Source organism: Pelodiscus sinensis, chromosome 26 (genome assembly GCF_052426305.1).
Source record: "Pelodiscus sinensis isolate ZL-2025 chromosome 26, ASM5242630v1, whole genome shotgun sequence".
NCBI classification, from domain to species: Eukaryota; Metazoa; Chordata; order Testudines; family Trionychidae; genus Pelodiscus; species Pelodiscus sinensis.
This window is the reverse complement of record NC_143077.1, coordinates 9,113,664-9,250,747: the sequence shown is the minus strand read 5'-3', so window position 1 is coordinate 9,250,747 and position 137,084 is coordinate 9,113,664. Positions and strand designations below refer to the sequence as shown.

At 48.4% G+C, this 137,084-nt stretch overlaps 3 protein-coding genes across 14 annotated transcripts; 1 reads left to right on the top strand and 2 right to left on the bottom strand.

Moving 5' to 3' along the window:
• Window positions 1-8,489: 8,489 nt before the first annotated feature.
• EVA1B (eva-1 homolog B) lies at window positions 8,490-22,094 on the top strand. 3 transcript variants are annotated; one of them, XM_075908881.2, is made up of 3 exons: window positions 8,490-8,638; window positions 17,782-17,889; window positions 18,121-22,094. In XM_075908881.2, exons 2-3 carry the CDS (start codon window positions 17,823-17,825, stop codon window positions 18,528-18,530), a joined length of 477 nt encoding a protein of 158 aa, XP_075764996.1. In that variant the 5' UTR covers window positions 8,490-8,638; window positions 17,782-17,822; the 3' UTR covers window positions 18,531-22,094. The 3 variants fall into 3 exon arrangements, with proteins under 3 accessions (XP_075764996.1, XP_075764994.1, XP_075764997.1); XM_075908879.2 differs by lacking the exon at window positions 8,490-8,638 and adding an exon at window positions 10,525-10,817; XM_075908882.2 differs by lacking the exon at window positions 8,490-8,638 and adding an exon at window positions 10,879-14,685.
• Window positions 22,075-39,361, bottom strand: MNMIP1 (manchette microtubule inner protein 1). Of its 3 annotated transcripts, none has more exons than XM_075908876.2 (17): window positions 39,244-39,361; window positions 38,233-38,393; window positions 36,834-36,894; window positions 35,738-35,853; window positions 34,692-34,773; window positions 34,257-34,348; window positions 32,819-32,864; window positions 32,284-32,384; window positions 31,287-31,385; window positions 30,702-30,738; window positions 28,319-28,387; window positions 27,523-27,640; window positions 26,641-26,705; window positions 25,851-25,966; window positions 24,483-24,646; window positions 23,922-23,985; window positions 22,075-23,436 (listed from the first exon to the last, which is right to left on the bottom strand). In XM_075908876.2, exons 1-17 carry the CDS (start codon window positions 39,245-39,247, stop codon window positions 23,326-23,328), a joined length of 1,506 nt encoding a protein of 501 aa, XP_075764991.2. In that variant the 5' UTR covers window positions 39,248-39,361; the 3' UTR covers window positions 22,075-23,325. The 3 variants fall into 3 exon arrangements, with proteins under 3 accessions (XP_075764991.2, XP_075764992.2, XP_075764993.2); XM_075908877.2 differs by having other exon boundaries at window positions 32,284-32,381; XM_075908878.2 differs by lacking the exons at window positions 38,233-38,393; window positions 39,244-39,361 and adding an exon at window positions 37,681-38,202.
• A 6,655-nt stretch (window positions 39,362-46,016) lies between these two features.
• On the bottom strand, window positions 46,017-133,747 carry THRAP3 (thyroid hormone receptor associated protein 3). Of its 8 annotated transcripts, none has more exons than XM_075908869.2 (14): window positions 133,592-133,747; window positions 121,175-121,258; window positions 110,772-110,800; window positions 95,228-95,320; window positions 71,361-71,531; window positions 66,661-67,566; window positions 64,281-65,021; window positions 60,585-60,757; window positions 59,888-59,999; window positions 57,630-57,714; window positions 55,196-55,380; window positions 53,818-54,010; window positions 48,842-48,991; window positions 46,017-47,565 (listed from the first exon to the last, which is right to left on the bottom strand). In XM_075908869.2, the coding sequence occupies exons 5-14, from the start codon at window positions 71,495-71,497 to the stop codon at window positions 47,344-47,346; spliced, it is 2,904 nt and encodes a 967-aa protein (XP_075764984.1). In that variant the 5' UTR covers window positions 71,498-71,531; window positions 95,228-95,320; window positions 110,772-110,800; window positions 121,175-121,258; window positions 133,592-133,747; the 3' UTR covers window positions 46,017-47,343. The 8 variants fall into 8 exon arrangements, with proteins under 8 accessions (XP_075764984.1, XP_075764985.1, XP_075764982.1 ...); XM_075908870.2 differs by lacking the exon at window positions 133,592-133,747 and adding an exon at window positions 121,511-121,669; XM_075908867.2 differs by lacking the exon at window positions 110,772-110,800.
• Window positions 133,748-137,084: the final 3,337 nt, after the last annotated feature.

The following is a 137,084-nucleotide window of genomic DNA, read 5'->3' as shown; positions in this document are numbered from 1 at the left end:
GGGCACTCAAAGCCAGGGCCTGGCCCCTTAAGGAGCATCCTCACCAGGTGCCCTGGTGTTACTCTTAGTTCCAGACATGCTGCTGGGGTGAGGGTGAATCCCCTGGGAGGGGGCGGGGCGTCTGGGCCAGGTGCAGGGCGGCCTGGCCTGGAGTGGGGTTGGGCAGACGCAGCCCCCGGCTTCCACTGGCAATGGAGCTGTTGTCTGAGGTCTCGCTCCTGCCGTACTGCTGGGGAGCCCATGCCTTGTGCCTAGCCCCCAGCGAGTGGCAGGAGCCAGCTGCACTGTCCCCCCCAGGGCTTGAGGCAGGGTCCCCACTGTGGCTCGAGGCTCCCTGGGGGCACTCAGAGCCCTGGCCTGTGCCAGGCCTTCCTGGTCGCAGCCTGCACTGTTGTGCCCTGCTCTGTCATCGCACACACTTGCCCCTGTGCTGAGTGGTGTGGTAGAGTGGGGTGACCCCCCCGTGAAGCACGGCTTGGCACATCCAGCTCCTGTTGGTACTCGGGGACGTCATGCTCTCCAGCCAAGAGCAGGGTTTGGCCTGGGACGTTCCCCCTGCCAGGGCTAGTCGTGCTGCTCTCTCCCTGCAAGACTCTGGGCTACTTGTATCCACGCAGTGTCGTGTCTCAGGGTGGGGACCCTTCCTCCTACACACTACACTGGAGGCCCAGTCCCTGCCTGGCTTCCCTCCGTTGCTGCCAGGCTGACTCTGGTCTCTAGCCACGCACCTGCAGTTCTTCCTGGGCCTGAGAGATGAATAGGGGAGGCGGTGGCCTTCCCCAGCCTCTTCTGCTCATGGCTCTCCTCTGCCAGAGACTGACAGCTCCCTGACCATGGGCGCTCCATGCCCTGGAGTTTGTGCTGTGCACTCGTCCATCGCTGAAATAACCCAGCATGAGAGCCAGGGTTTGCCCTGCTGCAGGAGTGAGGCCGTAGCCAGGAGACACCTGTATGGGAGAGCCAAGGAAAGGATGAAGAGTCACAGTGGCACTGATGGGGATGGTCCTACAGGCAGGGGCGCCATTTCAGATTTTGGTAGGGGAGGGCTGACCTGTGCATGCTGTGATGGAGGGAGAGAGCATGGGGGAGGGGGTGGACTGAGGACAGTGGCTTCAGCAGTGGTACTGAGCATGCTCAGTACAAGCCAAGCACCAAATGCGGGAGGGAAACACACACACACACACACACACCCATCCATCCACCTCCACACACACACACATCACCTCTAGCCCGGGGCTACTAAGGCACCGGAAAACTCCTACTTTTTTGGCAGACAACTTGGCAGTTAGCAGGAGCGCCCCGAGGCGGGCTGATGCAGCTGACACCCCAGGCGGAATGCGCGATCAGCACCCCCACCTGCATGGCCATCAATGGAGTGATGTCATAATTGGGCACCTTGGGCGCCCCGTGATGTCATTGGGCGCCCCGTTGAAGGCGGCACCCTAAGCAACAGCCGAGTTGGCCTATAGTCACGGGCCACCCCTGACAGTTAGACTGAACATTTTAATGTATATTCTTACTTTACTAACTGAGGAGAGAGACCAGCACCCCCCTGTTCCCCTCCTTCTGCTCTCCCTCCCCCGGGTCAGGACTTCTGGGCTTTCTCAGCTCTGGAAGGGGAGTGGAGTCTAGTGGGTTACAGCAGGTGGCAGATACTTTTCAGTTCTATATAAGAACATCAAAACGGCCGTACTGAGTCAGACCAATGGTCCTCCTAGCCCAGTAGCCTGTCTGCCCACAGTGGCCAATGCCCGGTGCTTCAGAAGGAATAAACAAAAGAGCAATCCTCATGATCCATCCCTAGTCGCCCATTCCCAGCTTCTGGCAGACAGGTTATGGACACCATCCCTGCCCTTTCTGGCTAGAAGCCCTTGATGGACCTGTCCTCTCTGAATGTATTTTTTTTATTGGAACCCTGTTATGGTTTGGGCCTTTCCACCATCTCCTGGCAAAGATTTCCACAAGTTCACTGGGGGAATGGGGGGAATAAAAATATATATTTATATATAATTTATTTTAAATCTTCTGCCTACATATTTAATTGGGTCAGCTTCTTTGTCATGATTTTTAGACCTATCCCCCCCCCACCCTAGTCATTTCTTTTCCAAGCTGAAAAGTCCCAGTCTTGTTAATCTCTCTTCATATGGAAGCTGTTCCTTACCCCAATTTGTTGTCCTTGCTGTACTTTTTCCAAATCCAGTAAGTCTTGTTTTAGACGAATACTCGATGCAGATTTGATCACTCCAAGTTGTTGGCATACTTTATATAGAGGCAATATGGTATTTTGTCTTATCTATTCCTTTCCTAATGATTCTGAATATTCTGTCAGCTTTTAAGTTTTTCGACTGCCACTGCACATGGAACAGATGTTTGCAGGGAACTACCCACAAGGATTCCAAGAGCTCTTTCTTGAGTGGTAACAGCTATTTTAGACCCCATCATTTTTTGTATGTATACTTGGGAATTTTATTTTTCCATGTGCATTGTTTTGCACTGATCAACACTGAATTTCATCTTGTAACTCTTTGCAGTCAGCTTTGGATTTGTCACTGTTCACCCCATTTCAAGAAGATTTATAAGTTTAAGAGCAGGGTTGTGGGGGGGGGCAGGGTGTTTCTCTGTCTAAGGTGCTAGAGGATTACTTACTTACTTTTTTTTAAGTAACAGAGAGGTAGTCGTGTTAGATTGATCTTGGTAAAACAAAAAAATTAGTCCTGTAACACTTTAAACACTAACAAGATAGTTTATTAGGTGGTACATAAGAACGGCTGTACTGGGTCAGACCAAAGGTCCATTTAGCCCAGTATCCTGTCTGCCGACAGTGGCCAGCACCAGGTGCCCCAGAGAGGACTGAAGACAATGATCAAGCGATTTGTCTCCTGCCATCCCTCTCCAGCCTCTGACAAACAGAGGCCAAGGACACCATTTTATCCTCTGACTAATAGCCTTTTATGGATCTAATCTCCATGAAATTATCTAGCTTCTCTTTAAACTCTATTCTAGTCCTAGCCTTCACAGCCTCCTCTGGCAAGGAGTTCCACAGGTTGACTACATGCTGTGTGATCTTTCATGCGGCAGACCTACTTCTTCAGATCATACTCTGAAAGTGAATTGGCATGACCATTATCAGGGCTCGCCAAACTGCGGCAAGTCCTGCTCGCCAGTCGCGCTGTCCGGCGATCTGCGCATGCTTAGAGCATTCTGCGCATACGCAGATCGCCCGAACCCTGCTCTTCCAGGTTACAATCTACTCGCCATGGGAGAGTAGATTGTATTATTTGTCGAGCCCTGACCATTATATAACAGAGGGATGCAATGTTATATAGCGGTCATGCCAATTCACTTTCAGAATATGATCTGAGGAAGTGGGACTGGCCCACCCAAGCTCACCACCTAATAAACTATCTTGTTAGTCTTTAAAGTGCAGCATGACTGCTTTTTTTATGTTTTAAGGTTTTTTTTTAAGTCTAATAGCAGTGATTTAAATGCTAATCCCAGCAGCACAACACTCATTCCTACTTTTTTTCCCTTTCCCATCTTTTAAGTGGCATACCAGGCAATGTTTTCATGATAAACAAACAATCCTTCAATGAGTGGAATGCCCAGTCTTTTGTTGTTCTTAATCACCCTGCCTCCCTCCTTTTATACCAAACTCCCTGCCCCAAAGAGAAACTGCACCCAGCTCAAACTCTGTTGCAGTTAAGACCTACCTCTGGAGTCAGGGCATGCAGTTTTAAGCAGACCTCAAGGATGAAATCCAAGGGTTCATTAACCCAGCCTGCTCATGGAGCTGCAATTGTAGCATTGGCAGCCGGCACTCGCTTGTGGGTTTCCCTTTGCTGCTCAGAGGGAAAGGTGCCCCAGCCCGGGAGCAAGCAGGTGAGGGCATGCCTGGGCTGGTGGCTGGCTGGGCCCCAGGGATTTTGAGGCTGCTCCTCCAGCCAGTTCTGGGCAGTCCAAGAGCCAGTTAGTACTTGGCATTTCAGGCCACTCGTCCGTTACCTGCCCTGCTGTGGAATCGCATGGCTGGTCAAGTCAGTGCAAAAGCAAGGCCCAGCACTAGAAGGCATACGTGGGCTGAACTCCGAGTTGTGTGCTGTGTATGCATTGAATAAATGCCAAAAATCCCCCGTGTGGAGCCAGGGCCGGATTAAGGCATGGGCTAGCGGGCAGCTGCCCAGGGCATCAACCTATGGGAGGCGCCTGATGACAGCTGTAAGGGGCGCTGTGTGCCCAGCTCCCAGATCGTGGGCTGCAGCAGCTCCCAGCAGCCACCTTGCAGCACCCACCCAGGGTGGGAGACGCGTTAACCCCCGCAGTGCCGGCCAGCAGCGCCTTGCCCTCCCATGGCCACGGGGTCTTGCTCGGCCTGCCCTGGACTGCGCACCAGCGGTGGTAGCTGAGCTGGGATGGGCTGGGTACATGAGTCCTGCCGCCGCCAGCTCCGCGTGCCCTCCCCCATGCACTGGGCAGGGGCGGGGCCGTGCATGCGCCCTCCCCCAACCCAGGGCGCAATTAAACAGTCTGCCCGGGGCGCCGGAATGGCTCGGTCCAGCCCTGCGTGGAGCACTCCACGCTGAGCTCTGCAAGAGGCTGCAACTCGGGAGCAAAACAGGGCAGCGTGACACACCCCCACCATCCCCCCTCCTCCCCAGTGCGCCCCCCATAGCCCACCCTAGCCACCGTCATCCCAAACCTGTGCTCCCCAGATCTTAGCCCATTCATCCACTTCAGCCCTGGCTGTGGCCTTGCCTCTCTAGGCCTCAGACAGCAGCTTGGTGGTGGCTTCAGGGGTCTCTCCCCACGGCCCTGAGGGCATCCGTCCCAGCTGGCAGCTCCCACTGCCTGGTGCGTGACAGAGAAGAAAAGCCGCCGTGCGGTCACAGGACTGACGTTCCCCGGAATCAAGCTCTCCTGGCCCTCACTCCTGCTGCTGTGGGGGCCAGGCTGGCGTGAGGGGGCGCACGCAGCCCTGCCCCGCACAGCCATGGTGGCGTACCGAGGCCCATTGCTGAATCACCCCAAAGCCAAACTCGGTGCTTAGATTTCGAGTTGCTCCCAGACGCCTTCATCTTGATTGTGTGTGTTACGGTCCCACCTAGAGGCCTCCTGTGGGAGTGGGGCTGTTAGGTGGTAAGAAGCACACCTCAGGGAAAAGGCAACAGTGGAAAAGCAGCTAGCCCTTGCGTCATGTCATGTCATTCAAGCCCATGCACAAAGACACACACACACACACACACAGAGTCCTGCAGATGGTGCATCGTTTCCAATCTCTCGTGGTTCACATCAATCTTACTGGCCAGGCAAGGCTGACAAAGGCGTTGGGGTTCCTTTGAGACTCGGCTCGCAGGACTGGCCCCACAGGCTCCATCTACCTCTACAGGGTTTTTGTGTAAGAAACTTTTTGCAGACGAGATCTTCCGCAAAAACGTCTGGCACAAAAGCACGTCCACGCGACAAGAGCGCATCGCAAAAGCTTTTGCGCAAGAGGGCGTCCACACTGCATGGACACTCTTGCAAAAGAAAGCTCTAATGGCCATTCACAGAATGGGCAGCAGAGCACCTGTGCGTTTTTCAATAGGTTCGTTTTGCACAAGAAACCCCTGTGGAGCGTCCGCATGCACCTTTTTGTGCAAGAACTCTTGAGCAAAAAGGAGTTATTCCGCGCAGAAAGAGGAATACCTACACCGCAGCAAGCCCTCTGGTCTGCCGTTTTCTGTACATTTTCTTGTGCAAAAACGCGCTTGAGTTGTGGATGCTCCGTGGGGTTTTGTGCAAAAACCCTGCCGTGTAGAGTGTAATGGCCAGAGCGCCCCTTCTTATACATGAAAGTGCCCATTTGAGTCTATAGGTATTGCTGTGTCATGATGCTGTCATCCAGCCTTAAAAGATGTTAATCTGTGTTTTCCAGAGTTATCCTTTGATGGTGAGTGTCAGGCTGCCCATCTTTGTCTCTCACCCCGGGGTGGGGGAGCTCTGCCTGTCTCCAGGTTTGTCAATACTGCTAATTCAATTCAGTCTCAAGACACACTGCATGCTTCCTCTTTATCTTCAAAGTTTTCCACTTCTTCTTGATCACCTGGGCATCTGTGAGGCTGTCACGCTCACACACCTCCTCCACTCACACCACACAATTGTGCAGCCGACATCGTCGCTAAAGGAACAGCAAAAAGAAGGGAATCTTGCACAGCTTAGTTTGTGATACAGACAAGGGGTACAACTTAATTTGTAATGCTACCAGGAAGCAAGGCCTTACAGTAAACAACTAATCTTGAGAAACAGGGTGAAATAGAAAAACATTAAAAAAAAAAACCCTAGTCTGCAAACAGGGTGAACTAGAAGCAGACAGCACTGATCAACAAGTCACTATACATAAATAAACAGGACTATGTAGCACTTTAAAGACTAACAAGATGGTTTATTAGGTGATGAGCTTTCGTGGGCCAGACCCACTTCCTCAGATCAAATAGTGGAAGAAAATAGTCACAACCATATATACCAAAGGATACAATTAAAAAAATGAACACATATGAAAAGGACAAATCACATTTCAGAACAGAAGGGGGGATTAGGTCAGTTTTATTATTGTTATTAGGAGTATCAGTATCTAGTTGCGAACGGCCTGGCTGGTCGACACGCTCACGCTGTGTGAGTGAGTCTACCAGCCAGGCAGTACGCAACTATACAAGGGCGGGGGGCAGGGCCGGGGCGGGAGGGAATCCCCGGGGCAGACTTGCTAGTGCTTTGCTGGGACCGAGTGCGGGACAACAGCGCCCCAGGATCTGCGTACGCTGGGGTCAGTCCCGCTTCCCACCGGCCAATTCTCTCCCCCCGCAACCCCCCACCCTGGCCAGCCCCGCTCCCCGCGACTCCCTCCCGGCCAGCCCTGGTTCCCGTCAGCCGGTCCCCCCCCCCAATCTTCCACAGCCAGCCCCACTCCCCACAACCAGCCCTACTTCCTGCTGGCTGGCTGGTTCTCCCCCCCTCCTCCCAATCTTCCCCGGCCAGCCCTGCTGCCCCCGACACCCCCCCCCCGATCTCTCCCAGCCAGCCCCGCTGCCCCTAATCCCCCTCATCTCCCCCAGCCAGCTCCACTGCCCCTGCCCCTCCCCCCCACTAGCCTTGCTTCCTGCCAGCCAGCTCCCCCCCACGCACACATCCTCCCAGCCAGCCCCGCTCCCCTTCCGACCGGGCCCCCCCCCCCCCCACAACCATCTGAGAACAAGTGTGTCCAGTATTTTTTTTAAGCCACCTGGTAACCCTAAGGCCCTGCACAGAGCCCCAGTGAAAGCCAGGCCCTGCCCCTACGCGGGCTCAGTCTGCACAGAGTAGGCAGCAGCAAGAACCATCCTTCTGCCCTCGCTGAGATGCTGACAGAGCTGCTGGTGCCATCGGCGCTGAATGATGCAACCCCCCAGCACAGCAACACACGGGATTCCCATGACTAGGACCGACTCCGCGCAGAACCCAGGGGAGGGGCTGCCCCCGAGGTTCCCCAGCGGATCCGTGTGGGCAGTGGGAGGGACGGAGATTGTTTGCAAGGTGGGAGTTTCTCGGAGCAAGGGGCCAGCCCATCGTCATGTGGCAGGAGACAGGACTGGGCGAGGAAGCACCAGGAAGGGCGGCTTTGCGTATGGATGGGGACCGGCCCTGGGATTCACAGGGGGTGTGAGTTTAGCTCTGAGAGCAGGGTTGCCAAGGGTCGGGTTTTGAACTGGACAGTCCAGATTTGAGCTTTCTGTCCAGGAAACAAATTGAGAAAATACCAGCCATAGAACTGTCCGCTATTTTCGAATGACGTGAGTTTCATTATTTTCATGAGTATCAGTATGTAGCTGTGTACTGCCTGGCTGGTAGATGCGCTCGCACTGCATGAGCGTGTCTAGCAGCCAGGCCGTACGCAGTAGAGCGCAGGGGGGCGGGGCGGGGCTGGGGCGGGATGCAATCCCTGGGGGCCGGACTTGTCTGTGCGCCCCGCTGGGACCGTGCGCGGGATGAGCAGCACCCTGGGATCTGCGTGTGCCCAGGCCAGCCCCGCTCCCCGCCAGCCAGTATCCCCCTGGCCAGCCCTGTTCCCCCCAACCTCCTTCCGGCCACCGGGGCTCTGGGTTCAAGCCTCAGCAGCCCACGTGACAGCCTGCGGCCGGAGGGGTGTCCCAGCACCTGCACAGTCCCGGGGCATCCAGCCTTTGCTGTGGAGAACCTGGCGCCCCCCCTTGCAGCAGTCAGCAGGAAAGATGGGGGGGCAGCGGGGGTCAGGATGTGGGGGGCACAGGATGGGCTCTGGGGGGGGGCAGGGCACTAGAGTCAGGCTGGGGAGGGGGGTCAGGCTCATCGCCTGTTCAGTGCTGCTTCTGCAAAGCGTTTTCCTCAAGGGCCTGGCCCCCCTCCTGCCATCCCCAGGGAACCAGGTCTGAGCCGCTCTCCCCCACCCCCCTCAGCCGGCAGGAGGGGCTGCCATGGGCTGCGCTGGGGAGTGCTGACCGCCCGGCTCCTCCAAACTATTTCCTGTTGCTGCAGCGTTAATGCTAAACAGACCTTTCTCTCCCAGTTCCCAGCCAAAGTGCAGCTGGCTCCTGCCACCGCCGCATCACCCTGGGTCCCCCATCAGCCAGGCAGCCCGGCGCCCCTCGGCCTGGTGAGTACAAGCCCCAACCATCGGCAGCCCCTGCTCCGACTCCCTTTCAGTGTCTCCCGACCTTGCCCCTTTGCAGAGGCAGCTGCAGGCACAGGGGCTAGAAAAGGCTTTCGGGAGGGAGCCTTCCCGCCCCAGTGCGGGGGGCAGGCCGTGGCCCCCAGTGGGTTGGAGCTGGAGCCAGGTCACGTTCCAGCTCAGGGCACAGCCCCCTTTAGCCTAGAGACTGCGGATAACATGGGAATGGATGCATTTGGGGGTGCATGGGGCCCGGTGCACAGATGTCACATTTTGGGGGGCCCCCGTACTCAGCCTGGCTGGATGGATGGATCCCCCATCCTGGCTCCCCCCTCCTATTGCCCCCAGTGCAATGGCGGTGCAAGAAACAAGCCCTTCCTTGGGACATGCCCAAGAGACAAGCTAGCTGCCAGAAATCCCCAAAAACACTGGTGCCTAAACAGCTGCCGGCTTCACTTTTTGCCACCTGGTACCAAAGGGCATGGGAGGAAGCTAGTGCCCGGCTCTATGGGGCCAGGGTTCGCCCCCCCCCCCCCCCCCGGCACAGCACCCAGTGCAGTTCTGCCTCCCCACAGTCCTTCTAGCCCCCGTGCCCCGGGCCGACCTGGCTGAGCGGGTGCCCTGCCCGGCTCCCCCCTGCCCTGTTGTCCTTCCTGCATTGCACACCCTGACTCAGCGTCAATCATTAACCAGGCGCGGCCCCAGGCTGGTGAGCTGGGCAGCCGCTCCGCCTCCCTGCTGGGGCCCTTGTGGGGGCTGGGGAGTGGGGGCTGGGGAGTGGGGCAGGGCTTGGCGTGGGTGCGGAGGGCGTCTGGCCCAAATCCAGAGAACCCTGCGCTGCTGCTGCTGGTGTTGCACGAGACGCCATGTCCCACCCCAGCAGCATGGAATGAGACCGGCTAGAGTCCGGGCCCTGGCAGGGGGGTTCCCAAAGCACCCCAGAGACCGTGGCGGGCCCGGCCCATTGCGAGGCAGGCAATGTGTGCGCCTCGAGCAGCTACGCTGTGCTGGACCCCCCTCTAGAGACACCAAGGGCTTCAACTGCCCCACTAAGCTCGGGGGGGACAGAGGCAGGGCCCCCCCGTGGCTCGGGGCTCCCGGGGGGCTCGCAGAGCCCTGGGGTGCCGGGCCTGCCTGGTCGCAGCCAGCACTCTGGTGCGTTTGCCCGTGGGACGGCCCGTCTGGGGACAGCTCTGCTGATGTGTCACATATTTTCTGCATTTTCCCCCCTCGTTCCTCCCCGGGTAGAGCCGTTTCTGGGAAAGCAGCTCAGCCTGCCAGGGCCCGAGCGCAGGGAGAGACGCAAGAGCGCTGGGGGCGTCTCCTACCCACGCTCCTTCCAGTCCACCCCCTTGGCGTGTCCTCCCCTCCCGCCGCTGGTCAGTTCTCAGTGCAAACCGCTCCCCCTGGCTGCAGACTGGCCTTAAGGCTCCCCAAGATGGAAAGGGGGGGGAGGCGCCTTTGGGCCATGCTGGGGGGCCCCGTGTTGGGAGGACTGAGCCTGGCCTAGGGCACCATGTGGGGGCCATTTGGGGCTCTCCCTGAGGCCCTGTGATGGGCCGTACCTGGGCCTCGTTCCAAGAGCCCCAGGGTGGGAATGGAGCAAAGGTGGCGCCAGGGGGCTGAGCATCTGTGGGGTTTGGGCTCGTCGAACCCCCAGGAGAAGTGATTTGGGAGGTGCTGAGCCCCCCCCCTCACAGCCCAGGGGATATGCTCATCCCAGATGTGATTCCCCCCCCCCATCCTTGGGGATCCATGGGGCAGCCTGAGGAGCAGAAGGACGGAGAGTCCATAGGGGCCCCACGCCCCCTTTTCCAACAGCCTTTAACTCCCCCCCCCCCCCCCGTAGCGCTTCCTGCCGGAGGAAGGGAGGGGATGGCCGGAGGAGGGGCAGGCTTGCCCTCCCCCCTAGTCTCCAAAAGCGACTTTTCCTGTGAGTGCAGCAGCCTGGAGTCTAACAATTATTGCCTGTGCGCTCACATCTGGAAGGAAGTGAGCGGCTCTTTCCACTGGCTGCCTGCACTGGGGGGGGCTGGCAGCCAGCGCCCGTCCCGCCCCGGCTGCAGAGGGGCCGGGAGCGCCAGAGCCTGCGCCCGCGGCTGGAAATGGGGGGAGCCGGGCGCCCCAGCGCTGCGCCGCCCATGCTGTGAAGGGAGCCCGAGGGGTAAGCCGGTGTCCGCGATGTGCGCTCCTCGCACAGCAGGGGGTGAGGGGCTGGGGCGGGGGTTGGTTGCGGGTGAGCCTGCGCCTTCATGGCACGGTCCCGGGCACGGTCGCATTAACCCTGGCCGGCTCCCACATGAAGCGACACGGGTCGGGCCTGAGCTGGGCAGCCAGGTTCTGCCCGCAAGAGGCCTGCGCCCTCGGCTGCTCTGTGCATGGCTCTCTGGGTGGGTGACCCCCATGGCCGGGGCCACTCACAGTGTGGAGCTCTGTTGTGGGCTCCTGGACCACCCTCCTGCCGGGGCCCTAGAGCTGGGCAGCGCCGGGGGGGGGCCATGCTCCTGGAGCCCGCAGGGACTGGGCGTCTCTTTCAATTCCCCCAAGGAACCCTCCTTCCCATTGGTGCCGCTGGCCCTATCCCCAGTGTCCCATTAGCAACCAGAGGCCAGGTCCAGCTCCACCCCCCCGCGGGGGCTGCTGTGGACCCCGGCCTGGCGCTTGAGTGTGGAGCTCAACTGAGCTCAGCTGCCATGACCCTGCCAGCGCCTCCCTGCCCCACGGCTGGAATCTCACCGCAGCCCCCCAGGCAGGGGGGACCCTCCTGCCACACAGCTGGCCCCACTGCATTGTGCCGTCCGCCCTCTCCCGAAAGACAGCTGCCTGGGAAGCCATGGGCTAGGAAGGGGGGGGTCCAGATGATCCAGCCCCACAGCAGCCCCGAAGCACCCACACCCCAGCCACCGCGATTCTGAATTCCCCCGCAGTCGAAGGGAAGGGAGCACGGGGCTGGGGAGCGGAGCACCCAGGGCTGACGCCAGGCGACTCCCGGCTGGATTTCGGGACCTTAGCGCAGGGGATCGATTCTGACGGCACACGGCTGATGAAGCCGTGGCTGAGGCTTGGCCGTGCATTCCTGGCCTGCCCTGCCAGGCGGCCAGCCGGCCCCATCCCGGCCTGCACTGGAGGTGTCATTGCCCCGGGTGGAATCTCTGCTCCCCGGCGCAGGAGGGGGGGTCATGCGGGGGGGCAGGGCCCTTGCAAATAAATGACAGTCCTCCGGACCACAAAGCCCCTACTCCCACAGCACAGCCTGCGCGGGTTGGGCAGCCGGGGGCCGTGGGTAGAGATGGGGAGGTAGTAGCAGAGTGGCAGGAGAGGGGGAGACGCCGGGGCTGGAAATGAGAACTGCGGGCCATCCACAGAATTGGGGGAGGAGGCATGGAAGCAGGGTTGCACTGGCAAAGGGACAAGGGCTGGCTGGCTCCCTGCCGGCTCCTTGCCTGGCTCCAGGACTGCTAGCCCTTTAATTGCTCAAGCGCTAACGCCATCCCAAAGGTTCAGGGGAAAGAAAAGAGGCGTTTCTGTGCTCTGCTGTGGCTGGTTTCTGCATCTGCACCTCCGGAGCCCCCAGCCAAGAGCGTGTGGTCAGGAGCCCGGCGTCTGCAGATTTACTGCCATTCCGCGCATTGCTGGGATCATCCTATTTACTTGGCGCAAGCCAGAAACTGTCTGGGGCAGATCTGGGCGGTGAACCAGCAGGGGCGGGGGCTGAGCTGCATGCAGGAGTATGGCCTGCAATCCCCGGGGAGCCCCCAAGGGCCCGGCAGAGCCACACTTGGCTTCTTAAAGCCTGTGTCCTGCTGCCAGATAGCACAGGCCAGGAATGCAGGCAACACACTGGCCGTGTTGGCTGGGGGATGGGCAGCTGGCACCCAGGCTGTCTATAGAGCTCAAGGCATTGGAAAATGTGGGCCTCTGCTTTGCTAGTGTCAGGCTGTGGTGATTCACGAATCAGTGAAGCCCTGGGGTGCCCTCCGTCAGCACTGGCATAGCACAGGGAGACAGGTGTGCTCACCCCAGGGGTGGCTGCATTTTGCTAGCAGGCATGGCGGTCTGCCAAGCTGCAAAACGTGTTCTAGGAGCCCACGAGGTGCAGGGCACTGGATCAGAGACGCTGCTGGGCAGGGCCCCCCACTCCGATCACCACAGGCCGCCTCAGTTGGGCAAGGCCAGGTCAGCCGCTACAGGTGACCCACCCGTCCCCTGCATCTCGCCGAGAGACCAGCAAGAGGTGCAGTCAGGGCCTGATTTCCACTGTTGTCCTCAGGCTGAGGGCTGGTGGGGGCGGTGAGCTAGCCTAGCAGATGAGGAGGGCAGGGGAACGAAGGCTCCAGCCGGAGTGGGACTAGGAAGCAGGTTCCTCTGTTCTGTGACCCATCATCAAGGGAGGAGCGTATCAGCAGCACTCCCCACCCAGCGTGCAGCTGGCCCAGCCCTGCCTAGACTGAGAGCCCAACCAACGGCCCTGTCATCCCATGCAGACTGACCCCCTCCCCCATGCTTGCTTCTATGCCTGAGCAGGAATACGCCACTACTGGGCAGGGTGGCTATGAATGGGGCCAGCACCTTCCAGCTGCACCCCCAGTCCCTACAGCCAGTGCCGGGTCTACACGCCTGAAACTACAGGAGAGGAGCCTGGGTTGGCTCCCAGACCTGAGAGCAACAGCCAGGGTTGGGATCTCAGCAGGCCAGGGGCATGAGGCCCCATGTTCCTTCCCCACTTCCTGCCCTGGGCACGAATAGCACCATGAGCTTCAAGAAGGGCTGTGAGCGAAGCCATGGATCAGAGCGAGAGGGTCCCTGTGCACCAGCCTGCGGGAACACCGCTGCTGCCTGCACACACCCTGATTGCCGTAGGCGCTACACCCAGCTGCTGCCTCCCAGTGAGACCCTCCTGGATGGGTTCTCCTAAGAGCCCAGCACCGGGCATGTACCAACTCGCCAAGCTCTGCTGCAAGTCTGGCCCTTGGTGGGGCCAAGCCCCGAACATCCAGCCCTGTTGGCAGAGCAGTGGCTGCCACCCCACTGCGCAGCACACCCAGCCCCACAGAGCCGACAGCAGCGCCTAGGCCAGTGGGGCAAGGCGAGACGCCAGGCACCCGGAGGAATGGCAGTGCCCTAAGGGCCTGACTGCTCCGCCACATCCTTTGGGCTCTGTCTACACTGCCGAGCTGCAAGTGCTGCTGTGGCCACGGCACGCGTGCCAGGTACCCCACCTCCAGGAGGGGCGTAGCTACCCGTGCCGGGAGCCTGTTTACACTGGAACTTGCTGCCCTTCGCGGGGTGGAGGGAGGATGGTCTCACCCCCCCATGTGAGCAAGTCACAGCGCAGTGTAGACCAGTGGCTGTGTAGACAAGCCCTTTGCACCTTGCAGGCTGGGCAGAGCAGCGCCGCCATGACCCTCCCGCCCCTGCGCCAGGGCAGACGGGGAGGCGGCAGGACCCCGGTGGCTCCAGCTTTATGCTCACAGACAGTCCCTGCCCCGCAGCATGTGGCTCCCCCGGCTGGCGCCATCCATCACCTGCAAGAGGCGCTGGCTCTCAGGGGCCCCCGGGCCTGAGTGAGCTGTGTGCAGCTGGGGAGTGGGTCACGCCTTACCCAGGAGCGTGCCTACCTGGCGCACACGCTGGGGCTGCGTCTGGCATGGTCTGCGCTGCTCTGGCACCCTGCAGAGGCGCCGGGAATGCCCTGGAGCTGCTCTCGGACACAGACACGGTCCCCCCGCCCCCTCCCCACGCGCCTCTGCACCCAGAGCGCCATGTGCAAACAATTCCCACCATACGGGCCCTGGGTTGTCATGACAACAGCATGTCCGCTGGGTTCCTGAGGGGGGGGAATCGTCCCCAGACACTGGCCAGGCCGAGGGAGTGAGGGCTCCCTCCCTGCTGCAGCGGCACAAACCAGGCGCAGAAGGCCAGGGAGCGGCTGGTCATGCACCGGGCACGTTATGCTGGTGGGACCCTAGTCGCAGAGTGAAGGGGGGGGCAGCACAGCTCCCAGAAGAGGAGCCAGATCTGGATGGGCTAGAGTGAGTGGGACTCCTGGCGCTGTGAGGGGAGTGGGGTCTAGTGGTTAGAGGGGTGAGGGCCGCCTGGGAGCCAGGATGCCTAGATTTTAGCCCCAGCTCTGAGGGAGGGAGGGGGACCTTGTTTCTAGTTGGGGCTGGCGTGTGTCCCCTGGGACGGGGGGGGGGGGGAAAGGAGGAAATGGGGTGGCCTAGAGGTTCCTCGAATGGGCACTGGGCTCGCCCCAGCAGCTGTCGCTGTCCTGGGCTGCAGCACACCGAGGCACTGGGCAGCACGGAGGGGCTGGCACGTCTGCTGGGCTTGCCTCTCCTACGTAGTCTGCAGGCGGCCTGCTCTCTGGTCCAGGATCCCTGGCGCCAGATGGTTCCAGGCTTGGGAGGCTCTCGGGGGCTGAATTGAGATGCGACCCGGGGTGCAGCCTCCCCCACCTCTTCCAGGAGCAGGGCCTCCCACAGCAGGGTGAGAGCGCCCACCCCCAGGGCCCGTCAGGGTTATAGCTAACCCCGCTTCCCCCCATCGCCCGCCACGCCACGCCGCCTCCGTTCTGGGCTCTGGAGGAAGAGGAAAGGCTGGTGTCGGCCGGCAAACCTGCTTGGCTCTGAGGCTAAAAGGAACCAGCCCCTGCCCGGGCTGGAAGGCCAAGAGGGGAGTTAAGCGCAGAAGGGGGGGCAGGGAAGTGTGCGGAGGGTGAGCCAGCCCCATTTGGACCAGCCGTGTGTAACTGATGGGGAGAGGGGGCCGTAGATAAAGCCTAGTTTAAAGTAGCCCAGTGCTAGGGCTGGGCAGGTCCCGGCCATCCACTCACCGTGGGGTGAAGCTATTTGGAGCCAGCCTGTGAGCTGGTGCCCCACGGGGTCCCCTGCCCACAGGCCAGGTGTGAGCACCTCAACGGCCAGCGCCAGGGTCGGCCATCAGCCGTGTCAGGGCTCCCGCTATCGCGGGGTGGGAGGCAGCCGCGGGTCCTGAGCGTTCTGCTGCTAGTCCCTGACAGCCCCCAGCCGGCAAGCGCTTTGTGAAACACTTAGTACAGTGGGGGCCTGCCCCAGCGGCCATGTCCACCGTGTGCGTCCCAGCCGTGGGACGGGGCGAGTGGCCCTGCCGCTCCCAGGCACATCGGAGCCAGACTGGGGCGTGGCACAGCCGGGTGCTGGCCTGGCTTAGCGGGCTGTCTGAGAGGGGCTGGCGTGTGGCCGGCCCGGGAGCTGGCGGGAGGGGACGTGCTGCCCCGAGCACCCTGGCCCTTGTCTAGCCACAGGGGGCCCCTGTTAGAGGTGCCGCGTCCTGGCTAATCCCCCTGCCTGCCCAGCATGCTGCAGCCAGATGCCTGGTGTGCATCTGTATGGACATAATGGGCAGCTCAGCTCCGCCCGCCAGGCACCACACGGTGGGAAGGCTCCGAAAGCTGCAGCAGCTCCTCCAGCAGGGCCTGGTGTCCCGAGCCGGTAAGGACCCCCCCCAATCTTCCTGCACTTCGCTGTGCAGGCAGGTTTGAGCTCTGCCCCCCTCCCCCATGTCTGTGAGTGCCCGACTCCTCCGGCTATCAATGCCTGCAGCATTGCACTGGCTCGGTTGCCTTGTTCATCTTTGGGGGGTGCTGCTTGAGCCCTCATGCGGTGCAGAAACCCTCCTGCGCCCCTTCCCCCGCTGTGCCACAGACACCAACTCATCCCCTGCCTGCAGGTCCTGCCTGCCCCAGGAAACTAGCCTAGACAGTGATCTGAACCCAGGCCAGGGAGCGGGGAAACGGCTTGGTTCAATTCCTGGCTCTAAAGCGCTCACCAGTCACTTCCCCCTTTTGTGCCTCGGTTTCCCCATCCTCGGGGAGGGCTGCAGAGCGCTGTAAAGTGCTGTGCATGTGTGTGTGTGTGTGTGGGGGGGGGTGTTTAGTGGTTCTTTCGGTGTGTGACCTAGGATAGTGCTGGTTACACTCCTCTCTGGGGCAGTAGCCCCCTGGCACGACCTATAGCGGGGTGATGAACTTCAGGCCCTTGGTCTGGATGCAGCCCCTGGCTTGCCTGGATCCAGCCCGTAGGGCTCAGGACCCCTCCCCCCTCCGACCTATGCTGGTGCTCCAGCTCCCCTCCCCGCCCCACTGCAGGGCTGGAGCACACAAAATCTATTAGGCTGCCCCCCCCTCCTCTCCCAGGCTCTGGTGTGTGAGGAGAATGTGGGTCTTTCTCCTTGTCAGTCAGGGGCCATGTCAGTGAGGGGTTTTTGTTGCTTTTCACATGTGTGCAGCCCCTGACTGATTTTTCTGTAGGTCAGCAGCCCCCAACCCAAAAAAGGTTCCCCCTCCCCCTCCCCGAACTATAGAGAGCACCTGGACCCAGGGCCCTGGGCAGCATATTGGGGGAAAGAATTCCCTGTGGGTGTCTGGGACTGGGCGGTGCAAGCGTGTGACAGGAAGAGCGGGGCTGACAGTCACGGGATGGTTCTGCTGGTGATTAGCACCACAGCTCCCGGCAGCCAACCCTGGGGCCGGCTCAGGTTTTAAGTGGCGCCTGCAGCCCCCACAACTCCCCCAGCCCAGGGGAACGAGCTAAGGCCTAAGAGAAATGAGCACCCCCCCCCCCCCAGCACCCCGGCTGAGTTCTGGGAGCCAGCACCCCTGCTAACGGGAGGGCAGCAGCTGTAGCAATGCCCCCTTCCCCCCGCGTGGCGCTCAGCACCAGGCTGCGATGGGACCCGATCGCCTGTGGCGAAGGGGTGGTGCCAATGCTGCTATCAGCACAGAGACGCCCCTCCGTGCAGGGGGTGTGTTGTTCTGTGGGCGCTGGAATGCCTTCCTGGAGTGGCCTGGTGCGATTAGCCCCCGTTGGCAGGGGCCCGAGGGGAGCGAGGCTCCTCTGAACTGGGCCAGGCTCCTGTGTCCCGTGAGGAGCCGTCACAGGACCCCCCCGAGGGCAGTGGCCGGCTTTCATCCCGCAATGGTATGATGGCTGGTCCTTACCGGGTGCCCTTGGACTGTCCTTCCCCCTGCCCCGAGACAGCCATGGCCTTCCCCAGCCAGCACTGGGAAGCAGGAAGGGACAAGGGGCTGAGGCAGGGGGTGGGGGTGGTGCTTGGGCAGCCCCCTTTTCAAGCCCCCTCTCTCCTAGGTGCAGCGGGCACGTCCCCCTTCAGCCAGGGGAGAGCCACGATGGAGACACGCAACCGGGAGATGGAACTTCTGAGCAACAGCATGGCCGCCTACGCCCACATCCGAGGTGGGTGTCCGGGGTGGAGGCTGTGCTCTGGGCTGCCCCCTTGGGTACTAGATACTCCTGGGGAGATGGGAAGGAGAGCAGGGCAGAGGTTAACCCCCCTCCCCCCACTTTGGGCCCCTCCACAGGAGCCCTGGGAGAGGTTGCCACCCGCCAAACATGCCCACCCGGCCCGTCCTGCCCCCGGCTGACAGGTCCTGCCACTCAATCCCCTCCCCTTTGTTTCCGTGCCAGACAATCCTGAGAGTTTCGGCCTCTATTTTGTCCTGGGCGTCTGCTTCGGCCTGGTGTTAACCCTCTGCTTGCTGGTGATCCGCATCTCCTGCCAGCCGCACACCCACAGCCTCCCGGCCCAGCCCCGGCGCAGCCTGCGGGACGTCAGCGAGGACGAAGAGGAGGACGAGGAGGACGAGGACACGGTGGACAACGTGGCGGTGGAGTCCCTGCTGCCCATTACGGAAATCCCCCTGGAGAACCACAGCCCGGCAGATGGCCCCTTGACTGTCAACGTCTTTGCCTCGGCAGAGGAGCTGGAGCGGGCGCAGCGGCTGGAGGAACGGGAGCGTATCATCCGGGAGATCTGGCGCAACGGTCAGCCGGACATCCTGGGCACGGGCACCGTGGGCAGAGTGCACTACTACTGACCGTAGGCACGGAGCCAGGCTGCCCTAGTGTTCCCCGAGCGAGACGGCAGCGGCAGCCCCTACCCATGCCGGACCCGGCTCCCTACAAGCGCTTCTTTCTGACTCAGGAGAGTTTGAGAGTCTGGAACTGTTGCCCGGGGCACCACGGGCGTGGCCCCCAGAAACTCCCCGGTAGCTGGCGCCAGCTGCGCGTGACTGGCTGAGTGAGGGAGCCAAGCTCCTCATGGCCCTGCTCCCGTCAACTGACTGTGCAGGGCCCCGCTAGCGGCACAGCAACCGTCCCCACTGCCTGCTGGTGCCCCCACATCTTCCCGCAGGAGCCCCCTGCCCCAGGTGCTCGGGAACACGGCTCATGCGCTCCCAGCCTGCCAAGCCCGGGGCCTGCTGCGGCGTGGATGGGCAGATGCAAGGGGCTGCTGGAGCAAACTCTCTCTGCCGCAGGAAGGGTCGCTCATTCCCACGGTCTCCGAGTCTGGCTGCAGCTGGGACATCCTAGCCACGCTCAGCCCCCGCCTCCCACAGCTGCCTGCAGAGCGAGAGATGCAATTCCCCCCCCCTCCGGGCAGCAGGGAGCCACTCCGGGGGGGGGGCTGTCCCTCCCAGCTGTGTGCCGCGCTGCTCTTGGACACTGGGGTGGCCTGGTGCGGTGAAGGGACACGGCTGCATCGTGAGCTGTTGGTACGATTCCCCCCTCCCCAGTGAGCGCCTGCAAGGCAGGGAGCGCTACCCCCCCCCCCCCCACCGCAGCCAGGCCCCTGCCGGCTCAGCAGGGGATGTGTGGTCGGTCCCTGGTACTTTCCCGTGCAATTCCACCATAGCCGCCTGCTCTGACTGCTGGGCCACACTGCCATTCCAGCCCACTTGGTAGGTGCCTGGCCAGCTTAGCCCCGGCAGCCTGTTCCCAGAGCTGCACTTGGGCGCTGGCACAGGACAGTAATAGCGGCCACATGCTCAGGGCACGCGACCATCTCTACGCCAGGATTCGTCTGCGTGCAGCACCCAGCTCGCACCGAGGGGCCGTCTTGGCAGCACGGGGCCCAGCCCTGGAGAGCCCCTTGGGCGGGGCAGCGCAGCATAAGCAGAGCTCGCTGTAGGCAGGGCAGAGCACATGGGTCCCAGCCCTGCGGGGCTCTGAGAAACAGCCTAGCCCCCTTGCCCGGACGCAGCACGGTCTCTCATGGCAGCCACGGCTGCCTCCCCGCCCCGGCTGGTCTCCTCCAGGCAGACCCCAAGTGACCCTGCCCGAAGAGAGCAGGGAGCCCTGCACAGACAGGCTCCAGCGCAGCAGGGCCTCTGTGCCTGCTACCCCCAGGAGGCACCCAGCCCTGAGTCAGTGGGATTGGGGGGGGGGGGAGCAGCGCTGCCGGGGGGGCCCCCATGCCCTGGCCAAGGGAGTTCACCCATCACTGGCAGGCTCCTGTTGCCCTGGCAACTGCACAGGATCTAGGCCCAGCTGCCGTACTCCTGGGTTGGTGGCGGCAGCCGCCTGGCTCCAATGCTGAGCGCCAGGGACTTCGCCGCCAGGGGAGCCAGCCACGGCAAAGCTCTGCTAAGCCCCTGGGCACGTTGCTCCCTGTGGGCACCGCTCTTCCCTAGGGTCCCCCTGAACGTGGCCCAGCCTGCAGAGAGGGCAAGGTGGCGCCCCCCTGGAGCCCGGCCTGCCATCCCGGTCCCTGCACCCAGTTGCTGTGTGGCTGGGACCAACACCCCCCCCACTCTGCACCTCAGTTTCCCTGGCCCAGCAAATCTAGTGCGTGGCCCAGCTCTCGCCTCCTTCCCGAGCCCCAGCCCCCCTCCCCATGCGAGAGCTGCTGGCTGAAGAAACCTTCCCAGGCTCCTTCCCCTCCCCGGCCCCAGCATTCCTGCTAAAATTAGCTGCTGTCCCTTTCCGGCAGCATCTGACCTGCCCCCATCAGTCACTGGCTGCTTCCTGGATCTGTGGGGAGGAGGGGTGGGGGGGGGGTGTTCTTGGCTGGCTGCCAGCAGGGCGGGATTAGCCCAGCCTGCCCCCACCCCTTGATTCAAGGCTGCCCTCTGCTCTGCGCCCCGGCCTGCGCTGCTGTTTGCTCAGGAGCTTTTGGAAACACTGCCCAGGGCATGCGGGAATGCGCCTGCTGGAGCAGGCAAGGGGCCCCCCGGCCGGCCCCCCCTTGGGCTCTCAGGCCACATGGGGGCATCCCCCGCACCTCTCACTCCCAGCAGCTGGCAGTTACCTGCAGCAGCCGAGAGGCACCTGCCTGGGATGGGACGGTGCCACACGGTGCCAGGGGGCTGTCCACTCAGCCTGTCGCATGGGACGGATTGGCGCCTGGGCAGCAAAAAGCTGGGGCCCGGCTGCTGGAGTTGTGCTGAATCCGGCCCAGCCCAGAGCTGCTTCCACCCGGCCTTTCTGAGAGGGGGAGAAGAGACCGACCTTCCCCCGCCGCAAGCCACAGCCCCCTCCCCGGCAGCCCTGTGTACCAAAATAGCTCATTCCCACCAGGGCCCAGCCCCCTGCTGCCAGCTGGAACAGGCCCCAGATGTTTTCCAGATGTGCCCTTCTGGCCCCAGGGTGAGCAGGCTGCCAAGAATGCAGGGAGGCATGTGCTGACCTGCGACCTGCACCGAGCTAGTAAACAGGGAGAGGGGGCTGGTGCCAGGTGGGCCCCCTCCCCCAGGAGTAAAGGCTCTGGGGGGCAGGAGTGCCAAGAAGAAATGGGCTTGCCAAGGCAGGAAGCAGAGTGCTGGGGAGGCTGCAGTGGATGGGGGGGAGGGTAAAGGGATGCCTGGGGTCCTTGTGGTGGGGAGGAGACAGGAGCTCAGAGTCGCATTCTGCACAGGGGCCGATTTCGATCGCCCTGCCCGTGCTAAGACCTTATGGCGGGAGTGGGAATGCTGCAGAGGAGTCACGCTGCACCTTGACGGGCCGATTCCTCACTGGAGCGGACCCAAGGCAGCCGATGTGCACTGCCCTGCCAGAAGAGGGTTGGGGGCGCCTGGAACACCCTTGCCCACTGGCTGCTTTTAACCAGGCAAAGAAAACCCAGACTAGCCTCACCTGGGAATTTCTCACCTGCCCCAGACTCATGAGGAGAATGGCCAGACTAGGTCAGTCGATCTAGCCCAGGATCCTATCCTCCAGCACTGGCCAATGCCAGGTGCCCCATCAAGTGATCCCTCCTCTCTTGCCCATTTCCTGTGTAATAGCCATTGATGGATCCATCCTCCATGAACGTATCTAGCTCTTCTTTGAACCCTGTCATAGCCTTGGTCCTCTCGACATCCTTTAGCGAGGAGTTCCACAGGTTGGCTACGCGTTGTGTGAAGTACAGACTGAGAAAGACACCGTGTGGAGCTAACCTGACATGCTGATCGGCAGCGAGCTCTTGGCTCCCGGGCTGTCCCCTTTTCCCCAGCACTTTGAGACTGGACTGTTCTGACTCACTGGAGCAGGGAACAGCTTTCTCCTGACATTCGTGCAGCGCCTTGCACATCATGGATGCTGCTGTAAAGGACACTCCAGCAGCCAGGTAGTGGCTAAGATTGATATAAAAATAGTTTATTAAATTTTTTTTTTTAAACACATATTTATAAGTTTCTAAAATCTCAGGCAGTTGTGGGATAGCAGCTCGGGGGGCAAGGGACATTCACAGCTGTTTCATCCCCATGTCAGACAAGCATCATGGGATCGGAACCGGTGGGCAGGGCCGGGAGCTGCTCCCAGAGTGAGGGAGAGATTCCCAGTTCTCAGGATTCAAAGGGCGCGAGATGGCCAAAGAGGCGGGACAGGGCTCCCGGTGGGAAGGGGGATGGCTGAGAGCCAGGTCACACCAGACACCCACGCTCTGTCAGCAGAACTAGATTCTAGTGTAGACAGGACACAAGCGTTAGCTCGGAGTTGTGGGGGGCTGTAGTGCCATTTGGGTCCAGCCTGCGGGCGTTATCACAGGCTGACCAGGTGATCCAGCACCCAAGTCTGGCCCAGGGACGGCTTGGCCAACCGAGTGACCTAATGTGAACAGGGCAAGATGGAACAGGGCTTAGCTGGGGGAGGCAGCCTGCTGACCAGCACAATGCAGAGGGCTGCCTGCATTCTGGCAAAGCTGTTCCAAGCCCTCTCAGACCATGCCCTGGCCCCCAGGGCTGAGTCAGCTCAGGGCTGTAGGCGGGGGTTAGGGCTCAGGTGGCTATCTCCCTCCCCCAGCAAGGGAGGGGCTGGCAACAGCATGGGGATGAGCATGGCCCAAGGCTGGGACAGCTCCAGAGAGGAGGAGGGGAGACGGGCTCAGGACCTGTCTCTGGAGAGGGACAGATGCTCCCAGGACAAGGGGCAGCCTGGCCCAGGCAGGAGGGCCCACTTTGGCCAATCGGCAGGCAATTGGGAGCGGAGCAGGTGGTGGGGCCTGGAGGACAATGCCAGCACTGGGTAAATCCAGGCAGCAGCCAGGCTGTGGAGCCCAGGCCTGTGTGTCACTGGCATTAGCGCTGCCCTAGCAGAACCAGGGCACTAGCTCTCCTGGCAGCCCCCAGCAAGCAGGGTCCCCCAAAGCCAGCATCCCCAGAGTCAGCCCAGCGGCACCCGCAGTGGGCGAAGGGCTGTGCCCCCACGACGGTGCTCAGGGGCCATCGCAGAGCGGCCCCCGAGGGCCCAGCGGGCAGAGGCTGCAGGAGACCAGCTGGCGGCGTTCTGGGCGTGCCAGGCAGGGAGCCGGCCTCGGGGTGAACATACACGAAGGGGAATCGGTGGCCAGCGACTCTCTTGCAAGTTCAACAGCCCCGGCAGAGGGTGCGGAACGAGGCAGGCACACAGCGGACATCACAGCAGGGCCGGCAGCTCCTCCCCGTCACTGCCCGACCCAGCTGCTCCTGCTCCCGCCTCACCCACGGCTTCCAGGGCAGGCATCCGCTTCATGCTCTCGATTTCCACCTGCCAAGGGGAGACGTGTGGGAGTCCAGCGACTCAGGGCAAATCCCTGCCCCATGCCTGGCACTGTCCAGGCAGGGAGCGCTGACCCTGCATGCGGCACAGGGCCTCCAAGGCACCCAGAGCCCAGGTGGCCGCTGGGAGGAGAGAGGGTCACTGTGACCAAGAGCTGAATGTGGCGTCTGGGTACCAGACATGATGATGACCCAGTGACCCTGCTGCTCAGCTGTTAACACTTCTAGATCCAGCCCCACGCACCATCTCCCGCATTGACCCGGCAGACCCACGGCCTGGTGCCCCAGCACGCCCCACGGGCAGAGGGAAGGGGGGTTCCCCCCGGACACGCTGCTCTCCGTGCTCCCTGCAGCAGCATGCGAGTGGGGGGTGCTAGGGCTGAGCGCCCCCCTGACAAGCCTGGCTTGGAGGGGTCCCAGTGAGGGAGGGGCTGAGGCAACCCCCACGCAGCCCGGCATCCCAAGGGCTCTCACCTGCAGCACCATGCGCTTGGCCTGCTCCACCTTCATTTCCGTCTTGAGCTCCTCCACGTCCTTCCTGCCAAGGGCAGTGCAGAGTTGGTGGGACAGGCTCTCTGGGGGCCCCGAGACGCCACAGAGCAGGCCTGGGGCCAGGGGCTGCCCCGTGGGAAGCAGGGACCCCCACGAAGTTCACCTCTGAACCTCCATCTCCCCAAGGCAGGGGTCGGTCCCCAGAGGCCACCTGATTCCGCACAAACAGGGCAGGGACACTATTCCCGTTCCAGCCAGGTGCCCTGAGCCGACTCACTGCTCGGCGGGGTCAGGCGGACACAGCCGGGCCATGCTGCTCCGACAGGTCGGCCGCAGGGCTGGGACTAGGGGATCAGGATGTGCGCATTGGCTGGCAGGCCAGGCCAGGCCCTCCACCAGCCCAGAAGAGATGCAGCGGAAACATGGCTGGGAAGCAGAGCCCCCACCGCTGCCTGCACGCAGGAGCTGTCCTCTGGGGGTGGGGGAAGGCCGCTCAGAGCGCTCCAGCTGCCCCCCAGCTGCCCCACGCCGAGCCCCACTCACTGGTGCTGCACCCTCATCAGGTCCATCAGGATCCGCAGGGACCGGATCTCAGCCATCAGCTCCTCCAGGGACAGCTTCTCCTGCGCCTTGGGGGGGTCAGCCGGGCTCTCCGGGTCCCTGGCTGGGACGCTGCTCTTGGGTGGGGCTGGGGGCTCCTTCGCATGCTGCGGGAGCGGAACGGATGGGGAACATGGTAAAGCTCGAAACTGGGATCCTCCTGCCCAGGGCTGGGCCAGCCCGTCTCCCCGCCACTGGGGAGCCTCGGGGCTGGGCACCCCCACCTATGAGCACTGGACAGAGCTCTAGGAAGAGCCCCTTGGGGAGGCAGTGGGTCTCTGGCACCCAGCCCCTTGGCTGACAGGCAAATGGGTCCCCCCAGCCAGGCTCCCCTTTGGGCGCTCATAGACTCAGACTCACAGACTTTAAGGTCAGAAGGGACCATTATGATCATCTAGTCTGACCCCCTGCACAGTGCAGGCCACAAAATCTCGCCCACCCCTCCCAGAATAATCCTCTCACCTATAGCTCAGATATTGAAGCCTTCAAATACTTTGAAGGCCCCAAGATGCAGAGAATCCTCCAGCTGTGATCTGAGCCCCATGCTACAGAGGAAGGCGAAAAACCTCCAGGGCCTCTGCCAATCTACCCTGGAGGAAAATTCCTTCCCGACCCCAAATATGGCGATCAGCTAAACCCTGAGCATGTGGGCAAGACTCACCAGCCAGACACCCAGAAAGTTCTCTATAGTAATTCCTATCATCCCTCCAGATTGGAGGCTGGGCTCTGCAGAGGGGAGGGGCCAGCACAGGGTCAGGAAGCAGCTCCCCTGACCCCTAGCACAGCACCCCTGCCCGGGCTGCCCCACGCGTTCACTCCTGTCCCTGCTGCGACCCTGGCAGCAAGGGGGGACCCGTGGCACCCTGCTCGTCTGCTTCTCCTCCCCCTGCCCCCAGCCCCCCACGTGACGTTAACCCCAGCTCCTCCGGCGGGAGCTGCAGAGCGCCACCGTCCCATCCGACAGGGCTCCCCGGCAGAGTCTGGGAGCCCAGTGCTGGGGCTCAGTAGCTATCAGGAGACGGGGGATCCTGGGTGGGAACCCTGCCCCCCACCAGTGCTGAGCATACGCCAGCTCCTGCCGACGCAGAGGGAGCACTGGGGCGGAGTGGGGCTTTCCGGTGCCTCCAGTCCCAGGGTGCCAGGTTCAGGGCGTGATGCAGAGTGGGCAGAGCCGCTCACTCTCCGGACACAAGGCAATCACGGCGGAGAAGCGGTGGGCAGCAGCTCCAGCACCCCCAGCGTGGTGTTTCCACCCATTCCCTCTCCTCCTCCCCCCGACAAGCCCGGCGCGGGGCACTGCCAGGCACTCACCGGCGAGCGAGGCAGCGGCTGGCTGGGCGGCTTCCTGCCTGGCATTTTGGGCCGCGTGGTGGTGGGGTGGCTCAGCTTGGCATTGCAGACTGGGATGGCATCAAAGCCGTTTGCATCTGCAGAGTCAAGAGGCAGCGGCACTGCCCTTTCCATCAGCAAACACGGCAGGAGCGTGAACCCTGGGCACAGCCCCTGAGCTCCAGGGCCGGCGGCGGCCCTGGGCACGAGGATCCCAGTTTCAGGCTGTGCCACCTGCCCTGCCCATGCACCCTCGGGCTAGCGCAAGCCACAGGGCTACAGCCGGACGAGGCGGCTGCAGCAGCCACTGTGCCGAGCCAGGCGGGCCAGAGACCAGGCAGTGCGCAGCCCCACAGAGCTCCGCCCCCACCCCTGGAATGTGGGGCTGCCCCCCGCCCTGTCACTCCTGGGGTCAGGGAGAGATTTGGGTCGCTGGCCGGACACCTGGGTTCCGCACAGGCGAGCCGGCGCCGGGAGACCCGGCCCATCACGTGGACGCCTTACACACGAACCCGGGCGATTTCCTCACTTTGAGCCCCGCCGGAGCCCTGCTCAGAGCCCCAAGCAGAGCAACCCCAGGAGGTGCCAGCCCTGCCCCGATGCCCTGAGTCCCACAGGGGCAGGAGACGCCTCCGTTCGTGCAGGCCTGGCCCCGGGCTCAGCGACCTATTGGCAGCTCGGCCTGGGGCTGCGCTGGACCCCAGAGGGAGCAATGTCAGTCACCCGCACTGCAACGGAGAGATTGGCACGTGCCGGGTGGCCCCAGGCTTACCTGGGTCCTTGGGCTTGCTCTTCTCCCTGCTGGCTGGGGCACAGTTGACCGGGGTGCAGGGGGGCCTAGCAACCGACAGACATTCCTGCACGTGAGAGGGGCTAACAGCCCCCAGGCTCCCCACTCCCTGTCCCCTCGTGCGCTGCCTCCCAGCCCCCGTATCCATCCCACTCGCGCCACTGCCCGGCCCATCTCGGTCGCTCACCCCTTGCAGACACTGCATGGCCGGTGGTGGCACTAGCGGTGCCAGAGGCAGGGGGCCAAGCCCAGACAGGCAGCGGGGAGGTGCCCATCCCGGACACCAGGATGAACCCCTGGTTTGCATGAAGAGGCTGCTGTCCCATGGGGGGGGGTCAACACAGCACTAAGTCCCCACTCCCACCCGAAGGGGCCGCCCACGCCAACCCCCCGCCCGCGCCAGCTGGAACCTGCCCTCCGCACAGGGGAGGGGACGGGCTGCTTTGGACTTAACGCTCTGGAGTCGTTTTGCATCATCTGCAAACGTTGCCGCCTCCCTGTTTAACACCATCTGCAAGAAGGGATCCGGAGCCCTGGTCCCAGCGCAGATCCTTGGGGGAGGGGGCACCCCCCCAGTTACCTCCCCCCATTCTGAAAACAGACCATCATTCCTACCCCGTGTGTCCTGTCTCCACTGGAGGGCCTGGGAACCAGGGCAGGGTCATTTAAGGACCCTTAACCGAATGAGCCGCCTCTCGTTCTCCTGTCACCCGCCTCCTCGCAAACAACTCCCTGCCCCGGGGGCGGAAGTCGTTAGCAACCAAGAACTAGTCACATTCCTCACTCATGCCGGTGCCCGGCTGCTGCCTGCCCTTCCCCCTCAATTGGGCACGTTCCCCGATGCATCTCCCCTGCCCCTCTCACCTGGGGGGGAGGCTGGAGGCCAGTTTGGTCTTGGCAGGGACAGGAGGGGCGGGGGCTGTTTTCTTGCTGGCAGGGAGGCTCATCTTGGGCGGGTCCATCTTCTTCTGCACCTTGGCCTCTGCGGGGCAGGGGGCGGGGTGAGCCGCCGGAGACAGGCTGCTCCCCAGGAGTTACGGCTCCCAGCGCCGCCGGGCCAGTGGCCACCAGCGGCTGCCCTGGCCCGGGTCCCACCAGCAGCCCAGGGCCGGCAGCACGTTCTAGGCCGAGGGAGCTTGACCTGGGGCGGTTGCCCTGGGGGCACGGAAGCGCAGAGCCCCGACCTGTGCCCGCAGCCACATCACGCTGCAGGAGATTGGCAACATGCTGCGGAGCCCCACCCCCGCCCGCACTGCCCGCTGCGCTCTCGCCTCCCCCAGCCCAGAGCCAGGCCGGGGAGGGGGTGAGCAGAAGTAGGAAGGGGCAGGCTGTCTGCAGCCTAATGGAGGAAGCAAAGGGCTGCGTGCTGCTGCCCTGGCAGTGCCCTTCCCCGCAGCTCCCTGTGGACCAGCCTCCCGGGGGCGCAGGGAGGGAAAGTGGCGGCTGCTGCCCAAGGAGCGGCCCCAGGGCAGGGGTAGACCCAGCTGAGGGATCAGAACTAGCCCCTCATGCCCCACCCTTACCAGCAGGCTTCTATTAGCCAGCGGTGTGCCCCGGGCACATGCCCTCCAGGCGGGGGGAGCAGCCCAGCTGTGCAGGTTGGAGACCTGGCACTTGGCCCGGAGCCCCTGCCCAGCCGGCGCCCGCTGCCCTCCCCTACCTTTGTGCTCTTGGGGGGCCCGCGGCTCCGCTTTGCTGGTGCTGGAGACTTTCTTTTCCGGCCTGACGCCTGGCAGAGAGGAGCAAGGGGACCAGTGAGGCACTGGACGGCTGGGGCCTGCTCCAGGCTCCATCCCTGCTCTCCTAGCCCCTTCCTTGGGCGGGAGGCTGGGCTCGGGTCCTCCTGGCCAGAGCGGATGCCAGGGCCTGGTGGAGGCAGCCAGCCTTGCTCCCTCCCACGCTGGGACTGGCTCCATCCACCCAGGAGTCTCTCCCCCCGGCCCCCGCACAGGAGCCATCACCTGCAGGAGCTGGGGCCACCCCAGGCACTTTCACCGTTCACATGGGTCGGGTGCACCCAGCCCCGTGACGGGGGACACGCCAGACCCATTCCTGGCCCCTGCTCCCCTGCCCGCAGGGGTCTCTCCCCCGGCGCCCACGCCCACGGGCTCTCCAAGATGGCGTCTCGCGCTCACCTCAGACCCCCGCGGGCGGCGCAGAGATGCTCACTCCGCACTGAGAGTCAGGAGGCGAGCGAGTCAGAGGCACGGGGCTGGCCCCCCCACAGCCCCGCCTGGCGCATCCGGGGAGCCGGAGCTGCTGCCCCCCCCCCTCCCTCCCGCAGCAGCTCCCAGCACCTGTGTGTGCGCGCAGAGGGGCTGCAGGGGATGGAATTCAGAGCAGGGCTTTGGGACTGTCTGCACTGCCAGGGTCACTGCCCCCCATTGGGCCCTGGGGGGGGGCTTGACCCTGCATCTGGGGGTGCATGGCAGCAGCTGGGATCTCAGAGCCCAGAGCGCCCCCAAAATGCACCCAGAGTCTGGCCCCAGAGCTCAGAGCCGGCCCATCCCCCAGAGACGCGCCGAGTCTCTCCCCACAGCCGCGGAAAACCCAGCGCCGCTCGCCTGTCGCACGCGGCCCACGCTCCCCCGCCAGAGGTGGCGTCTGTGGTCTGCACTTCCTCTGCCGGCTGCTGCACCGGCACCTCCCCCCCACCCCGGCCCGGCACTGGCGCCTCAGGTCCCCACCGAGATGCCTCCCCGCTGCAAAGCAGCCCCCACTCCCGCCAACAGCCTCCCTCCCCCACCTGCGGGAAGAGGGGGGCTGAAGGCCCAAGCAGGGAGCCAGACCCAACCCGCCCCCCCCCAGAGCTCGGGGGCAGCTGGGGTTAGGGGGCAGGTTGCACGTGTAGCACCAGGGCTGCTCCCCTTCACCACAGCCCTGCGAGCTCTCCCCGGAGCAGCACTGGCCCCATCTCCCAGCGGGCGGCTGGGCTCCCAGCCAGCCCTGCCTCTGCTACCCCGAGCCCCGACCACGGACGGCTCACACAAACCCCAGCCACCCAGCCCGGGGCCAGAAGCGCCGCGGGGGCAGCGGGTTCCGTCTGCCACTTCCCAGCAGAGGCCCGGCTGGGTCTGGCCAGCCCCCAGCACCTCCTCAGAAATAACCAGCCACCCGGGGACCCCGGGGGGGGGGGGGGGGCACGGAGAGACTGGCTGGGCGGTGCCACCCTCCCTCCGCTGAGAGGAAACGCTGGAGCGAGGGATTTGCAGGCTCCCAAAGGAACCGTCTCCATGATGCAGTCGGGGCCGCTGAACCCCGCCCCCACCCCCCACAGCCCTGGGTTGCAGCTGTGGTCTCCCCGCCCCCGCCCGACAGCGCCTGTAGGCCCGGCACACTGGGATCCCCAAGGGCGAAGGGCCTGGAGCAGGAGGCACAGGGTTGGCGCAGCCAGCGGTAGCTCAGAGGAGGGGGCGCTCCCCTCCTCACCACGCCACGCGTGTGCCACAGACAGCGCCGAGGGCACCCGGGTACCTGCCGCCGCCACCACGCCCGGGGCCTTCATGCTTGCAGCAGGGATTCCTGGGCCCAGTCGGCTGAGCTCACCGGCCGTCCGCAGGAGCCGGCCCGCAGCTCCCCAGAGCTCTGCTCAGAGCCAGCCTTCCCCAGGCTGCTGCTCAGCCCCAGTGCCCTGGGCACGTGATGCAGGAGGAAACCAGCACCCTCGCAAGAAAGGAAATCAGAACTGCAGAGCATCACTGCCCAGCCCTGCGACTCGGGAGCCTCTTCCCTCACCCAGGCCCTGCCAGATCCCCTGCTCGCTGCCCAGGGAGCTAGCCAGCTACCCAGAGGCCGGGCAGCCTAGCAGGGGGAGTCGGAGGGCCCCCACACGTGCCAATGGTGAGCTGTGTTGGGACCCACGGCTGCTGTGTTGACGAGCCCACATCTAATCCAGTCTGCAGGGCTGGCCAGGCCCCCCCAAGAGCCAGGCTGGCCGGTCTGCTGCCTGCTCGGCCATCGGCTTGGCAACGGCGCGGGGCTGGGAGCTCTGAGTAGGGTGGGGCCCACCGCCAGGCCCCCAGCTCCGCGGGCCCTTTACTTACTCGACTCCTGGCTCCGCAAGGGCACCACCGCCTTCGTCTGCAACAGAGCAGAGCACGATGAGCGGGACGGGGCACCGGCGCCAGGGCCTGGCTGTGCTCTGCCCCATGGCTCGAGCGCCTGAGCCGGGAGCGGCCAGCGCCACACAGGGCAGGAACAGGGGCCATCAGCCTCCCTGCGCTGGGGAGGGTCCTATCCACCCCCCCCCCCCCCCCCCCCCCCCCCCCCCCCCCCCCCCCCCCCCCCCGGCGCCCTGTCAGCAGCTCCAGGCACTGGCACAGCCCAGGGCAAGCCACTGGCCATTTGCATTTCCTGGCTGACCACCGAGGCTGCCTGGTGCCCCAGCCCAGGGGAAGGAGAGAGACCTCGATCTGGCCCCCACCCGTGTCCATGAGCCACCCCAGCTGTTCCCTTGGGGTGCCGGCGCCTCCCGGTGTGGGGACGCAGAACCCGGAGCGCCGCAGTCCCCTCCCCCACGGCAACGGGGCTCCTGGTGTCAGAGCCCCCCGCCCCCAGGCCAGCCCCCCCCGGACAGGTGTGCCTCCTGGGCCTCCTTGAGGCAGGGAACCCCTCCCCCCAGCACTCACCTTGGGCGCCAGGGGCTGCAGCAGCATCACAAAGTTGTCGGGGAAGAAGCCCCTCTTGCCGTCGCATTCCCCTTCCCACCAGCCCTCCTCCTCCGCCTCCTGCAAGGCAAGTGGGGAGCGTCCAGCTCAGGCCCGGGGGGCTCCCACCAAGCCCCCCCCCCCCCCAGGCACGGCCCAGCGCCCCGGCCACAGGCTCAGGCATCCTGGAGCACAGGGGGTGAACACAGGCCCAAGGCCCAGGGGTGGCTCCCCCCCTCCAGCCTGCTTGGCTCCCTGGTGGCACCCAGCACTGCCAGCGAATCCTGCCCAGGGCCAGACCCCTTGAGCAGGAGGGGCTCAGGGTGCCCCCAACACCCAGGCTGCAGCCGTCCCTGGCACACAGCCAGGAGGGGCAGTAAAAAAGGCTTGGGGGGGAGGTTCGTTCGGGTGCCCACAGCTCCCCCCATGCAAGGAGGGGATCACGGCCCTGTGCCCCATGCCTCCCTGGCCGGAGGGCCAGGCCCACAGGGATGGTGCATTACCCGCGGGGGGGGGAAGGGAGCAGGCATCAGGGTGGCGGCAATGGGACCAGCAGCAAGAACAGCTCAGCGGGGCTCCCCCAGCTGGGAAAGGAGCCAGGGGTGTTGGAGCCCGTCTGAGACTGCAGGGGCTGGGGGGGCAATCACAGCACAGGGGAGATGTGGGGCTGAGACTTAGAAGCTCCACCCCTCCAGCGCTAGGCTCCACCCCTCCAGCGCTAGGCTCCACCCCTCGGGTTTGGTGTTGGAGCAAAAGGCGCCAGAGCTGTGGGCTGGCTGTGTCGCGCCCAGAGGCCCCAGTGACGGGCCAAGGAGTCACTAACGAGCTCCCTCTGGCTAGGGGCAGGCAGCTGGCCCGGGGTCTGGCTTCCCCACCCGAGAGATGATCAGATCAGCACCCCCAGGGGGTTCACCGCTCGCCCTGGCAGCTCCCCCTGCACCCTCCTCGGCTCCCCCAGCTCACTGCCCCTCGCACCCACCTTGCGGAGAACCCGAACGACGTCCCCTCTCTTCAGCGGCAGCTCGTCCGGGAGCTCCGGCTCGTAGTCGAACAAGGCCTTGCAGTACTCGGCCGGGCCGTCTGGAGGGAGGGGGGGAGAGGGGAGAAGACTCAGAGCAAAGCCCCCCCCGGGGGTGCTGCTCACAGAGAAAGGACCCGCCACACCCTCAGGGAGCTCTAGGAACCAGCCTGCCAGGGCATTGCACCTGCAGAGGCAGGGCAGGAATTGGACCCTGCTCAGGATGGAAAGGGGGGGGGGCTCCCCTGCCCCATAGACGCTGCATGAGGCAGAAGGAGCACCGAGGGTCCATTCCCAGACCCTGGGGCAAGTGGCTTCCCTGCACGGGGGGTGGGAGGGACCCATCCTGCCCCGGGGGAACGGCTGGGAATCACCCCTTGAGGGCAGTTGGGTGTTCCCTTCCCAGCGGCTACAGCTCCGGTCAGGGCCCTGCGGGGGACACGGCCACTCAGCAGAGCTGCATGGGGCCGGGGCACGTAGGGGGGGCCTTACTCACTGTGGGCTGCAGGGCTGGGCTTCTCCAGCTTCTTGGGGGGCTCTGGCTGTGGAAGAGACATGAGGCTTGTTCGTGCTGGGAAGTGGGCAGTAGCTGCAGGCGGGGAGGGATGGATCTGCCACCCCTGCCCGAGAACACTCCAGGAGGCAGACTCCCCCACGGACGCTCCCCCCCACAACTGGCGGAAGTTGGGCCCGCGGTCGGCACCCACCAGCGGCTCAATGACCCGGCCCAGGAGCAGCCGGGGGGGGTCAGGTCACCAGCTATCCAGGCCTTTTTCTGTCCCCGCACTGGCAGACCCAAAGCCCCAGGCCTTCCTCTGTAGTGGGACAGAAGGAGCAGCCGCCCTCAGCTGTGAAGCCCGGAGTTGCCTCCTCTCCGTCCACCTAAATTGCCCTAGAAGAGTGCAACACCAGACAGCGGAGACCCTGCCCCATCGGCTCCCGGCAGCAGCAGACAAAGAAAGCTCTGAAGCTAGCAAAGAGAACTCGGCGTGCCAGCACTTGGCCCGGCAAGAAACCACGGACCATAGCGGGGGCTGAGAAAGCCTCATTCCTTTATTGTTCTATTATCACCGTTCCCACTTCCCCATTGTCTGTCTGCGTGAGCTCGGCCTGCGTTTCAGTGGTCTCCGAGGGGCAGCCGTGACGGCCCGTAACTCCGAAAACAAGGCGTGTGCCTGTGGCACCGCAGAGACCAACCAAAACAGAGACGCGTGAGCTTTGGCTGGGCAAAACCCACTTCCTCCGATGAGCAGAGTGGAAAAAGGAGTGGGTGGTTTTGCCCACCGAAGCGCATGATACGATATATTTATAATTGTTCCTCTCGAAGGCGCCACAGGACCACTCGTCGGGTTTTAATTGTGTGCCTGCTGGATAATTCATTTCGCTAGGTGTAAATCAGTTACGGCGGTGGGGGTGGGGGGTGGGTGATTGGTGAGATAATTCGGTTCCAGTCTGTTAGGACTGGTTAGTAGAGTCCAAGCCAAGTAATTGGCTACGGTAGAGCCAAGCAGGACTCAAGTTTCACTCCGTGAACTGGGGTCCAAAAGGAAACTCTGGGAACCGACTCCAGACACAGGGCCAAGATCAGAGCTGCCAGACCCCAACCGGGCAGTGCCAGCGACACCGGGCAGACACGGCACTCCCCCCGCCGGGCCTGATCCGGAGCAGCAAGGAGAGCTCATCTGTCCTATTGGGAGTTGGTGATGGTTAATAAGCAGGTTACGGAGGCTATTGTGGCGTGAGGCTCTTTCACGGTAAAAGGCCCCGCAGAGCGTCAGGTTACGCCCGAGCCCTAGGAACGGGTGCGGGTGGGGGCCCTGGACAGAGAATTTTGTGCAGGTAACAGGAGGGGACCGTGGAAGGTGAATCCCAGGACTGCCCTTCCCCCGTCCCTCTGCCCGCAGTGCCAGGGCCCCCCCCGCCCCCCGACTCACCTTCTCCGCCTCCTTCACAATGAAGGTCTCATCCGTCAGCTTCGGCCTCTGCTTCCCAGCCCCATTCTTCAGGAGCTCTGGGGCTGCCAGCCCTGCACACACATGGGGGGCAGCGGGTTATCTCAGGGCACCGGGGACGTGACCGCCCCCTGCGGGGGAGGGGGGAGGGAGCACAGATGTTGCTCTGACCCAAAGCGGCAGCCACCTGCCAGCACAGGGTCAGCTCCCCCGGGGTACAGGGCCCATGCACACAGGCCCTCCCCTCCCCCATGCTTTGGGGCTCACACGTCATGCCCTGGGGCCTTCCCAGCTCAGCCCCTGGGCTGCTGCACCGGAGGGCTTCTCCTGGGGGGAGGCTCAGGGCGGTGCAGGGAAGGGAGGCAGGCCTGATGCCCCACGGGCCCAGCCCCATTGCTGCTTCCCCACCCTTCCTACCTGGGGGCAGCTCCTGGACGAAGTTGGAGGGGAAAGCACCAACCTGCCCGTTCTTGCTGCCCAGCCACCAGCCATCCTCGATCTGCAGGGGCAGGAGAAGGGTCAGCGGCTGCTCGAGGCCGAGCACACCCAGAGCAGCAGCTGAGCTCAGAGGGTGTCACCCCTGCCACTGCGGGGACAGAACCCCGGCCAGCCCCCATGCTGGCCGTTCCCTCGGGCACTGGGAGACACCACTGGTGTCCCAGCCAAACCCCAGCCTCCCAACAGCGCGCCCTGCAATGCCCCCTGCCTCTTCCCACCCTAACCCGCAGCGCGGCTGTGTGCTGTTATATTGTGGTCAGGCACCCACAGCCAGCAGCCTGTGCCTCTACTGGTGGTGCACATCGACACGTGTCAGTGCACATAAAATTTATTCCACACACACATGGGGAAAAAAATTAGAGGGAACTTTGCTCCTGAGCCCAACTGGCCAACAGCTCATGCCCTAGGGCTCTTGTCGACACAGCCTGAGCTGACCAAGTCAGGAGACACCCTGGCTCGGGATCCCCCCTTCCCCCCCACTGCTCCTCAGCAGGAAATCCGGTAGGGCTAGAACCCAGCCAGGCTGCCCCTCCTGAGGGCTCCCATTGCCTGACTCTGGCCTTTCGCCCCATGCTCCTCCCGACGCAGACATGAGCGCAGATTTTGGAGCACTCGCCTGGCCTTGGGCTGCTGGTGCGCGAACAGGTGGCAGGGTGGGAGCTGGCTACCCCTCTCCAGTGGAGCTGGGAAGCAGACCCTGCCCTGCGCTGCCGGCCTGGCACAGAGGGGCGGGGAGGCTGGAAATGGGGCAGCCTTGGCAGCAACCGGCTGGCCGTGGCCCTCTGCTATTGGGCTGTATCCACCTGAAGCCTGGCCCCTGCTCCTACAGGACTCCGGTCCCTGCCCACAGCATCACGACCCAGCCCCAAGCGTACAGCAGGAAACAACCCTCCCGCTGCTCCGGCCTCCCTGCCCCCAGGAAGGAACGTGCACGGGGGCCCCAGGTGCCCCCCAGCCCTGCTCACCTCCTGCAGGACCTGCACCAGTTCGCCGACCTTCAGCTGCAGCTCGTCTGGCTTGTCCGGGGTGTAGCTGAAATGCACCTTGCACCAGCGCTGCCCTGGCACTGGCGGCTTCTTCGCTGGTGTGGAGCGGCGGGAGAGGCACGTCAGGCGGGCACAGGAGACTGGGGGACAAGCTCAGCAACCGGCCCCCACTCCCTGGGCTGGCACTAGGGCGAAGCGGGGTCCCAGCATCCCTCCGTGCGGCTCTCTAGGACCTCGCCCACCCTGGGATTCCCCCTCCACACCCTGGTAACCCCAGGAATGGGGCTGGCCCCCAGCAGCGTGTCAAACTGCCCCCCTCCCCCGACGATGCTGCCCTGCGCGCCACCATCTCAGCTCTCACTCAACAGCCAGGGCTCCAGCAAAGGAAAGCTTGAAAGCCTGGAACGAACGGGATGCAAGGGGGCCAGCCTGCCTGACCCAGCAGACAGCTGGAAAGACGACCTCAGAGGGGGAGAACTGCCCTGTGCTTCGAGAAGGGGTGTTGACTCTGAAACCTAATGAGGGCACCTCTGGGCTCAGCCCTCATCACCTTCTCACCGCTGATTAAAACAGCAGACCAAGGAGGGTGGCGGTGAGGTGAGCGGAAGCCTCATTTTGTTGCTGTGTGGGGGGATGGCACACACTGGTGGGGAAGGAGACACAGTCAGCGGCTGGCCATGGCACAGGGACGGGGGATGCAGGAGGAGGGGCTGGTGACTGGGATGGGCAGGTGTCATGCCCACCGGCCTTGAGCAGGTCAGCTGAGCCCCTCTTGCAAAGGGGACCAGCCCCCAGAAGCACCGAGGGACCCAGGCAGAGCTAGCGACAGAACCCAGGAGTCCTGGCGCCCAGCCCCCACCTCTCCAGCACCAGGGCCATGTTCACGTACGTCTCCACGCCAGTCTCAGACCCTGAATCCTCTAGAGAGCCCCCCCTCCACCCACTAGAGCGCCCACCACCTGGCGGGTCACGCCCAGCAGCGCATGGGAGCCGGGAATTCGTGCTCTTTACGCTCCTGCCCCAGCACCAGCACCCCTGGCCTGGTTCTGTGGCGCGCCCTGCGCCAGCCACTCACCAAAGCGGGTCGAGCGGGGGCACCTCCGGTCTCCGTCCGCCATGAGCGATGCTGGGATTTCCTGGGCAGACAGACAGGCAGGGGAAGGCGCCGAGGGATGTGAAACAGCTCGTCACACCCCAGCCCCTCGGAAGTGAAACTCCCAGGCCCCGGGGACGCAGCGACCTTGGAGACCTGCTCCCAGGTGCTGGGGGACGCTCAGGGTTCATGTGGCACCAGGCCCAGCTGGAGGGAGGGTAGCACCGGGTCTGAGGGCTTGGTTGGGGCACCCTGGAGAGGCATGGGGGGCACTTGGGTGGGGTTGTCCTGCCCCCTACTGGCTAGGATCTGTGCAGAGGAAGGGCTCCTCAGGGTTAACCCCTCACTCCTAGAGAGGTAGTCGTGTTAGTCTGGAACTAAAAGAAGCCCCCAAAACTTAGAAAACAACCATGGTCCTGTTTGGGGTTAGCCCCTCCTTCTTAGTCTCTCAGGCCTGCCCCAGAAGGACAAACGGCCCCAACCCAGGGCACAGAGCCCACTGGACAGCTCGGCATGGTGGGGGCACCGGGTCTGAGCTCCCTCAGCAGCCTGGGCAGAGCAGGAATAGAACCCAAGTGTCCCGACTCCCAGCCCTGCACCAGAGTCAGGGAAGGGAGGCAAAAGCCACCAGGATCCCCATCCCTGAGGATCCTTAGACACAAACTCGCCAGCATCTGCAGAAACCAGCTGCTGCAGGGGAGGCAAAGCCCTGCCCCCAATGCCCATGTCAGCCCTCTCTCGTGGCCAGGTGTAACACTAGCCCATTCAAGGGAAGGCACCAGGCTCAGCGCTGCTCCCAGGACAGCCTCCCGAGGCAGCAGGCGCTCACCCATCTCACATAGAAGCCCCCACCCAGAGCAGCCATTGGAGTAGCAGCTACAAGAGAAGAAGGTGCCATCTGTCTTTCTTATATAGGTTACTTAGGAGGGTGTGGCCTACAGACCACACCCCTTTGCCTCGCTCCCCCAGAGAGAAGGTAGGCCCAGGGGAATGCTGGGACACTGGAGGATTTGCACCTGCACACTGATTGCCAGTACAGCTGAGCCTGACCCACCTCCACCACAGAGAGAATGCAGGGAGCTACGGGGGCAGAGCAGCACCCGAATGCCAGGCCCTGGAGTCCTGCTGTCTGGCAGGTGCACACCTCGGGGTGGATGCACCCACTTGGGGCCCTGCCCAGGTCAGGTTTGCTTTGGGAAGCTGCCACGCCACCTCCAGAGCCCAGCCGGCCAGGCTGCGTGGGTGAGTCCCCCGGGAAGTGGATTCAGCAGGCAGCAGCGAGATGAGCTCTGTGGGATGATCCCACCCCACAGGCAGGGCAGGGGGACGCTCTTCTGCAGCTTCATGGCGGCGCGTTGCTCCGCGACCCTGCCCCACTCACCTGCACAAACTGCTGGGGGAAGAGCCCCGACTTGCCAGCCAGCTCCCCCTGCAGCCACCCCTCCTCCGGGCCCGGCCCCACCTTCTGCACGATGTCCCCAGCTTTCAGCGACAGCTCGTCCTCCCGCTGCCCGGCAAAGTCCACCAGAACCAGGACCTCCCCTGGTGCCGGGAGAGAGCGAGGCTGAGGGGGGGATGGGTGCACCAGGCTGGGCCCGCAAGCCGCCCTGTTGATCCAGCCACAGCTCTGGCCCTGCGGTGCGGGGCCTGGTGCCATCTCGAGGTGCTGCCCCGCAGGGCTGGAGCTTGCCTGGACGGTGCCACCCCCACCTTGGTTAGACTGAGCCCGTCGGGGCAGCATCCGCCACTGGAAGCCTGGGCACGTCTACACCAGTGGGGGCTGGCGCGCAGGTGCTCAGTGTGGCAGGGCCTTGAGCCAGGGAGCAACACCAAGGGCCTGGCATCACAGCTGGGGGTAACTTGTGCAGGCCCCAGAGAGGTGGGGGAGGAGGGTGGCAGGGAAGCGCTGAGGCCCCGGGGGGGCCCCAGAGAGGGGCGGGGGGCGGCAGGATGGCCCTGGGGTCCCAGAGAGGGGCGGGGGGCAGCACTCCCCATGCTGGGAGGCTATTGAGCATTTTGGGGCAGGGGCCTGGCTTATCCCTCTCAGAACGTGGCAGGGGACAGAGCTCTCCAGAGCCCCCCCCCCCGCCGAGGGTCCCGACAGGAGCCAAAGTTGGTCGCTAGAGAGACGCAGGGAGGGCAGCTGGGGGGTGAAATCCGGCCCAACCCCTGTAATTCGCTGCCACGGGGCTCAAGGGCAGCCCAGCTTGCTCCCGTGTGTCCTGAACAAAGGTGAAGGTGGCATCTCCGGGGTTTGGCTGCCGAGTGTCTGTGGGGCGAGTGGCCACCTCTGAGGGCCCCAGGCAGGTCTCCTGCCCTCTGCTCCTGGCCAGATGGCTCCCACGAACCCCTGCCCTGGGGGGGCCCGGCCCCGGCGCCCTGGGCTACGTACCCATGGTGGCTCCCAGACTTCCCGCAGCCTCCTGAGTGAGAGCACGTCAGCAGGCTCCAGCGTGGAGCAGGGAGCAGCGCCTCGTGGGGCGGGGAATGCCAGTTCCGACAGGCCTGGCGTGGGGGCTGGGCTCCGGGAGGCAAACAGGTGAGGCCGGTTCTGATAAGTGCCGTGTGACTGTCAGGGCTTTTTACAGCCTGGAGGTGCCAGGAGCTGCGGGAGAAGGGCAGCAGGACCAGCTCTGCCATGGCTGCAGGACCGGGGGCTGTGCCCCATGCTCCAGGAGCCCAGCTGTGGCAGCGACAGGTGGGAGCTTCCGGCATGCAGGCCAGGCTGAGGGGGCTGTGCCAGTGGCCCCAGGAAGGAAGCCCGGACACGGCTGCAAGGAGACGGGCTCCCAGCAGGGCCAGGTGGGTGCTTGGCCCCAGCTTAGAGGGAAAGGGACTTGCCCAAGGTGGCACAGTCCTCTGTGGCAGAGCAGGGAATAGGAGCCCTTGGCTCTAGCCCTGCCGCCAGCCTGAGGAGATCTCTCCGTCATGCTCAGTGCTCCCCCAGCACCTCTGCTAGGTCAAACGAACGCCCTGGCGGGCTGCAGGCCCCAGCCTCTGGGTGTGTCCGAGCAGCCCAGAGTCCTGGCTGAAGGGAGCTCGTTTGACCTGGCTAAAGGTGTCAGGCAGCCTGGCTGCTCCACGGGGATCCCAGCATGCCGTGCTCCGGGCAGGCCACAGTATTTTCCCCGCTAGGGGTTAGTGGCGCCCCTCACCACGCTGCCTGAGCGCCCCGTTCCGGTTAGACACAGGCAGCTGAGCCCAGCACCGCTTCTTGCATCTCCCGTTGGGATCCAGCCATGGCATGGAGCCCACCCCATCCTGTGGCCCTCTGGGCTCTGCATGCCCAGACTGCGTTCAGGCAGCTGTGCCTTCAGGGAACCCAGGTAGAGGAGAAGCAAGTTTGCCCATCTGCACTCTTCCATAGCGAGAGAAGAACTCCCCGGGCATCAAGCCGCGAGGACAGACACCTGGCCTGACACAGCCTCATCTGAGCTAGCCCTTAGCCAACTGAGCCAGCCTTGCCTGGGGTCTGTGTTGGAGAGGTTCTTACAGCGCCTGCCTCAATCAGCACAGGGGCTGAGCACCTTCTGCCAGGGCCTGATCAACATAGAGGGCACCTGTCTCACGGGGCGGTTCCCTCCCCAGGCGGAGACACGGGTGCAGCCGATTCCCGAGGGATCCCTGACTCCCTATAGATTGGATTGAACTCTTGACAGTAGCTTTTGGACTAAGCTGAGCGAGCTCTCAGTGCATATGGGTGCAGCTGGGCTCTCCCATCTTGGGAACAGGGCACCCTGCCCACAGAGCAGGAAGGAACATAAGAACGGCCAGACTGGGTCAGACAAACAGTCCATCCAAGTATCCTGTCTTGCCAACAGTGGCCAATACCAGATGCCTCAGAGGGAGGGAACACAACAGGGAATCCTCACATGATCCCTCCCTGGTCATCCACCTCCAGAGAAACAGGCTAGGGACACCTTTCCTCCTCAATGATGGACCTAACCTCCATTAATCTATCTAGCTCTTTTTTGAACCCCATTAAAATCCTAGTCTTCACCACATCCTCTGGCAAGGAGTTCCACAGGTTGACTATGCTCTGAGTGAAGAAAAACTTCCTTGTTAATTTCATTTGGTGACCCCTAGTTTTTATATTGTGGGAATAAGTAAATAACGTTTCCTTATTCACTTGATTTTATAGCCCTCTACCATATCCTCCCTTAGTCTCCTCTTTTCTAAGATGAAAAGTCCAAGTCTTTTTCATATCTCTTCATACGGGACCCGTTCCAAACCCCTAATCGCTTTTGTCGCCCTTTTCTGAACCTTTTCCAATGCTAATATATCTTTTTTGAGATGAGGGGACCACATCTGTATGCAGTACTGAAGATGTGGGTGTACCAGGGCTTTATATAGAGGCATTAAGATATTTTCGGTCTTATTCTCTATCCCTTTTAAAATGATTCCTAACATTCTATTTGTTTTGACTGCCGCTGCACACTGAGTGGATGTTTTGAGAGAACTATCTACAATGACTCCAAGATCTCTCTTGAGTAGTTGTAGCTAAATTAGTCCCCATCATATTGTATGTATCGTTGGGATTATTTTTTCCAATGTGCATTACTTTACATTTGTCAACAATAAACTTCATTTGTCATTTGGCTGCCCAATCACTTAGTTGGTGAGATCTCTTTGACGCTCCTCAGACTGTTTTGGTCTGAACTGTCTCAAGCAGTTTGGTATCATCTGCAAATTTTGCCACCTCACTGTTTACCCCTTTCTTTAGATCATTTATAAATAAGTTGAATAGGATTGGCCCCAGGACAGACCCTTGGGGGACCCTACTACTGACCTCTCTCCATTCAGAAAACTGACCATTTATTCCTACCCTTTGTTTCCTGTCTTTTAACCAGTTATCAGTCCTTGAAAGGACCTTCCCTCTTATCTCATGGCAACTTACTTTACTTAAGAGCCTTTGGTGAGCCCTTGTCAAAGGCTTTCTGGAAATCTAAGTACGCTATATCCACTGGAAAGAGTCAGTGTGGAAGTCCCACATGAAGGGTGAGGGTGAATGGTGCTAGCTGGAGAGAGACAGAGCATGTAGGTCCTGCCCCTTCAGCACCTCCTCCTCTCTCCTGGCTCCAGCCAGCGAAGCACTTCACCTGCTTTCGGATGGGGCTGGCCCCTAGCCAGGCCCAAGGACTTTTCACAAAATACACCCCGTGCTGCTGCACAAATTGCCCCTGCCACCCAGAGCCACCGGGGGAATTACAGGGCCAGGCTGATACACAAGCTCCTTAGATTCTGTCCCTGGAGGGGAACCTGTGTCTGCCTGTGGGGACTGCTGCTGATGGAGCAGTGAGCTGGGAGTTTGAGATGCATAGCTCTTGGGGCTGCCCTGTAGTTGAGTTTGAAAACCCACTGATGGGGAGGTGTCAGTCCCATCATGATCGCAGAATGCCCGGGCCAGGCACCACGTTACTTTTCAACTATGTTCTTAGAATCATTTAATTTGCTGGTTTGCTTTGTATAGAACTTTGTAATTATTTGAGCATCCCCTCCCCCTCACGTTTCCTACAGTTTGAGGCAGGTCAAAATAGAGGACAGAGCAGGAAGCACCCAGCCCACCAGCAAAGGAGACAGATTTGCTTTGGATAGGAGTAGCTGAGCAAACAGGAAAGGCCGGAAGGAAATACAGGAAAATAAATAGCACCTGATGACATACATCCTGGGTAGATTAAACCCCTATCACTATCTCCACATGCTGCCTTTTGCCTACATCTTAGCCCATCTGCAGAAACTATAGGATTAGTGGGTGTGATTGGTTCCCTTCCCACCCCAAGCTCACCTAATTGCCCACCAGACTGTTTTGGAAATTCCAGCTCAGACACAGAACCCTCTTGCCACAGGCAGCTGCTTCTGCCTGACAATTCAGGATAGACAAGGACTTTGCAAGTGGCTGATGTCTCTGGGTCATCGGCCCGTTGGCTGCAACTTGAAACTACAGCACTTTTGTACCTTCATGCTGCTCTTCAGCAGCTGTGGATTGCTCAGGTTTGGGCCCTCCCCCCCACTGGCTGCACACACATGGGTAAAGGTCACTCGGTCTGTGCTGTCATGGTGTCTCTGTGCCTCTCCACAGTGCTTTGGTTACAGGCTGCTCCTTAGTGCAAATCCCCTTCATCGGTCTGAGGCACAGTAGGAAGTAACACGGCAGGCAAAAGCAGGGGAAGAGTCGCTTCTAGTTTAGGCCTATTCCTCCCTCTGAGCTGTGAGCAGATAACCAGAGCAATTCGTTCCGTTTCTCCAACTTCACTGGCCAGCCACCCTTGGAACTGCTCTCATTGACACTCTGGAATCTACGTGGCACAGAGCAGCTATAAAAGCTGTGCGCACAATGCCTGGCTATTGATTCTAGGGTGATGTCAGACCAGGAGTGGCAGAAACTGATCTCAGCTGTGACTTGGCCAGTCTCCATTTACAGTTGCATGTTGAGACCTCTGTCCCATTGAATGTCTGGCCATGGTCATTTTCTCTCTTTCAAGTTTTTTAATGTCATGTGGTAGCAAGCCAAGTGTCATGCAGCAGACTAGAGCTCATCCATCAACACTATTTCCTTTATCAACCAAATTTGTAATCTCATAAATCAGCTTGACAGGATTGGTTTTCCATAAACCCATACAGAGTGGCATTAGCTCTAATTTTTAATCAATCAGCTGCTCTGTTATCTTGCCCAGGATCTGTGTCAGATGGCGAGGCCTATAATTAGCCAGGTAATCCCCTTTACCCTCTTAAATATTGGCACAGCATTAGTTTTTTTTTCTAGCCTCCTAGATCTTGCTCAGTGTTCCAAGACTCAAAATCAAAAGTAACAATCCAGTAAACTCCTCAGCCAACTCTTTTAAAACTCTTGCATGCAAGTTATCTGGGCCTGCTGATTTAAAAATAACTTTAAACCACTTATAGTAGCAGTTCCAGAGATATTAGTGGATTGGAAAAACGGTTATATGATTGCATCTGTTTTCTCGTAAATATAGCACATTTATTGAACACCATTGCTAGGAGTCTTTTTGTTTCTAATTTGTTCCTAATTTTCTGATTGCCCTTGAATCTGCTGGCCGTACATTTTTCCTTGTCCCTTTGACTCCCTTATCAGTTTTCTAGAATTCCTGGCTTTTGATTTATTCATTATTTTAAATTTCCCTTTTTTATACAAATTTTGTACCAGCTTTCCTTTCCACTTGATTCCAAGTCAGTTTTTTTTTAAATTGATACAACCTTGTTCTTTAATTGTGGCTTTTTGAAAGTGTTCTTGATTCCCAGCCATCCTTCACATGAAATTTTTCTGAGCTGCTTTGGCTTAGTTGTCAGCTCTGTGAAACTGGCCCTTTGAAACACCAAGCGTGAGTGTATATAGAAAGCATGTGTGTATGTATATATCAGGCAGTTATAGATTTAGGTCTCTGGCACCTTCCTCTGAAGTAGCTGGTACTGGCCAGCCACTGTAAGACGACACTGGGCCAAGAGTTGAACTGGGATGAGAATTGAGACTTGTTTGACAGCTTTCTGCTTCACTACACCCCATATTTTTGGGGTAACCACATTTTCATATTTAAATACGTAACGTTCAGAGATGTTAACTACAAGTGCTGCTGCTAAGCACATCTAGCACCATACCCCTCCGGTTCAAGTATCAAGGGGTTCCATTGTTCAGTGAGCCATTAACGCTCCTTTGAAGTGGCACAGGGAGATATTTCAACTTTGACACCCGTGAAATGGAATTAGCAGTTCATTCTCTAGAAGTTTAAGGAGCTATACATTTGTGCTGTTTGTTTTATTGATGGCAAACTGGACTGTTGAACTGTGGGAGCTAACTTTAGCGTCTGTCTCTCTCCAAAGAGGAAACTCATTTTTTGAGCACACAAGTGGGTGGTTTCTCCTCCACATCCCCCCACCATAAGCCCCTTACAACCAGCCAATATCACAAAACACTGAGTACCTTTTCAAGTGACTGAGGGTTTTTTTTTTTTACAAGTCCTTGCAAGTACAAGGGAAAAAAAACTTTGCAGCCCTAAAAGAAGCCTTTGGACTGTTACACTCCTCAGCCTGCAGCTATAACAGCTTCGTCACTCCCAATAAAACCCAGGAGACAAGAACTGGAGTGGTGAGATGCTGCTGCAGACACAGGTCACCCTGTGCAGAGAGGAAGGAGCTGTCAGGTGATGACTGGTGCAGTGGCCATTCCCTCTGGAGGCATACACAGCTATCTTACCATTATGGCTTCTAGGTTAAGTGTTACATTGAAACTGCCCTCCCAGTGCCATGTGATCCAGAATTGGCAAGAACCATATTTAAAGAAAGCAGGATGCATGCTGGGAATGCAATTTGCTACAACAGCATCTGACAAGGACACTCCCAATCTAAAACAAGAACAACTTGGCAAAGTTCTTGGGAATTTCATTTGCTGAAGAAACAGTCCTAAATAGAGAAAGGAAAAGTCACCAGTGTCCTGGCCAGCACTATGAAGTGAACAATTCCCAGAGGGCAAATCCAAGGTACAAAAAACACTTAGTGGCTGATTACTATATCTAATCAATACTGTACAATCTATGGTAGGGGTTCTCAAACTTTGTGATACCGTGACACCCCCCCCCCCCAAGTTGCTTGCCACCCTCGGGGGGGTCAGGACCCCCAGTTTGAGAAATGCAGATCTATGGGATAAATAATCCCTTGCCAGATGTGTTACTATAGCAGCAAAGTAACATCTGAAATAATATAGGCAACAGGAAGCAGACCTGTTGTATTCTTCAGAGCAGCTTTTTCTACACTATGGAATGAAATCATGAACATTGTCAATTTTCTTGTGTCTAAGTACAGCCCAACACAGCTGAGTCTGGGAACATCTTGTTCTGCATTTTAATTAAACCTGGAGTTATGTGCAGCCAGTGCAAACATGGACAAGACGAACAACCACAAGAGCATCAGTTCAGAATCCCTCCCTCCCCTTGTGTCAGTGTGGTTGAGTCTAATTCGTCTTTCAGATCAGTTAGCGGTTTGTAAAGCCTCCATTTCCCACAGCAGCAGCAGCAGCTGCTCTAGGACTGTGCCCTGTTGCTGGACATAGCATTGACTACTTTTGGCTTCCCCTCTGCACTTGGAAGGCAAAGGTCTGGAACGAGGGGAGGCCCCATAATCAGCAAGAGAAATAAACTGGAGTTACTCCGAGGACTTATTTTATTGAATTTTTATTTGCATGAGGAGTTGAAACAATCTTTAGGGATTTACTAAACAGGAACTGTTCAAGTCAAACAAACTATAGTTAGCAGGGGATGTGGGGGGAGGGTACACAGCAATCCTGGGAAGGCAGAGATGGAAGGGAAAGAGGCTGCTGTCTTTTTACAACATGTGCATACACTATACCTGTGCATGAATATGCCTCTCCTCCCAACAGACTAACTCACTCAACTGCCATAGAGCTATTTGCTAAACCTCTTCAGAACATTGTAAATGTAAAACTGAAAGTAAAAGAAACCACAACTTTCCTTAGCCAGCACAGGAGGGATTTGCTCTTTTGTTTTAGAAAAAGGTTAATAAAAATATTGAAAAAATTCTTCTCCTTTTATATATTTTAACCTAGTAGAATTCAGAAGTTTCTTAGAAAACTATGTTAACCCTCGAAAGAACGTTTAAGTTCACAACCAGCTGCAGAGGATTCACACAATGCCTACGAGCAGTTTGGGATTCCCCCATACAAGAACCAGTTCTAGCAGCATATGCACTAAAATGGGAGAAGAGCAGGGTGCACTTTTGTCATGCTAGCTTTAAATTTTTAGCATAAAAGAAAAAAAATAAGGTGGTTTAAAAAGGCTCTAAACTCAACCAATACATACAAAAAATTAGTTTTTAAAAATAATCATAGCAGTTTGGTCCCAACTCCAAGTTAACATTTAGATGTTTATTCACGTGCTTCATTGTTTTCTTATAAGAACCAAAAATAGTTTCCAAAATTAGCCATCTTAACTACATACACAAAGGCCTAAAATAAGTAGAGTATGAATTTAAAAAACAAAATAGACAGGAGGGGAGAAAAATTTAAGCAGATGAGTTAATCCCCACCTTTATCACCTCAAATTATAAGAGAGAAACAAAAAATGTCAAGATACTGGGTTAAGCTGGGCACAAACCGGAACTCACACTGTCGTCAAAGACTGATGCCAAAAAAAAACAACAACAAAAAAACAAAAAAAAAACCTGACCATCTAATAAGGTCACAAGAGACAAATGTTAGGATCACACTTAATATTGGACCTTATTCTGTCCAGAAGGTAAAGTCTTTGGGAAGAAAGATATACTCCAACAGTGGATCCGAATGTAAGTGATCAATCCCAGTCCACATGTACAGAGGCTGAATCTTAAAAACGCAGTTAGTATCATTTCAGAGCTACTCTGCAGAGCTCTGTTCAGCATGTCAGCATTACCCTGGCAGATTCCAACACTGCCTAGCCGGATCCTCTTCCGCCTTGCCAGGATGCTCAGGGACATGCAGACCTCCTGATTAGTCAGCAGCTGACTGTAGGTTGTCCTTCTCCTCTCTGTTCTCTGTTCCGCTTTCATCATCCTCAATTTCGCCTTCTTCTCCACTAAATTTATCATGGGCCCACTTGGGGCTAGTGCTTGATTTTCTGAACATGAAACGACCTCTTCCTCGGGGGAAGGCACCCCGGCCTCGGCCTCTGTTCACCCACTTTTCACCACCTTCACCCTCCCGGTCATCGTGCTGCACAGGGAGGAAATCAGCCAGGTCACAGGACATTCACAAACCACTTTCATCGAGAAAGATATAAAGAGGCACAATATCATCTCCCAAAATAATCCCGATTGATTTAAGCTGTGCCACGCTGCAGCACAAACCAGGTCCCCTTATGTTATGCAATGTGCCTCAAGTCAGCAGACAAGTGAATTCAGCACATAAATAATACATGTTTGTGTTTGATTAGCGGCCCACCAATTGAGGCTGGAAGGGAATTGCTCCACTTGCTTTCCACTCTTTTCGTGCATGTGTGTTTCTTTTTCTGGCACAAAGCTCTCAGCAGTTTTCAGGACTAGCTTGGACACTGGTGGCACTAACACATTCTAGACTTGATGGGCCTACAGCTCGGAAGCTATTTTATGGAAGTTTACATATGTCATTATATTCGTCCCACCTCACCCTTCTGAACAGCTTCTCAACCATTTTCAGATGTTTTCTTTTGATAGTGTGTTATGTTTACAACACAATTTAAAAAAAAACTTTTGGGAACATTTTGCATAAGAGGAAGATGCTATTGGGACAGCTAATTTAGTTTAGGATTATGGATTGGTTACATGACCCAAATATTGTACCTAGTCAAGTAAAGACCAATACAGTACATAATAAAGATTATGTCTTCAAGAGCAATCAGAAGAGAGGGCAGGAGAAGAGACAGCTAGCGTGATTTAGAGGTAAGCCATATATGACCTTTATAATAACTCTGAAGAAAGATTAGAGCAATCACAAATATCCAACAGAAGGGGAGGGGGAAAACACGGTTGCAGCAAATAAGCCATTTAAAACTGATGCTAACTCAAAAGTGAGAAGCCCTAAGAGAAACTCATGCAGGATTTTGCCAGACTAGCAGATGGAAAATGAAAGAATGCTACAGCCAGCAATAAAAGCAAATAGCATTAACCAATCCCAGAAGAAGCAGAGCACTGCACAGAGCTGCGAGATAGATTCTAACAGCTTAAGATGGATTTTCCATACTTCCTGTGAAGCATATGTTCTTCTACTGAACCCTCCAGATTTTGGTTAGTGGCAAACAATGATCAGAGCTGACTGCTCCCTAGTTGTGAGCAAAGATTTCTAAAGGCCTCTTGTGGGGGGTTGGGTGACTTGAGAACCCCAGAAACGGTATTTTAAATGGTTTGATGGTTGCCGGTCCCCTCCCCCTACGAAAACTACACGTGACCTGTAAGAGCAAACCAAATGCACAGCAAGGCATGTTCATACACATCCGCCTTCTTCAGACACGTACCAGATAATACTTTTTGCTTTTGGGTGTGTACTCTGGGTCCCACTCCTCATCCCTATTTCGCTTCTGAAAGTCATTGCTGCTGCCGCTATTATTGTTGTTATTGTTTCCAGAAAAGGTGCCTCTGCTCCATCCTCTCCCTCTTGCTCTGAACTGGAATAGCAGTAAACAGCAGAAGAAAAAAGAGAAGAGCAGGGAGAAAATTGCTTAGAGAAATGGCATTAAGTCTTCTTTCACACAGCTCTAGCTACAGTAACTCCTCACTTAACATTGCCCTGATTAACATTGTTTTGTTGCTTATCTATTAGACCACATGCTCATTTTCAACTCATTTCCCTTATAACATCTTTGGCTACCTGCTTTCCCCATGACTTGCAAGATTTCCTGGACAATCAGCTAGTCCTTGTGGAGACTTGGAACCAGGGTGGGCTGGCAGCCCCCCATAAGTTTCCCTAAGTTCCCTGTAAGCCAGTGCCTAAGACTCTGACCTTGCCCTCTGCTGGTGCTGCTCCTGCAACCCTCTTGCTTGCTGTGCAGGGATGGGCATGTGTGTGCTGATGTCGGCTTCCCCCCCTCCGCCCCGCCACATCAAGACCCACACTCCCTACCCTATCTCCACAGAGCAGGATCTCACAGCTAGAGTCTGGACTTCTGGGTCTTCTCAGACAGGCAATGTACTTGAAGTGGGGTCAGCGTATTTAAAGGGGCAATGCATATCAGTCTGCCCCCCCCTACCCCTCCCACACACACACTGTGTGTCTGTATCTCTCACCCGCCCCCACACCTTGGCATTGTGCAGCCAGGACAGAGGGGTGCATTCCAGCAGGAGAATGTGGGTTCCTTATCATGTTAAGTTTTGCAGGGCAGTGTTTGCAGCCACTGCCATGCACCTATTGTGTTTCCTTCCTCCTGCCTCAGCCCATGCTGTCTCTACAATGTGAGACTACATTAACAGCAAAGTATTAACCCCTTGAGGGCTCAGCTCTGTGCTAGATCATCATTTAGAAACAAGACATTCCTGGGGAAGTAGTCCGCTGACTCCACCACCTTGACCAAGCTTCACGGTCATCTTTGCTGTGTTCTGTACTACACTGTTTAAAATTGTTTAAAACTTATACTATACATAGAATCATAGAATTATAGGACTGGAAGGGACCTCGAGAGATCATCGAGTCCAGCCCCCCACCCTCAAGGCAGGACCAAGCTCCGTCTACACCATCCCTGACAGATGTCTATCTAACCTGTTCTTAAATATCTCCAGAGAGGGAGATTCCACCACCTCCCTTGGCAGTTTATTCCAATATTTGCCCACCCTGACAGTTAGGAATTTTTTCCTAATGTCCAATCTAAACCTCCCTTGCTGCACTTTAAGCCCATTACTCCTTGTCCTGTCCTCAGAAACCAAGAGGAACAAATTTTCTCCTTCCTCCTTGTGACACCCTTTTAGATATTTGAAAACCGCTATCATGTCCCCCTTTAATCTTCTTTTTTCCAAACTAAACAAGCCCAGTTCATGAAGCCTGGCTTCATAGGTCATGTTCTCTAGACCTTTAATCATTCTTGTCGCTCTTCTCTGTACCCTTTCCAATTTCTCCACATCTTTCTTGAAATGTTGCGCCCAGAACTGGACACAGTACTCCAGCTGAGCCCTAACTAGTGCAGAGTAGAGCGGCAGAATGACTTCACAAGTTTTGCTTACAACACACCTGTTGATACAACCTAGAATCATATTTGCTTTTTTTGCAACAGCATCACACTGTTGACTCATATTCAACTTGTGGTCCACTATGACCCCTAGATCCCTTTCCGCCATGCTCCTTCCTAGACAGTCACTTCCCATCTTGTATGTATGGAACTGATTGTTCCTTCCTAAGTGGAGCACTATGCATTTCTCTTTATTAAACTTCATCCTGTTTACCTCTGACCATTTCTCTAACTTGCTAAGGTCATTTTGAATTATGTCCCTATCCTCCAAAGAAGTTGCAACCCCACCCAGTTTGGTATCATCTGCAAACTTAATAAGCGCACTCTCTATCCCAATATCTACATCACTGATGAAGATATTGAACAGTACGAGTCCCAAAACAGACCCTTGCGGAACTCCACTTGTTATCCCTTTCCAGCAGGATTTAGCACCGTTAACAACAACTCTCTGACTACAGTTATCCAGCCAATTATGCACCCACCTTATCGTGGCCCTATCTAAGTTATATTTGCCTAGTTTATCAATAAGAATATCATGCGAAACCGTATCAAATGCCTTACTAAAGTCTAGGTATATGACATCCACCGCTTCTCCCTTATCCACAAGGCTCGTTATCTTATCAAAGAAAGCTATCAGATTAGTTTGGCATGACTTGTTCTTCACAAACCCATGCTGGCTATTCCCTATCACTTTATTACCTTCCAAGTGTTTGCATATGATCTCCTTAATTACCTGCTCCATTATCTTCCCTGGCACAGACGTTAAACTGACCGGTCTGTAGTTTCCTGGGTTGTTCTTATTCCCCTTTTTATAGATGGGCACAATATTTGCCCTTTTCCAGTCTTCTGGAATCTCCCCCGTCTGCCATGATTTTTCAAAGATCATAGCTAAAGGCTCAGATACCTCCTCTATCAGCTCCTTGAGTATCCTGGGATGCATTTCATCAGGACCTGGTGACTTGCTGACATCTAACTTTCCTAAGTGATTTTTAACTTGTTCTTTGTGTATCCTATCTTCTAAACTTACCCTCTCTCTGCCTGTATTCACCACGTTAGGCACACCTCCAGACTTCTCGGTGAAGACCGAAACAAAGAAGTCATTGAGCATCTCCGCCATTTCCAAGTTTCCTGTTACTGCTTCTCCCTCCTCACTGAACAGTGGGCCTACCCTGTCCCTGGTCTTCCTCTTGCTTTTAATGTATTTATAAAAGGTCTTCTTGTTTCCCTTTATGCCTGTAGCTAGTTTGATCTCATTTTGTGCCTTTGCCTTTCTAATCTTGCCCCTGCATTCCCGTGTTGCTTGCCTATATTCATCCTTTGTTGTTTGTCCTAGTTTCCATTTTTTATATGACTCCTTTTTTATTTTGAGATTGTGCAAGATCTCTTTGTTAAGCCAAGCTGGTCTTTTGCCATATTTTCTATCTTTCCTACACAGCGGAATTGTTTGCTTTTGGGCTCTTAACAACGTCCCTTTGAAATACTTCCAACTCTCCTCAGTTGTTTTTCCCTTCAGTCTTGCTTCCCATGGGACCTTACCTACAAGTTCTCTGAGCTTATCAAAATCTGCCTTCCTGAAATCCATTACCACAATTGTGCTGGTCTCCCTTCTACCTTTCCTTAAGATCATGAACTCTTATTATTTCATGATCACTGTCCCCCATACTGTCTTCCACTTTCAAGTTCTCAACTAGTTCCTCCCTATTTGTTAAAATCAAATCCAGAACAGCTTCTCCTCTGGTAGCTTTTTCAACCTTCTGAAACAGAAAGTTGTCTCCAATGCAGTCCAGAAACTTATTGGATAGCCTGTGCCCCGCTGTGTTAGTTTCCCAACATATGTCTGGATAGTTGAAGTCCCCCATCACCACCAAATCTTGGGCTTTGGATAGTTTTGTTAATTGTTTAAAAAAAGGCCTCATCCACCTGGCTAGGTGGCCTGTAGTAGACTCCTAGCATGACATCACCCTCATTTTTTACCCCTTTTAGCTTAACCCAGAGACTCTCTACACAGCTATCTCCTACGTTCATCTCCACTTCAGTCCAAGTGTGTACATTTTTAATATACAAGGCAACCCCTCCTCCCTTTTTCCCTGTCTGTCCTTCCTGAGCAAGCCATACCCTTCCATACCAACATTCCAATCATGCGTCCCATCCCACCAGGTTTCTGTAATACCAATGATATCATAGTTATATTTATTTGTTAGCAATTCCAGTTCTTCCTGCTTATTACCCATACTTCTCGCATTTGTATATAGGCATCTAAGATACTGATTTGATCTTGCCTCCTTGTTGCATGTATAACACAGGTTGAAATCCTGTCGTCTGGCACACTCATCTGGCAAAATCCATATTTTGGCACGATTTTAGTGAGCCGGATGTCCACTTATCTTGGGTATGGCCAAGTTTCCCACAGTCACCAGGCCTGGCTTAATTTGTTCTGTGCTGTGATTTAGCTCCAGTTTATCCCTGAATGTCTTCTAAGAGCCCAGTAAGCAGTGGAAGTGTTGGTAATGCTGCTAGACAATACTGACCTCCCACGGTTCAGAAAGTCTCTGGTATGGCACCGGTCAGGTCCCAAAGATACCAGACGAGAGAGATTCAACCTGTTCTATCTTTTGTATGCTTAAAAAGAAAGTCCCCTGGAACCTAACCTCCCTATTTACATTAAGCAAACCCAATTTTCCCATAACAATTAAAGTACCATTTTTCAGGAACAGAACCATAATGTGAAGGGAGGAGTTTACTGTACCTCTAGCCTTGCCATACAACGACACCTACCACTCTCATTATCCATTGGTAATACGTTTGTTCTTATCTGATCATATAGCGGTGTACTTCTAGGAGTAGCTGTGTGCACTTGTCAAGTGTGCAGGGGAAGGCATTCACACATACAATGCACAAACACAGCAGGACTATTTAAATTTAAACACGAGCCATTTCCAAAGGAACCAGTGAAATTATAGCCAGAGTCATTAAAATGTCTCCATTATAAGTTCACAGAGACCAGCTTGTCTTTACTCCTGTCAGTGCTGCTAAGCAAATGCTGACACACAAGATCTGACTGGGTTGGATATGGTCTCAGGCATCAGCAACAGGACCACTAGTTTCAATCTCCAGAATTTATGCTGTGCTGGTGATTGGGAACAACCACCAAGTGCAGAATCACAGCCAAAACTGTACTTCCAGTCACCTTTCAGATCACATTTTACCTGGTAAAAGCAGCAATTTGCACAAAGGCTTATGCAAAAGGTTTTAGCTATATTTTGGGGGTAACTTACGAAGGTCCCTCTAGCTCTTCCTCTTTCGTTTGGGCCAGTGAATTCTTTTGTCCCAAGCCGAGATTTATCAAAGCCTGTGGTGCTCTCTTCCCTCTCCTCGTTCTCCTCAGGGTAGTCCTCCCCTTTGTATGAACGAGAAGATTGTGAAGATGAAGAAGTGGATCTCGATCGCTCACGCACTCTCCTGTGTTTCCTGTATCAAGAATGAAAGGGAGATGGGGGGGGGGGGACGACAAAAATCACTGTCTCAACTCTGAAGTCATGCTACCATTCCTCCGCCTTCCCTTATTATATCCATACACAGCCAAAGTGACAACTGCTAACGGCCCAGGATCAGCTATAAAGTGCAGATCAGTGAGATCTCAGGACAGCTCCTTTTCCCAGGATTTGTTCTTAAAACCATAGACAAATTGTAAGGATCCATCTGACATTTTCAGCTTATATTATTTGTACTAAGGTAGCCTAACAAAAGCCCAACAGAGAACAGAACCCACTGTGCTAGATGCTGTACAAACACAGATTATATCTGCCTAGAGCTTACAGATTAAACAACCAGGACACGGGAAGAGAGAAAATGGAAAGTGACTTGCTTAAGGTTATACAGTAAGTCAGCAACAGAGCTGGGACTAGTACAACTCAGGTCTTCTGTCACTGTGTCCACGGAGTCGTGCTCTCTGATCACAGAGGTGTTTAAACCTATTGTTCAGCTATGAAGCCAAAACTAATTTATTTGTCCTATTGGACTCCTTTCTCCAGTAGGTATCTCGACATGAACCATTAACGAAGGGGGGAATAAAACACTCAGCCGACAAGGCACTTTTTGTTAAGAGTTTCCAGTTATAACACATTTGTAAAGGAAATCCAGCTGCATTTTGGGTTACATAAGAAACTTTGCAAACTGTACCTTTATAAGAAGAAAGAACATTGTCAGCAATCACATGGCTAGAAGAACATTACAGAATAATTCTATGAGGTTGAGCTGTTACCATGATCCAGCAAAGCACTTAGGCATGTGCTTTAACTTGAAGCACACAATAGCCACACTGACTTTAATGAGAAAATTCATGATTCACGGTGAATAAAAGTTTTGATGGATCAGGACCCAGCCTGCCAATTGTGTCAATTTATGAATATGCACTAAAAGGCTATTTCTCCACCAATTTTGACAGGCACGATGTCATTCAAAAGCCAGCAGCTTATAGATGAGCAGTAAAGGTGTTTTATCTAAAAATTAAGTCACTTAATCCATGAAAGCGGATGATTCTATATATTTTGGCTAGTCTCTAAGGTCCTACAGGACAATCTGTAACTTTAAAAACAAATGAACACGGCTACCCCTCTGAGTTAATAAAGAAATGACGACTAGCATCCTACATACTTCTTTTTTGAGCCTTTGTGAGTTCTCTCAGGTTTCTCAGTTGATCTTTCCCTTGAATGGCTTGAATCTCTTGAGTCCACCGATTCTCTCGACTTCTCTCGTTTAAGATCTCTTTCCTTATGTTTTTTACGGCGTTCAATATCAAGGCGCAGATCAACTGGGTCATCTTTATATTTCCCTTCAGTCTGCAAAGGCAGGGAATGGGTGAAAGTTTAACAGAAAGGTCTAGCAGCTTGTCAAAGATTTCAGCACCATTACTTTGCTATAGCGTGCAGAGACATCCAGCGGGCATAAGTTTATAAACCAACCATTCACAGATGCAGAATGATTCACTACAAGAATATAACATTTATTTGAAGTTTTCAGTTTTCCTACATATTTTATTTATATATACACACTGCCCCTTTAAAATAGTATAAACCTAGCTTGATAGTACAGGAGGCGAGAGATCAGGAGACCAAAGATTCACTGTGATACATAACCCTAGCTAAAATTAATGTTAGCAGCTAATGGTCTTCTAAAGGAGTCAGGTCCAACTGATTGTGTCACAACTGGGGTGCATATACAGCCCTAGCTCTTTGTGTTTCTCGTATTCAAAGAATTCCTCCCCATCCTATCACTCCTTATACAAACTAGACCTGTCTCTATGAAGGACAGAAGACATTTTCAAATGCTAGACCTGAAGGCAGCACTGACAGAGAAGCAACAGCTGTTGGCCACTTGGAAGATGTGATGCTAACAATATTGTTACTGATTCAAGTGGCAGAGTTACACAGAGGCCTGAAAAATGCAGCTATTAAGTTTATTCTGGGAAATATGAACATTCTTAGAAACTTTTTTAATCGCTGTCAACTGAAACCAAACACCCTTTCAGCAGCACCCTATGCATGACACGCCAGTTGCTCTCTATTTCAGAGAACCAGGGGACATTCTACACAAGATTTTCCCCTCCATGTATCTGTCTAGCAGGTCTATTAAAGTAAGTTACAACGGTGCATTATGAAGAGAAAATAGCCAATAACCAGAAAAGGAATAGTCAAGAATAGTATAGTTAATTGTATGCAGAAAAATCTTCAACAATAGCTACAATCTTTTAAATTTAGCCAATGAGGAAATTTTCAGGGTGTGTATCACTTGTCCTAATACCAATTTTCAATTAAAAATTCTCCTTTGCAAAAGGAAAATAGTTATTGGGTTAACCACACAGGCTCTAGACTATTTGCACAGTCCTATACTTGGGAACTGCATAACTTGATTTGCAACATACACCAGATAATTAGATACGTCTTGAATTAAATAAAAAGAGGGATTAGTAATTCTCTAGCAATTAAATGTTTTACTTACATGAATTTCTAAACACTTTTTTTGTTTAAATAAAGATTAATTTCAATTAGCAGCAGGAGTGGGAGTTGGTGCTTTGTTTGTATTGTTTGCTCTTCTGCTTTCCCCAGGCAAAGGGTTTTAACTATCACTCAGAGCAAAAATGCTCCCAGAACGATGGTTGATAGGTAAGTGACAAAATCAACAGCAGCAACCTTAAGTAGCACAGAAGACACCTATTGCGTTTGTGAGGGCACATCCTTTTCATGAAGGACTGGAGAGCTGTTTGAAAACCATGTTTTTGTTATAACACTGCCCAGCTGGTGCTCAGAGATCAGGCCCATCAAATTCATCTCACCATCGTCCATGTCAAGCCACAAGTTTGTTTGGGGAAAAAAATCAAAAACAAATATATGAAACAAGGTTTCAGCAGGACTGTTTAAATCTCTTCACTGTAAATATGTATGAAGGTGAACAAAGGTTAAAAACCTAAAAATGTGACATATTAGGTTAAACCATTTTTATGACTGTTCATAGACTGTATAATGGCTTAACATTCTTCTACTCATTAGAGCTAATATACTGGATTCCCAGAGGCCTGTTCTTTCAGAACAGGTGCTGAGTGTTAAAACAACAGCAATCAATAGAAATTAACAGCAAAGTGTTAGAACAAGATTTATTATCTTCTTAGTAATAGTGTATTTGGTTTAGATATGGATTTATTTTTACTTTCCTTTTTGACATGCATGTCTTTTGAAAACATGGTTGGAAATATCGCATGTATACAATTGATTTAATAATACTTACAAGCGGAAAAATATCACAAAAAGTCTCTTCTCTCATCATGGGCACTTGTTCCAAATATCCTCTCTTTTTTTCTCAATCTCACCTCAATTGACTTTGGGGTCATTTACCATATTCTAACCACTTCACAAAGGTTGTTGATACATTTTTAATAAAAATTAACCCTTTTGTAGTTCATTTTTAGAATTATGCCCATCCTTAAAAGAAAAACACAAACTTAAGTAGAGAGTAATTTAAACAAAAGCATCACTGTTAAGTTCATGCCCAATGCACTCATTTAGTTCAATTATTGATCAGATCAACAGTTCACCTTGTTGCCAGACTCTCTGGAGCTCTTCGTTTCCTCTTGAGTGAATCCATGTTTTCTGAAAGTACTGGGAGAAATATCTATCCTCCTAAAAATAAAGCAGAGAATGAAGCTATTACAGCGTTCCCATAAACAGTATTCTAAGATCTCCTAATCCTGATAATTGTTTTAAAACAATTAAGTTTCTCCATTATACTGCTTTTTAAAGCAAAGTTGGCAGGCCATTATTCCATGAAAATGACAGGCTGTACACACAGAACCACACACAATCCTGATAGACCGTAACAAGTGCATTATGTTTGATGAACTGATCATAGTGTCAGAGGGGCAGCTGTGTAAATCTGTAACTAAAAAAACCTTAAATAATGGTCCTGTAGCACCTTAGAGACTAACAAAAATATATAAATAGTTTCATGAGCTTTTGTGGGCACAACCCACTTCTTCAGAAGCGGACTGTGCCCACAAAAGCTCATGATACTATTTTTGTTAGTCTCTAAGGTGCTACAGGATCATGATCCTAGCATGTTAAAGACCCTTGTAATATGGTTTTCTTACCCATGGTTGGCTGGGCAGCTGCTGAGCATACTGTGCTGACCCCCACAAATCACAGGGCTCTTGTATAGTATTTCATTGACTACTTCAATGGCAAAGCACAATAGCTCCAAAGAAACAGTTATCTAGCAAATTATAAATATGGCATACCTCTTTGCCATTGAATATTCTAATCAAAAAAGATATTGGCAAACTGATTTGATCAGAAAATCCAGTGACACTTCTCTGTGCCTAGATAATAAAATGGATGATTACACATACAAGGCAAACAATACTTAGGCAAAAACTTAGGTAAGGACTATTTTAAAATGATAATTTCATATAATTTGGGAATAGCCATGTCAGAGGCACTACTGTAGATTTAAAATTGTCCGCATGACAAGACTAAACAAGGGGACATTCAATAAAACTGAAAGAGGAGAAATGTAAAGGTGATGAGAGGAAAAACGATGTGAGGATTTTTTAAGGACTAATGAATCTGTGGAACTCACTTCCTCAAGCTAGTAGCCTGGTGTTAGTATGATTCAAAGATTATTAGATTTTTTTTTTACATGAACATGCAATTACATTAGACAATTTGATAAGGGACATAATTATGCTTCGGAGTATAAACCATTCAACTAAAAGGCAAAACCTAAGAACAACCTTTCCTGAGTCAGATTATTCCACAGTTGTCCATACAAGGTTTTTTTTATACCTTCCTCTGAAACAGGGAACGGAAATCAAACCAGATCCAACTTTTGTACTGGTGGGTGACTCCTCTCACATAGCAAGCCTCTGGGTGTACCCATCCCAAACATATAACAAATGTTTTTTTAATTTAATAAACCATCATAAATACTGGAGGCAAAGTGGGTTTTGGGGTGATGCTCACAACCCCTCATGTAGTAACCTTGCAACCCCATGAGGGGTCCCAACCTCTGAACTAGACAAATCATTGTCCTGTCCCAGGACTCAGTATGGTAATTACTATGTTCCTAACTAGATGGCCAGTCAGTTTTGTTTACTGTTGGCTAAGGATGTTAAAATGTGGTTAACGGACTAGTCGATAGGCACTTCCGCATTCCAACCCTGCTGGGGCTCTTGTACATTTCAAAGGAGGAATGCGGAACTCCACATACAGCCTGGGGCCAGCAGGAAGTCTCGTTGACTCCAGGCTGCATGCGGGTTCCTGCTTTGAAATGCACAAGAGTCCCCAGCGGGGGCTCTTGTGCATTTCAAAGCCATGGAGCCCAGGGTCAGCGGGGGACACTTAGTCCCCTGCTGACTCCAGGTTATGCTGCAGCAGGAAGCTTGGCATCAGCTAGGGACTCCACAGCTGATCCTGGGTTCAGGGGAAATGCCGCGCGGAGCCCGGGGTCAGCTGGGCAGCTTCCCCTTTGAAACTGCCGCCTCTGCCCGTTTTAAAGAAGCAGTGGAGCCCAGGGTCAGCCGCACAGGCGGCTTTTCAAAGGGGAAGCTGTGCAGAGGCCGCTACTTTGAAGTACCCCCCCTTTGCTGCCTCTATTTTATAGAGGCAGCAAGGGGGGGGGGGGGGGAAGGAATCGACTAGTCAAAATACTATCCAATAAGCAAACGCTTATCGGATAGTCGACTAGTCTTTTACATCCTTACTGTTTGTTCCTCTTTTGTATTTTTGAATTATGTTCCAGTTAACTATTAATATTTTTAAAATGTCCCTTGAGCTTTAGAAAAACAACATCCCCTACCTGTGGATTTCAGGGCTCTTCTTGTTTTTAGCTTGATCTTGCTCCATTCCTCTCTTTAGGTATTTTGTAAAGCGTTCATTCAGTGTCATTCCTGAAGACCCAAAGTGATGCTCTGTCAGGGTTTTCAGGGAAGAAACAGCACACAATTAATACAAGTCAGATTTTAGGAAAAGACATGTGAGTTCTACCACCATATCTAAAATGGATTCAGAAAATAAACACGTGTGGCCAGAGGACACACGGATGAAAGTCAATCAGCCTAGCAAAAGTGGAGGCCTCTCCCCTGAAATAAAAGTAATGGTTCCAGTTTGTGTCAGTGCTGAATTCTCTCTCAAATCTGTTTAATAAAAAACATATTAAAACACAAACTAAATGTATGCAAATACATTAGAATACCCCAAATATCTGCAGATCCCATGTCAGTCTGCTGTAAGTCTTGCTTTTTGCTGTTTCAAGGATAGGCAAGACCCTCTTCATTCCTCCCTGATGCACAGCTAAGTGCAAGAACTTGGTGGAAAACATCCCACATGGCTGCTGTTCTACTCATTTGTCCTGTTGCTCAGCAATTGTCTGGGGTAACTAACTAGCATGAATGAAATATGTGTACGGCTTGTCAACAGTGTTCCAAGGAACAGAGAGTGGAGTGGAGTAGCAAGGGATAAACTTTCGACCAAGAATGCATGGACACTAGACTCACCTTTTACATGGTGAACTATAGTCACTATGTGCTGAGCAAACAATTCAGAAGGGCTTCGCTGAGACTGAGCTGACTGAATATGGTGGAAAATGGAGCGGAACTCCTGTTCTTTTTTGTTGCTGTGCACTAAGTCACGAGACAGCTTTCTCTCTTGCGCCAATAAACCGCTTGGACTAGAAAAGAACACACATTTTAAAAATATAACCATCATAAAGGCAATTTAAACAGAAGGAGTTTTCAAACGGCAAGTTAACCTCCAAAGGAACAAACTGGACTTATTCCAGCCACTGACTTTTTGAAGTGCATCTGCAATACAAATTTCAATGATTCTGTTTTTGCCCCTAGGGATGTGAATGACTAGTCGACACACTAGTTGACTAGTCACATCCCCCCTTGCTGTCTCTTATCAGAAAGAGGCAGCAAGGGGAGTGGGAGGGGCACTACGTGGAGCCCGGGGCCAGACCCTGGGCTCCATGTGGCGCTACTACTGCTTTGAACCGCTGCATGCAGCCCCCCGGGGTCAGCTGGGGAGTGCCGGGCTGCACATGGCTTCTCAAAGCAGCACTACCATATGGAACCCAGGGTCTGCCACTTTGAAATGCCATATGCAGCCCAGGGGCCCCAGGCTGCACGCGGTGTTTCAAAGCAGCAGCAGCACCACATAGAGCCAAGTCCCCAGCTGACCTTGGGCTCCATGCAGCACTGCCCCTTTGAAATGCTACGGAGAGCACGGGACCAGCAGGTGACTACTTTAGTCCCCCCATTGGCCCCACGCTCCCTGCAGCTCTGTCGCCTTTGAAGTGTAGCAACAGCCCTGGGACTGTTGCTACACTTCAAAGGCGGAGGCACCCTTATCGACTAATCGAATAGTTGATACAAATTGCATCGACTATTCGATTTGCCAATTAATCTAAATTTAACATCCCTATTAGCCCCCTTATATGGCTTCTGAACTAAAGGTTCCTCTTTTTCACCAATGGTCATCACAAACTTGCCTATTTATAGCCAGGTCTTGTTACAATATGCTAAACGATGGGCTGGCTAGCAGCCAGCTAAAGGCAGAAATATATTTTACCTTTCCCTTCCCTCCCCCCTCAACATTTATGGCTAGATTTTAATCTCAGAAGTGAGAAAGAGGACTGGATAAGACCAGGCTCAGATGCTCATCTCAGCCAACATTTATTTTATGCCCATGTGTGTTAAATATTCCCAAACCAGGAGAGGCGACCACAGAAAATGGAAGACAGATCTTCAAAGCTCTGAAAAGGTTGGGTAAGACCTTAATATTGCCCTAGTATAAATCTAAGGAAAGCTGAATCTGTTAGCAACAAACGTGCTTCACCACAATGGGCAATCAGATTCCCACTGAGGATGAGAGAGTAGCATTAAAAAAGGGTTGCTCAGAAATAGGAGAGCTGACTGTCCAGTATTGCTCAACCAGTATCTCAGTTTTTGTTTGTCAGTCAAACCCTTGCCATCACATGATGGACACTTGGATACTCCCAGCCCTACATCCGTGGGAAACAACAACAGTCACCATCACCCTGCTGCAGTACAGAGAGAACTGATTTAAACTGAAGTGATTGAAAGCTCTGTGCAGGAACTTTAATCTTTGATTTTGATCTTGTTTTACATTTGTACTGTAGTATAGTCTTTCTTTAGGAAATAACTCACTAATGAGAATGGACCTTTAGAATAGGTTGATCTGTAACTAAATATAACATGGACACAAACTTTAAAACTTTTTGCTAACCAGGAAGATAGGTAGTATCTAGATTACAGCAATTACATAGCATTACCTATATGTTCATATTCTTACATCATCAAGTAATCCTACACATTTCTTATCTACTAGATGCTAGGATTTTTACATGTGATTTGTGTCAAGCTGCAGTTGGATGAAAGCCGAAATTTAATAAAATGCACAAGACAGCATTTTAGAATTCTTTTTGATTAACTAAAATTAAATGTGCCATATAAGAAAAAAATTAATCAAAACATATTTAGCATTTAAACCTGACTAAACAAAAGGCAGAACTGCAGTGAGTGGACTGTAAGATCAACATGGTCCAGATTTTCAGAAGATATCTAAAGATGTAATAAATGCCTAGTAGGATTACAAAAGCACCTGATGTCCACTGAAGTTAATGGGAGTCAGGTTTTTAAAGTGCTTAAATGCTATTGTAAACCCAGCAGGCACCTTCATATCTTTGAAACTCTGGACCCATGTTCTTCAAAGTTCTTAGTAGCAGATCTCATTTTCTCCCATCAAGTTTTTATTAATAGATTAGAAGAGGAAAACAAGCTTTTCTACTCTTAATGGATTTTTCATCTTTGAACAAACTAGACAAGATAATTATCTCGCTACATCTGCTAACTACACTGAAACCAAAAGTAATTAAAGTCAATGCTTTCCAGCCCAACAGAAACTGAAAGCACTTGCTGAAAGCATTCTCTCCAGACTAAAAATAATGAAAATATGATACTTCAGAGTACACAACATTGTTTCTCCCCTGACTCTGTATAAAAAAGCAGCACCCTTTAACTCACTAAAATTAAACAGGGCTCACTGATGCAGCATTTAAATTATTTTAACAGATTATAGTAAATTCAGGCCTTAACACAGGTTGTCAATTTCAAATTTAATTTTTAACTTTTTTTTTTTTTTTTTTGGTAAAGAACACGTTTTTTAAAGCCTGGTTTTATATATCTGATGCATAGAATTGCTTTAGTAAAAGCAAATCTTGTGGCTTAGAAAAAAAGTTGTTTTTAAAGCACATCCAAACTGCATGATAACACTATAATGATAAATCTAATCACTTGGTTGAATGTTCAAAGTGCTGTTCAGATATTAATCCATAAAATTGTGTTGTATGTCACACGTGATTCGCATACTCTTAGCAGCCATCTTAGCTCCTTTCTCTTCATTCCTCCTGAATTTTAGTGCTCCCTCTAGTGTTCCACAGAGCAAACTGATATTTACTGACTAACCAGCTCTTCTCTTTAGCACAGGGGCAGGGAAACTACGACTCCCAGCTTAATTGGATCTGCCTCTTGGCAAGCCTCTGTGAAGCAGTCCCTGAGCCAGGCCAGGTGATGGGGTTTTTTTTTTTTGTTTCGTTTTTTGCTCTCCATTGGTGTGTAAACCACAACTGATTTTTCTCACTGGTGTGTGGCCCTCCACTCCTGCTTTTTTTTTGAAGCGCCAGAGCAGTACAGAAAATGTTAAGTGGCCTTTTGAGGCTTCTAGGAGGATCTCATTACAACATTGCCATACACTGAGAAGAGGAATAAAGCACCCTGCAAACAAATTTTTTACACTGTAATGCTTACATTTCAATGTTCTGAGTAGATCTGGAGAGTGGGGAGCAGAATTTAATTACTCTGGAACACGAAATTGTGTGGTCTGAATGAAGGACTGGAATCCACAGTTCTAAACTAGTCTCTTTGCCTGTGTAGCTTAGGGAAAGTCACAAAACTTTGCGCTTCACCCTCCACATAGGAGAATCATATTGCTGTTAACATTTAGAGATGCATTTGCTCTCTGTGACAAATGACGAGTTAGTAGCTGATTGTACAATACTCTTCATTCAATCTGCCTGTGTTTTAGCGAAATCCATACAGGGATAGGGAAGGGATGAGGAAACAGGCTAGTGAAGCCACTACCTAGGATTTCACTTAAAGGCAAACCCTTACCGTGCAAGATCTTCATCAAAGGAATCCATTCGGACATTGACCTGGGCCTCCCGGGTAATGGAAAAGGAGGATTTGCCAGTGGCTAAACCATCTCCTCTGGTTCCTGGCTTTTCCCGACTCTCAGAGGCCTTTCTCAAAGGTGGTGAAGCACTTTTTTCCTGACTTGCTTTGTAAGCAGTCACTCTAAAATTCTTCTCAGGAACAAACCCCCTGTGACCAGCTTCTGCTCTCTTGGATGCTAGCTTGTCTTCTTTTTTAGATCTTTCAGAATATGGATCCTCCTCCATTTCCTCAGTTTTCCTTTGCTTCTCCTTTGCAGATGGTAAGAACACTACGCCTTCCCATTTACCTGGCCTATCCTCATCCTGATTTTTGCTTGAGGTTGCTACCACTTTAGACATGAATTTGGGCTCATCATCAAATTCTGAATCCTTTCGGCCCTTTGCCTTGTCTTTCTTATCCTGCTCATCCATCTCCTCTTTGCCATAATGACCTTCCTTGTGGAACTCTGCCATCTTCACCTTCTCAAAGTCATCACGAAGCTTATAGCGTTTAGGAGACTGGCTGCTGCGATAAGGCTTTTCAGGGTCAGTTTTGGAGGTGTACGGGTCTGATTTCGTCTTGCCATCTGCTAAACCCAACTCAGAGAAGCTTCCCTTCTCTTTCATTTTGTCCTTTTCAACATTTGTTAGTTTCTGTTCTTTGTCTTTCCCATTCTCAGTCTTCTGTTCTTCCAAATACCTATTTATAAAACACACACATACACACACACACACACATTTAAGCAATTCTCTTAAGTGTAGACAAGAGACTTTAATTCCTAAAATTCAAAGCAAGCAAACAAGTCATAGTCCCTAATAAGTAAGGTAAAATGTAAAGCAGGCTACCTACATTTTTACCTTAGACTACATGAATAAATTCCTAATATATTCAATGAATGTGTTGGAAGATGGGTATGTAAAATGGATGACATGAGGTTCAAGAGCAATGTGGAACAGCAAAAGCTCTTCTTGAGAAAATAAAAAGAGAACCAACTTACCTATATTACTAAGGAAAATATTAAGGTCTTACCCAATCTGTTTAGTCACTTACAAATTTGATTCAGGAGAATTAACACATCAAAATTGTCAACTTGGACTGTTCTGCTTTAAACAACACATTGGAAATAAATGCCTCAAAAGCTACGTCACATTTTGGATGCAAGTTTCCTAGGAAAGCTAAACATTTCATATACTGTAAACACAAATAAAAGCAAAAAAAAAAAAACCGTTAATGGGAAAAATATTCCTCCTCTTGGGAGAACAGACACTTTAGTACTGGGAATGACAATCGCCCAATCAATTTAAAGTTTAAAACTACGGTGGTGAAAGATTATCAGCACTTATTTCAAGGGGATAGTAGTGGGTTAAGTCTAAAGCACCTCAATACACCATCTCAAAACCCCAGAGTGGAATAAAAACTAGTTCTGTTAATTATCAAAGATTTCTGATGAGATTAACAAAATTTGCCACAAATCTTAAATTAACAGAGACAAATCAAAATGATTAGGAAGCATTTGAAAAAAAAAACCCAATAGTGTCCTTTCAAGTGAGATGTTCCTTTCAAATGAAATTAATTAGACACTTGCCAGGTGTTTTGGGCTGCTGACTGAGCAGACTAGAAAGATTTTTTTCCTGATTCCAGTCATATATAAAATATTTCTCAATGCATGTGCATCATGGCTCTCTCAGTGTTTGTATTTTTTTGTTTCTATTAGGGTACACAGTAAGTTGTGTGTAAGTTTATTAAACAAAATTTGTCTTCCTTTGCAAACTTATAACATTTGCTGGAGTCCAAGAGCCACATACCTACCAACTCTGGGACAGATTTCATGAGGAAATCTATTTTGTCTGTTAAACATGACAGTTCCTCCAAAGCAAGCTAACAAGCCTTCTTCAAGTACAGGTTTCATCTGCATCAGTAACTCTTACCCTAAAATCAGGCAGTCCAGCAGTGGCGGCACCAACTGAATGTTAATACTCTGAAGTCCATTTAAAATTAGGAAACACCCAAAACTACTTGACCATGAGGGAATATACAACCCCAAATATATAGGTTACATGCAGTGATTTAGGAATATGACTATTTTTAGACTAATAAAAATCATATTTCTGGAAAAGCACCCTGAAGGCTTTAAAAATGTATAAAAAACAACCTTCAAGCTAAGAAAGCAATTCTGGAGTATCTTTACAACACTGAAAGTTATGAAGTTAAGAAAACAAAAACTAGATAACTACTTCCTATAATGTAGAATCAGGACGAGCAATCAATAAGAGCTACACATATACTTCCCCAGTATCTGGCATGTGAACTGAACATACAGGAAAAATGCTCAACTTACCTCTTTGAGAAGGCTGCCCCCCCAGGAGCTGCTGTTTCCTCCTTCTGCGAGGAACCATAAATTGAACTGATTGTCGTGGGACTTTTACACACAGGGCTCTTCCTCGTTGGGCTTAATCCTGATGAACCATGGTCAAATGAACCCTGATGTGAGCCTGCCTGGAACGAGGCACTGCTTTGTAAAGAGCCACCTAGCTGTGAGGGGTTTGACAATGGAGGACTGGGCTTTTGCAACGGGCTTGGTCGAGGAGAACGGCGTCTCACCACAACAGACTGAAGAGGGCTTTTTAGTGCAGGACTGCGCTCTCTTGGGCTAAGGTCAGGCACAGCAGATGCTCTTGACACTGAACTTGTGCTGTAAGTGCTCATGTCTTGCCACGGCTTTGATGCCTCAGACGACTTGACATCTTGAGCAGCTCCTCCTGAAAATTGCTGATCCTTTGAATCATCCCCTTGATTATCTCCTGCAGCCTGTGATGCTCGCGTATCCTTGGAAGAGGATTTTTTTTCCTTTATGGACCTACGCTTGGAAGACTCAACTCGGCTGTGGTTCGAGGAAGACCGGGAAGATGAAGACCTCCTTGACCTATCAGAAGATGACTTATCAGAATTTCTAGAATGGCTTCTTGATCTTGGTGATGGAGACCTTCTCTTTGGTGATCGAGAGCGGGAACGCCCTCTACGAGGGCTGTAGGCTTGGCGATAATTTTGCCAATTTGATCTGTAATTTCCATAGCCTCCTCGGTTATACTGGCCCCATGGATAAAATCCTCGGTTCCGCCCACGGAAATAATATGGTCTTCTGTACCCTCTATTGTGACCTCTGAAATCCCGGCTCTGATAAACTCTTGGGTGGTTCCTTTCTCTGTTGTGAGATGGAGAATATGATCTTGAACGGGACCTAGAACTGAAAAAAAAAAAAAAAAAAAAACAGTTTTTGGAAACTTCTTTTCTTCAATGCAGCCTTCTAGTTGAATAAAAGAGGTTTATATGTTATTTTACTGGGTTTGTGTAGGGTTCACAACCCCTTAAGTGATTTTTTTCTCTAATCATATGAAAACTATAGCTTCTCTCCCAGTGAAAACTGTTGCCCCTCCACACACAAACCTGGTGGTAATTTAATGACATCTGCTCTTACAGGTGACCAAACTTCTTAGAATCATGGCTGAGACCACAACAGGGATACATTTGCTTGGTCTTGGATTCTTGTGGCTGGTACCCACCTTCAGTGGCATATCTCTTACGTATCCAGTCTTCACAGTTCAAAGAGAGCCAAGGTTACCTTTAATTCTTGGTTTCCTGCATGGCAGGAATGCCTTTCTAACCCATAATGCCAGTGCTGTCCCTTGTAACTGACTGAATTCTCCCTTCTTTGCAGCCCTCAAATATCTCATATGCTTTTAATTTGTAACAGGATTTCAAGAGGAAAAACCTTTCCTTGCCAGAGAAATTAAATGCACTTCAGCACTTAAGTGAAAAAATAGCACAGAAGAGAAAAACCAATGACTGTCTTCTCCATTTCTAATCTCAAACCATACATGAATAGCTGTGATTTTTCATCTTGCTCTCCCTCAAGTAAAACAGTATCAAGAAAAGATTACCAAAGACATTTAATGTATCCCTAATCTGATGCCACATGATGGCACTGTTTATCAACACACATCAGCTTGATTTTCAAGGGGCAGATATGAGTATGCAGGTTATTAGTGGAAGGAGAAAGAGAATGGAATACAGGACAAAATGAGTGCTCATATCTACAGCTACATATTTAAAAAGCACAACATTTCAGCAAGTGCCAATGAGAGCTGGAGAAATACAAGGTGTTTTTCCAGTTATAATTGGATTCCTCTTAGTTTGATCAAATATTTAAAAAAATGAAGTTGTTCTGGTTTTACAAGTAACACCATGCCTCAGGATTAATCAGGTTAATTTACTTAATACTGAACAATTGCAAAGTTGTACTGAGAGGAAAGGGTATTAGCAACTATTATCTTGTAAAATATGGTAAAAACTTCCATACTCCACAAAAATCCTTGCAACAGATCTCACTCATTGCTTCTGATGATGCATATTTACTGCAAACATTACAACATTGTTTACTAGTTTCATAAAATTCCAGTCATTAAAAAAGTTGGCTAACTCTGGCAGTAACTGTGTTTAGATATCTTATCCTGACAGGCATCAGCAGCCACATCTCTCTCTCCCAAATATTAGTAACTGTATACAACAACTTTGCCACTGAAGTTTCTAAAGATTAAAGTGAAATCTAACTTTTAAATTGGGTTACAAAGAGATTCTCTTTTGTTCAAATATCAAATACACAAATATTTAACATGCAATGGCTTATGTTACATCACTAATAACATCTGGTATGAATCTTGTGTGAATATAAATTGCTTAATTGTCCCTTTATAAAATTCGTGCTCCTTTATTCAAAACAAGAAAACAGTGCAACTTACCTTAGATACTTTCTCATTCGAAAATAGTATCAAGACAAGAAAGAAGGAAAGACACATGCAGATGCAGGCAGTGAAAATGAACTGATTAAAAGAAGTGGTCCGAAAGCACTAAGCAGAATTCACATGCTCCCATCCCCAGGCGCCTACTGCATTTGTTACCAATTACTAGCGAGGGACCTGTTGCATGCTGCTTCCAAAATCCATTCTGTCATTTTATAGAGGCATGGAACATGAAAATCTCACTCCAAAATCTGCAGAGACTGTTTACAAGAAATCATTTTAAAAGGATGCAGTATGCAAAATACAATAAACATGTGCCAGAAGTGATCATTATTCTTGAAGTCTTCTGGAATGCATGGGTAGCCAGTTAATTTAATATGTATTGTTCTCAAGTTCTGGCTATTCCACTCTTTTTACAACAGTCAAAAGTGAAAAGAAACAGCAATATACTTGGATCCTACAAACAAAAGTTAAGCATGCACAGATTAACCAGAAGCGAACAGGGAAAAGGGCACAGAACACAAGTCAAACCACCAAGAGACGTGGAAAGTGAAATGCCATTTTTTCTTAAACAGATCAATTTTCTAGTCTATCCTCTTTAAGACATCACACTAGACATACCTCAGTGAGTATGCAAAAGCCTTACAAGAAGATAACTTGTCTATATTAACCGTCTCCATTTCAATTCTCTTTCATCAATGTATTTATAACATTCAATTTGTTTAAGCAGCAACACAAGATGAGGAAGCATTTGAAGAAGTGGGTTGTACCCACGAAAGCTCATGGTACCATCAACATGTTTTATTAGTCTTTAAGGTGCTGCTAGACTATTAGTTGTTTTTCAAGTTTTTCCAGTTACAAACTAACTCAGCTACCCCTCTGAAGCTTTTGGACAAGATGAGAGATTTGCCCTGTTTGATTTAATGCATCTAGATTTCTGTTTGGCACAGTCACTTAAAACTTGGCCAGATGCTCCAAACTAACACTGCTCCCTTCCTAATAGTTCTGCTTCCCTGCAAAGAATGCAGTTCCATTTCAGTCTGCATCTCCAATTTGGGTTTGTCCTGGCCTCCCTCTTTCCAAATACATTTTAATTGTTATGTTTTGCATCTTAAATAATTCATGGTTGCATGTTTATAAGTATAGCAATGTTCAGGATCTTCAGGATGCATTTAAGATTTATGAAAAAGCAGGTGGGTATCATAACATCCAGAAAAAATGGAATAGAGATGTTCATTACCAAATGGTGGTGGCCTTGCAAGATTTTAAAAGCCTAACTAGTCATCTAGCTTACAAGGTGATGGAAATCCATGCTTTCCTTTTATTTAGTCTTAAATTGATGCAGTCAGAAGCAAGTCAGAGATGCAGCAACTATCATGCACACCAAGAATTTCTCAACGTAGATCTCAGCAGTGAGATTAACTAATTAATATATGATCTGCCCATAGATACCATTGCTGAATTGAGATATTGACTTCCCTTATGACAAAATACCCTTTCACCCCCAACAGACACATGCGCACACCTTCCCATCAGAGGCTTAGAATGACACTGTGGAAGAGACTCCCATGAACTCAACTCTAAGAAATACATAACTTTTCCCAAAGACTTTTTTAAAGCTGCTATTAATAAAAAGCAGGGGGGGGGGGGGGGGGGGGGGAAGAGAACCTAACAAATGAAAAAGAGCATGTTTTACTGTGGAAGTCTCTCAGCAGTTTTTCCCATGTGTCAGTTCTTACAAGAAATGATGCCAAAAATGTCAACATTCTGTTTTTATCTCATCAACAAAATGAATAATTTACAAAAAAAATAAATTGATCAAGAAAGCCTTAGTTACAGATGTTATCTATTGAACAACAAAATTAAATGCATCCTTTCCTCCACTTAGTCTGGGTCAAAAACACATTCCTTCACTGGCAGCAAAGAGTTCTGAAGAACTGCAACTACTTACATAAGAAACATATGGGAATGTTACATTAAAATGATCAGTGATTATTAAAAAGTGCAGAAGACTGCAAGAAACACACCTGTTCACAAGACACCCTAGCAACTGCATGTTGAAAGACAGAACAGAGAACAAACAAAATCAGTAACCCGAGACTTAGAATACTTAAGCTACTCTAGAATTCAACAAAAAGGTTTTCACAGGAGAGACCATGTTAGTGCAGCCACCATCTCAAACAGGGCAGAGAGAAGAAAAACTCTTTGAAAACAAAGGGTACAACAAAACCACAAGCATTACCTGAGTCTGCGTTTCCTTGATCGTGAGACAGAACGGGAACGGGAACGGGATTTGGAAAAGGATCGAGATCGTGATCTTGATCCAGATCTTGAACGAGATGAGCGGGATCCAGATTTTGATTTGTTAGTTTTCGACATCTTTGAAAGCCCCTTTCAGTTGCACCTGTTGATACTGGGAAGGGGGAAGGGAGAAAAAAATAAACTTGTGAGCGAATAGTTCTGACAGCTTGGTACGCTTCTCTCTCTCTCTCTCTGGCAGTTTTCTTAGTGCCAGACTTGTAAAGTTGGTGCTGAATCACAAAAACTTAATTCCTCAGTTCAAATTTTTAAAAAGAAAAAAAAAAGCAATTTAGCAGAGAAACGGGAAGCAGAAGGAAGCCTCTAATTTTTCAAGTATCCTTTTGTTCCAGATAAACAAGTTATTTAAACTCACCCATGTCATTACCAATATAGATGGTGCCTGTTTTAGCTCAGGTTTTCTTCTGCTTTACATTTTCAAAAGGAAAACCTGAGTAAAATGGCATCAATAAAATAGTCATCTTCCAAGATACCCCACATGAGGATCTATTAAACCAAGGGTTCTCAAACATCATGGCATTGTGACCCCTTTCTGACAACAAAAATTACTACATGACCTCAGAAGAGGGCCAAAACCTGGGTCTACGTGAGCCCTACTACCTGGGCAAGGCCAAAAACCTAGGGTTTTGCCCTAGCAAGCCTAACTCCAGCCTTGGCAACACACATTAGGGTCCCAACCCACAGTATAAGAACTGCTGTATTAAGCTATGGAGTGAGATTCTAGACATCTTACAAGCCCCACTGCTCTAAGTGCTACAATCTGTAAAATATTTTATTTTGAGTTTAGTGTGCGGTATAGACGCACCATAACTGTGTATGTAACCACTGAACATTTTAGCGATTACATGGCTAATACATAAGAATGGCCATACTGGGTCAGACCAAAGGTCCATCTAGCCCAGTATCCTGTCTGCCAACAGTGGCCAGTGCCAGGTGCCCCAGAGGGGGTGGACTGAAGACAATGATCAAGCAATTTATCTCCTGCCATCCTTCTCCAGCCTTTGACAAACAGAGGCCAGGGCACCATTCCTTATCCCCTGGCTAATAGCCTTTTATGGACCTAACCTTCATGAATATATCTAGCTCTTTTTTAAACTGTTATAGTCCTAGCCTTCACAGCCTCCTCTGGCAAGGAATTCCACAGGCTGACTGTGCGATGTGCGAAGAACTTTCTTTTATTAGTTTTAGACCTGCTACCCATTAATTTCATTTGGTGTCCTCTAGTTCTTATATTATGGGAACAAGTAAATAACTTTTCTTTATTCACCCTCTCTCCACACCACTCATTATTTTATATACCTCTATCATATCCGCCCTCAGTCTCCTCTTTTCTAAACTGAAAAGTTCCAGTCTCTTTAGCCTCTCTCCTCAGATGGGACCCATTCCAAACCCTTAATCATTTTAGTTGCTCTTTTTCTGAACCTTTTCCAATGCCAAAATATCTTTTTTGAGGTGAGGAGACCACATCTGTACACAGTACTCAAGATGTGGGCATGCTATAGTTTTATATAAGGGCAGTAAGATATTTGTCTTCTTTTCTACCCCTTTTTTAATAATTCCTAGCACCCTATTTGCTTTTTTGACTGCCACTGCGTGGACGTTTTCAGAGAACTATCCACGATAACTCCAAGATCTCTTTCCTGATTAGCTGTAGCTAAATTAGCCCACATCATATTGTATGTATAGTTTGGGTTATTTTTTCCAATAAGCATTACTTTACACTTATCACATTATCCATACATGTGGGGTGGCAGTCAGTTCCTGGCGCACACTGGCTGCCATCCTGCACTGCTGCCTCTATTTTAGAGGCAGCAGTATGGCAAAGGCAGCCGGCTTGCTGGGAGTCAACTTTAAAGCTGGCTCCCGCATCCCAGGGAACTGGCTGCTGTCTCACACTGCTGCCTCTGATACAGAGGCAGCAGCCGGCTCCCTGGGAGCTGGCATGCCCCGGCTTCTCCCCAAAAGCCACATGTAGCAGTGTGCTTAAGCTTTTCAGTTACCCATTCAAACAGCTACATTCTTACATCCCTAAGGAAAGGAAGAAAGTACTATTCCTCCAATCCTCAGGGCAAACTCTCCTATTCTTTGTTCTGCTCTATTCACTACAAGATAGCACTCACTGGAGCGAAACAAGGGTTAAATGCTAAATATCTGAATTTCTAAGTATTCTACATTAGTTCTTGGCATCAAGCAGTTAAGTTTTACCTCCAACAGGTAGAGCAAAATTGAGAACAAGTAATTCCAGTTTTAGAGAAAAAGCTTGATATGTAATTCATCAAGCCATAAATGTCACTGAATCACAGAACACCAAAATTATTTAGCATGTAATATGACATTAATTCTCAACTGGTGAGTTGGAAACCCCATAAAGGAGGAGAACTTTAATGGGATTTAGATTGGAAATAGGTACCAAAATGGATATGTAATGGAACTTCTCCTGAGAAGTGAGCAGAGATTTTTGGATCAGCTTTAGCAGACTCCCGCCTCTTCAGTTTTCCTTAATTCCCCCCCCCCCCATTTGTCCTCCCCCAGACCCTACTTTAGAATGTTGATATATTAAGATGTCTTAGCACTTAGGGCCTAAGAAAAACAGTCAAGAAAGAACCAGTTAGGTCTCTGGGGAAATACTGGAAAATATTTGCATTCATAGGATAGATGACAACCATTTTCTTCAGAATATCTTGTTTGCCATTATCAGGAAATTCACTATATCAGGAATCACAGTGTTTCCCTCAAAAACTGAGACTAAAACATTAAGATTTGATACAGATGGCCGCAAAGAAAAGGTGTGTAGACAGACTGCCCATGCAATTTCCTTATTAAAAATGTGAAATTAGCTTTTTATTTGCACCAAAGTGAGTACAATGGCAAAATATATGCATTCAATATACATTCCATATGCTAGCGCTCATTCTTCACTTGAAGTGTGTGTGTGTTTGGCATTTCTGAATGTTTTGGAAAATGTCTCGGAAATCAAATTCAGAATAAGACTATAGAAGAATTAAACATTAAAATAATATAAAAATCTCTATATACCTACATGCCTATCTAGATTACAAGCACTTTCCAGATTAAGGTGTTTTTACGTACATCTTTTCCACAGATATAGTTAGCTGGAAGTACCATTTTTACCAAACAGAAAAATAAGCCGTCTTTCATTACCCTGCATTTTGGGTGACTCACAATACTGTCAGATAGCCAGAAGCCTAAAGCATATGTGGACCTATCTGAGGTAGCAAGGCAAGACTCCTATAGGACACCTAATTCTTACAAGAAACTGCAAAGCCCTATACAGCAAAACAGAGGCAGCTGAGGCTGTCACTAGTGTTTGAAGGAAACATGGCCTTAATTTAAATCAACATTAGAAAGGTGATTTGCTGTTAAATTTACCCCTTATTTTAGACCGTAATCTATTATATTCACTTCTTCAAAATGCCACAGGCAGGTCAATTTGCTACACCGGTTAGTGTGAATTGTGGGGGGGTTTTGGCAATCAGGTTCTATTCAGTTCCCAAAATCCTCTACAATTAAGCCTGCAATGCTTCCATTAAAAGTGACCTGCCTACCAAAAAACAAAAAAGATTTACTCTCTTTTCTTCTTTAATGTACGTAATCTGAAGCTTGTTAGATTATTATATAATAGATAGTCTGATTTTTTTTTAAACATTAGTAATTCAGGTCTTGCCTGCTAGAGCACTAGAGAAATGACAACCATCACAGGAGAAGCAAGAGAAGGGATTACTACTTGTAAACTCAGCCTTTTTAACTTTCACATCTAAAGAACGCTGGGAGAAAGTATGTCCGAAGATTCACCATAACTGCCTAAATTGAGAGAGCTAAAAACAGATTTGAGAATCACAGGAAATCTTGCAGCAAAATAATCAGTACCTGAGTTTAAAGTCTCTGAACTACCAACTTTTCAATATATGCTCCCTACAATTAATTATAATTCTTAATAGGAATGAAGATTTAATGAGATGCTTTCACTTTATTCCAACTAAATTAACACCTATTCTGTATTTTAAAAATAAGCATTTCCTCGCCTTACTGAACCACAGTACTGTGAAATTCAGACTAGAAGATATGAATGCATTATTCAAGTCCTTGGTAGACATTGTAGATTACTTGACATTTGGCTCTAGAACAAGAAAGCCTGCTTCAAAAGTACTTTATAACGATAACTCTTGATTTTTGAAGGTCATCACCAGTTGCACATGCTTGGGTGATTTCAGAGACTTATTTTGAATCCAATTACTAAGCAAGCCCAGGAGCACAGCATGAATGTTCTACCATTCATTCCTTCTCATTTTACATCTCAAATAATATTATTAACTTGGCCTAAATGGCAACCTTTTTGTCAACCTGGCCAAAGTAAAGCCATTGTTGTAGATTCCCACTTGGCACAAATTAAGCAGAATAAGGCATACATCATTTATTGAAACAGCAGTGCATCAGAGAGGGGAGGGAACTGGGGGACAGGCAGCTCCGGGGCTCATGGGCTCGCATGTGTGGAGAGCCTGTTTAAAAGCCTGCCACCCCACCCTGCGCTGATTCCTTTTAGAGAGGCAGCAGTGCGAGGAGGCAAGTGGCTCCATGGGTGCTGATACATGCAGGAAGTCAGCTTGAAATCTGGCTTCCCACATGTACCGGGCTCGTACCTGCCCCCCTTATCCTCTGCACTGCTGCCCTTTCTATCAGAGGCAGCCATGTGGAGGAGGGATGGGGGGCAGGCAGCTCTATGGTGTCTGGTGCTCAGGGGATCCCCACTGGCACTGGCTCCCACTCCCCCGTCTCAGACACAGGGGAGGAGGAGGAGCATGTAAGGCTTATTGGTTAATCGTGTAGTCACATGTTGATATCCCTAGTTTAGATCATACATGAAAAATATTTTAAGAGCATGAAAAGGGCAGAAAAACCAACAAGACAAGGAGCACTCATGTAGTCTAATGGTTAGAACAGAGATTACAAGTGTGATATACAGTCCATGAATTCAATAGAAAGACTCCCACTTACTCCAGTGCACCTCTGTCAGAGGTGAGAAACCTGCTGTCCATTAGGCTACGTCTAGACTGCAAGCCTCTTTTGAAAAAGCAGCTTGCTTTTTTCTAAAGTACTTGTTGCAGTGTAGATGCTCTTTTGACTCCCAGGCAGTCTGCTCTCTTTCGAAAAAGCAAAGTTTGCATGACATAGCGCCTTTTTTTGAAAGAGCACTTTCGAAAAAAGGCGTTATTCCTCGTGAAATGAGGAGTACCGCCATCGAAAGGAAATCCATGTTCTTTCGATTTAATTGGAAAAACGCGGCTGTAGTCTAGATGCAGGTGAAGTTTTTTTTTAAAAAAAGGGGCTACTTTTTTCGAAAAAACCCTGCAGTCTAGACACAGCCTTAGGGTTCTGTGTGCAGCCCATGAGACGCTTTATTTACTGTTGCCCAAAGAATGGGTTGCCAAATTCTGCTGGTTTTCATCTGCATAATTTTTTTCCCTACTGGTATTAAGTGACACACACAAAGTGAAGGCAACCAAGTGAGGTGTGTGCTAATTGCACACAAAGTTGAGAGCAGCATGCTCCCTCTGCATCCAGTCAAAGTACTGTTATGGATCAATTAGCACACCCCACAAATTCTAGGTATGCAAGAAGAGTTAGCAAAATTACCCTATTGTGGGAGATCATCTCGATTATGACAATCTTACAGCCCACTGAGATAGAAGGCACTCATTGACCTAAATCAACCTCTAAATCCAGATATCTTGCCTTCTAATGCTATCTTAGATTCTTTTTGTGACTACCTGATCTGTTCTAATTTCTTCTGCTGAAGGGGGTTTACATAATTGATTGGATTGTTATAAATATTAGTGCCAAATTCTGTCTTCTGATATCAGCAACTGAGACCCTCTGGTTCCAATGGGAAAGGTATGTGCATATTTCAGGGTGGGGAAAAAAAGGCTCAATGTTATTGCTGACTTGCAAAACCTCTCTGACAGCGGCAGTTGTCTCCATAATTTCAATAGCAAAACCTCTCTGACAGCGGCAGTTGTCTCCATAATTTCAATATAAAAATAATATAATCACTTGGAATTTCTTTAAAAGTGTTGCCAGTTAAATTTTAAGATCCTCTTTCTAAAATTTGTGCTGGCCCGTAGATATTCAAGGTAGCTCTCAGGGCTGGATGGTATAATTTGCTTACTTCATTTATGGTAAAAATATATGGAAATAATGGTAGCAAAATCTGATCTTGTCAGAGAAAAAGCTCCGTACTATGCGCCATTAATTACTTTGGCTATAAAACATCAGAGCACAAGATGCCAATCCTTAATTACACTAACAGATAAACACATTACTTAAAATATGTGCATGCACTCATCTACAAATCTATTTAGCTGCCACCATTAAGTTATATATGTATTTACATTGTGTGTGAAAAATTTCTTGTCCCTCCAGTTATATTAAAACAAACATTTTTAAGATTATTAAACTGCAGAACATCTTCTCCAGACCGTATTTTCTATCTATGGTACATGCTGGCTTAGAGAGTAAACAGTAATTGTCCATAATTTAAAATATCAATTTATAATAAAGATAACCAAGATGGAAAAGTGAACAACATTAACTAGGAAAATAAAAATAAAACTGACCTAGTTAAATATTCCGTTTCAAAGTACTCAATGCCCTATCAACCATACACAAAACCTAACTTTAAACTCTCTCAAACTGGGGACATGGAAATCTGTGGTTTGGAAGAAATCAGAAAAAATTAAATCACTACACAACTTTGGATCACATTGACTCAGTAAGATTATAGCTGCTATTCTAAAACATTTCCTAAAAAATTCAATCATATACCTGCCTCAAAGTTCACCAAACAGACATCTGAATTGGAAGTTGTCACAGAGTGTGGAGGAGTCTCAAGGCCCTGCACCTCCAGCCGCAGTCAGAGGTGAGACTCAGCCCGCAAGTAGAACAGAAGGTTTACCGGCTGACAGGGATACAGTGTAGCACAGACTTCTTATTAACACAGTAACCAGAAGCAGCCAGTACAATCCCACTTTGGGAGAGGGGAGCCCTAGGCCCCCTTCCCTGCATTCTCAGCCAACTGAGAGGACTCTCACACTCAGCAGCCAGTCCCAGCCATGCAGGCAGCTCCGCCTCCTCCTTTGTCTAGCTTCAAAAGGTGTCACCTATTGAATCTTCCACCTAGGCTCAGGTTACAACAGCCTGAGCTATTGTTCTGTGCTTGCTAAAATGGGGCAGCCACCCCTCAGTAAGAGCCACACCCAACATTTCCATCCCCAGCTGGGCACCAGTGCAGTGCCCAGGGAAACTGAAGGAAAAAATATGTAGCACTTTAAAGACTAACAAGATAGTTTATTAGGTGATGAGTTTTCATGAGACAGACTGAGGCACACATACGGGTTTACAACAGAACAGTACAAGACAGTAGGAATCACATACAACATAAAGCAAACAGAGCAAACACAATCCCCACTACATCACAGAAGCTTCAGGGGATAGCCGAGTTAGTCTGTTACAGAGAGAGAGAGGAAAAAAAAAAGGTCTGGTAGCACTTTATAGACTAATAAAACATGTAGATGATATCATGAGCTTTCATGAGCACACAGAAGTACATTCATCAATGCATAAGGAGTCGATCTTAATGTTACACTGCTCTACTGTAACAAAGATCTTGCCAGTGATATTGCCAGTGCTCACTCAGTTTTTAATTATGGGTTTTCAATGCTGAAAGCCATGTAAGTAGTTTTATAAATCCTTATTCCTTGGTGTTTTATAAATCCTTATTCCATCCACATTTATTTTCAGTAATTTTCTCCATAATCATTTGAACTAGCGATGTTTGAGTATGGGTGATTTATACACATATCCTTGGAATGAGACACTGTAAAAGTAGACTATTGCTGCATGGGACTTAAATAAGGTCCTTAAAACAAAAGTATTTACTGAACAGTACTTGGTTTCGGTTTAAAATATAACCAACAGTGCACTGATGTACAATCCAAGGGCTCTTTCTGACATGGTGTTTACGCAGAAAATATTAAAATGAACAGTAGTGAGGAAAAAATAAATCAGAGATTCTTACTCCTGAAAAGCCTCTTATGTGTCTTATAGCAGATGTGAGTGTGTGAGAGAGTGAGAGACTACAAAAATATCCAAATAATTAAGTCTGCTTTGCATCTGTCACCAGCGGGCAGTTAAATATTCATCAGAGCTGCTGCAACAAAATTTCACAATTCGCAGAAATGACTTGTGTCATTGAGCCTACTTTTGCTTTGAAAATTCACAATACAAAAACAAAGCCCAGATGAAAGAACCTGTTAGGTTCCTTGAAAAATCTGCTGCTCTTAGAAAATGGAAGAAAGATTAATAGCAGCTTTGGGATGTCCTTGGGTTATTTTTTGCCCTAGGGTGGCAAAGGACAATACTAGGACTTCATAGAACATGCAGATCAATGTTGTTATGCCACTTTATATTCTTGGAAGGATTAACAAATTATGATCTTTTTCTTTATATTTTACACTATAATGGCTCTTAGGTTTGCAAATCAGAGAACAAGCATGGAGAATTTTTTTTCAAATCGATTATTAAATTGGGTGTTTGCAAAACCAATACTTAGAGTTCAGTGTTAATTATTTTAATTGTTACACAGGGAGAAGAATGTGAACTTCAATTGAGATTACTGCAGCTGGTAATATGAGAGATACAGCTATATCTGTTTTTAATGTGAGATATCACAAGTTGTCCTTGTAGTACAAGAAACTCAACTACCATCTCAATCTCTAAAACAGTGAGAAAAGATGATAAAACACACAACAGTGCATTTAAAACTTTTGTGCACAGTGAACTGATTTATAATCTGGGCTCCACGATCACACACTTGAAATGTGTGGACTACAGTATTTCTTCTGGGCAGTGGGAAATAGGCAAATACAAATGTAAAGCTAAGTGTCATGTCAAATGAATATGGAAAACTGGTCAAGTGGGTCTGGCCCACGAAAGCTCATCATCTAATAAACCATCTTGTTAGTCTTTAAAGTGCTACATTGTCCTGCATTTTGGTCAAGTTAACAAATTTCGGTAACCTTTTTGTAGATCTGATTAAAATAGTAGAACTTGCTGTATGAGAACAGCATAAATAAAAGCCTGTTCTTTCTTCACTTAGTTTATATAAGCTAAATGCTTTTATTTTTAATCAGCAGAGTTGCTTGTGTCCATTTTAAATGCATTCCAATGGACTGACCTGAAACATTTTCATTTCCAGTTGCTCTCTCAGCCCTGGTCTACACAAAATAAGCTAAGTATCCACACTACCAAGCCTGTAATTTCAAAATAATGGGCGGTTATTTTGAAATAACTCCTGCTTTCCGCGAGGAACAACACTTATTTTGAAATAGTTACTTCAAAATAGCGGTACTGTGGACACTGCTCTTTTGAAATAACTACTCCCCAGAGTCATTCAAAATAATTACTCCCAGTGCTTCCTCGGGCTCTAAGTGGAAGTAAAACACCCACATTAAGGGAGCCTGCCTCAGATTAAATTCAAGGCTTCCCTGTAGTGAGGACTCGCTATTTTAAAAGTTATTTCGGGAGTTATTTTGAAATAAGTTATTTTAAAATAATTTCCTAGTGTAGACGTACCCTTAAGAGTCTAAAGTATGTGGGGGATACTCCATCAACCACTGACACCAACATATCTCTCAGAAACAGCATTATAACAGACACACAATCAGCACTACACAACAATGGCAGATTAAGTTACCAAGAAGGTGTTTTTTTTTATTCCATTTCTTCCATTTTTTGATTTAAAAAATGACACATGCTCTGCTTCTCTCACCCCCAGAAAAAACCCTGGCGATGGCAAATCTATTGACAATAGATAAAATATTCCATACTGTAAAGCATATGGAAATAAGTATGTTTCTGCTCTGGATGCTGAAAAATACAGCAGTAATAGATCATAGACAAGAAGCATTATCAGTATAGTAGGAAAGCCTCAACTAATAGTCACATTTCTAGGAGAGAACACTTCTCAAAGGACATTTTTAGATAAAAATTAAAAAAAAAATATTTATAAAATAATTGCCCTTGAGACACTGGTAGCTTTTCAAATGTGGCAAACTGTGGACCAAAGATTAAAGGGACAAACTGAAAACAGTGGAAATGAAGGATGGAAGTCAAATATAAGAATGGAAAGAATGAAACAGTCAGAGGGCTTAAAAAGATATGAGGCCACAAAAGATGGTCTAAGTTGCACCTTACAGAGCCCATTGAACAATTAAGTCTTCAATGGTTTAATCATAATAAAACGAACAAGAAGCTATGGTCTGATCTCCACTAAAGAGTTAGGCTGACTCACCCAGTCACTCACACGTGAAAAATACACACTGGAGAGGCTTACCAACCTAACTCCTGATGAAGACAGCAATAGGCCGACAAAAGAATTTTCCCCTCAACCTAGCCACAACCGCTTGGGGTAGAGTATCTATGCTAAGGGGAAAAGCCATCCCATTGATGTAGGCAGTGCCTACACTGAAGAAGCTGCTGTAGCATTTTGGAGAACTCACGGCTTATCTGCGCTTGAAGAGGTTAAACTACTTATGGGTCATTTTTTCCAACCTCAGAACTGTTTTCCATGAACTTACAAGGCAGTATTTCAAGAACTACAATTAAATGAATAAATAAATTATAAAATTATAATTATAAAATATTTTATACTAGCAGAAACATTTAAAAGAAATTGTTAAAGAGGATTAACACCATGAGTATGCAAGGTCTAATCACAACAGTCAATACTGTAGTAATTTCAGAAAGTCTCAAGTAATATATTAGGCCACTTCTAGAGTAAATTAAACGCAGCTAAAACTGATCAGAGCACAAATGAAAATGGCTGATGCCCTATCAAAAGTGCAAGCATACTGCACTATGCATTAAAGCAGGGCTACTCAACAAGCAGACTGCGGTGCAGTTTGGGGCTCAACATACGGCCTGCAGGTGGGATTCTTTGAACATGGCCTCCACTGAGAACACCCTCCACAACGAAGAGTCAATATAATGGTCTTCTGTTGATATGTGTTTTAGTAGTTACATTCCTGGAATGCCATTGCTCAGCACTTTTAATGTCATATGGATGGAAATAGGGTAAATATTACATTTTATTAATATCAGCAGAACTGATTTAAATGGGGCCTGCATGTTGTGTAGTCTTGCCTTAATCTTTGTATTCATGCCTGTCAGTGTGAAAGAAGCTATTTGCACATATGTGGCCCTCAGCATGTGCTGTATCATTGTGGCCCCCAGGGCTTCCAAAGTTGAATACCCCTGCATTAAAGCAAGGGTTCTCAACCTTTTTCTGAGTCCCCCCGGCCTACTGCATGCTATTAAAAACTGCAAAGCCCACCTGTGCCCCAAGAACTGTCTTGGATGGAATACTCAATGCATCCAATTTCTGCATTTTAAATATCAATCATATCTGTCCAGCAACACTATCATTACATTTGTAAACAAAAACACACTCTAGGTGTACCAACTACTAAAATTCATAATCAACTCATCATATTTGTTACACTATTTTTAAAAACTGCTACATGAATAATGTCCTAGCCATGAAAGATGTATTGCCTTTACAAAAGTGGAAGTCATGCAACAGCTTTAACTGTGATCTGACAGGTAAAGCTGGATCCTCTGATGAAAACTCCATCCTCCAGATGTATCTTCTGAGGCAAAGATTCCTGAACATTTCCAACGCAAGTGCAGTAAACTAACATGCATGAAGGTAGAAAGCAGGAAGAGATTAATTTCAATTTGATATGTGAGGGCTCTATAGAAAAGTTAATTTAAAAAAAAGGAAGGGTCAATACTCCCTCTATTTGTGAAATTCTCTTGGGTATGTCTACACTTGTAACCTCTTTCGAGAGAGGGATGCAAATGAAGACATTCAAAATAACAAATAAAGTCAGGATTTAAATACCCTGAGCTTCATTTGCCCATTTGCGTTATGGCGCTATTTCAAAATAACAGACAGTGTTAAGACGCGGTTATTTTGAGAGAAAACCCTTCTCTCGAAATAACCGTGTCTTAACAGCGTCTGTTATTTCAAAATAGCGCCATAATGTGAATATGCAAATGAAGCATGGGATATTTAAATCCCGGGTTCATTTGCAATTTTGAATGTCTTCATTTGCAGGGCTTGCCGAACCGCGGCAAGCCCCGCTAGCCAACCGCACTGTCCGGCGATCTGCGCATGCACAGATCACCTGCAACCTGGAATAGCCAGGTTCGATCTACTCGCCCCGAGCGAGTAGATTGCATTATTTGTCGATCTCTGTTCATTTGCATCCTTCTCTCGAAAGAGGCTGCAAGTGTATACATTACCTTTAAGGTTTCAGATGCTGGAATGGAACAGGAGAACAGTAATTTCTGGAATCCCCTTTCCTGGATTATACTATCTACAATAGACATCCTTACAGTGGAGGGCTCACTTCAAAGCAATGGCTAAAATGCACTCCAATATCAACTCTGGCATACATGCACATTGTTTCCAATAGGGTTAAATCATATTATAGTCCATCTTGATTCAATAAACAAAGCTTAAAGTAGTGTGTAAAAAAAAAGTTGACAATTACTCCAAGACTCTACTTAGAATGGTCTTTGAAGAGTAAGAATAATACTCTGCACTTCCTAACCCTCTACACCTTCAATGCTACTTTAATAAGGACTTGAACCGATTTTCTCCCTCCCATCCACTAAATACATTTTAAATTCTAATATCTACAAATAAAGGTGGTCAATAAGCAGACTGAGAATTAGATCTGGAGCACCAGATTTTCAACAGATCTCAACATCTTTTTATTTCATTATCATTTTTAAACATTATTTGATCTGGATTCTGAACCTTGACCAAGAAATTTGGACCTTGACAAAAATAACTTACTACTCTGATCTACAGCATGCTAGATTATCACATGAGGGAGCCAGCCTTAATGAAGTCATGATAACAAAGAACCTAGTTTTTACCCAACACAAAACCAGGTTTTAGAGGCTCTGAAAACACTACATCCTCACACCACTACTGACTGACTTGGAGAAAACACTACCCTTCCCGCATCCCAGAAATAGGTGTAGAAACACAATCATTTAATATAGAAAGATGCTACACTTTCAACTGTTGGGAAATTTTAAAATATATGCATCTCTCTCATGCATAAGATCATAAAGTGGCCTCAGATCTTAAAAGATCAGGATCTTAAAAGAGGTGAATATTGTTTGTTTCATCAAACTAGATATTTTTAGAAGATTTTTTGGTTGCAGTCACTATAATCTACTTTGGTCTACAACATTTACTAGTTAAGTCAGGCTTTTGTTTGACTTAAGTGCCAAAAATTCTTCTCCCTCTAAAGCTGTTTTGGTTGTTTCTTTGAGGGTCATTGTAACTGCAAGCCATCAAAATGGAAAGCAGAACTCATTCCTAGCAAGTGAGCTGGCTCCTAGATACAGCTCTTTTAAAACAGCCTCTGTCTGACCTCAAAGGGTTAAAATAGAAAAGAAGGGTGGACTCCACTCATCTCCCCACTCACTGCATTTGTAAGACTGAAACAGCTCAACCCAGAGTTGAGAGTTCTATCCTGAAGGAGTTAATGATTTACTGATATTGCCTCTGAACTTTATTGTTCAAAAACGCATAAGAATACAGGTCGCCCTCCCTCTCTGTTCCTTGTAGAAACTTGAAATAAATTCTCAGATGCTTGACGGACGCAATGATTAGAAAGAATTTATTACAGTGATACAAAACTCCCGAAGACCACTAGTTCTAATGGAAAGAGCCAACTGTAGAAGATACGGATTAACTATGAAAGTGGCCATAACTCCACACTTACCTTATTGTTTGGACATCCAAACTGGATATGGGGGAATCCACATAAAGGAAACATACGCAAAATGCCTGACACTGTTGATAGAGAGCGGCAGCTCTGGAAACAGGCAGAAAATGAAAACGTGTCTGGCCCTGTGAGCGGAGAAGGCAGGCTCACATTATACAGAGAGCTATGGAGTCGCATTTCCTTCCTGCTTTCAGTCCTGATGACACTTCAACCTCCACCCCCTTCCACAATTAAAGGGCCAGGATTGTTTTCCTCTATTGCAAAGCAGGTCTCACCTGGCAGCAGAAAAAAGCTGTGGTGATCCTGCCTGATCTGTTGCAGAGAACAAGGCCAGACAGAGCATGACTTAGCTTTGCACTTGGAACTGTTTTTATACAGGAGGGGATGAGTTTTACAGCCAATTTTCCACCAAAGCTACTGGTCCTGTCTGGAAACCAGACTGCAACCTTTGTGGTAACACTCTGAAGTGTTAAAAGAATCTTCCCAAATAATGGTTTAGTCTGATTAGGGAGGATTTGATTTAAATCATAATTTAAATCACTAGTCAGGAAGACTTGATTTAATCATGGTTTTCTACACAAACGTGCATTCTTGTTGGTTATAACCTTAACACATATTCTTCACAAGATGTAGATAGAGGTAGGTTTCATTTTTAGAAGGTAAGTACTATACAGTACGTTTTTCAACAGTGATTTATTTTGAAAACTTTTCAAATTAGTTTTACAGCTATCTCAGGAAATGGAATGATTGTTTATTTCATTTACCAAAGGTAACTGAAGCAGATATTTATGAAGTCATTGGGAGATGAGCTATCTCCAATTCAACAGGTCAATCAATATTTGGAGGATTTTCTTGCCAGGGTGTATTAGGAGATCATCACTAGACAGACATTCACATTATTTTATTTAACTAAAACAACATTATGTATTCTGGTTTTTTCCTTCAACAGTAAACACAATATTTTAACAAAACAAGCAAGTGATTTTTTTAAATTTAGTGAAACAGTCAAGGTTTTTTTTTAAATCAGATTTGTTTTTGTTAAAATTGTTTAACTAAAGTTAAATGAAATATTTTTTAAAAATTACATTGACTCAGCCAGATCAACATGAAAAATATAGAATATTGGCTTCTGCAGCTAACTAAGTTGTCTTCACCTTCATTTTCCAAATCTGGAAAAGAAAAACAAGCTGTCCTGCTTTTTCAGGTCCCAAATGATTTCTCAGTTTGGAATTAATTTGTTGAAAGAAAGAAAATATTTTTATGCTCGCTGAAGAAGCTACTGCAGTTTCTGAATCCAAGTGCTTAAGTCACTTCCACCAGTTCACTGGTGTGACTTTCTTTAATCATCAGCAAACATTTCTTCAGTGGTTCACCTTCAGTTCTGAAGTTTATTATAGTTGGCATTGTGGAGGGAAGAATGCTGGATGCCCATTATGTCAGATCCAATTCTTCAGCAGTTAAGGTTTGACCGTGGTACCGAGTTTTGAGAATATTTGCAAGAAAATGAGCTGGAGGATAGTGCTTGTCCCATTTTTTTTTAAATACTTGTAATTTAACTCTGTCATTGCATATTTCTTTAAGATTTCACTTAGTACCTCTCAAATTTCAACTAAATCAGCAATAAAAAGCTATTTCCCTGCATTTTGTTCACGGCTACAAGAACAGACTTCAGGATACTCGGCGTGTGTTCAATGTTTCTCTTAAGCATGATGAGAATTTTGGCTGACAGCGCCATCTATTTTTTCACAATTTTGTTCACAAATTCTCATCAGATTAGGCCCGTTCTTGATATAGTGCTCAAAACAGTATACTACTGAGTTCCTTTGCATGACTTGTGGGAGAGTCTGGGATGGCTAAACACCAGTGGTTAAGGAGTTCAGCCATGGTCGGCATTACTCTTGAACATGTTTTTTCCCTTTGTTTCTATAGTGTAACGCCTCTGCCTCCCCTGCCCCCGTGGAAACGGTGCTGGGGGGACGGATCTCTTTTAAGCCAGCTCCTGCAAGCACTCGCTCCTGCCCCCCCACCACTTGCAGGGGAAGAGGCGGAGCGACTAATCGAGTCACTACACAACTATCCAATAAGCTTATGCTTATCAGATTGTTGACTAGTTGCTTATATTCCTAGCTCAAACATGAGAATTCAAGAACAATTCAGACAGAACACAGGCAGTACTTAAGATGTATGAAATAAAGTTTACCAGTCTGAAGATCCCACATCTTTAATGCAACTTCTGAAAAGGAATATTTTGCATGTTGTTGTTCCATTCGGGCAATAAGGCCTTGCATAACTTTGTTGCATTGTTTGCATTTTGAATGCATGCCTGTCTTTCCCACAGGTAGAGGAACTTCATTAAAATATTCCTAAATTGGGTATGTTTCACAGCCTGCAGTCATAATAGGTTTTCCCTTCTAGTGAGAGAATGGTATGGTAGACCTCAAATCACTGAAGGCTACACTCAGAAAGACCTCAAGACTCCTGGAATATGCTGCTCAAACAAGTTTCACTTTTGTTTCTACTGCTGTCCCTTCCTTCTCACATTTATCTCCAGACTTCTCCTTGTCCTGATCTATTCCATCCTCCTCCCCCCCAAAACTTTTATTCATTGAAACTCTGCACTTTTAGAGAGAGGTACACAAATTTGAAGAAGGACAATAGGGTTGAGGCCTGCTATTTCTTACCTCCCTCCCTCTCTCTAAACATTTTTGCTGTTAATAGGCATATTATCTCTGAAGACACAAACCCACAATTTAGGAACTACAAAACTAAACATTTCTGATGGCATTTTCTAGACTGAGCACTGAGCCCCACTGGACAGATAGAAAGATTAACCTAAATAATCTATACAGAAGTCTCTGGAACCCGGTAAAATTGGATCCCTAATCCATGAACTTATTGGAAAACTTTTACAAAACTTTTCTTAAACATTATATGACTATATTGTCTCATACTATGGAATTAGAATTTATAATCTATGGAATTAGAATTTATGGAATTTGTTCCATTATGAGATATCTTTGAGCTATAATGTATCTTCATTAAAACTTTTTATTAAATAAGTTTTATTTTTTTAAAATAATCGATTTTTATCCACCCTGAGTCTTATGTCTAGGAACAGGATATAGTCCAAAGCTATCTTCAGAGTTAACTTTAAAACGGCTCTACTGATGGACTGTAACTATTTCAATAGGAAAGAACAAATAGGAACAGAAGCTTTACATTAACATGCTTCGCAGCCCCACCAATCCACAGCCCAGTTAGAATATTAATATGTTAAAATTCTACTGCCAGAGTGGAAGTCTTAAATAAAACCTTTATTAAAATAAAATTATCTAATGAACCTGGACATTTCATTTCTGAACACAATCATTTCTGATCATCTTTGCTGTTAATGTAGGAAAATGTTTGGTACAGGGACCTTTGCTTACTGGTTTGTAAGTACCACACACACTTAAGGTACTATATGAATAGCAACCATTATTAAATTGTTTTGAAATATAAACTGCTTTGTCTAGTTGGAGTTAAGTAAATCACTGAAATATGAATGAATTTAATACATCCATTTTTTCCCCACATTGAAGATACAAAACAATGACTCTGACACCCAAAAGAAAACAAAATAATTACCTAACCAGAACTAGACAGCTTAATGATCTAACTGGTTCAAAAGAACATGAAGTACTTAGGAGCAGCATGTTTTGTTATATCAGAGTTTAGCAACCTATGGCTCGTGAGCCAAATATGGCTCACTAGGGAGCCAGATATGCCTCTTCTGGAGCCCCAGCTCAGCCGCCCCATACGCCTCCCTGCAGCAGGGAGCCAGCGCTGGCACTACAGCCTTATGACCTCCACAAGCCTGGAGTGTCAATGCCAGCTTCCCATAGGGGTGGGGGGCCAAGGTGAGGGAGAAAGCCCCCTCCACCGCCAGATCCAGCGTGAGGGGAACAAGAGGAGCAAAAAAGTCTCAGTGTACTCCTCTTTTCCTTCAATCAGCACGTGGGAAACAAGCAGCCAAAATGGCTCGATGAGCACTGCCCTTTTTCGTCCCTCTGGGAAACACTCCCCTGGAGGTTTCTGAGGAATGGGAGCAGCGGGCAACGTATTACATCAGTGGTCACCAACCAGTAGATCTCGATCTACCGGTAGATCTCAGGGGCTCTAAGAGTAGCTCTTGAGCCCTCTCTGAACTGCGCGCCTGCACGGTACATTTACATTAGATTTCCTCATTTGAGGAGCAGCTACTCACCGAGCAACAACACAAGTGAGTAGCTGCGAGGAATGGTGGGAGCTGGGAGATCACCCAGCCCCAGCCTGCTCCTGCTCCCTAACCCCTGGCCAGGCAGCTTGCTCCCTGGCCAGACCTCACATCCTCACCCCCCTCCTACACACCACCTTCTCCCATCCAGATCCTGTACTTTCATCTCTATCCTATTCACTGGCAGCCCTGTCCCGCACTCTTAACCCTCATTTTTGGCCCCACCCCAGAGGCTAGGAGGGCACAAAATCCACTAACCCTGGAATCACAGAAGAGTAATCTGGCCTGAGGCCTTAAACCTCAGTCCTCCCTGTCCCTCCCCCCATTATGGGGCTGGAGCACCAGTGACGGGAGGTGTTTCAGTTGGGGATCACATCAGTGAGGGTTGGGGATTTCCAGACTTTTTTTTCTTTTTTTTTTTTTGCTTCTCACTTGTGTGGTCCCTGACTGATGGGTTAGTGGTCAACCATCCAAAAAAGGTTCCCCACTCCAGCCATAAATAAAGACAATGTTGAAACCTTTTGTGCTGGACATAATATTTTACTTTATTTAAAAATGTAGCCATGCCAACAAGCCCTCAAATGGGGCCCAGCCCCCATCTGCCCACAGCATCGTATTGCTCCTCCACCCCCCCACACACCAACTCTGAGTCCATCACATATCTGAACCCCCTGCTCTGAGGCCATCATATCCTCACATCCCTAGTCCCCTACCATAACACTCCTGCACTTCCACACACCCCAACCTTGTGCCCTGAGTCCATCATACACCCCAACCCAGACTCTTGCACCTCCATATCACCAGTCCCCTGCCATAAGATTCCGACAGCCTGAATACGTGCCTGAAGTTGGATTTGACCAGTCATGATGTAAACTTCAAAGAAATGTGTGAAAAGATACAGCAGCAGAAGTCCCATTAAATAAAGTCCGTGAGTACAATTTATGCTACTATTAATTATGTCATTTAATAATATTACATTGTATATTTTCAGTCATACAAATGGGCATTCTTATATGGCTCTTTAGTTATTCGGACTTTTGAGATTGTTTGACTCTTTGGTTTGAAAAGGTTGACGAGCCCTGTGTTATATTATGTAGTATTTGATCCAGATGATCACAGAGTGCTGCTGTTTCATCTTAGAGATGTAGCAGGGATTAACAGAAATATGCTCAGATGAACGTCAAAATGCGGCCATCAGCTTGCAGCCAGCACCATCTACAATGCACTAAGATAGCTAGACAAAAATCAGTAACTGGGTGAAGAGCAGTTGGCTCAAGCTAAACTGTGCAAAATAGAGCAGGTACTGGCGGAGAAAGGGTGCACTCCAAAGAACAAGCCACCACCTCTAACACATCCCTCTCTATTCTAGTCTCTGATCAAGACAGTCCACAGTGGATGGATCCTCAATGCTTCAAGTGAGAACATTTCTTAAGACTACATCGTGTGCTTGTTGACAAATTTGACGGTCTTGTGGTTTACACGTGTCTGTAGCATTTTGTAAAAACGTGTCTCTGAAAAGAGTTAGGAATTTTAGTAATTTTGGCTAAATATTCTGTAGCAACATTAAGGTTGCTGAACATCTGACACCACAGTTCTTTTATCAACAAACCAAGAAATCAAGCAGCTGAAATGCAGATTACCTTTCACGTCTATCCATATGATCTTCACCTTAACTGTAGAAAGAGGCTTACATATTATACAGGCTATTCGAAGCCTTTGACTGCTCTGTTACCTCAATTAGGAATTAAGCAATTTTTTTTCTTGTGATGGTTGTTGTGTCATGTTCTTAAAGGTGAAATGCTGGTGCAGTATTTTACTAAGTAAAAAAATTCGGATAGACATGGCAGACAAGACTCAAATGAAAATGCAGCATGATCAAATACTGGCAGTACCTCCCTACATTTTGCACTGCTGATGAAAGGAAACATGAATAGTTCCTAGATAAGAAATGATGCATTTCCAGTAACACTATTTAAAAATCAAGCAATCATGCTAAAAACTAGACAGCATTACTAAATTAACAGAAGTGCTGTGATTTCCTGACTGTAAGATACACTTTACAGAAAAGGTACTCCCCTCTAAATTACCACAGATCGCAAATAAAGAAAAACCTCAGTAACATGCCATTTTATTCTCTTTTTAAAACTTCAAGTAAAGTTTTTATTCTATGTAATAATTGTACTGCTTTGGCTTTTTTGTTTTTCTGCAGTCTAAACAGCAGAAGTTCCTTGGATCTGGTCAAAATATTATTTACTTGACTTGTTGAAAATAATTCTTATGGTCTCTCCTGTCAGGCAAACAATCTGAACTAGATAATTCCGGCATAAATGGAAAATAAAATAAGGACACTTGTACAGACTTACCAGGGGCCACGTGAGAATGGAGTTGCAATATCAGGGGCCAAGTGAGAATGGAATTGCAATATCTCCAACAGTCAGTCCTTTTGGGTTCTGTGTAAATGCTTTGCAAGCAGGAGCACTTAGAAGGAAATATTTCAGATATGTCTTTTCATTGCTGAGTTCAGAATAATCAATGCAGCCTCACTCAGTAACTGGCTTTCCAGGAAGTAACATGGAGCTTAGTTGAATTCAATTACTGTATCTAAGTTATCTATTTCCCAATTAAGACACTTCTGCAAATAACTGAAAGCAAAATGCATACAGCTTCCATATCAAAACATTACTGTGTATGTACACACAAAATGGGAGTAAAATGCATTTAAATTAACTTGTATTTAGGTAAAGTTATTTTACCTTTTTATCCTGTACAGTCTTTAGTATTCTGCAGAAGGTATGAAAAAGCCATCAGCTAAAGCTGCTTTTCTTTGGGTGCTGTGAGTACTGCTAAACTAGAGGTAACACAGTATCATCTTTTTTTTTTTTTTAAATCATGAGATGCATTCAGCAATTCTCTGTACTGTGAAATTCACAGATGGTAATAATCTTTTCTTGGAACAAACTTACTTTTGAAAAGCTGTCTCCTGCTAAGAGTCCACATGTAAAATTAAGTCAAAGTTTTCCAGAACTATGGAAAACTTGCTCAGAACTGGACCTTTGGAATTTGGCTTCTCAAATAAGTTGTAAAGCACCATTACACTTGCTTTTGTTTCCATCCTAGCAGCAAAGTTTCACATTTCAACTTCATTTCATGTGTTTACCAAAAAGCACATACTGGGGGCTCTTGCTTCCACAAGAAATGTATTTGGAGAGCAAGCAAACATAAGCTAGTCACAGTGCTACATGCAACTCTAATACTAGTTACACTGACATTGCAAAGGATCCTGAAGTATTAAAAATTATATACATTTGGTACAGCACCACTAAAATGTCACCTCAGAGATGGACAAGAGACAAGCAGAGCTCTGAAGAATATACAGTGTGAAACAGCAACAAATTCTGGCTAAGAGCAATGAGACAAAGCCTTGTTCTCACAAAAATGCCACAGAGGCTTGTACACCAACGAAGAGGAGGCAACAAAACTTGTTTTGTAAGGTCTTTATCCCAGTGTCGCCCTCCACCACATAGTTAAGTGAATGGAACTCAGTTACTCTATCAGGACCAGACTCAATCCTACTATGATTTGAACATAAGGTCCCAAGTAGAGTGAAAAATTGGGGCAGTGGGTATGCGGTAATAGGCACATATATTAGAAAAAGTCCTGAATACCAAGACTTTCCCTATAAAATTGGGACATTTTTCACCTTAGTCCCCAGGTTACTGCAGAACAGAATAGACAGCTATTTCTGTGCATTATTAAAAACTAGAAGAAAAATTAGGGTAGCCATTTGTTAAACAATAATTAAATTGGTAAATGTTAAACATACTATTGCAATAACAATTATGAGAGTAAGAAATATATCGAAATACTTTGTGTAGGTTCTTCACAATGGAGGACAAGAGTCAATATTCCCATTTTACAGATTAAGGATGGAGGCAGAAAAAAGCCATAGCAGTGGTCTAAGGCTGTAACAGATGGCGAGTGAGAGATCCAAAAACAGAACACCGAACTCCCAATGTGTATTTACATATATGGAAGAACTGAGGCAAGAAAGAGAGAACACTACCCTCCCTTATCCAAGGATTATCACGAGTTAAAAAACATCCTTTGATATACAATCTGCACTGTACGGAAAACCATCTGCTTTTACTGTGTGCAGCTCACAGTATTAGACTTACAACAGAGTAATGAAGATGTTGGGACAAATCAAACCAGAAAATCTTACTTAAAATTGTGCTTGCGTCTGAAATGCCTTGTGCCCATTAAGAGGACACACTTCCCTCAGACTGGGGAAGTCATATTTTGAAACTTAATCAGCTATTTTTATTTCCTTTGGTGTCTCAGCTCACAAATAAGTCCCTTTGTCACAGGACACCATGGAATAAAAACTAAAAAAGTGGAAGTGGGAGCTTCAGTTGACCTACTAATCAGGATTTGGCATAGAAGGCAGAGAACTGGTGTTGCAATATGTACAAGTTGTAAGGGTGGTTAATATTTTACAATGTTGAACTTTGTAACAACTCAAACAGCTGCAGATTTTTTCAGTGCAAAATGCAAATCCTTCTTTAGACTAAATCCTTCAAAAACTTTGGGGATCACCTCATTGTAGTGATTCTCTCGCCCCCAACATTTGAGTTTGAGACTGAACTATCTTGTTCCCCTTCCTTGCTTAGAGGTATCCATTTTAATTGCATGAACATGCTGTTCTTTCACAAAATTCACAGCTTATTGTAGATCAGGTTAATACAATTAAACAGCAACTCATTTTTCTCGTGATTCTCAATCTAAAAAAAAGCAAGTTGTGGGTTGGAGTAAACACTTTAAAACCAATTACGCGTTTTAAAATTCATTACACTGCAGTTTAATACCATTTTAAAGATTTTTGGCATTAACAAAAAAGACTTTCCTTGAATCTAATCTCATCTATGGGCAGTTTCCAGTAACTCAGTGAATATTCCATTGTCAAGAAGTTATCATTGTTATGCACCTCCCATTAGCTGCCAATGTTTTAGACTAAGTATTCAGAATATCCTTTTCATTTAATTTACAGGTTTTGTGTTCTGCTTTTCAAAAAGCAACCACTTCAAGTAAATTTTAAAGATATGTGGCATTAACAGAATAACTGCCCCGGTTCTAGTAGGAAAAAATATTAGATACTACTCTGACCACAGCTGACAACACAATGCCCAAATAAGGCACTGAAGGGAAAACATGGACTCTGACCTAGCAAATATTAATGATTGTTAGTACTCAAAGAAGCATTACAAACATTTATGAAAAAATATTTTAGGTGTTTCTTCTTTCTGGGACATTTAGCATCATTCTGCAGAATGGGTTCACACCTTGTAAAGCAGAAGTAAACAAGACCGGGAAGTATAAAACCAGCCAAGTACACTTCCAATCCAGTAACTAGAGGAGTTGCAGAATTTTTTATCTGAATCAGTATACAAAATACAGGTTCAAAGGTATTACATATTGCCAGGCTTGCACACTAACAATGCTGGTGAGCAAAACTCAATTACACAGTAAGCACTTAAATTGTGAGGCAGCCATGCTAGCGCTATAAAGCCCTGCTATACAGTATAACTCAAGTCTCAAAGAGAGATGCTTCTCCTTTCTCCATGTAGAGACTTAATTTTGTAATAAACCTACTTTGTTGCTGGAACACTCACTCACACCTTCCACCCCTCAACAGTAAATCTGTCACTGTTTCAGCTTCTCCAGTTATGAAATCAGGAAACAATTCTGCAAAAAGAAGAAACTCTGTTGAAGCAGCTGTATATTTAAGCTATACATAACTTGATTTTATTTTCTGATGCAAGAGGTTTTATACAGAAAACTGGAGGAGATCATTATTGGCTTAAACCATTGGTCACCTTCTGATAAAGGGATTTGGAAAGTCAACCCATCTACCATCACTTAGGGTCACCATTTTTTCCTCCCTTCCAATCCCAAACTCCAAGTGGCCACTTCTACTACACTTCCTCACGAGAGAGTGCAAGCAAGGACAGAGGACTTCTGGCACCAACTGAAGATACATCCTCCCTTTCCAGACCAATGTTCATATTTTGTCTTCAAGCAGAAGAGGAAGTCAACTGCATGGTTCTGGCCAGTACATTGTAGTATGGGATTTTGAAAATTCTTGTTCATACAGAAGCAACCAAACTGAGCTGGTTACAACAATGTGTGAAAATGCTTGTAACTAGCATGGTTTGTGCCTGAGCAGGAACAGTCCCTGTGGCACTCACTACTCCTACACCATGGGCCAAAGAGAAGCTATCCAACATCACTATTCATGGATCATTGCTTCAGGCATAAGAATCCGGAGTAATCACTTACAGGGTGCCACTTGGTACTTTCTTGCAATTTTCAACACAAAATAAGTGGCACAAACAATTCTTGTATCTGTAACTCTAGAACGCTTTGCGAATTTATTCTCTCTACATTTAAGTCTCTTTTCCAATCACAAGATACAATATGGGAGAAAAAATTCAGACAAGTAATATTTTGGGACAATTTTAGATTGGCTATTTATTTCATAGATAAATACAGTCTTTTGACTAGAAAACTAAACATCTGTGCTAGTGATATCCCTGCCACAGATATATCCATTGCTTCCCACCAAATTAAGGCTCCATTCTGCTCAGCTGAATGGGTACAACTATAGTTTGAATTGGATCCAAAATCTACATTGGAAAATTACTAAAAACTTTTTAAAATTAAGGCATCAATGCAAGCAACGAGAGAGATGAAGTTGTGAAGGCCCATGTTGAACACTGTCTGTGGACTAGGGATGTTAGCGTAGTCACGTAAACGATTAATCGATAAGCCTGGACTTATAGGTTAATCCAAACAACAACATGTATTCCCCTCCCCCTTTCTGCCTTTGTATCAGAGACAACGGGGGAGGGAAGGAGGGACGCAAGATGGGATGCCAGTGCCGCCTTTGTCTGTGGGGAGCTTGGGCCTCCCGCAGGCAGGAGGCTACTGCCACCCCACACTGCCGCATCTGTATCAAAACTGCTCCTCTCGTGGACTGGCTCCTGAAGCTCCCCAGGAGTGGGGCCACGAGAGCACTGGCTGCTAGCCCCACCCCCCGGGGATCATCAAATAATTGTGTAACCACTAAGTTTTGGTGTGGTTACTAGGGATGTGAACGACTAGTCGACTATCTGATAAACAAATGCTTATCAGCTAGTCGACTAGTTGCTTCCCCCTCCCTCCCGCTGCCTCTGAGAAAAAGGTAGCAAAGGGCAGGGGGGAGGAGATAAGGGGGTTCTTCAAAGCGACAGCACCGCGTGGAGCCTGGGATCAGCTGGGGACTCAATAGTCCCCAGCTGATGCCAGGTGCCATGCGGCACTGCTGCTTTGAAATTCTGTGGGGAACATGGGGCCAGTGGGGGGAGGGGGGGGAACTGCTTGAGTCCCCTGCTAGCCCCGTGCACCATGCTGCACCTTAACTTTTGAAGTGTAGACACTCCAAAGGTGGAAGCACCCTTATTGACTAATCAAATAATCGACACAAACTGCATCGACTATTCAATTAGCCAAATCAAAATTTTACATCCTGAGTGGTTACATCATTATTGAATTAAATGAGATCTAACATCCCTACTGGGGACCAAGTCTGTTAAGGAGTTACATAGCAATGAAAAATTTTCAACAACAAGATATATATTTTAATGAATTAATTTAGATTAAACACTAATAGGCAGTAAGAAAAACTTGACAATCATCTGTCCAGGAAATATTAAGAATTAATACTGCATTTTATAGCACCTTACACAAGACTCTTACAATGTTTTACAACCTATTATTAAATTAAACCTGAACACTCCAAGTAAGGATGTTATTCCAATAATATCTATGGATAAACTGAGGCACAGAGGTAAAATGACTTGCCCACGGTCCCACAGCAAATCAGTGGTTGAACTAAATATGAAACCCAAATCTTCTGACATCCAGTTCTCTGCCTTGCTCACCAGACAATGCTTTCTTTCTGCTCTGGTCTACATTTAGCTATGCACATTAAAGCAATTCTGGGTGTGTATACCTTCCACTACAAGATGCAGATCTGAACTATTAATCTGTAGCCTGATCTGAAGTAGACATTAGCTAGAACTGAAGTTTCAGTTTGCCTACTTTAAAAAAAAGCAGCACAGAATCATAGAAAAATATGAGATAAAAATACAGAGGCAACTGCAGAGAGAGAATACCCTTATGTTCCCGGCAGGCTGAAGAGAGGGAGACCTCAACAACAGCTGCACAAACCAATCATGTTGTGTGTGACTGATGTAGAACTGAGAGTAACATGGTTTAGCAGCATCTCTTATTTAAGTTCACTAGTAGTTAGTGGTTCCAGGTTTAGTACAGTTGCTGCCATTTAGTCATTAAATGCTGATGAATTTTCCTGTGTTAATCAAGGTAGCAAGCAGCTCAGCTTAGACTCAAAAGAAGTTAAGGCTACTAAAGTTACAGGAAACTATTTCCTGTTTCTTTTGTTTATTCATCCTTAAGTTCTCTTCCTGGACGTGGCTAGGAGGCTCTTGGAGACAGATGAACACAAAGTTCACATCTTCATTCTTACTAGTTCTGTGTGGGCTAGGATTCCCTATAGCTGAAGTTTGACCTTTCACTGGCACAACAACAGTTGCCATTCTCATACCGCTAAATTAATCTATTCACTAAAAACTATTCATTTAGTTACTATAGCATAAACTTTCCTAAATTATAAGGTGCTCCTATGACAGCGCATAGACAGTGTATTAATTAGGATCGGTAGACTTTTAACACCACAATACAGGGTTTCAATTTCCATTCCAGAATGACATAAATAAAGAGTTAAATTAAGAAGTTAAGTACTGTAAATTAGCGTATATAGCCCACCGGTTATTCATGTTTTTACCTACCTGTGGTATACATGTCTAAGTCTTATGCAATTTGATTTTTACTCATGTTACAAGACGACAAGATCAACATAATAAAATCAACATCTTCTTTTCTCCACTCGTGAACAGACTTTTCATTAACGGAAAATTTTCTGCCTGCTGCTCTATTGCCATTTTCTTTTGCATATGTAACAACAGGTAGTTTAAAATCGGCTGTATATGATTTGCGTTTAGGCATCATTAAAAATATTTTCTTGGACTATATTTGTTATAAACTGAAAAAGTTTTAAGACGTTGTGGTTGGTAGGTCTTATATACTGGTAATAGGGTAGTGCTTATTGCTTTTTATAGCTCAGCAGCCTCAGCCATGATTCATTACCAGTATAACAAGACCCAGTATTATTGGGCTGCATGATGTCGTTATCTTCAATCTTTATAACTGGCAAGTAACAACCACATCAAAGACCACCAGATTCTTTTATGAAGGCAGCAGAAGTCTATGCAGGTTATGTACATCCACGGGTATTCTAATATATATTTTAACACACTATAGAAAAACTGTGCATAATACTTAGACGAGTGTTATATTCGCTAATTTACGGTACTTGCCACTTAACCTTGCTCAGGTAGCCAAATTTGCTATTCTGTATTGCTCTCTAGATTATTAACTGTGTGTTTTGCAGCAACTTGTACCTCCAATCATGCATACCATGGGAGTCTGACATCTCCCCTTCTGGATCATTACCAGTGTTATCACCAAGGAAACCACAGGACTCACTGCCAAAGGCACTACCTGAAGCTGTATTACATTTCTATATTTCCATGACTACAGACTGACAAGTTAACTCTCCAGACCATAAAAAAACCACTACTTTTTCAGGTAGCATTTATTTCACAGTATGTAACAGTTCAAAACAAGTCACTGTTAATCTATGCTAGTTTTCCTTTTATTCTTGTTAGTGAACAGTGAACTAGGAGCACAGTTAGATCTTAATTACACATATTTCTATTAATGTTATAGGAAACTGCAAGGCAAGAAATGCAGTTCCTTACTTTATACATTCACTAGAAGATTACTCTAGCATTGCTCAGGTCCTTAACTCAATTTTTGTTTTTTGGAAAATAACCTCAACACAGCAGCTTGGGGCCAGGTGAGAAGTGCCTCTCCATGGCTGCAGCAGCACGAGAGGACACAGCTGGGGGAGTGTGCATGTCCCCTGGCTGGGGCAGGTCCAGGTTAGGCTGGATGGGAGCCACAGAAGGACCACCTGTCTCTGGCAGCATCAGCAGCTACAGGGAAGCTCCAGGTTGGCTCCCTTGGCCGGGGTGGGGGGAGAGCACACCTTCTTCTGACCCCAGCATGGAGCAGATGCAGCTAGGGGTGAGAGGGAGGCACCCCCTTCCCCAGCCCAGAGATGCCACAGCCCCCCTCCCCTAGAATGGAGCTGCTGTGACAGCTCTGTGCTGGAGCCGGCAGGCAAAGGTGATATTTTCCATGCCCACCCTAAACCGTCTTTCAACATTCCCTCAGTTATATCAATTGTGAGGACTGTACTTGATTCGGTGATTCTGTCTCTCTTCTGTTTGATTTTATGAGAAACAATCCCATCCAGACACATCCTGTTTTCCTGGCACAACCAAACTCTTATGTTGCTTTAAGTTATGATAAGAGAGCTATATACCAAATTTGCTGATCCTAATCCTTACCATTAAGAGACATTCTTGAACAGACAGACAAATTGTCTCAAATACATAGCAGATGTCAGCATAACATTCCTATAGAAGACCCATCTATTTAAATATAAATATATCAAGGCTTAACAGGTGATTCACGTATTTACGTATCATTGCATGATAAAGGGCTGAATTTTTCAGAAAAATGGGACATAACAGTTAATGTAAATGGCTCTTCTAAGAGGACCATTTCATGAGGTCTAAAAGTGGTAAGTGTCTCTTGTTCTGCGGGTATGCAAATGATATCAATTCACAAACAAGTTGGAAGGAATGTGGGTTGTTGTTTTTTTAAGTCAACTATTTACCACTAGTTCCATTCAATTTACTGAAATCACAAGCTCAAATACTTCCTTTGGGTCTAGGCCAGTGTTTCTGAAAGTGTACCACGGAAACATTTTCAGAAACACTTTAACTGGCCGCCCTGGTTTGTTTATGTACCAGCGCCGTGGCAACAGAGCCTCGTGGCTCCCTCTGGCTCCATTTTATCCTTTGTAGCCAAGGGGAACCACAGGAAGCGGTGGCCGAGCCCACGCCTCTTCCTGTGGCTCCCCTTGGCTGCAAAGGACAAAACGGAGCCAATGGGAGATGTAAGGCACCAGTACATAAAAAGACCAGGGTGGCCAGTTAAAGTGTTTCTGAAAGTGTTTCCGCGATACACTTTCAGAAACACTGGTCTAGGCCATAATCAATGTTTTGTCAATCCTGTGAGAAACCCATACCCACAAGATTTTTAAACACACATTTCCATTCTTTTTATTGTGATCTGTTTTGACTTGATGGAAGATGGGGAAAATGGTCTTATACTTTATGAAAAATAAAGTGTCAGAATTTGACGCTTTTCATATCAGTGAATTTTTCCTTTCTATTGATGTTTGATCAATTTTCTTTTTACAAAAACTATTTTGTACTTTTATAGTTATTTCCCAGCATACTTATTTCAGTATATTTTTGTACTTATTTTATATTTTCTTACACATTTCTCTTTCAACTAAAGAGCTCCAATAAATTTATTATTTAATACTGCTTTTTATCTTTAAAGTAGTTTATAATAAGCATTAATCCAATACACCCAGGAAGTAAGCAAGCATTATTATTCCCCACTTTCAGACAGGGAAAGTGAAGCAGGGAGGTAATGCACAGAAGGGTGCAATACTGAAGCAGAGATTATAGATCAGAAGTTTTATATTCCAGCCCACTTTTAAGAACATTTGTGTGTGTCAAAAAGACATGGATTGAAATAAGAATATATCCAAAGTTTACATGCAGTGTGTTTTTCTAGAACTCTCATTTCCTCTTTTTCCCCCTCTTATCCTCTGTCGGCTTTCCCCCCCCTCCCAATTCCTTTTTTAGAATGCCTGTCAAGGAATCTTTAATTATTACTTTAACAGGTGTGAAAGGATTGAAGCAGAAAAGAATCCCTACACATCCAGGCAAGCTCTGCAGATATGATCACAGCTGAAAATTCTTAGCCAACTAGATGACATACTTAAGAATCCTATAAAGAATTGCCATACCACAAATCACAGTATTTTGCCAATCTTGCCAAGCAATAGCATGACATACTGGTCTCCTCCAAAAGAAACATTTCATTGGTCTTTATATCTGTAAGGAACATTTAGTAATCAATGTACTACAAATAATTAGCTTTAAATGTACACCTTAATATTCAAATGGGAAATGACACAAAACCAATTGGGCTCCACATTCTCAGAGACTAGGAAAAAGAATAACATTTTGTAGAATTTCTATAGGAAGATATGCTTAGTTGGGGAAAGGACAATTTTTATCAGCACCTAATCTGGCCAGTTCAGTTTTCTTACCAATTTAGCAAATAAAACACATGTAGTCTGCTTATACTATTATAAGCACCCCAAATGATCTACATGCTGCCTACAGAAAGACAATTCCTCACCCAAATAGCTCACAACCTAATTATAGGTTCTATACCACTCTTTAATAGTTGTTGCTAAAACTCTTTACTTTCTTTGCTTAAACTAGCCTTCATTTCATTTTCAGTAAAATGCAATCTGCTTTAAGACATTTGTACTCTACGAATCTGATCTCCAATAGTATGCTAAATAGAAAAAAACACAGTAAAAAACTGTTTTAAAGTACTGTACTTTGACTATTAAGCAATGGCAGCCACTTGCCTAAGCAGGAAATTAACAAAACTCCAGAGTAAAGGAGGATATTTGAAACTCCATTTTCTTTTAAAACAGCAATTTTCCCATGTCCAAATTACAGACTTGAACAGCTTGCATTGCTTCAACTCATCTAGTCCTTGTCCACAGCGACAGAGTTGCATCCTTATAATTTGAAGATCACTTACTGCTGGTTGCCACAATTTCCCAATCTACATTTTCCACAAACTAGTCAGGGTTCTATACTGCTGACAGGAGTGGAAATGCAGCTGTTCAGTTCCTTTCGAAAACATTGTTTGCCAAGTTGGTAACTAACTGCAACAACAAACTATGGAGTAAACAACCAACTACTAGTAGAGGAAGGAAGTGTGATTGTGATTAAAACCTCCTGGGTTCTATTTCTGGCACTATTACTGACTTTTCATCTGATCTTAGAGAAGTCACTTGTATCTAAACTTCAAATTAGCCATCTGTAAGAAATAGCGACACGCCTTCCAGCGAGGTGGCTGGAAGGACAGAGGTCAGAGGCATACTTTTGCAACTGTTGGCTTCTAATTAAAGTTTGAATTCTAGAAGCCTCTGCTGATTGGCTGAGCCTTGGTAGGGGAGGGGCTTTATAAGGCAGTGGGCAAGTGACCAAGGAGCTTGTGAACAGGTGATTGCTAACAGGGAGCTTTGAGAGGGAGTTCGGAAGGGGAAAGGGAAGGGCGGGAGGTTCTCTTGCCTTTGTTTTTAAATCCCTTTTCCAGGACAGCAGCGATGGTTGGTGATGGGTCTGCTGTTACCTGCACAGCGTGTGCCATGTTTGTTTTCCTCCCGGAAGAAAGAACGGATTTCATCTGCACCAAGTGCAAGCTGGTCGACATTTTGGAAGAAAAAATTAGAGGACTGGAGGCACAAGTGTCGACCCTACGCTTGATCAGAGAGGATGAAGACTTCCTCGATAGAAGGCTGCATTTAATCCTTCAACCACGGCAGGCAGAAGAGCCAGAGAGGGCAGTACGTGACCAAGAAAAGAACTGGAAGCATGTAACTTCTAGAAGGGGAAAAAGGCCAGCACGGGAATCCCCCGATGCTATAGAGGTAAGCAATCGCTTTCAAGCTCTCTCCACAGGCTCTGCAGTACTGAAAGCTCTGGAAGGGACCTCACAAGGAAGAAACCAGAAGGGAACACCATCTACTGGAAGGCATGGGATGCATAGTCCTACAGATGGAGGTTCCACGGCCACCACGCCCAAAAGGAAATGACGGGTGGTGGTGGTCGGGGACTCCCTTCTAGGAGGGACTGAGCCATCCCTCTGCCGTCCGGACCTGGAATCTCGAGAGGTGTGCTGCTTACCGGGAGCTCGCATTCAGGATGTCACTGAGAGGCTTACCAAGCTGATCAAACCTTCGGATCGCTACCCCTTCCTGTTTCTCCACGTGGGAACTAATGATACGGCCAAGAATGATCTTGAGCGTGTTACTGCGGATTATGTAGCGCTAGGAAGAAGGACCAAGAATTTGGAGCGCAAGTGGTATTCTCCTCCATCCTCCCTGTTGAACGGAAAGGACTGGGCAGGGATCGTCGAATTGAGGACGTAAATGCGTGGTTGCACAGATGGTGTCGCAGAGAGGGCTTTGGTTTCTTCGACCATGGGTCTCTGTTCCGGGCGCAAGGATTGTTAGGAAGAGATGGGATCCACCTAACGAAGAGAGGAAGGAGCATCTTCGCGGGCAGGCTTGCAAAACTAATGAGGAGGGCTTTAAACTAGGTTCATCGGGGGTCGGTGACCAAAACCCTGAGGGGAGTGGGAAAGTCGGATACCGGGAAGAAATGCAGAGAGGAAGGGGCAAGAAAGGAGGACCCATGTTTCGAATGGAGAAGATAGGATGATCAACTGGTTACCTGAAGTGTTTGGTACACTAATGCGAGAAGCCTGGGCAACAAACAGGAAGAACTGGAGGCCCTGGCCCAGACCAAGAAATATGATTTAATTGGGATAACAGAGACTTGGTGGGATGACTCGCATGACTGGAGCGCTGTCATGGAAGGGTATAGACTGTTTAGGAACAACAGGCAGGGAAGAAAAGGAGGAGGAGTTGCACTATATGTAAGAGAGCACTACGATTGCTCTGAACTCCAGTATAATGAGGGAGAAAAACCTGTTGAGAGTCTATGGGTTAAGTTTAAAGGAGCAAACAACAGCATTGATATTGTGGTTGGTGTTTGCTACAGGCCACCGAAGGAAGAAAAGAGAGTAGTAAAATACACACCTTGGACTTCAAAAAAGCACTCCCTCCGAGATCTGATGGGCAGAATCCCCTGGGATGTTAACATGAAGGGGAAAGGAGTCCAGGACAGCTGGCAGTATTTTAAAGAAGCCTTATTGAAGGCACAGAAAGAAACCATCCCGACGCGTAGCAAGAGAGGCAAACATGGTAGGAGACCGGACTGGCTTACAGGGGAAATCCTTGGTGAACTTAAGCACAAAAAGGAAGCTTACAAAGAGTGGAAGTTTGGACAAATGACCAGGGAGGAGTTTAAAGGTATAGCTCAAGAATGCCAGGGGGCTATCAGGAAGGCGAAAGCACAAATGGAATTGCAACTGGCTAAGGACGTGAAGGGTAACAAGAAAGGTTTCTACCGGCATGTTAACAAGAAGAAGGTGATCAGAGAGGGTGTGCGGCTCCTAATGGATGAAGGAGGTAACCTAGTGACAGATGATGTGGGGAAGCTGAAGTACTCAATGCTTTCTTTGCCTCTGTATTCACGGACAAGGTCGGCTCCTGGACTTCTGCGCCAAGTGATGCAAGATGGGATGAAGATGGACAGCCCGTGGTGGGTAAAGAACAGGTTAGGAACTATTTAGAAAAGCTAAACGTACATAAATCCATGGGTCCGGACCTAGTGCATCCGAGGGTAATGAGGGAGTTGACGAATGTCATTGTGGAGCCTTTGGCTATTATCTTTGAAAAGTCATGGAGATCGGGAGAAATGACTGGAAAAAGGCAAATGTAGTGCCCATCTTCAAAAAAGGGAAGAAGGATGATCCAGGGAACTATAGGCCGGTCAGTCTTACCTCGGTTCCTGAAAAAATCATGGAAGGGATCCTTAAGGAATCCATATTGAGGCACTTGGATGAGAGGAAAGTGATTAGGAATAGTCAGCATGGATTCACGAAGGGCAAGTCGTGCCTGACCAATCTGATTAGCTTCTATGATGAGGTAACTGGCTCGGTGGACATGGGGAAGTCAGTGGATGTTATATACCTTGACTTTAGCAAGGCTTTTGATACGGTCTCCCACAATATTCTTGCCAGCAAGTTAAGGGATTGTGGATTGGATAAATGGACGGTAAGATGGATAGAAAGATGGCTAGAAGGCCAGGCCCAGCGGGTAGTGATCAATGGCTCGATGTCAGGATGGCGGTCGGTTTCTAGCGGAGTGCCCCAAGGTTCGGTTCTAGGACCGGTTTTGTTCAATATCTTTATTAATGATCTGGATGAGGGGATGGATTGCACCCTCAGCAAGTTTGCGGATGACACTAAGCTGGGGGGAGAGGTAGATACGCTTAAGGGCAGAGATAGGGTACAGAATGACTTAGACAAATTGGAGGACTGGGCCACAAGAAATCTGATGAGGTTCAACAAGGACAAGTGTAGAGTCCTGCACTTGGGACGGAAGAATCCCAAGCATAGTTACAAGCTGGGGACCAACCGGTTAAGTAGTAGTTCTGCAGAAAAGGACCTGGGGGTTACAGTGGATGAGAAGCTAGATAGGAGTCAACAGTGTGCCCTTGTAGCCAAGAAGGCTAATGGCATATTAGGTTGCATTAAGAGGAGCATTGCCAGCAGATCCAGAGATGTCATCATTCCCCTTTATTCGGCTTTGGTGAGGCCGCATCTGGAGTATTGTGTCCAGTTCTGGGCCCCCCACTACAAAAAGGACGTGGACGCAGTGGAGAGGGTCCAGCGGAGGGCAACCAAAATGATTAGGGGCTGGAGCATATGACTTATGAGGAGAGGCTGAGGGACTTGGGTCTGTTTAGTCTGCAGAAGCGAAGAGTGAGGGGGGATTTGATAGCAGCCTTCATCTTCCTGAAGGGAGGTTCCAAAGAGGATGGAGAGAGGCTGTTCTCAGTAGTGACAGATGGCAGAACAAGGAGCAATGGTCTCAAGTTGTGGTGGGAGAGGTCCAGGTTGGATATTAGGAAAAACTATTTCACTAGGAGGGTGGTGAAGCACTGGAATGGGTTACCTAGGGAAGTAGTGGAGTCTCCATCCCTAGAGGTGTTTAAGTCTCAGCTTGACAAAGCCCTGGCCGGGTTGATTTAGTTGGAATTGGTCCTGCCTAGAGCAGGGGGCTGGACTTGATGACCTTCTGAGGTCTCTTCCAGTTCTATGATTCTATGATCTATATAGTGCTTTGAGATCCTGGAATAGAAGGTTCTGTAGGGAGTGCAAAGTATTAGCTCAAATACCAGGATAACAAAATAGCCTACCAGCATATTAAGTATGTTTTATAGCTTTTCCATTTTAGTATTTTTAATCCATCTACTCTTTATAAACTGCAGTGCAACTGGAGTATATAGAATTGCATGAGAAACACAAATACTGAAAAATAAGGCATATGCATCTTCACCAGACATGAGCTATTGGAATACAGGCAGTCCCCGGGTTACATGGATCCGACTTACATCGGATCCCTACTTACAAACGGGGTGAGGCAACCCCGCACTAGCTGCTTCCCCCCAGCAGACCAGGGAGACGTGAAGCTAGCGCCCCCCTCCCCCCCAGCAGACCAGGGAGACGCAGAGCGGCTTTTCTCAGCAGACACCTCAGCTTGAGAATAAGGGACTGAGGGAAGTGAGGTGTGGGAGAATAAAACTGAGCTCTGGAGAAATGTTTGGCTAGAGTTTCCCCTACAATATGTACTAGTTCCGACTTGCATACAAATTCAACTTAAGAACAAACCTACAGTCCCTATCTTGTACGTAACCCGGGGACTGCCTGTACTCTAATGCACACAAACACAAAATAAACCATGTCTCTAGCACATTCTCTTGTATACAAGTGCTACAAATGTATTGAAAACAGCTCCAAAGCAACATCTGTAGCATTGTGAATTTCCTGCTGTCTTTACATTTTAATCTGTATGTTTGGCAGAGGAATAAGAAAGGGCACTCTTTACCCTCCTACTCTAGTGCCCAAGTGGGACATCTGCATTAATTCCCTGAATGAAAGAAAATATAGTTCAATGCTCATTTACCACTTACACCTGTCATATCTGCTGTTTGGCCAGTTGAAAGTCAAATTCTGTAAATCAAATGCCTAGAGAACAACTGAAAATCTGGACTTCCCTGCACTCTTAAACGAACAGGCACAATTCATACTGAGAAATATGACACCTGCCTGCTCTCTTTCCTCCCTCTCCCCCCCCCCCCCCCCGCCCCAAGACCTGGGACATTTTCCATATCAATCTTCAGAAAGGCATACTTATCGTGCTTGGTTCTTCCGTGAGGGCAGGGGACTGGACTTGATGACCTCTTGAGGTCCCTTCCATTTCTAGCATTCTATGACTATGAAAATGATATGGCTGTACTTCAATATCCTAAACTGTTGTCAAATTTTATGACATGAAGCCAATTGAAGTTGCTGTTCTAAAGGAGCAGTCCAGACTCATAAAAAAAGGATTATAGCTGCTATGCATGACAGCTGCATAAAAGCTATTTACCAGCAAGCATCACTCTAAGGTAATGGTAAAAAGTGACTGAAATGCAAGCAGCACAGTTATCTACATCAATTTTACTTCTCTCTGTCAAGTGTACAAAAAACATTTAAAGCTTAGAGAACACTGAAAGCACCTTTTGGTTTTGTTACTTCAAAAAATTAAGTCTCAATATTATTTTATTTTTCTAGTAGGCTTTTACTTCCTAAGCCAAGGGAAACCATGCAGGCAAAATCCCTTGAAATCAGCAGCATTCTGTATCAGCAGGAAGATATTCCACTGTTATACTGGGGGGGCTTGAATAATTAAATGATTTTTCATTCCCAGAGTCCACAAAATTCATTAAGGCCTCGTCTACACTTACAAATTAGGTCGACACAGTTATGCTGTGCAGGGCTGTGAACATTTTCCCATTCTGATTGCTACAGTTAGGTCAGCATAACCTCCTTCTCACCCCACCCCGCCCATTGTAGACCAGCCATATCAATGGAAGAATTCTTCCACTGACATACCTACCATCTCTCGGTGAGATGGATTAACTACATCAGTGGGACCTTCTGTTGACACAGGATGCACTTACACTACAGTGGTATAGCTGCAGTGTAGCCAAAGACTGCATGATCAAAACCTGAACACATTTAACACACATTACTAAAAACATGACGTTCAGAAGCATGCACACTAGGAATGTACAATCCTGTTTGTTTAGTTATGTTTAACCAGTTAACCAATGAAATGGGGCGAGTGGGGGGGGGGGGGGGGGGGGGCGGCAGCGCCACTCCAGCCTAGCTGGGTTGGAGTAGTCACTCCCCACTCCCCAACTGCTGCAGTCAGGCCAGTTAAGGGTGAGGTGTACCAGTTAATTATTCACATCTCATGCGTGTGTGGGGGGAGAGAACATTAGGCTCCTTAGCAATAGCAAAATTAAAAAGCAAAATTAGAAAGGCAGAATTTAAAAATGATTAGAGTTTTTCCAATGAATCCAAAGTAAAAAAGAAAAAGGGTATTGAGGGTAATACTGTACTGATGTGTGAAAACTTAAAATTATTTCTATATATTCAATGTTATTTATGACAAGAATTTTCTAAGAATATAACCATACAAGTCCACTGAAGTTTCAGACAACCCACATTAGTCAATTTTTAAATTTGATTGTTCTATAGAGAATTTTACGTTTCTAATCACAACGCAACCTGTTCATTTGGCAATGTTAAAGCAGACTTTGCTTTTTTAATTTCAGAGAGCTTCCAAAGAGAGCAAAACACAGCAATACCCTTTTATAGATCAGAATAAAAACAAAATGCTGAGTACTCAACAGAGATTCATGAGAGAAATAAGAGTACAGTACACAGAATATCAGTGGCTTAAAATAAATGCACCTGCCTTACCATCGTGAAAGGGAACCTTCCTAGACAACACTGCCACTTTAACTCATGCCAAATTTGCTCTGAAAACAAGGTTCTAATTTCTAGGCTACTGCAATGAGACCCTAGGTTTCTCAAATAGAGCTCCACTTGCTCTGGTTTCTATTCACTTTCAAAGACTGATCTTTCCCATATGAAATGCCAAACACGTTATAAGTCAGTGTTTCTTAACCAGTGGTACGAGTACCTGTAGGAGTACTTGAGAGAAGTCTGAGGCATACATCAACACAACTGAATTTTGGGAAAAAATGAATTTTTGTTTTAAGTTTTACAGCACGTTATTATTTTTGTACTTTTTACACCCAAAAATTTCATCGCCTGCCTGGCTACGATTAAATTGTTTAAACAAATGCGTTGCAATGGTAGAAAAAAATTGTGTATGTCTGAAAACTGTAGGTACTGGGGGTACTTATAACTTTTTTTTTTAAAGGGGGTACTTTATAAAAAAGGTTGAGAAACACTGTTATAAGTAGCCTAACTTTTAAGAGAGGTGGAATGGCATTAAGCAGTCAAAAGTTTGGTTCACAGTACTGTTGAAAACTTATTTACCAATAAGTTAAATCGGGGGGGGGGGGGGGAACGACCTGCAGCACAGCCCCCAAGCACTGTGTCCAGGCCTGGGCTACACAGAGCAAAGCCAAGTGGCAGGCACATTGGCCATGCAGGTTGGGCCCAGAGACAGGTGGACGTCGTTCAAGGAGGCACGTGGAGACAGAGCTGTCCCTTCACCTCCATTTCATGGAGTGGTCATTTGGTCAGCGTTCCTGGGGCAGGGCCACCGGGGAGGAGGGAGGCTGCATGGCTGAGGGCGGAGGCAGGTGGTGGGATGCAGAGTGACGTGATATCACTCTGTTGTCCCACAGGATAAAATTTAGATAGATAAATTATGTTTAGTGTCTCATTCTCAAGAAGTTTATTAACTAAACATCTCATATTCCAACAACAAAATCTTAACATACACTCCAACTGTTTATACGACACCTTCCCCCTCCCTCCCCCCCCCCCTTTTTTTTTAAACACAAAGACTGGTCTTTGGGAGAACAGCGCTTCTGGTGTTGCCATTCTGGATAAGACATGAAACTCCTGTTCTCACCATTTAATTGTCAACGTTCCCTTGTTGCCTTCCCCCAAGTATAGAGACCTTCATTCTAAATTCCAGTTTAGGTACTCCGCTTAACTATTGTTTCACTTGGCTACAACAGCCATCACATGCCGTCTTATTGGATGTGTAATACTGATGGGCAATAGCAAATGCATTCTCTCCCAAAAGTAGCTTTCAAGGTGATGTTAAAGCACTTACCCCCTTCAACAATTGTATTTCTTCTGAATCTGGGTTTGAAAAAAAATGAATATTAGCATCTCTCCTAGATGTCTGGCATTGCGCCATAAATTTAAAATCAATTTAAGGCTAATTTAAAAGCCTGTCCACCTGATCAGTGCTAGCCCATGCTATACACGGATTTCATCTTATCTTTCAGGAAGGAAGCAAGTGGTGACGAATTCTGTTTAGTAGTTGTGTAGAAAAATACAAAAATCAGCTTCTGAAAGCGATATAAGTATATCAGTATCCAGGTTCATCACTATTTAAAGGTTCCACAATATACAACATTTCTAGAAAAGAGGACAAAAACATCATGCACAATCCCTAGCTGGGAAGGAAGATATTTTTAGAATATGATGAAACATGATCCAGAGAGATGATCTGGTAAAACTCCAAGACCTTATCTGAACTGGTATGTCTGAAAACTGCCCTGAAGGGGAGAAAAGGAGGGGGATATGTTCTGGTTAAACTCTTACAAAGGTAGACACAAGTGAGGAGTAGAGAGACCTTCTTGGGAATGGCAAATTATAAACTAGTTTAGCTAATCACTTGGTTGTAATTAAGGGTATGATTTGGTCACACAGGTCATGGATTCCGAGACTTCAGTTCTCCATGACTTCTCTAGCTGTCAGCCTTGGGCAGCAGGCCTCTTGTTTCAGCCCTGCTGTGACCACACCCTGGTTTGTCCTTTTCTCAACCCCCATCACTTGTTCTCTGAATTTCACTTAATTTTACCATTACCAAATTGTATCCATTGTTGTAATATACCCAGAATGCTGGTTGTAAATACCAACTGAGAAAGAACTGATACTCCAAAGTCAAATGTACATTAGAAAATAAAATCAAACCCAGACCCAAACCCTAAACAGGAGTTAAAAACAAAACACCACCCCTCAAATGGCTGTTTTTAAAAGGAACATTATCAAAATGTGTTCTATTTATCAAACCAGTTGGAATGTCCTCTAGATTTTAAATGCTTGTTTTCATGTGTTACCATACAAGAAACATGAACAGCCAACAGAACAGAAACATAATAGTGTTTCCCCTGCTGCTGCAGCAACTAAAAAATAACCCTGGTTCTAGTGCCAAGCTGATCCAAACAAAGGAAGAACATACATCACTAAAAATATGGGGATGGGAAGGAGATGTTTGGCAAGCAGCAAAGATAACTTTTCAAACTCCCAAAAGTGTGCGCCAAACAATGGAGTGAAAAAACAATTAAAAACTATAAATTTCAGTGATTGCTAGAAAACAAACTTGCATCCAAAGCATGACAAATACAAAAGATGAGTTTCACAGTGGAGTGCTTTATAGCAATAGAAAACAACATTTTTAAAAACACATATCAAAATCTTTAGATTACCAAAATGTAGGATCCATAGATGGCACCAGTTATACCACTAGTTTTAAACCTATGTGATTGTATCAGAAAAATGCCAATCCCCTAAAAAGAGCTTTCTAAACATACATCAAAAATCAATTGTAGAGCCAGGAATAATAATACTCACCAACTTTTACTCTCAAGTCAATACTCGTCAGCCATACTACCTAGTTACATTTTCTGTTTCCCACCTTTTTGTGTCTTAACATAATTTACTTCCACATTGGAAAACAATTATTTCTGCAACTGACATGATCCCCTTACAAAGCTTACAGAGTTTGCCACAATATTGCAAAATATTTACACAGGTATGGAATTAGGCAACCCTGATGTGGGCAATAGTAAACAATTGTGTCACAGGCCACATGTAGGACTCCAATGGTCTGCATCCAATATGAGGGCTGCAAGTTGCCCACCACTGTTATAGCATCTCAACACAGTTAGGCGGTGATGTATTATCCCCCTTTTTATATAGAAATGGCGTCCCTGGCCTCTGTTTGTCAGAGGCTGGAGAAGGATGGCAGGAGACAAATGGCTTGATCACTGTCTTCAGTCCACCCCCTCTGGGGCACCTGGTGCTGGCCACTGTCGGCAGACAGGCTACTGGGCTAGACGGACCTTTGGTCTGACCCAGTACGGCCATTCTTATGTTCGTATGTGAAGTTTGAAGAAGTAAATCAACTTGCCCAAGGTAGCACCGCAAGTTACTGGTTAAGCTGGGCTCTTGTACATTTGAAAGCAGAAGCGCTGCATGGAGCTTAGGGCCAGCAGGGGACTCTGAGTTCCAAAGATGGAATGCCACACTAGTCCTTATCGACTAATTGGATAGAAAATGGAAATCCCTTTGACTATTTGATTAATTAATAGAAATGTATAATTAATAGAAATTTAACATTCCTATTTGTGATGGCCCATGTCTGTGACCCCTCCCCCCACCATCCCTGGGGTGGCTTCATTGTGGGTTCTGCAGTTTAAAGATTATATATAAGCCCACAGCATGTGTAACCACTAGGCTTTTTAGCAGTTACACAGTTAAATTTTTAAACTACTTTTTACATCTCTACATATGAATAAGTGCAAACAGAAGACTGTCCACATCAGTAACATTATACACTCATACTTGGTACTTTAAAGAGGATAATTTCACAAAGACGAGTACAATTATAAGCTAAAATTAGATGGGAGAAAAAAATTAGTCAGAAAACATACATGATAGTTGGGAATTTTTAAAGAACTCTTTATAAGATGCACAAAAGCCACAATCAAAGAAGGTGATTGTACCAGTTAAAAATAAATGGTGTCGTGGGGAAGTAAAGGCACTGAGAAAAAAATATACATATAGAACAAAGAAAACAAGAGAAGTTGATGATAATATAAATCAGAACCTAGGAACTCAAGAAAATGATAAAGGAAACAAAGATGAAAGCTATGGCCCACAGTAGTAAGGACATTAAAGAGAATTAGAAAGTATACAGAGAAGGGGAAAAAATTTAGGGGTGTGGAACATCTTGCATATGATGAACAATTAGAAAAATTATTCAGCTTAGAAAAGACAACTGACGGGGGATATAACAGAAGTTTATAAATCATGAATGGTGCGGAGAAAGTGAATAGAGAAGTGTTATTCCACAGAAGAACCAGAGGTTACCCACTTAAAGGCATCAGGTTTAAAACAAACATAAGGAATTACTTCACATAATGTACAGTTAGGACCTTCTTAGTCCGGCACCCTTGGGTCTTCGAAAAGGGATTTTGCTGGAACAGGGGAGGTAATTTCTGGACCCCTGCCACCAGCCTCCTGGCTGGCTCCCCATCTTCTGCAGAACCTGCTGGGCAGTCATCACTGCTGTGGCTCCTGGGCCCAGCTGTTTGCCATGGCTTCCTACCCCACCAACAGACCACAGCTCCCATGTGCTGGGTCTCCCAAACCCAGTAGGCAGCCCCGCCAGTACTGCAAGGATCCTCCACCCAGACTCTCTGGTCCTGCAACATGTGTGTCAGACCATGGATGTTGCCGGATCAGAGAATCCTGGATAAGAGAATTTCAATATGTATAATTCATTGCCAGGGGATGTTGTAAAGGTAAAAAATGTAAATGGATTAAAAAAATTAGATAAATTCCTGGAAGATAGTCTTTGATAGGCCTATTAGCCTAAATGGTCGAGAACATAATCCCACACTGCATGTATCCCTAAACCTCAGACTGCTAGAAAATGGAACTGGATGAAATGGAATAATTGCCCTGTTGGGTTCACTCCCTCCAAAACATGTGGCTCGAATCAGTGTTGGAAGACAGGATAGTGGGCTAACTGAACTATCCCTTCTTGTGTTCTTAAGTTTAGTTCTTTAAGTATATTAGGAACACAAACAAGCCTAACAATTGTTGGTACTGCTCCATTACCAGATGGAAATGGTAAAATTATTAATAAATTTCTGTCCTGTATTTGAGGACAAACAAATGATGTAGTCATATATGATAAGAATCTTTCCACCCCACAAGTGTCTCACAAGGATATTAATATAGCAGATATGAAGATCCTATCCAAGATAATGGAGCAACTGATACAGGACTGACTTACTTAAAGAATAGTAGTACAATGAATGCTAATCAACACGGATTCATGGAAAACAGATCCTGTAGAACTAACTTGTAATCTCATTAAAAAATGATATTGTCTGGTTGATAATGAAGGTAATAGGGTGGGTGTAATATACTTAATTTCTGTAAAGCATTTGACTTAGCATCACATGACATTGATTAAAGCACTAGAAACATAAAAAACTAATGTAAGATGGATTAAAAACACCATTACAGATGAAGAACCAAAATAGTGGTGGATACAGCGCAAAGAGCCGAGGGGAAAAAGTTGAGACCCCCCTCCCCACACACACGCCGCCCACTTAAGAGGCATTGCCCTTTTAAAGCAGCCATTTTGAAGGTGGCCATTTTGAATTCTGCATGGGACACTGCAACTCCAGCTCTGTCTCTTTCAGACAGGAACACGCTGCCCCTTTCAGAGCTGCGAGTGTGGGAGCCGCAATTTTTTCTTTAAAGAGCTGCATGCAGCTCGCGAGCCTGAGCGAACAGATCTAAAAATATCATTGTAAATGAAGAATAATAATTGATAAAGTACGTTTCTTATCCCTACATGGATAAATTCTTGGCCCTGTGCTGTTTAACATTTTTATTAATGACCTAGAAGAAAACAAAATCTCCACTTAAAGTTTGCAGATGACAAAATTTGGGAGTGGGGGAGGACTGGCAATGATGAAGAGAACAGGTCACTGATTCAGAGCAAATGAGATTTTCTTGGCAAGTAAGATTCAGCCAAACAATATTTTGTTTAATAAGGCAAGATATAACTCTATACATCTAGGAACAAAGAACGCAGGCTACACTTACACAGTGGGAGATTCTACCTTGGGAAGCAATGACACTGACAAAAAATTGGGCGTCATGGCGGATAACCAGTTGAACATGAGCTCCCAGAGCAATGCTGTGGCCAAAAGGGCTAATGTGATCCCTGAATGCATAAACAGAAGTATTTCAGTAGGAGTAAAAAGGTTATTTTACCTCTGTACTTCTCACTAGTGTGATTGTTGCTGTAATATTATGCCCACTTCTAGTGGACACAATTCAAGAAAGGTGTTGATAAACTGGAGAGGATTAAGAGAAGAGCCACGAGAATGGATTAAAGCAGGGGTGGGGAACCTACAGATCAAGCTTGCCTTGATCTGGCCCATGAGACTCAGGGTTGGCCCCCTCCCTGCAGCAGAATGAGCTGGCTCGCACTGCTGTGGAGGAAGGAGAGGAACTGAGTCTCATGGGCCCCATCAAAGTAAGACAAAGGATGAATTGGGCCCACAAACTCTGGCTTGCAGGGGGAGGAAGCAACTCTGTGTGCTGCAGAGAAATGCTTCTTGCAGGCACTGCCCCCATTGCCCAGGAATTGCAGCTAATGGGAGTGACAGAGGCAGTGTCTTCAGGGAGCCCTTCACTGAAGCACAGAGCCCCACATTATCACCAAGCCTCCCAGAAGAGATAATCCAGCCCTGAGGGTAAGCCCTGAGCCTTGGTGCCATCCTCCCCTGTCCCAGGCTGGAGCATGAGGCAAGTGGTTTTTTTCCCGGCCTCTCAGTTGGGGACCACATCTGCGAGGGTTTCCCCCCCCCCCTCCTTTCTTGGGGTAAGGTCAGTGAGGGTTGTGGGTTCCCTCCCTCTCATTTGTGTGGGGCTCCCAAATGTTTTTTCTGTGGTTCAGTAGCCCCTGACCCAAAAAAAGTTCCCCACTCCTGGATTAAAGGATTAAAAAGCATTCCTTATAGAGACAGACTCAAGGAGCCCAATCAATTCAGCTTAACAAAGAAGGTTAAGGGGTGACTTGATTCCATACATATCTATGTGTGGAACAAATATTTGATAATGGGATCTTCAACCTAGCAATACAATGTAAAATAGGACCCAATGGCTGGAAGATGAAGCTAGAGAAATTCAGACTGGAAATAAAAGTGTAATTTTTGATGAGAGAAAGGTAATTACCAATTTAAAAAATTACCAAGGGTCATGGTGTATTCTCCACCACTGGCAATTTTTAAATCAAGATTGGATACGGCACTCAGACTATAATTACAATGGTACCTTCTGGTCATGCAATTGAGGAACTAGCAACTTTTTTGCAATTTCCCCCCATCTGACAAGAAGGAAAGATTGTCTGTCTGATACATGTGCCTCTCGTGAGGCAAAAAGCTTGATTGCATTCCTAATTGAGAACTTAAAATTTGCAAATAATTCCATTAGCTATAAATTAATCAATGCCTTCAACTCTGGTACTAGTTACTTTACTACTAAACTGAATTTATAAATCATAGAGCAAGAAGTCTTAGGCTTTCATTGAAGACAAATAATTTGGACCTGAAACATATCCATACATCCAACAGAAAATCTTTACCACATATCCAAAATTTCTGGGTATTTGGAATAGAAAGCTGGATTTTCCATTACAACAGTAAAAGTGAACAAAGGAAAAGTTTCCACAATATAGAGAAAAAAGGATTTTGCAGACATGATTTGTTTAAATGCATGCAAAGGAACAGAGAGGCGAATAAGCAATAAGAACACCCACCAAGAGAGCCAGGAAAAGACCCCCTTGGTTTTGCATAACAAAATTGTTCACCAATCAGTTCACAGAAAGGAAGATGCAACTTGTATGCATAATTGGAAGTTTTTGCGCCACTTCCTATGCAGCCAAGGAAGAATAAACGTTTCCAACTCCCACAGGTCATTATTTCCAGAGTAGTCTGGACATCAGAAGACTCCACATACTGATCTCATTTACCTCATTAAAACTGCAGAACTTTACATGTGAAGTCAAGTTTCCAAAGAAATAGTGACTAATACTGAAAACAACTGATTCCCAGTCCCTTTAGGGTCTTTTCTGATGCATAATATGTACAATTACTGCCAATACCGAAGAATTAAGATCCTTTAGACATTTAGCCTAAAAGATGAACCTAGATAGCTTTTATTTACAAGCTGCAAAACCAATCAGATGTTTATTCCCAAAAGAAGTCTTTTGATTGCTTATCTGAACCTTGACGTTTGATTCCTACACACCAGAGCCCGAAGCTGAATCTGGGGTGACCTCTGGTAAGCTTTTTGGCATGTGTTCTTTTATTGGTTTTAATGTTTTTCTCTGAAATGCTGCCACTAAGAAGCTTCCTCAAAAGGCTGTGTGGTAACTTGTAACTGTTGGCAATTATGCTGATTATATAGCCCCTAGATAGAAAGCAAAGCTCACACACTGGTCAGTTTAGGCAGTCTGGCTAAATGGGGATATCATAGTATAGGCCAGGAACTCTGCAGCCTGGAAAAACCTCAGTCAGGACAGAGAATCACAAAGGTCTTCACTCAAGAGAGGCAATGTCTGAGGAATCAGGAGGCTAGAGTGGCCCCTGGTAGACCACAAAGGGGGAAAAACAGATGCAGTTGCCCTGAACTGTGCACTGATTATCTTTTAATGATAATGTCCTATACTACATATTTCCAAGTATGGCCCATAACAATGGTTTTCAAATGTTTTTCTAGCTACCTAGTAAGAAAAGTGTTGATGCCCATGATCCAATGGAGCTGGGGATGAGAGGTTTGGGGCATAGGAGGGGGGCTAAGGGCTAGGGCAGAGGGTTTGAGTATTGGGGTGAAGGAGAGGACTCTGGGCAGGTCCAGGCTCTGGGGCAGGACAGGGCATAATGGGTTTGGATACAGGAGGGGACTTTAGTTTTGGAGGGGCTCAGGTCACAGGCTTACATCTGATGGCTCCTAGTCAGTGGTGGCGTAGAGGTAGGTTTCTTGCCTGTTCCAGCAATGTGGACTGCACTATGCCCTGCAAGAGTCCAGCAGCAGTTCTGGTTTCTAGGTGGAGGTGCGCAAGCAGTCTGTGTAGCTCTTGCCAGCAGGCATCACCCTTTCCAACTCCCACGGGCTGGAAACTGACCAAAGGGAGTGCAGAACTAACACTCAGGGAAGGGGCCACACACAGGGCCCTGAAGCTGGACCTGCTGCTGGCCACTTCTGGGGCACAGCTCGATGTCAGAACAGGCAGGGACTAGCTGTGGTTTTCAAAGTGCAGGTTGCAACCCAGCTTCAGGTGGCCACCAGAGTCCCCGAGTGACCCAATGCCTTACATTCTGTGACTCACTACTGGGTGTGTGACCCAGAGTTTGAAAACCACTCGCCTATAGCCACAGAACACAGCATCCCATCCCATGTTGTGCTACATTGCAGCACTGCTATTCTAGAAGTGATGGGTCATTTACCACATTCTTAAAAAGTTCATTTCCCACTCCCTTTGAGCTACAGGAAAACTGACTCCACTCCAGACACTGTCTCTCTGCTATTTTAACAGCACTCTTTCAACTCGCTACTTTAATCCAACAATGCCCTTATATTCTCAAAAGAGACTGTCTAAAAATGAGACTATGCTGCTCCATGTGCTGTTCCAGTATTTCAGAGTCAAGCTGAGTTTTCTCTGGCTTGTGCACAGATACCAGTGATAAAAAATAATCTGCATCTGGAACTTATAGTTCAGTAAGTGGGTGTATGAGCCAAGACAGAATCCAGATCATTTTCCAAAAGCTGTACTGACTCTGTAGGACTAGCAGAAAAAAAATCAGATATTTTTTTCACAAGAACTATGCACATGTGTACATCTGTATCTATCTCTTATTTCAGATATTTTCAGGGCACCTAACTTTGACCCAGAAAATAGGAAGCAACTCTTAATTAAAATATTAAAGTCTTAGTTTACTTAGTTCAGATTCAAGAAAGTAAGAGGAATAACAGGTTCATTGAATGGCAATGCAGAAGAGGTACATTTTGAGAGGAGACCTGGCTGCCAAGAAAGGATAGCATGTTTACCAGAGGTGGCTTTTACCAAATAAAGCATGGTCTTCTCCCATACCCAGGAAAATCTAGTTAGCACCAGTTTAAGACCTTTTCTATTTAAAAACGGTTTCATTAATGCACATCACATTATGGTTCACTTAGTTATATATTCAAATTGTAGTTACATAAGGCAGTAGATACTTAGATTAATTTAAGGTTGTACAAACAGAATAAAACCACTGTGGGAGTAACACTAAATACTAGGGCTGCTCCCCCTACTCGCTACGCTTGCCAATCACCTTCTCTCTGGAAGTAAGCAGCCCCAGCTCTCCTCCCTCCCCTGGTGGCCACCGGGGAGGATCTGGCCAAGGCATGGCAGCCCTGGCCTGCACTCTCCAGCCCCAGCTTTCCCCACTTCAGCTGCCAGGCAGGGCTGAGGCTGAGCCAGCCCCATCTCTTCCCCCGCCCCTCCCAGCCACCAAGCAGGACCGAGGTTGTGCCAGCCCCCGCTCTATCCCCTTTTTAACTCCCGGTTGTGCCAGCCCCAGTCAGGTTAGCCCGTTTTCTCCCTTCCAGCCATTGGGCACGGTGAAGCCTCACCAGCACTCTCTCTCTCTCCCACTGGCCCCCCAGTCGGAGGGCCAGGCTGAGGCCTTCCCAGCCCTGGCTCTCTCTCTCTCTGGCCACCGGGAAAGGGGGGGTGCCATGGTGCGACAACCCCAGCTCCCCACCCTGAGCGCCGGGGAGGGAGGAGGCAGGCAAGACGCAGAGTGACGTGATGACACCACTCAAGTCATCCCACAGGAAAAATGTTTTTATATAGAGAGATTATGTAATATATGCAAGTATAATATTGAACATGGGAATGTCTGCATACATTTTGGTTTGGTATTTTCTCAAGGAAATTATATATGTCATGATTCCTATTTCTATATTTCATATACTTCACATTCAACTATATGAAAAACAACAATGCTGAGTTGTGTGCTTGCAGCATTAAGGAATCAAAAGCATACAGAGTTGCAGATACCAGTCCAGGTTCATTTGGCCATGCAGCATTCTGCAGCAGAATACCAACTCTGATGCAGCAGATAGGCCAAGCATATTCAGTTTTGAATAGACTTAATCATATTGTAAAGAATTTGCTATATGCCTACTGAACTTGCTGGACACTGATGCAGTTATTTTTCCCAGTTTAAACTAGATTTAATCTGGTACTTACAAGTGTCTTGTCCTTAACTAGTTTTTCCTGGGAAAGTGCCAACCCACCAATCCTTATTGGTGTGACAGCCTCAACAAGTAGAGAGCTGTAGGAATAGTGTTGGGAGTTAACTGCTATTCCCTCTAACAAAAGAACAATTGTAACTTCCATGTAGAGATTATTTTAAAAACTCAAGTTGTCCCATTCAAGCAGTGAGATATTCATGCTATCAAAACTGGAAATGCAGGACACTCCAATGTTCTACCTCTTCAAAATGATTAATTAATGATTTGCTTGGTTTTCCTTCAGGAAAGTTCTGGTATCAGCTCCACATCCCTTATTCACACATTAAGAGCATATATTCTTTGCAAACAGGTTATATTTGAAAATTAACAAGACACATTAATGTATTTACATACCTCATGTAAGTCTCCTATTAACTGCGGTTCTTAGTTCTTGAACACGTGGTCTTTGTCACAAATGGTTAAACTCTCCCTCAGTTTCTAAAGAAAAGAAATCACGTATCAGCATGTGTGTATTCCAGTCTAACAAAGACAGACTATCGAGTTTAGTCACTCTCACCTGCATTCCTCCCCAAGAAGTTTCAAATATTCAATTACATCAAAGCAGTTTAGATATAAAGCCCTAAGTCAACAAATTATCACCACTATGACACTATACAAATAATAAATAATAAATTAAATTAGTTGCCAATTTATTTTATATTTGTTACCCACACACAGGAAATGCTTCACCTTAACAACAGATCCAGTTTTCTTGGGACCAGAATTTAAACATCAGAAGCAAGGAGCAGAAAGCATTGCTTCTGCATTCCCAGTATGAAACCAAGGAGCCTTTTCACTATGCTCAGTAGTCTGTTGCCCTTCTCACAGCAGAAACTAAAGTGAAACACAAATAAGAACAAGGTTGACACACTCTTCGATGTCTCTAGAAAGTACAGCTCCCCACTCCTTATAGCGTGGATCTCCTTACAGCCATATTATCACCATAAATCATAATGAATGATCATAGTGGCTGGGAACCAGAGCTGCCAGCTGACACTTGCAGGGGCAGGGAGACCACGTGGGTCTTCTGTACATCAGCCCTCCCCAAAAGTAGTAAGGAATCTTTGAAATGGCCAGGAGATAATTTGTTGGGTTTTTTTAAACAACAACCAGAGAGGGCGAGAGTCACACACATACAGAGTGGGCAGAGATGAAGGAGAGTATGTGGACTGAATAAGGGCTGACAGGGACATTGTTCAGCTACTAGTCAGAGCAGTGGTTCCCAACCACCGGACTGCAGACTGGGGCCGGGCCACAAAGCATTGGCTGCCGGGCCATGGCGGCTGAAGCTGGCTGTTCACAGCGGCTTGCAGCTGCACAGCAGCCAGCTCCATCTCCAGCAGCCATGGTAGATGATTTAACCCACCAGTGGCGCTGGGGCTGAGTCAATGGCAGGAGACAGCACCACTCTCCCTCCTCCCTCTCCCACCCGGGTAAGATGGCAGCCTGGCCAGGCCTTTGCACTCCCCTCTGCCTCTACCCATGGGAGTGTGAGGAAGCATGCACACACCGCCAACAGCTGCTCCCCCTGCCCATGCAGCAGTAACAGCCACACTCATTAGAGAGGGCAGCCTCACTCTGAGGAGTGACGGGGTGTGGTGGGGTTAAAGCGCTGTTGGATAAGGCCGTGGGGGGGTCACAGGGAAAGAGGATGTTGGCATCGGCTGTGGGGGTCAGAGGCAAAGGGCATGGGGCATAGGGGTGAGGGTCAAAGGGTGTTAGACACTGGGGAGCAATGGGCTGGGTTGGGGTTAGGGGTTAACAAAGGAGGGCTGGGGCTGAGGGAGGGCAGGGGTTAGAGGTCAAAGGGCAAGAGCAGATGGATTGCAGTGGGTCATTGGCTATGGAGCCAGGTGCGGCGCAGCTTGTGCTTCTGTCTCAGGAGGCAGCAGATCTGAGAGTGTCTGAGCTGGGAATGTTAAATTTAGATTAATTGGCTAATAGACGATTTGATTAGTCAATAAGGACACCTCCACCTTTGAAGTGTAGCCACAGTCTAGCAGTTCCTAATGCATTTAAAAAGCAGAGGCACAGCGGGGAGGGGACGGGGGCAGGGAAGAAGAGGAGGGGAAGGGACCAGGATTGAGCTGGGACAGAGGCAGCAAGGGGGGGAGTGACTAGTTGAGTTACTACTTGACTAAGCAATAAGCATATGCATATCGGGTAGTCGACTAGTCGCTTACATCCCTAGACCCATGTACACAGTTAACCAATGAATCTGGCCTCATTGGTTAACATGTACGGTTATATTCATATTTTCTCTCTCTCTCTCACACACTCCCACACACACACCTGCCTCTGCATCAGAAGTAATAGTGTGGAGTGGAAAGGGGGATGGAAGCCAGTATGTGCAAGGAGCCAACTTTCAAGCCAGCTCCTGTGGATCCGCCTGCCCTGCGCTGCCTCTGATACAGAGGCAGCGTAGTGCAGGGAGAGGAGAGACAGAAGTTGTTCACGGAGAGCTGGCTTTTAAGACACCAGCTCCCACCTGGCCCCCTTCCCCTGCGCTCCTGCTCCTGTATCAGAAGCAGCAGGTTGGGGGGTGGAGTGGGGTAGGCAGCTCCATGGGAGCCATTTTCTGCCCACCTGCACCCCTCCTCCCCCGGCATGTGTAAACTGCAGAAATTTTCAGTGGTTACACGTTTAACTAACTAAACACATTGCAACATCCCTACAGCGGATATCTGAAAATAAATCCCAGTATATGTGCAGACAGCTATGCTGAAGAGCTGAAATCAAAATGCATACTACTAGCTGGTACTCAAACCTAAAGGGAAAAAAAAAATCACACACACAGCTGACATTACATGGGGAAGCCAGAATGGAACTTCATCATCACAAGAAAGTATTCCTGAGAATAATCCCAGCAACTGTCAGTCATCCCTTCATGATGCTGCATCATTCTAGGATAAAGTTACATGGCTATATAGACATGGCCCAGACCATATATTTGCTATGCATAATTTTCTCATATTTGAAAAGTCTTGAATTTCTCTGAACCTGTTCACGTATACAGAAAAAAGGTCAGTGAAAGACTACTGAAAAAAAAACCAAATGCTGTCTCAGGGCTTGTCTGGTGTGGCAGTCGATCTTCTTGTGTTCGATTTAGAAGTTCTAGTGAAGATCCACTAAATCGAATGCTGACAGTGTCCCCATCAACCACAGTGCTCTTTGCAGTTATGAGTAAAGGAAGTTGAAAGGAGCATTTCTCCCACCGTCCTCCCGCTATGGGGATGGCACCAAAACTTGGCTTAAGGTACGTCGACTCCAGCTATATTATTTATGTAGCTGGAGTTGCGTACAGGCAGTCCCCGGGTTACGTACAAGATAGGGACTGTAGGTTTGTTCTTAAGTTGAATCTGTATGTAAGTCGGAACTGGCGTGCAGATTCAGCCGCTGCTGAAACTGATCAGTTTCAACAGCGGCTGAATCTGGAGGCCAGTTCTGACTTACATACAGATTCAACTTAAGAACCCCAGGCATCCTCAAGTCAGCTGCTGCTGAAACTGATCAGCGGCTGATTCCAGGAAGCCCGGGGCAGGGGCTTCCTGTGACCAGTGGCTGACTACAGGAAGCCCCTGCCCCGGGCTTCCTGGAATCAGCCACTGGTCAGTTTCAGCAGCTGCTGACTTGGGGACACCTGGGGCAGAGCAGCTGGGGTGCTGCTGGGTTGGTCCAGTGGCGCCCAGAGCGGCGCTACGGGACCAACCGGCAGCGCCCCAGCTGCTGTACCACAGGCGTCCGGAGCAAAGCCGCAGAGCATAGGGGCAGCGGGACAGCCCAGACACACCGTGGCTATCCTGCTGCCCTCTGGGCTGTCCGCGTGTTCCGCCGCTTTGCTTCCTCTCCCTGGTCTGCTGGAGACCAGGGAGAGGGAGGGCCCCGTTCGTAACTGCGGATCCGACACAAGTCGGATCCGCGTAACTCGGGGACTGCCTGTACTTTAAGTTGACCTTCCAACTTTAGTATAGACCTGCCCTCACTGAGATTAACGTATTCTGTCCAACAATACCCAATATTTCAGTGTTCTCTTAATTGCCCAAGTTCTGTAAAACAGCATGCCTTTCATTCCAGTAAAAAATAATCCCATGTTATCGCTATTCATAGCTCTAATATTATGAAGCGAAACATAGTAGATGAAATTTTGAATTTCTAGTAGCAGTGATCACCCTCCCTACCCTGGCCCCTCTTTTTGAGATGTAATAATGCTCTTTACCAAAGGAGAGAATGCAGAAAGATGTTTCCCAGAGTTGGAGTGAAGTGGTCATTCAGAGAGCCTTCAAAATGGCAGATATTTCTCTCCAGCCACCACTTCAGAGCACTCAGAGAACAAAAAGAACAGGCCTAAATGATTTCCTGTGTAGGCACTTAAATGTGCTTTCATCCTCCTTCAGAGATATGTCATTAATATGGACAAACCAGCTTCTAAATCCTCCCATACATGGCTGCTGAATGTTGAAACCAGCCGGCCTGTCTGAAGGAAGGACTCTAGCAAGATAGGTCTCTAAATTACAGTGTGTTTGAAGGGCCACAAGGAGTGCCACCATAAGAACATAAGAGCGGCCGTACTGGGTCAGACCAAAGGTCCATCTAGCCCAGTAGCCTGTCTGCCGACAGTGGCCAGCAACAGGTGCCCCAGAGGGGGTGGAGTGAAGACAATGATCAAGCAATTTGTCTCGTGCCATCTGTCTCCAGCCTCTGACGAACAGAGGCCAGGGACACCATTCCTACACCATGGCTAATAGCCTTTTATGGACCTAACCTCCATTAATTTATTTAGCTTCTCTTTAAACTCTGTTATAGTTCTAGCCTTCATAGCCTCTTCTGGCAAGGAGTTCCACAGGTTGATTATGGAGCTGTGTGAAGAAGAACTTTCGCTTATTAGTTTTTAAACCTGCTACCCATTAATTTCATTTGGTATCCTCTAGTCCTTATATTATGGGAACTAATAATAACTTCTCTTTATTCGCCCTCTCCACACCACTCATGATTTTATATACCTCTATTGTATCCCACCTCAGTCTCCTCTTTTCCAAACTGAGAAGTCCCAGTCGCTTTAGCCTCTCCTCGTATGGGACCTGTTCCAAACCCCTGATCATTTTAGTTGCCCTTTTCTGAACCCTTTCCAAGGCCAAAATATCTTTTTTGAGGTGAGACCACCACATCTGTACACAGTACTCAAGATGTGGGTCTACCATAGTTTTATACAGGGGCAGTAAGATATTCTGTGTCTTATTCTCTATCCCTTTCTTAATAATTCCTAGCATTCTATTTGCCTTTTTGACCCCCCGTAGCATACTGTGTGGACGTTTTCAGAGAACTATCCATTATTCTATGATTCTATGATTCTATAACTCCAAGATCTCTTTCCTGATTTGTTGTAGCCAAATTAGCCCCCATCATATTATATGTATAGTTGGGGTTATTTTTTCCAATGTGCATTACTTTACACTTATCCACATTAAACTTCATTTGCCATTTTGTTGTCCAATCACTCAGTTTTGTGAGATCTCATGGCTGAAATGCAGGGGTTGGAAACCTTTTTTGGGTTGAGGGCTTCACAAAAGTTTAAAAAAAAAAAACAGAGAAGCAGAAAGACACTCTCCACATTCTCCTCACACACCACAGTTGGCCCCCCTATACTCTGGAGTGGGTCCAAAATGAGATGAGTTTGTGGGAGGGAGCTGCCAGGAAGTGGGCTTGAGGTGTGGAGTCTGGGCAGGAAGCAGGGTGCGGGGAGGCGGGGGGGCCAGGAGGTAGGGTGCAGGAGCAGAGCAGGGGTGTGGGGTCTAGGTGGTAGGGGGCTTAAGGGCTGGAGTGTCAGCCCGATTCCCCGATGTTGGGGGAGGGAAGGGAGCCCTGAGTCTCAGAGGCCAGATACAGCCCTTGGGCAGTAGGTTCCCCACTCTTACTGTAAAGGCTACAATGAGATACTGCAGTTATCTTCCAAATATTTTCCAGGGAGCCACAGTACCTTTTGCTAATTAAGTCTCTCAGATACACATTTGTCAATGTCAACAAACCTACACTAGTCACAGAAAGCAAAAATATACCTTCATGGATACAACAACCTTTCTTGCCACCATCATAACTAACATTGAAACAAAAGTGTCACAATCTCACACATTCTCTGTGCCAGGCAGCTGCTATTTGAATACTCCCAGGTATTAAATACAGTTCAAAGTAAGCTTGTTTTCCCAACTATGGAAAAGTGTTACAAGGATATATGGCCGCTTAAACAAATATCAAGTTCTGACACTTCAAACAGTCATTCTGTAAAAAGACAAAACCAGAAGAGCTGAAAATCCAGTCATGGAGCACTATTATTTTAAACATTGTGAGTACACAAGGAAATGCCATGGCCAAAAACATCCTCAGTCTTCATCTGTCCACCTAGACACTTCCGTGGCCTCTGAGAGCACACATTCTTTTATGTTACACAAAATGAAATCTCTTGATGTGAATGCATGTAACTGCTGATCCATTTTGTTTTCTGCTAACCTTTGAGTGTGTGACCACATTAAAGAATCTCTGCCACCTCTTTATCTGGCTACCAGATGTCAGAACCTGGTAATAAGCTTTCAAAACACAGCTAGAATTTAACCTGAAAGGCTGATGGCTTGATTTTAAAATAATTTTTCTAATTCTATTTGAATTAATCAAGCTCGATTATGCTGATAAGTCTCAAAGGCCTTTGTGCCAAACTGGATGGCATTAAAGCACTATAATACAGGCTATGCACATTTCATAAGAAACAACTACATCAAGCAGAACAGCTCCACTAAAGAAATTCAAATTTAAAACATTAGCAAGGGACTTGCTTCACTATATAGGCAACTTTAAATATATAGGCAAGTTTAAATGTGGGTCTCAAAACTCCCAAAGCTGACAATGCACAGAGCACAGGGAGATCAAGGCCTCACACTGCTCAAGCAATTCTTGTTCTATGCAACCCTTAAAGAGGATTGCTACAATGTAGAGATTGTCAAAGACAATAGTAGAGATGCAAAGCAAGGCAGAGCAGATAAAGTAGAAATGAGGGTGATTTCAAAGGTAGGTGACTAGAAATTGCAAAGAAAAGAAAAGCATAGGTAGGACTTTTCACAAGCAGATAACTACTGATGTTAGACAGCGATTAATTGAATAGGTGTGTAAGCACATCAAAAATATTATCAGTTACATAACTATTCAATAGTCCCCAGAGGCAGGGCCCGCAGCCAGTGCACTGCTGGCCCCAATCCTAGGGAGTGCCCTGCTACCCTGCACTGCTGTCTCAGTATCAGAGGCAGTAGCGCAGGGTGGCAGGCGGGAGCCAGCCCACGAGGGGAGCCGGTTTAAAAACCAGCTCCTCACACAGACCAGACCCTGCCTACTGCCCTACACTGCTATCTCTGATACAGAGGCAGCAAAAAAGGGGGGGGCGCCAGGTGGGAGCCAGTGCACGTGGGAAGCCAAGTTTCAATTAGCTCCTCACAAGGATTGGCTCCCGCCTCTCCCTCTCTCCCATGCTGCTGCCTCTGATACAGAGGCAGCAGCAGCAGTGTGGAGGGAAAGGGGCAGCAAGTGACTTGCGTGAGCTGGTATGGGCAGGGAGCTGGCTTGAAAGCTGGCTTCCCAAATATACTAGCTCCTGCCTTCAATCCCTTGCTCTCTCTGGGGATAGCAAAGGGGGGTGGGAATATGTGTAGTTGATAAGATTAATTGAGAATCCCAGGCTTATTGGTTAATTGGGTATTCAACTACACTATGACATCCCTACAAATAACCACTTGAATAAAGCACAGAACTCCACATTTGGCCATACGCAGGTTAGAATTTGTGCCCAATGGTGGACAATGCACAGCCAGCCAGCGACTACTGGATAGCTCAGGAGCAGCACATAAGGTATTTTAAAAGGCACAATAGGGGCAGCGATTCAGGTCAATATTTACATGATCAGATTTGGTCTCCTTACAGAGTTGGATAGTGAATAAGAACACAGGGCTATGAACAGGAGAAAAGGCAACTTGGCAAACTGTTTCTGCACTGTCATTTTGCCTTCAGAACAGCAATTACACATTCCTCAAGCCTGCTGTTCCTTCCCACAAGGAACGTGTACACCCAAAGCAACAGTGAAATCACTTTGAGTGCCCAGCACACCAGCTTGGTTTTCCCAAAAGCATGTGATAAGACCTTCTGCATCTTCACTGTTTATTGCATGCTGCACAGCACTGCAGTAGAACAGAGAAACCCAGGATGAAGACAGAGATATATAATACTACAACTATTAGACCACAGCTGTAGTACATTCTCCCTTCAATGCTGGGAGAATGATTCCTCATAAATTAATGACATGTTCTTAATCTTAAAGGAACAAAAGAGATTTGTTAAGAGATAAATACAGTGACTCAAGATGTTAAAACTATCAATGTGATTCAAAACCTGATCAAGGTCACTTGTTCCTCTACTCTGAGACAATAGTCTCATAACCAACAATATCTATAATAGCACTCTGTAAAGCTTTTTGAGACCGTTCTTTTTCCTTGGCTCTCAGCATAGTGTCTTCTGTACCTGGTAAAGAGAAACCAGTATCATCTTTTGTACTTCTATAGATATGCTGGAAAATGAGGAAAAAATGGATTCCAAGGAAAGCTAAACTATGAAAAGGCACCAGATACCCCTTGAAGGATTCTTTGTCCCAAGAATATACATTTTACATGACTCTTCAGAATAACTGACTTGCTTCACATCCCTTTCCAGTTGACCTTGCATCCGGGCAGATGACGATGCCATTTATTACTCAGCCTTTTTCTCACACTGCTTTGCTTTCTCCCAGTGGATTAGTTCTTGCCTGTTCTAATTCAGGTATTGCTAAAGTGCCTTTCACTGTGATATCTAAGCACTGAAATCCTTACAGAGAGAAGGGATCAGATTTCTTCAGCAAATACGGAAGGCCTAAGATTTACAAGCCAAACACTGAGAAGCACTTTCTTTTCCTGGACAGTAGAGTTAGAATTCATAGCAACAAATCTGACAAACAGAAGCTGCTCTCTCTTGATACCATCATCTGAATGAGGAGATGGCTGCATACACAGCATGCTTCAACATCATCAGGTGCCTATTATCTTACTAGGTACATACATTATGCTCATCACCATAAGCATGTGCAATAGCGCCATGATTTTGGTGCCAGAGAGAAGGGGGGAAAAGTAAGTACCTTTGCTAAACAATAATGTGAGGATTTGATTATTATGCCCTTTTTCTCACATAAGAAAGCACAGGCATTACATCGGCTGTTGTGACTCAACGTTCACTCTAACAAGCACTGGTTTGGCACTCCCACAAAGACTGAAGCAGCTGCAACTCTCTCCCCCTGCTTTTAATTATCTAAGTGAGCATACAGCAACCATCACATTAGTGTCTTAGCACTGGTGCAATTTGGTCAGTTTTAGGGAATGGGCAAACTGTTGTAGTCTCAATCTATTATGTTGCAGAGTACTTTGCTCCTTGTTATATTCAGTGAATTTGACCATTTCTTTGAGCAGAAAGCGTTTTCCTGGGGGTTATCAGAAGATTCATGTTGGAACAGCTGTCTCCTATACCAGCAGTAGTCTAATGAGAAATTATTATAAAGCAGATGCTATACAAAGCATGGCTCCTGAGCCTATAAACAGTTATTATCTGGGCTGATGCTTACATGCCTTAAGCAAACAGATACCCTACAAAAAAGGTTCACTGAGGTGGCATGAATCTTCAGTGCCTGCCATATTCAGGTCAGAGTTCCTTCTGAGTTTTCCCAGCAGAGTGGCTCTCACATCACCTTCAACTCAAGGGAACGCTAAGATGTGATAAACCCATATTAGGCACTTCTCAGTTAGGAATATGTTTAAATTATGTATTATATTTAGAGAAAGGGTGAGATTAGCCACACCAGACTCAACTTTAGGGAGCATCAAGTTCCAGGTCTAAATTACGTAAGCAAGCCCAGTTACAGAATTCCATCTTCTCTTGTATTTAACTTAACCTGTAAAAATGTATCTGCCAAAATAATCCTTAGTAATTATGAAGTAAAATTTTGCCTCTCTCAAAGCAAAACCAAGGTACTTAGTCAGATGGCTAATGACAACATATTGCACTGCTGGAGACTCCAGCTCAGTGCACACCTCAAATAATGTCACACCTCAAATAATGTCTAGAAGGGGAGCAGATTTAGTCTTGGGGCAAAGTGAACAATGTACCAGATTGTGATGTCTCTTCTATTTTATCAGAAAGTAACCTAGATGGTCTTAGATAAGTCTGGTCCATTTTAGTCCTTCACAGAAGATAGGAGTATGAAATTTACAACAAAATAGTGTAATTTAGAGTAAAATTCAAATGTAATCACCACATTCTGTTTAATAGATGCTTAAGTTCTAAACATAGCAAGGAAAAGGTAAAGGATACATATTTGGCATAATTAGATTCTGCTTGAGAAACTAAATTTAGCATTATAGGTTATATACAGTGTTGTATCCATGTCAGTCTAAAGATATTAGAGATGGGTGAGCTAATATATTTTATAGGAACAACCTCTGTCTGTGAGAGAAAGCTTTCAGCTACACAGAAAACCAGAGGAATGGCCCTGTGTAGCTTGAAAGACTGTCTCATGATCAGCCATTGGTTCTATTAAAGATATTACCTCACCCACCTTGTCTCCCTATGTTACTAAATTGTTTTGAGGAACCCCAGTGTCTCAAGGAACTGGAAGTCGAATACACAGCAAGTCACTACAAGTCCTTTATCAGATGTTCACACAGGACCTAGCACAAGGGGCCCCAACCTGTCCGTAGTAGGAATGTTAAACATTGGTTAATTGAATAGTCAAGTAACCTCATGAATTCTTATCGGTTACTCAACTACTTTATAGTCCCGGAGGGCTAGGTAAGCGGTCAGTGTGCTCCAGCCTCACTCCTGAGGAGCCCCCTGACACTCCTTACTCTGCCTTCCCGCCCAGCTCTTAGTACACTTTAAATGCAGAGCCGCAACAGGGGTAGGTCCTGAACCCGTTTCAAGCCAGGACTGAGCCTGACTGCTGGTGAGCCTGCTAAAAATTTACTGGGGGTGTGCACATGTAGTCTATACCATTAACCTATAAGCTTTTATTTAACAGTTAATCAATTACATTATTACATCCCTAGTTTGAAGCTTTACACTATATCAGAGCATGAATGTTATTTAATGCTTTAAATACATTATTATTTTGGTACTGACTAAATTATCTTCAAGCATTTGTAGGGATAGAGGCAAATGGAGCTGGATCTTCTAGAAAAGTAATTTCTTAACCTTTTTGGGCTGAGGACCAATCTACATTTGGTAATGGTTTAACAGAATGAAGTGAACAGGCTGGGTGAGGTCGGAGTGGAAGAAATGTCAGGTTGCAGATCCCTTCCCACATTGTCCCCGCAGCCACAGTTCCGGTCCTGAAAGGCTGGCTGGATATGGCTTTCAACTCCAGGCACAACGTGTCTGGGGGTGCAGAATCACACAAACTGGGGTTTTCTGAACCCACGCTGTCATGACAGAGGAGCAGTGGAATATAGCCAGCCCTGTGGGACTAACAACACAGGAGCCATCATATGACATTAGGAAACGATCTGGTGACTGCACTTCAGGTTGCAAGTCATGGGCTGAGAAACCCTGTTCAAGAAAAATTCATGCCCAGTCAACATGGACTGAGCAAAGCGTTTATTAACACGGGAACCACGTCACAGAGTAGTTCTAAACACCTCCCAGGGTGTACACAGGGCTTATGCTTGCCCTCTCTTTCTACGAGAAGGATTTATTCTTTCCCTCCATGCTGCAGACTCCCATTTCACAAGTCGAAACCCCGCCAGTGGCTGAAGAAAACTCTCTCTCTCTCTGGCTCACTGCCACAAACCAGGCACAGCGGTGCCAGCCAAACCAACAGGATTCCTTAGGCTGCCCCTGCGCTTACATTTGGCCCATTTCAGCCCCCCGTGTGGACGCAGTAACGCCAACGGAACAGCGCTTCTGCCTTAAGAAACGGCCCTTCCGGCGGGACAAGGATCGGAGAGGAAGCCGCCAGCGTTGCCTTGTATTTCCCCCCCCCCCCCCCTGCATCCGAGGGGGGGGGGGGGGAATCGATTTCGTCGCCGTGCGCCGAGGCGCGTGCACCGCCAGGATTCACACAGGCGGGGCGCTGCGCTGCGCGGATCCGTTGGGCGGCCTCTGAATCGCTGCTGCGTGGCCGCCCGGGGAACAGCGGCCCGCGCGAGTCTGGAGCCGCAAGAGCCCCGGCGGGGGGGGGGGGAGCGTGTCGCGGGCACAAGCCCCGCGTAGGCCGCGACCTGGGTGAGCCGTTGCGCGGCTACAGGGCTCCCCCCCCCCTTGTTCCCGCGAGGCGGGCGCAGCGCGCGGCAGGAGATGCCGCCTCCTCCCTCCCTCCCTCAACGGGCCGCACCCGCCGCTAGGTGCGAGCGGGGCCCCCGCGCTGTGCGGCACGTGATCCCAGTGGGGGGGGGGGGGCAAGCGAGCTACTCCCCACCCGCAGGCCCGCCATGGGAGGGGGGGAGCCCGCCCCACCCGCCCGCGCGCAGCCGGGCCTAGGCCCCAGCGCTGCGCAGCGCAGGCCGGGCGGGGCGCTGCCCCGGGCCTAGCAGCGACACGAGGCGCCTGGGGCTGGGCCGCCGCCCGCGAAGGGGGGGGCTCGCCTCGAGCCTCTCCCCTCAGGGCCGAGCCCGCGTGAGGCTCGGTCTCGATGCGTGGGGGGGGGCGTTAAGTCCGTTCACTCACCAGCTCCCGCTGAGCCCGCGGCCTCCGCTGCTGCTGCTCCTGCCTCCTACGCCGCTGCCTCACAAGCTCCGACTCCCGCCTGCCGCGCGGGCTGCTGGGAGGCGCAGTCCCCGCACAGCCTCCGCCCCTCGGCCGCGGTGGGGGAGGAGACTACAACTCCCGGCAGGCCCCGCGCGGAAGCCGCGCTCCCCCGCATCGCGCGCAGCGCCTAGGACGGAGGAGGCGGTGCTACGGGTGGGGTCAAAGGTCCCTACATGGGCATGAGAAGGGGGAGTGAAGTCCTAGTGAGCATGGGCCGAGGTTGGAGGTCAGACCCCCTTAGCTGGGGCTGAGGTCAGGGTGGGGGTTGCTAACCCACGGGAGTAAGCTGGATACTGAATTGGGCCGTGGGGAAGGTTTAAAAATACAGCAGTGTTGGAGCGCTAGGAAATCGTGGTGCTCCTGGGACCCAGGCTGGCTGTGTCTACACTGGGCCACTTATTCCGGAAAAGCAGCCGCTTTTCTGGAATAACTTGCCAGCTGTCTACATTGGCCCCTTGAATTTCCGGAAAAGCACTGACGATCTACTGTAAAATTGTCAGTGTTTTTCTGGAAAAACTATGCTGCTCCCATTCGGGCAAAAGTCCTTTCCCGGAAAAACTGTTCCGGAAAAGGGCCAGTGTAGACAGCACAGTAGTCTTTTCCGCAAAAAAGCCCCGATCGTGAAAATGACGATCGGGGCGTTTTTGCGGAAAAGCACGTCTACATTGGCCATGGACGCTTTTCCGGAAAAAGTGCTTTTCTGGAAAAGCATCCTGCCAATGTAGACGTGCTTTTTCCGGAAATACTTATAACGGAAAACTGTTCCGTTTTAAGCATTTCCGGAAAAGGGTGCCAGTGAAGACATAACCAGGGCGTATCTCAAACCCAGTCCACAAAAGTGTGACTCTTACCCTCAGAGCTAGGACATCACCATCTCTCACTTGTGGCAAACCCTAGAGCGCCTTCTGTTTTAGATAAACAACAAAAAGTCCGGTGGCACCTTATAGACTTAACAGATTTATTGGCGCATAAGCTTTCGTGGGCAAAGACCCACTTCATCAGATACATGGGGTCTGATGAAGTGGGGCTTTGCCCATGAAAGCTTATGCTCCAATAAATCTGTTAGTCTGAATCTGCATAAACAATGAGAAGTCCTGTGGCACTAACACGGCTACCCCTCTGATACTTCTGTTTTAGAGTTTATGGAACAATCTGCAGATGTGGTTATCCGTGGCTATAAAGTGGAAATCCATGGATTTTCAGCACTGTATTCATTAATGGAGCATGTAGGTCATCTGCCCACAATGGATTTGAAGGCTCAATGAGAGACAGACCTTCCTGCAAGGCATGGGGAATCATGAAATCCTGGGTGCTAGACAGAAAAGATCATGAAGCCAATACTCTCCTGACACACATTCCATGGGGGTACCCTCAGCATTTGATTTAATAAAGACCTGCTAAATCAAACCCTGGAAGATCGATTGCCAGAGAGTGGAACCTCTGCTAAGTGGAGACAAAGCCAGAGGAGGTTAAAAAGGAAAGAGCTAGTTCACATGAATCAGTCAGCAGCAGCAAACACAGGCAGCCTTTTGCCAAAGCCTGATGAGCAGGAAGTTTCAGAACAAGCCAACACTGAGTTGCTGTGGGTGCCTTTGCCCTGATGCTGCTTCCTTATTTAGAGTTGTCTTAACTCCTTTCTGCAGCCATTTCTGCACTAGAATAGAACAAAAAGCCCATGAGTTATAGCCTAAAAATACAAGTGTTGAGGGAGGCACAGGCAGTGCAGATTTCATACCAGGCACTGGAAATGTGCAAACTGGCTTACTGAGTGGCAAATTCAAGGCTTTGGAATCTGGCTAGGAGCCACGAAGTTTACAGGCTAGGTTACAGCAGAGGTTACTGAATCTGGACTCTCAGGTCCTCTTCCTGGTTCTTCACTGAATGATTCTGGGTTGGTCACTCCATTTCTTTGCCTCAGTTAGTTTCCTCACCAGAGCTCATCTCCTTAGCACGGCTGCAAGGGTCAGTTTGTAAAGTGTTGCCCAGGCTTCCTAAATCTTGCAAAGCCATGCTGAGACTCTTCTGATTTTTCGTATGGTTTTTCAGCATTCAGGTTCCTGCCTGAAACTGGAAATGAGCCCATTTCTCCAGAGCGTTTGGAAACTGAACAAGATTGCGTGTATAGTTCAGGTCTAGCCTTGGGCAGTGACTGGAGGGTCTGAACTTGTTCCAAGCCTCCTCTCCACCCAAAAGCTGAGAAATTCCCCATGCAGGTGCCCACACCTAGTGATTCCTGTGTTGTTCCACTGCAGTTTTAAGAATCGTCCCTATGGCTGCCAGGAGGTTTGGCTTTGGGGGGAGAAGGGCATTGCTTTCTGCAGGGACTGGAAGGTGGTGGAGCAGCACAAGGGGTTGGAACCCCTGGCTTTCTTTCAGAAAAGCACTTGGTTTCAAAAGCAGTTAAGCAAAGAGCCACCTTGCTCACAAATCCCCAAGCCAGAGGAGTCTGGATTGTTTTTCACTGACCTTTGAAATTACCCAGGGCTGCTCTTACAATATGTAGGACTCCAAAGCTTCCAGGGAAAAACAGCAGGGAGTTGCCTTCCTTCCTAGACCTGCTTCCAGTGGGGGATGGTCTGGGTCAGAAAGCTGCTCTAGAATGAGGACTCCACAGAAGCAGAAGCCCAAGTGGTGGTTTCTTTCTCTATCAACCTTGTACCTGGAAAGATGCTGCCCAGAGCTGCTCCTGGTCACACACCTGATTTACAGTGATTCTTTCCTTGATGGCCTGCCTGGCGTCTGTATGGTCTAGAAATCAGAGCATAGGGCTGGGTTTGAGATTCTGCCACTGACTCACCTTCTGGGGCTGGGCAAGACTCTTAGACTCTATGTCTACACTGCAGGCTTCTTGCGCAAGAACAGCTGTTCTTGTGCAAAAACTTGTGGAGCATCCACACTACAAACCCGTTCTTGTGCAAGAAAGGTTACAGTAGATCGTCAGAAGAGAGGGCTTTTTGTGCAAGAGTTATTCCTCTCCCCACAAGGAATAAGCCTTTTTGCACAAGAGCTCTTACGCAAAAAGACGTGTGGACAGGCAAGTGTGACTAAAAATGGCCATCAGAGCTTTCTTGCGCAAGAGAGCGTCCACACTGCCATGGACGCTCTTGCGCAAAAGCACATCTCCTGCCCAAAAGCACGTGGCAGTGTGAACGTGCTCTTGTGCAAGAACTTTCGCACAAGAATGCTTGCGGAAAAAGTTATTGCGCAAGAAGCCTGCACTGTGGACATAGCCTTAATGTCTTTGTGCCTCAGGTTTCTCATCTGTCCAATGGGGCTAAACATAACTTGCCTTCTTCAAAGGGGAACGGTGTGAGGCCGGATTCCTCCTTACGTGTACAGGGCACCTAGCAGGAAAGGAGCTGAATGTTTTCTCCTTTAGTATTCATGCTCAAGGGCAGCTGCGAGGATCCCA

Bases quoted from the DNA above. Each gene is read 5' to 3' on its own strand.
- EVA1B (XM_075908879.2), top strand. From the start codon at position 10,529: ATGGCCGGAGGAGGGGCAGGCTTGCCCTCCCCCCTAGTCTCCAAAAGC. The intron at 10,818-17,781 runs GTAAGCCGGTGT...CCTCTCTCCTAG, and splicing joins CTGTGAAGGGAGCCCGAGGG to GTGCAGCGGGCACGTCCCCC. The intron at 17,890-18,120 runs GTGGGTGTCCGG...TTTCCGTGCCAG, and splicing joins CGCCTACGCCCACATCCGAG to ACAATCCTGAGAGTTTCGGC.
- MNMIP1 (XM_075908876.2), bottom strand. The intron at 36,895-38,232 runs GTGAGTGGGGCA...CTGTCTGCCCAG, and splicing joins TCCCCCAGCAGTTTGTGCAG to GAAATCCCAGCATCGCTCAT. The intron at 23,986-24,482 runs GTGAGTGGGGCT...TGCCCTTGGCAG, and splicing joins CTGATGAGGGTGCAGCACCA to GAAGGACGTGGAGGAGCTCA.
- THRAP3 (XM_075908869.2), bottom strand. From the start codon at position 71,497: ATGTCGAAAACTAACAAATCAAAATCTGGATCCCGCTCATCTCGTTCA. The intron at 67,567-71,360 runs GTAATGCTTGTG...TTTTTTTTTCAG, and splicing joins TCAAGGAAACGCAGACTCAG to TTCTAGGTCCCGTTCAAGAT. The intron at 48,992-53,817 runs GTAAGTTACCCC...CTGCTATTCCAG, and splicing joins GAAGAGCTAGAGGGACCTTC to TTCAGAGCAAGAGGGAGAGG.